Source organism: Aegilops tauschii, chromosome 5, assembly GCF_002575655.3.
Source record: "Aegilops tauschii subsp. strangulata cultivar AL8/78 chromosome 5, Aet v6.0, whole genome shotgun sequence".
NCBI classification, from domain to species: Eukaryota; Viridiplantae; Streptophyta; class Magnoliopsida; order Poales; family Poaceae; genus Aegilops; species Aegilops tauschii.
The window spans coordinates 84,957,900-85,102,078 of record NC_053039.3 but is presented as its reverse complement, the minus strand read 5'-3'; the positions used below and the strand labels follow the sequence as shown (position 1 = coordinate 85,102,078).

Here is a 144,179-nt window from a genome sequence, read left to right as displayed (position 1 = left end):
CCGTGTGTCTGGTGCGCCATTAGTGTCTTTCACACTAATGGCTCACCAGCACATGGTGCGCCACTGCTATATAGTAGTGGCGCACCACATGTCTGATGCGCCATTAGTGGCCATTTCATCTATAGCCCTTTTCCTAGTAGTGATCCGACAACATCTCAGTGCAAACGGGCAGCTATGCAACTACTACTAGAATAGACTGAGTATTAGCAGGAGACAAGTTCACCACATAAGCTAGGCAGGTAGGGGGACGCAACACCAGCTCAACCAAGTTTGGATTACAACCCAAATGCTACCACAGAAACATCAGGGGGAAGATAGGGACTGAAAGAGCCAGCTTCAGCATCCCAGTCTAAGCACCCCCGGCCTTCATCTTTGCGATGCACGGTACACCCCGTTTGCCACCTGCTCGACCCTAGTGTCACTGATAGAATGAAGTAATAATACAGTTAAAATATAGCAAGTGTCCTCTCTATCATTTCATTTCCAATGTAGATAAAGAAAGTGCTTCTCTTTGTTAATGTATGTTTCATCAACTAGTCCCATTGTTAATGTTTAAGCGTTTCTGCAAACTCGGGTGCTTAATTTTAGTTGATCTGCACAAAAATAGAGATTTGAATGTCTCAAGGCCCCTCCTTGTACTACCGTTGTACACTGATGTTCATCACTGGCAGAAGGTGTATCGGGGAGACTTGGGACGATTTCCAGTATGAGGCGTGGTGTACCATATGAGGCGTCGCAGGGCCCATCTCACCCTCGCAGCATGGCATACTATGATACTATCGCAATATTTTCTTCTATTTATTTTGCATGTTTCAGCAACTAGTGCGACTATAATGTAATCATGCTTTTTCATTATCTGTGCAAACAGGGTTATTCAGCTGCATTTTGGTGGAGCTGCACAAATGTACGGATGGAACCGACATATATGCAGAGTGCGAGGTGTGCCAAGTAAAAATTACCGACACCAACCATGCTCCATGCATGCATTGGCATCCACCACCACCAGTGGGATGTGTGGCGCTCTCTGTGGACGGATCTTTCTCAGCAGCAAGTCCTCTAACCAAATACTAGTAGCTTATATTGGCAGTTTTCTAGGGAGTACTCTTTTCTGAAAGAAGCACCAATCTATTTTTTCTTTATTTGTACACAGTGTCACAACTTTGACCCAAAGGTCCAGAGCTATTTAAGGGTGATTGGCATAGTACTCGGAGACTGATTGTAACCATGATTTTCATTAGCTGTCACACTGATTGTAAGCATGAGCAGGTGGAAGATTAGGTTAGTGTGAAGCTTACCTTAAACCCTACCGTCCTCAAAATCTCCCACTCATTGTCAAACCAAGTAAGGATCTTCTTCAACCTGGCTAACTTTGCCTGGTCGCCGCCGGCGATCTGCCTGATTCGGTGCTAGCTTTGGAAGATGGGAGGAGAGACGGTGGTCTTGCAATAGAGAAGAGGGAGAGGCGAGACGGTGGTTTTGGAATGGAAATGATGGAGAGGAGAGGAGGTGGTTTTGCAATGGAGAAGAGGGAGAGGCGACACGGTGGTTTTGGAATGGAGATGATGGAGAGGAGAGGAGGTTGTTTTGCAATGGAGAAGAGGGAGAGGAGCGTGCGGCAGCGATTTAGGATTGGACGAGAGGGCCGGCGCACTGTGACTGGATCAAAATCAAAATCAATTTACCCTTCAATTAAGAAAGCGACCCCACATTAACTAGTCTCCCTTTTATTCTGGATCATAATTGACCATGATTTTTGCAAATAAAATATATGTTATACGTTGCAAAAATAATATAATTTGAAAGTACATTCAGATACGAACCAAATGATACAATTTTTGGTGACATGCATTCACATTTTGCATGTCAAATACAGTACGTGGTCAAACTTTGACCCAAAATACGCAAAACAAAAAAATACTTCCAAGACCAGCGCCGCTCTTCCGCTCTTATCCTCTTAAACCACCGCCGCTCCTCTCCTGTTCCAATCTAAATCCGGCGCCGCTCCTCTCCTCTTCCATTTCAAAAACACCGCCCCTCCTCTCCTGTTCCAATCCAAAACCAGCGTCGCTCCTCTCTCGTTCTAAACCAAAACCAGCGCTGCTCCTCTCCTCTTCCATTCAGAAACCACCGCCGGTGAGTGAAGGTGCTGTGGAGAAGCAGATCGATGGAGGAGTACAACCGATACGTGAGAATCGCAGACGGCGACCCTGTGAAGCTAGCTAGGATGTTGGAGATACAGTCTTGGTTTGGCAACAAGGACTAACTAGCGGCGACGGCGACATCCATGGCCAAATATCTGGAACAGAGTGAAATGGCGGCGATACTCCCGGAGGGAGTCGCGTGGGAGTACATAGAGCTGCTCCTCTGGGCCATGGAGCAAATAGATTCAACGAATCCGATCATGTGGGAGCGGTGGTGGGAGTATCGATCCTAGATGGAGCATCCACCAGAGGCTGAAGGATCGAGCATCTACAGGGTGCCGTTTGTGAGGGGGTCGTGCCAGAGCGAGCCGGTGGAGTCTTCGTCGACCGAACCCAACTTCAAGAGGAGAAAAACAGTTGGCCCGACGATGCTTCCCCGCCATCCTCTCCCTCGCCGTTCACATTGTCTCACGGGGTGGTTGTCTGCCGCCGAGGAATAGGAGGGATTGCCCCCCCAGACCAATAGTCGGGCAGGTTGTGAATTGTCAGGAGGAGCTTAGGGTTGTTAGTATTTGCAGGCTGTGAATTGTGTTTTGTGTTGTGTATTTTGAGAGTACTTTCATATGAATGTCATTTGAATTTCAGATTTGCAGTATTGAGCATATGAAGTATTTTATGAATTCTAGAGATCTATTGTTAGCACGTAAAAAATGTAGTTTCATAGGAGTATAAAAGTGCAGACAATGTGATTCTCAGAGAAGCAACTACAAGTTTCAGTTTCAGATAAGAAACTCCAAGTTCAGTTTTAGATAAGAAACTGCAACTTTCAGAGGCAGAGCATTTATATTAACACGGCCTTTTCAAACAGTGTTAACATCATGCTGGAAGCTTTATTCATGGTCGAAACTGGAACTACCAGCTAGTTAACATCATGCTGATCAACATTCATGCATAGCACATCTTCATATGATGCACAGACAAAAAGATATGCTATTTTCGAAATGCCCACACAATGTCGAGTGTGCGAAAAACAAAGAAAACGAGGGACGCAGTTTTGGCAAGTGTTGGACGTGGTGTGCCTAGATGAAAATTGAGACCCACATGTCAATAAAGGTAGAGGCAAAAATTTTGGAGATATTTTCTCTGCACAGGTGGAATCGAACCCGGGCGGAACAGCTGTCGGGTAGTGTCACTCAGCCACTAGGCTAGTTCAGTTGTTTCGTTACTAATAAGGCACTTCCTTAGGTGGTCGGATCTCCTCCTGCGCCTTTGTGCGCTCACCGCGATCCCGCTGTCTGCCGTCGTGAACATGCTGAACAAACGAGAGGAATATGGAGAGGACTGTACGTGGAGAGGCGGACAGTCGAGACCCACCAGGTCTATGGCCGTACGCAAGCAAGTGCCTCATCGAAAAATAACTTCATCCTAATGCTATACTGACGTTGGGGCCCACGGGTTTGTCGACATAGTTACATTTTTTAGGTGCTTCAACGTAGTTACTATAGGAGATAAATTCACAACAAAGCCCGGGAGCTGGCATGTATCATTTATTATCACTGGGGCAGCAAGTATCAGCTGGGTTTTTGGCTGCCTCGTCTAGGCTTTCCTTTTTAACATGCACAGCCCACGACCTCGGATGGGAGGTCCATAGGCCTGTTTCTATTTTCTTGAGGGCCGTCATGTATCGACAGGCCTATGGACCTCCCATCCGAGGTTTTATTTTTCCTGAAACATCGGCAGCCCAATTTATGTATTTTTTTGAATAAAATGCAGATGTTTGCTCTATTTTTCTATATAAGAATAGGAACGCCTGGTCCAACTTATGTTTCCCTTCTAACTATATTATACATATTTAAATTATTTTATATGTTATTATATATTATTGTTATTGTCATCATATATTTAACAGATACTTACATATGTAAGAAAACAATATCCGACATCTTATTAACCTATAAAAATAATTTCTTAACAATAAAATCCTGGATTTTCTTTGGCAACGAAAATCCTGGTGATTGTGTACAAAAGCTTGGTAAGATTTAAGGACCAATGTAATAATAAATCACTTATTATTTAAACATGTATATATATATATATAACAAAATGCTCAACCCCTGTTTATTTTTTGATAACATTGCTGCGCCCACCCCAACATTATAATTAGAATCAGCCCAGCAAAATCGTGTATTTTGAGAAAGTGCAAATGGCCTGTAATATTTAGGAAAAACATAAATGGGCCGCATGGACGCTACATTAATTGTTCACCCAGCCCAGCTAATGGAATATAATTCAAAAAAAAGATCAAATGGACTATAAATTCTACCCCGCAAAAAATACTGTCAATTCTGAAAATATGGGTTGAATACGTGCCACATTTTTGGAGGCTGAAATGTGGGCCAATAGGTCGAAGCCAATGCAAGTCGTTGTCAACTTAGTCAACAAATGATTCTGACATCGTTAGCCGTTGGATTTACATCCAACGACCGGCATCCATCTTCAATCTCTCGTCTTCTTCCTCCAGCGCCGCCGGGACCACCTGCTCCCACCTCCTGCTGCTAGCGGCTCTGCTTAGCACGCCTTGCTGTGAAGCGCTACTCCACCGTTGGCCAGGCCATCCCTCCACCCCTCCACACCTCCTGTTCTTCTCCACCGACTACCGAACCACACCGCACCAGAACCAGTTAACCCTCGTACACCTCTCCGTCTGCGACTCTACTCCCGCGTCTTCCCATCTCCGGCTCGTTGTTGTCCGGGGCCTCGCCGTCGTCCGCCACCTTGGATGCGCTCGGCGCGGAGTGGTCAACATGGTCAACGAACGACACCATCGGAAGTAGACTGTGCGTGGAGAGGCTGATAGCTGGGTCCACGGTCGCACGCAAGGAAATGCCTCCTTATTACGTGCAAAATAATGATTCCTCCATCTGACAGCTAGGACCCACCGGAAGGGCCTCTGTATTTCGCAAAAAACCATTCCCACCACTGACAGGTCAGACCCACCAGCTATATTTCGCACGCAAGGAAGTGCCTCCTTATTACGCACAAAAAAATGAATACCCCCTGCTAGCTGGGACCCACAATAGTGGGAGGCTGACTTCTGGGCCAACTAAGTTGAGGGGACGGAGGGCTCCTGCCTCCCGTGGCCGGCTGCGATGCCGCGGAGGCCTCACCGCCCCCTACTACTCCCACCACAGGCGAGGCCATCCCTCTACTCACCTACACCCCCTGTTATTCTGCGGCGACGGCAGCCTCACACCGCAGCGAACCAGTGAACCCTCATACTCCTCTATGCGTGGGCATCCACTGCCGCGTCTTCCCCGGCTCTCTGTCATCCCATTCCTAGGCCTCGTCGTCGTCCACCGCCCTAGTGCTCTCGGCATGGCGTGGTCAACGTGGTCAGGGAACGGCTTCCATCGGATGTGGACTGTACATGGAGAGGCTGACAGCTGGGTCCACGGCCACAGCAAGGAAGTGCCTCCTTATTACGCGGAAAATAATGATTCCTCCACCTGACAGCAGGGACCCACCGGACGGGCAACCGTATTTTGTGAAAAAAAACGCTTCCCCCCTGACTGCTGGGACCTACCAGCGACATCTTCGCACGCAAGGAAGTGCGTCTGGGCAAAAAAAATGATTCGGCCCCCTGACTGATGGGACCCACCAGCTACATCTTCGCACGTAAGGAAGTGCGTGACAGTCGGGACCCACCTGGTCGAAGTGTATGTAGTGTTGTCATTCTGGTCGCGAACGTGTACGTACATACTAGTCGATGTACAGGCGCGCACGTGTCGTAGTAGAGGCGCGCACGTAGCATGTACACGTACGTACAACGGCCAGGGTGCAAGAAAGTAAATACGGCCACGTACGTACATACGGGCGGGGTCTCGAACGCCTACTCGCATGTACGTACGGCCAGGGCTCGTGTACATGGCTGGGTCAGAACGGAGAAACTGCGTCGTCGTCGTGTTCATGGGGAGCCAACGGAATGCGTCATGTTCATCGGGAGGCAACGGAACGTGTGGGAGCCAACCGGCTTGGATGGAATAGCCGATGGAAACGAGGCCTGGCGTACCGCAGAACGAAGGAATCGGCCTTGTGTTCGACTGGCCATGTTCGAAACGGGATCCTGTTCATCGGGAGGGGTCTGGCGTACCGCAAAACAGAGGAAACGGACCTCCTACGGTCGAAACGGAGGTCCTGTTGATCGGGAGGGGTGTGGCGTACCGCAAAACGGCAGAAACGGACTTGTGTTGGAGCGCTACGGTCGAAACGGGGTCCTGTTCATCGGGAGGGGTGTGGCGTACCGCAAAAGAGGACTCCACGGGATACTGTTCATCTCCACCGTCGACCCCGTCCAGCCTCCACGGGCTCCTGTTCATCCACCGTCAACCTCCTCCAGCCTCCACCGCGCACTACTCCACCGGCTACTGTTCAACCAGCTCTCTCCACGGGCTACTGTTCATCCACCCCTCCACCGTCTACTGTTCATCCAGCCCTCCACGCGGTGGTCCTGTTCATCCAGCCCTCCACGGGGTCCTGTTCATCCAGCCCCAACCGGCTCGATCGATTGGGGTCCTGTTCATCCAGAGGCAACACCACGGGGTCCTATTCATCCACCCCCACCGGGAACTGTTCATCGAAACCCCTCCCAGCAACGCTCACTGTTCATCCAGAGGCAGCATCATTTGGCTTCATTTAGCAGTAGTAGCGAAGGAATAGCTCAATCGGGTTCAGTTAACAGCCATCGATCGATCGCTAGGGTTCAGTAACACGTAGCCTGCAGTGCAATCGCTCGGGTTCAGTTAGAGCCCAACGCCTCGCTCGGGTTCAGTTAGAGCCAACCGCCTCGCACCCACGCACGTGCATGTACGAGAGAAACGCACATCGCTCGGCCCCGACCACCCGCCGTAACCGGGAACACCCCGATATTTTCCTCGCCCTCGCTTCTACCACGGTTTTTTCCATCATGGACGGCCCAAAGAATATCATGCAGCTGTGTCTCCGGCCCGCCCAGGACGAAAAGCCCATTTTCTGTCATGATTTTTTGTCATAGAAGTAGGAGCCCACCACATCTATGATGATACCGGGTTTTGTCACAATTATCGTCATAGAAGTGTCATAAGTATGACAGAATTTTTTTTCGTTCGGCCCAAAATGTCACGGATGTGTCTTTTTTTGTAGTGCATCCGTAGGGCCCGCGAGGCCCTCTCCGTTGTCCTTCCAGTTGTTGCGCTCGCCGTGGCACCGCCGTCTCACATTGTCAACATGGTCAACGACATGAGGAATGAGGAGATGACTTTACTTGAAGAGGGTGATAGTGGGGATCCACCAGGGCCATAGCCGCACGTACGCAAGTCCCTCCTTATTATATACAATAGTAATATGTTCTGCTTCCTCCTGGTTTCCTGACAACACGGTCCCGCACCATTGTCAACCTATGTAGTCAATAAACGAGCGAATTGCACAAGGAGCAGCCGACAGCTGGGAGCAAGCAACTCGAGGAGTATTTGTCTTTTTGAGGTGTGAGCACTGCGGAGTTTTTCTTGAGCTATGTTTTCGTTGTTGTTCAGAGGAGAGCAGGGTATTAACTGGGCGGGGATTGACCCGTCTAGCCCAGGCCAGATATCGAGCCCAGATATTACTTTTTTTCAAGCTAAAAATGGCTAGCCCAGCTATACTTTTTTTTGAGGAATACCCAGGCAAGGTCAACTTGTTATTCTCCGCCCCGCTGGGCTGCAAATCTTTCCTAGGAGGGATGCATTAGGCTTAACAAGAAAATGGGCTTTAAGAAATAATAAATGGGATGTAATTATAAAAAGTGGGCAGTAACTATAAAAAATGCACCAAACACGTAATTGCTTTATAAAATATTATTTCTGGATTTTGAAAATTTTAATTTCATCAACTGTTGCGCGTGCAATGTTTCGTTGGATTTTTACGTAATACAAATTTATATTGAAATTGTATTTAATCTGACTAGAAATTTCAGGATAAAAATATTTTGGATCCCATCAAAATGTGGGAAATTTTATTGAATATTGTTTTGAACGGTTGGTTGAAATTATTAATCGTTGTCCTAGCTAGAAAATGGGCTGTACTTTTGACAAACTGTAAATGGGCTGTAGTAAATTCCATTAGAATTCAAAAATGGGTTGTACATTCTTACAAATCTCAAATGGGCTATAAGTTCTCTGCCACACACTTGTGGGCCTACTAAGTTGATGCGTCCCCTCAAAAAAAAAGTTGACGCATATGCAAGGCTTTGTCAACTTATAGTCAACACACGGTTCTAGCAGAAGTGGCCGTTGGATGTCCATCCAACGGATGTCGTGCTTCTTCTTCAATCTCGGATATTCTAGCTTCACCCGCCCAAAAAATGATTCCTCCCCCTGACATCTGGGGTGCACCATTTCGGAAGCTGACCTATGGGCCTACTAGGTTGACACGTACCAAGGGCTTTATCCACTTAGTCAATATAAACGATTCTGGCTGCAGTTACCGTATGATGTCCATCCAACGGCCTTCGTGCTTCTTCAACCTGTGGTCTTCTTGCTCCAGCCGCCCAAAGCAGCACCGGTCATGCCGCCTGCAACTGCCTCCCGTGGCCGGCTGTGCTGCCGCGGAGGCCTCACCGCCCCTTACTACTCCCACCGCTGGCCAGGCCATCCCTCCACTCACCCACACCCCCTGTTATTATGCGGCGACGGCAGCCTCACACCGCAGCTGAACCAGTGAACCCTCGTACTCCTCTCCACGTGGGCATCCACTGTCGCGTCTTCCCCGGCTCCACGTCGTCCCCTTCCTAGGCCTCGCCATCGTCCACCGCCTTGGTGCTCTCGTTTCCCCCTTGACTGTTGGGACCCACCAGGTACATCTTCGCACGCAAGGAAGTGCGTCCATATTACAGGAAAAAAAGATTCGCCCCCTGACTGCTAGGACCCACCAGCTACATCTTCGCACGCAAGGAAGTTCCTGACAGTCGGGACCCACCTGGTCAAAGCGTACGTAGCATTGTCATTCTGGTCGCGAATGTGTACGTACATACTGGTCGATGTAGAGGCGCGCACATGTCATAGTAGAGGCGCGCACGTAGCATGTACACGTATGTACAACGGCCAGGGTGTAAGAAAGTAAATACGGCCACGTACGTACATACGGGTGGGGTCTCGAATGCCTACTCGCGCATACGTATGGCCAGGGCTCGTGTACATGGTTGGGTTGGAACGGAGAAACTGCGTCGTTGTCGTGTTCATGGGGAGGCAACGGAATGCGTCGTGTTCATAGGGAGGTAACAGAACGCGTGCTGTTCATCGGGAGCCAACCGGCTTGGACGGAATAGCCAATGGAAACGAGGCCTGGCGTACCGCAGAACAGAGGAAACGGCCTTGTGTTCGACCAGCCACGGTCGAAACGGGATCCTGTTCATCGGGAGGGGTCTGGCTTACCACAAAACGGAGGAAACGGACCTACTACGGTCGAAATGGGGTCCTGTTGATCGGGAGGGGTGTGGCGTACCGTAAAACAGAGGAAACGAACTTGTGTTGGAGCGCTAAGGTCAAAATGGGGGTCCTATTCATCGGGAGGGGTGTGGCGTATCGCAAAACAGGACTCCATGGGATACTGTTCATCTCCACCGTCGACCTCCTCCAGCCTCCACGGGCTACTGTTCATCCACCGTCGACCTCCTCCATCCTCCACCTGCGACTGTTCATCCACGGGCTCCTGTTCATCCAGCCTCCACCGCTCCTCCACCGGCTACTGTTCAACCAGCCCTCTCCACGGGGTCCTGTTCAACCACCCCTCCACGGGCTACTGTTCATCCAGCCCTCCACCGGCTACTGTTCAACCAGCCCTCCACCGGCTACTATTCAACCAGCCCTCCACGGGGTCCTGTTCATACAGCCCTCCACGGGGTCCTATTCATCCACCGGCTCCATCGGTTGGGGTACTATTCATCCAGCAGCAACGGCCTCTACTACCACGGGTTCCTGTTCATCCAATCCCCACCGGGAACTGTTCATCCAAACCCCCCAACAACGCTCATTGTTCATCTAGAGGTAGCATCGATCGGCTTCAATTAGCAGCAGTAGCGAAGGAATCGCTCGATCAGGTTCAGTTAAGAGCAAGGGACTGATCGATCGCTCGGGTTCAGTAATGCGTAGCCTGCAGTGCAATCGGTCGGGTTCAATTAGAGCCCAACGCCTCACACACACGCACGTACGTACGAAAGAAACACGCATCGCTCGGCCCCTGACCAGCCACCGTAACCGGGAACTCCCCAATATTTTCCTCGCCCTCGCTTCTACCATGGTTTTTTCGGTCATGGACGGCCCAAAGAATGTCATGCCGCTGCATCTCCGGCCCGCCCAGGACGAAAAGCCCATTTTCTGTCATGATTTTTTGTCATAGAAGTAGGACCCCACCACATCTATGATGATACCGGGTTTTGTCACAATTATCGTCATAGAAGTGTCATAAGTATGACATAATTTTTTTCGTTCGGCCCTAAATGTCACAGATGTATCCTTTTTTTGTAGTGCAAGGACCAAAGGCTCATCTTCGGCCGTAGGGGCAGCTGCCTCTACGGCCAGGCCTTCGGGCCCTGCCGGAGGTCGCTGCTCCTCGGCAAGCTTGGGGCACCCAGCAACGTGTTTGCCGGCGGCTCCTGGGAGCTCAGCGGGAAAGTACTTTCCGGGGCCCACTTTCCTTCGTTTATTCTGTCCTGCTGATGGCTCGACGGATGGCTGGGTTAATTGAAGCACAAAGGTACCTGGTTCCACAGGCAGCTTGAGGGCAGCGCGCTTTGACAAGTCGTTGGCAATGCCGTTCTCCGCTCGGGGAACATCCTCTACTTGTAGACCATCAAAACACTCCTCCAATTTCCTCACCTCATCTACATAGGCCTCCATCAATAGGCTCTGGTAATCCTTGTTAACTTGCTTGACGACGAGCTGCGAATCACCTCTGATGATGAGCTTCCTGATTCCGAGGTCTGCCGCGATCCTTAGACCGGCAAGCAATCCCTCGTACTCTGTTGTGTTGTTCCTTGATTTTTCCCGAGGCAAGTGCATCTAGACCACATACTTGAGGCGCTCGTCGGTGGGTGCGACGAGTAGTACGCCGGCACCAGCACCTTGCAGCGAGAAAGCTCCATCAAAGTACATGATCCAATCACGGCTGGTCTCCTTGCCGGGAAGGGTGGTCTCTTGAATCTCCTCGTCGGGCGTTGAGGTTAATTCTGCTATGAACTCTGCCAAGGCTCGGCTCTTGATGGTTGAATTACTTTCAAATTTGAGGCCAAAGTTCGACAGTTCCAATGCCCATTCCATGATCCTCCCAGTCGCATCTACGTTGTGCAAGATCCGTTGCAAAGGGAGGTGATCTCGTGTGCTTGAAAGTAGTGACGTGGCTTTCTCAAGGCCATAAGGAGGCCGAAAAGCAGCTTCCGCATACCAGAATATCTCGATCTAGCCCCCTTCAAGAGGGAACTAACAAAATAAACCGGGTGCTGCACCACCTTCTTCTTCTATTCAATTTCCCCCATCTGCGCAGACTCTGTCTTGTCGGGACTGGGACTTGCCCGGGGTTCCGGCTTGCCGGTGTCAGCCCCGCGGGGAAGAGCTCTGGCCCATCATCCGACGGCTCCGCTGCCACAGCTGCTTCTTCCTCAAGTTCCCTCTGTGCTACTAGTGCAGCACTGACCACTTGATTCGTCACCGCTAGATATAGCAGCAACGGCTCTTGTGGCTTAGACGCGACTAGTATTGGCGTGGAGGAGAGGTACCTCTTCAAATCTTGCAGTGCTGCCTCTGCCTCCGGGGTCCATTTCATTGGACCCACCTTCTTCAAAACTTTGAAGAAGGGGAGGGCGCGCTCAGCAGATTTGGAGATGAACCTACTTAGAGCAGCAACACAGCTGGCAAGCATTCGGACGTCTTTGACTCGCTTCGGCGCCTCAATCTGCTCAATTGCTTTGATCTTGTCGGGATTTGCCTCGATCCTGCACTAAGACACAAAGAACCCAAGAAGTTTGCCGGATGGGATGCCGAACACGCACTTCTGTGGGTTGAGCTTGAGGTTGATCTTGCGCAGGTTTGCAAATGTTTGCTCTAGATCCTGCACGAGCGTGGCCTTATCCTTGGTTTTGACTACTATATCATCCATGTAAGCTTCCATATTTCTATGCAGCTGGGGTTCAAAACAAATTTGGACTGCTCGGGCAGACGTCGAACTGGCGCTCTTCAACCCGAAAGGCATCCGTATGAAACAGTACGTACTACATGGGGTTATGAACGCAGTCTTCTCTTCGTCTTCCTTCATCATGAAGATTTGGTGGTACCCTGAGTAGGCGTCGAGGAATGACAGCAGGTCACACACGGCAGTGGAGTCTAGTATCTGGTCAATGCGCAGCAAAGGGAAAGGATTTGGGCAGGCCTTATTGATATCTGTGTAGTCAATACACAGCCTCCACTTCCCATTTGCATTACGCACTACCATCAGATTGGCCAACCACGTGGGGTGGAGCACTCCTCTGACCAAACCCGCCGCCTCCAACTTCCTGATCTCCTCGATGATGAACTCTTGCCGCTCCAAAGCCTGCTTCCTGACCTTCTGCTTGACGGGCCGTGCATGAGGACAAACAGCAAGATGGTGCTCAATCACCTCCCTGGGAATGCCGGGGATGTCGGATGCTTGCCATGCAAACACATCAACATTTGCCCGCAGGAGGGCGACGAGCGCGCTTTCCTATTTGCTGTCAAGGGTGGAGCTTATGGTAAAAGCCCCGCCCGTGCAGTCTTCCTTGACGGGCACCTTCTTAGTCTCTGGTGGTGCTGCCTTGGATTTCTTGCTCTTGCCGGTGGAGCTCTCTGGCACGTCCTCGGCGGGAGCGCAGCACTCCGAAGAGGCGCGCTTACCGGAGTGGGTGCAGGAGGTCTTGTCGGAAGAGGTCTCATCGGAAGGGGCCTTGCTGGCAGAGGCAGAGGTCTTGCCAGTCTTCTTACCTCCTAGGGCTTTGTCGGTGTTCTCGGAACGGGGGTCCCCAGACTTGCCTGCGTGCGGTCCATGGCGTGGCTCCACTCGCGGCCAGTACGGCCCATCGTCACCAACAAACACTCAAGACCCTCGCGAGGGGCCAAGCCTCGCTAGACGGATGACACAAGACCACCTCGGGAGCGGCCTCGTCAAGCTGGCTCGCAAGGAGCGGAGAGATCAAGGCAGGGCGAACCTCGCGAGGTTCCAGTGACGTAAGCCATGACGACCAAGCTCAGGCGGGCGCCAGCGCGCGCAGCGTCCTCGTTTCCTCTTTGGTGCTAAGGAGGTAAGCGCAGGCGAGGAGTACCGAGGCATCAGGCAAAGGTTTCCATATCGGGCAACAAGACCAAGGACAGCAGGACGGCAGGACGGAGGTCACCATGGAGCCCAAGACGGCGTGACCACCAGAGGCTTTGGCAGGCGAAGACCACCTTTAGCCAGGATAGCTTGTACTAGCTGTCCCCCTTCAAATTGGCCGTTGTTGGATCCCTTCCCGCTCAATATTTGGGGAGAGGACCAGGGCCTCTATAAATAGAACTAGCGACCACCATTGATGGAAAACGATCAAGCTGTCCCTCAACCACACCAGTTCACCAAGCACAAGAACACCTCTCCTCAGGAGGCTGTTCTTCCCCTTTTACTGTTCATCCTCAGGCCAAGAGGCAATCCACCACACCACACTAGAGTAGGGTATTACACCACAACGGTTGCCTAAACCAGTATAAATCTCGTGTCCCTTGTGTTGCGAGTTCGTTGAGCTAGGCTTTGAGATCATGATGAGGCTGTGGGCGTGATTCGGCAGGGGGAGATCTTCGTGCGCACCCCAGTGTTCGAACCTCAAGGGTTTTGCCGGAACTCGAAATCCGACATTTGGCGCGCCAGGTAGGGGTGCGCCGGAGCTTTCCTCCTGCTAGTTGATCCGCCGACACTCCGCGGCTCCGATGTCCGGCGACCCGAGGACCAACGCCGACCGCTGGGGAGCTTGGCCAACCCGGGCGGCCTCGTCTGCCCAAGAAGACCCCAACCCCGCGCCCCAGGCAGCGCGCGCATCACCAAACGCTGCGGGTCGCGGGCGGCATGGCCACACGCCGTCCGCCCTTACTCCACGACAAGCACGGGCAGCTGCAAGGGCCTCAAGCCACGCCGCGGGCACAGCGCCGCACACCCGACGGGAGCAAGCAAACAAGAGGGGCGCGCTCACGGTGGCTCGAGAGCTACTGCGATGCCGGTTAATGGAGAGCGGCCGGGATGCGTTGCTGGAGCGCGTCGCCGAGCTCCTAGACGCCGTGACCTCGGGAGCACCGCCCTTCTGCTCCCTCCTCACACCTCAGGCCACGACCGGATCGCATGGCGGGCCTCGCCACGCCCGTGCGCCCCCGGGCGCACCCCTGGGCTTCATCGACTGTCACGCCCAATATGCGATCCTATCCGAGAGGAACTCGAAGGTCCCACCAAGGATAGACCCCGCATATTGAAACGCTTTTGCAAGGTGGATATCATTACATCAACATTACATAATATATGGGGATACATACAAGGCATACAAATGCCGCAAGAATACATCAATACATCATACATAAGATCAACATCCGACTAGGGATGAAAACACAAACAGAAGCTCAAATGACATCCACCCTGCTAGCCGAGGCTGCCGACCTGAAACCTATCCCCTGATCGAAGAAGAAGCAGAAGAAGAACTCCAAAACAAGTAACATCGCTCTCGCGTCATGATCATCGCAAAACCTGTACCTGCAACTGTTGTTGTAGTAATCTGTGAGCCACGAGGACTCAGCAATCCCATTACCATGGGTATCAAGACTAGCAAAGCTTTAATGGGAATGGAAAGGACAAGTGGTGAGGTTGCAGCAGCGACTAAGCAAGATATGGTGGCTAACTTATGCAATTAAGAGCGAGAAGAGAAGCAATGGAACGGTCGTCAACTAGTAATGATCAAGAAGTGATCCTGAACTCCTACTTACGTCAAACATAACCCAAAGACCGTGTTCACTTCCCGGACTCCGCCGAGAAGAGACCATCACCGGCTACACACGCGGTTGATGCGTTTTAATTAAGGTCAAGTGTCAAGTTCTCTACAACCGGACATTAATAAATTCCCATCTGCCACATAACCGCGGGCACGACTTTCGAAAGATAATACCCTGCAGGGGTGTCCCAACTTAGCCCATTATAAGCTCTCACGGTCAACGAAGGATATTCCTTCTCTCGGGAAGACCCGATCAGTCTCGGAATCCCTGTTTACAAGACATTTCGACAATGGTAAAACAAGACCAGCAAAGCCGCCCGAATGTGTCGACAAATCCTGATAGGAGCTGCACATATCTCGTTCTCAGGGCACACTGGATTGTCCAAACTTCCGGTAGGCCAGCCCAGAGTTGCCCCTGGTGGCCACCGGCGGCTGATAGGTTGGACCAACACTCGAAGGAGCACTGGCCCGGGGGGGGGGGGGTAAATAAAGATGACCCTCGGGAGTGCGACTCCCAAGGGAAAAAGGGTAGGTGAGGCAGATGTAAAACCAAGGTTGGGCCTTATTGGAGGAGTTTTATTCAAAGCGAACTGTCAAGGGGGTCCCATAAATCACCCAACCGCGTAAGGGACGCAAAATCAAGGAACATAACACTGGTATGATGGAAACTGGGGCGGCAAGAGTGAAACAAAACACCAGGCATAAGGCCGAGCCTTCCATCCTTTACCAAGTATATAGATGCATTAATTAAATAAGAGCATATTGTGATATCCCAACAAAATTCATGATGTCCATGTTCCGACATGGAACAAACTTCTTCATCTTCACCTGCAACTAGCAACGCTATAAGAGGGGTTGAGCAAAAGCGGTAACATAGCCAAACAACGGTTTGCTAGGAAGGGTGAAAAAGGTTAGAGGCTGACATGGCAATTTGGGAGGCTTGAAGAGCAAGTGATAGGTAGCGCAGCATAGCGATAGAACGAAGCAACTAGCATAGCAATGATAGTAGTGAGATCCAGGGTAACGGTCATCTTGCCTGAAATCCCTCTAGGAAGAAGAACGAATCCATGAAGAAGATGAAGCCACGAAGACGAACCAAGCGTAGACGAACGAATCCTCACGATCACAACGAAACGGGAACTATCGAGAAGAAGCACACAACATGGTAAACACACCACACATGAACAAGGCATGATGCTCAAACAAGTATGAAGCATGACAAGGCTACATGAAGCTACTCATGGGAAGAGATGATGCATACAAGAGGAACACATCAAAGCAAGTTTAAATGAGGCCGGAAACAACATATAACAAATCCGGTAAGTCCTCATATGCAAATTTTGAAATTCGTCCAGATCTGAATAAACCTTATATTCAAGTTGTTAAACAGCAAGTTAAAGAGCACCAAGATGATCTACACAAAATTCTAGTCGAGTTACATATAAAGTTCATTAGATTCGGAGTTACGGCCTAGAAGATATGAGCAAAACAAGTTGAACATGGCATTGATGCAAAATGCATCCAAACATCAGGCAAACACTCTCAAAACAAGGATGTAACAAGGTAATATGAAACTACATGCAATACTAAGCAAGTTTCATGTAGATCATGCTCAAAACGGAGTAACGGTGCAACACATACACTCCAAACAAGATATAACCACAATCTGTCCAAAACAGCAACTAGGCATCTTGCACGCCCCAAAAAAAATGCTACAGCACCTCAACATGATAACAAAAGGCATGGACATGATGCACAGGTAAAGCATAACAAAACATGAACTCTGGGATATCTCCAGAAATCACTAGAACATGCTCAAAAGGACATGGCAAGATTGCAAATAATAACAGTTTCACAGACTTAGCAGAAATCACTGGACATGGCAGGAATAACATCAGGTTGCAAAGTTTAGAGCTATAAAACAACATGCTACAGGAAGATATCATAGCAAAAAAAGACATGACATGAATCTACTAATTGCATAGAACAAATGTACCTAACTGAACATGAGCCAAAAAGGCACAGAAGATATGATGGCACCCATGTGAACATAGCAAGTGATATGACAGATTCAGACTTGGTGAAAATAACAGTTCATGGCAGAAACAACGATAAGTAGGCATGTTGGTGAGATTGAACCACTCACCACAAATCATTACATGGAATGACAAGGTGACCCACAGTAAGAAGACATAATTATTAAGCTAACCATGGAAATGGCATAGTCATAGGGTGCATGGATCACTAGCAAAACACATGTCAAAACTGAACTTCATGTTAACAGGCTAACATCAACATTATTTAGCAAATTGAGAGCACTATTGTAACAAGCTACAACAGGCTATAATTGCAAAAAAGGACATGGATGGATAGAACATAACATATATAACAAAATATCCTTAGTCATCATCTCCGGATTATGCATAGAACTCATAGAACTCATCTCCGGATTATGCATAGAAATCAGCAACATCATGGAGGCTACTTTGCATGCTTGTGCTAGTCACCACATAGATCAAAAAAATACAAGACAAGCACCTCTATAAAGATGGCATGATGTAGTTCAAAACACATGTAGAGCTAATGCTCATAGGATACACACACAAAATGCAACGAAAAAGACAAATCACCAAGTTCTGATAGCAGACAGCAGTTAACATCATATAGCACTCTTGCAACAATGATTAGGGCATCAAGATGGAGTCAAACTAGCAAGGCACAATGGAACCAAATGAAGAGCATCTCATGATGAGCATTTTGATATATTATGCATGCAAAACGGAGCAGCAAGGACGAAGTTAGAGCAGGTCAAAGGTAGCACCTGAATGTTAGAAAACAGGGACTTAGCCAAAAATTACCTCGGGGAAAGCTGGACGGGGTCGTGCGGGATGGGGAGAACCGGGCATGAGGGGGCGGCGTTTGGTTGGAGGGGTGGGTGGATCCCATCCACCGGCGGCAGATCTGGCCGGAGGAGAGCTCCGGCGTGGGAGCGGCCGGACCCGGGCAGTTCCGGTCGCCGAAGTTGGCGGCGGGCGGCGGGCGGCGCCGGAGGTGGAAGCGCGCGGCGAGCCGGCGACGGGGTCGGCAGAGATCGGGCGCGGGGAGGCGCGGGCCGAGGCAGGTGGGGGCGGGCGCCGGCGAGGCAGAGCGGCGGCCGGCGGACAACGCCGAACGGCGAGGCGACGGTGGTCGGAGACGAAGGCGGCGGAGGAGGCTCCGGCTGGTGGCGCTCGGGCCGGCGGCGAAGACGCGACCGGGAGCGGGCGGCGACGCGCGGGCTGGCGGGCCCAGATGCGGCCCGGAGCGGGCCGGTTGCAGGCTCCCGCGGGCCGCGGTGAAGGAGGGCGCGGGGGAACGGCGGCGCGACACTTGGCGGCGGTGCTGTTTCATCCGGCACGGGCGGACGTGTCCGTCGGCGCGGGGAGGGGATTTTTAGGGTTTCATCTGCGCGAAAATTCAGGGAGGGGCACAAATATATAGGTAGAGGGAGCTAGGAGAGTCCAAATGAGGTGCAGTCTTCCCCCACACGATCGTGATCGAACGAACGAGAGGATGGAGGGGGTTTGGATGGGCTAGTGGGCTGTGGTGGAGGGGTGCAGGGCTGCAAAGAAAGAGGGGGTTTCTGGCTACGCGGTTAACCGTTGGGGCATCAAACGACCTCCAAATGGAACGAAATTTGACCGGCGGTCTGTCGGTGCTATACCAAGGCCACTCGGCAAATCTCGGCACATTCCGAGAATGTTTTTCTTCCGTTCACGAAACAAGGTCTGAGAGGGGCAACGGGCGCGTGTGGGAATGTCGGATCATGAAACGAACAACGGGGAAAAGGACCGGATGCAAGTTTTGAAAAACATGCAGATGAAATGCAGATGATGACATGGCAAAATGCAACACGCAAGCGAATGACATGGCAACAACGGCGAATACTGGAAGACACCTGGCACATCGGATCTGGGGCGTTACATCGACAGTGGCATGACCAACGGCACCGGACGCCCAATCGCGCCCGCGTCACCTCCAACGAGCGCGGGTACGAGAATTGCCACCTACGGCGCCGGCGGGATGCCACCCAACCATCCTCAGGGCGGTGCGTTGGGCCAGGCAACATGGAACATGGGGCACTACAGTGAGGTCTTTGATGCATCGGCCTCGGAGACCTACGTGTCTCGCATGATTGACAAGGCGTACGCGCTGGAAGACGACCCCAGCTCGTTCCTCGAGCCGGGCTGGGAAGAGGAGGCACTAGAAGCTGAGACCTTCCAGGAGCCTCTCGGGAGCCTCACCAACCGCGCCGGCAACAACAGCTACAGGGTACCACTAGTCTCTCAGGAGCAAGCTTACGCTAACCATGGGTCGCAGGAGGATCGGGTCACAGCAGCGGACGGCGGCCCCAACTCGACGGCCTCCCTTCCGCCAGGAGGAAGGCACTTGGGGCCGCAGGAGAGGGGCCGGGAGCAAGGCCCCTCCCTGCGCCGCACGAAGCAGGGTGTCCCTCGGAGGTAGGCCCTCTGCCGGGGAGGCGCTGGAGAGCCTTCCCCCGGCAGTGGACCCGTGGTCGCCGAGGGCGCCACTGGCGTCCCCTTTGCCCCTTTGTGACGTCCTGGTTTCCGGACGCCCCCGATGGTGGTCGAGGGCGGCGCAAGGCGGGGCCTTCGTCTGGCGATATGAAGTAAGGCTCGCGCCTGTGAAGATCTCCGCTCGTGACACTCTCATGTAATAATGAGTGGGGCTGTACACGCCCCAGAGTCTCAGGTGCCGCCCTCAGGCCTCGGGGGCTCCCTCCCACATCCAAGTGGCAACACTTAGCTCCACGCTGATGAGAAGACAGGAAGACTAGACTAGGCGCCGAACGCGGGCATTTGCTTTTAACCTCTTTTCTGTAGCCTTGCTTCCTGGCTTTGGATTTAAGTTGAAATTGAATTTTCATTGGTGTGCGCGGGGGGTGCCTTTTCTCGTTCGTGCGATTTCTTGCGATCTGGTTCCTGCGTTAATTCAGAGTTTGCGCCTGCTGCCTCCTCCTCGCGAGCCCCTCGCGAGTGGGGGCTGGGCATAACACGCGAACACCGCACGCATGCCCTGCCATGACTGGCGCTTACTTCTCACGAGGCCCCCTTGGACAGATCGGCAGACTCCTCAGAGGCTCCTCGGAAACTCGTGACCTCACGAGCCAGTTCAGGACCTGTACTGGCTAAGGTAAATTACGACAACGAACTCGCCGCAGGATTCACGGGTTCATGAAGACATAATATCTAGCTTGGCCTAAGGAATAGAGATAGCGGTCTGTTTGCATGAGGAGCTTCCCCTCCAAAAATGCTCTTACAACCTCCAGGGTCATGCCCGAGTTTTGCATGCAGGGTAAACAACAGGGGAGCATGCGTTCAGTCAGACATGTCGCTCACGACGTCTCCCGGGTCACCTTCAGACGTATCACTGGCATCGCTATCGCCATCGCTGGCGTCCCCGTCACAATCACCGACGCCGCCCTCGCCGTCGACCACCACGTCGCCTTCATCCGCCGCAACCACCACCGCATCGTCATTGGAACTGAAGGCCCTGACCAGCGCGTCCACATTGTCTTCCACCCATCGCGCCAGGTCACCCCAGATGGCCTTGGGTACGGGAGCAATGGCGGCATCAAAATCGAAGTTAGGGTAAGTGTTCTGAAGGTGGCTGAAGACGCGGGAGAAAGCACGCCCGAGCAAGCCGCGAATCCTCTCTTCAACAAGCTGGCGAGCCCTCTCGGATCGCCTCTCCAGATGCGTCACCACGGTGGTGAAGAAGCGAAGGTGACTGGCGTAATCGTTTGCGTGAGGATGAGGGGCATTTTCGTCGCAGATGTAGCCCAGCGCCGTGTTGGCCCTGATCTTGAGGTCTTGGAGCATGGGGGCATGCACGCGCTCCAGCGTCCGCCGTTGAAGCACTTCCTCCCTCTGCTGCGCGAAGGACTCGGCGTTGGGGACCCGCTGCTGAAGAGGAAGCAGCTCGGCGCGGGCAGAGGCCATCTCAGCCTGCGCCGAGACCAGGGCGGCTGTGGCGGCCTCCGCGCGCCGTTCTGCCTCAGTCAGCCTAGACTTAAGGGCAGTAGTCCTGCCTGCAGCCTCGGCCTCTACGAGCTTCAGCTTCAAGTCGTACCTACCCACAAGATCCGCGCGAGCCTCGTCCACGCGGCAATCGACATCCTCCTGGGCCCGGGCCTCACGCGCGCCGACGACATCCTCCGCTAGAGCAACTTGGCGCTCCCTCGTCTCCAACCGCTCAAACTCGAGGCTGCGCACCATGGCTTCCAGCGACAGCGCTTCCTAGCGCTTCGGGATCTCTTCCTCCTTGGCAGGCGTCCCACTCATTGACGCAAAGGCGGCTTGGCTCGCCTCCACCTGCCGCTCCAAGGAGGCGCTCCAGGCCTGGAGCTCCCACGCACGTTTCTCGGCGATCTCGCGGCGACAGTCGGCTTCTTGGGCTTATTCCAAGACTCGGGAGCAAGCCTCGCGCGAGGTCGCGAGAGACGCCTCGGACTTTGCATTGTCAAGACCGCGCTGGTGGCGTGCGAGGTTGATGGCCACCTTCCGCTTATGCCGCTCCTCCATGAACTGAAGACCCTCGGCCTCGAGGCACGCGTCTACATCTGCGAGTTCCCCACCGAGCCGTTTCATCGCGCCCATCGCCTCCTGGAAAAGCCCGTGACGGATGACGCTTCATTCATACGCAAACTTAAGCACGCGGGCGATTCCGTCCTCCACCATGGGATTTGCCGACAGAGTTCGAAGCGGCTCGCCCCTTCTCAGCAGGGGGCTGGGGGCTGGCGCCCCCTCGGTCGCTGGTCGGGCCCCGAGAGGGGCCCGGTTAGACGTAGACCCGCCGCTTGAAGAGGAGCCCAGGATCAAAGCCATCCAGCCGCCGTCCACGACCAGAGGAGGAGCCCTTGGTATGCCGGCCGCACTCCAAGCAAGGCCGCGGAGGAGAGATGGCAAGGGCTCGAGGCGCATTGCAGGCAGGCTCGCCTCTCCAGCCGACGTTGCGCTGGGGGCGGCACGCGGGCTTGGGGCACTCAAGGCTAGCGGGGTACTAGAGGCAAGAGGAGGTTGCTCCTCAGGAGGCTCCACGGCCTTGGCGGAAGGGATCCTGAAGAACCACCGTCAGGAAGGGAAGCGGCACACAAGGAATTACAAAGATAAGGTACTTACTCGTCTATGGCTATGTACTTCCTATGTTTCAGCGGCTGGACGGTGCCACTGCTGCAGCTTGGAGACCCCTTCCTCTTATGGAGCGTCGCGAAGTCCACGCGGAATCGGCCCAGGCGTTGTACGTGGCGACTAGCACGGTGCGCAACTGGTGAAGCACCCAAGGAGACGACCTTAGGAGCGCCATGTTGGGGAGAGCTATCGGGCTCCGCCTCTTGGCGACCTGCCGAGGCCTCATGAGCTTCGGCCTCAGGAGCAGCGAACTGCGTCGCCCCCTCAGCTTCTGGCCCAGGACGGGAATCACGGGTCCTCGAGGATGACGCCTCAGGAGCTTCAGGCAGCATCGACACTTCGGCACCCGCGCCTCCGGCCTCCAGCGGTGCTTGCCTCCCCGCGTCCACTCTAGAGGCAAGCTCAGCGCCATCGAAAAGGAGAGGAACCACGGTGACGGGATTCTCGCGAGGCCCCACAAAGCCGACTGGACGCAGCCCCCATTCATCGAAGGAGGGCATCTGCCCTGCAAACTCCACTCTGTTCGAGTAGCTATACAAGCAACAACCCTCCTGCGGCAAATCACCCGGCGAGGGGTCACCGGCCAAGACTTGGAGCACCGTCCTTCGTGCCTCGGCCGGAAGCCCCGATTCCTGAAGCCTCATGCGATCCTGGTTGCCGGTCAGGGCCCACATCGGCTGGGAATGGCACTGGAGTGGGGCGATGCAGCATCGGAGGAACTCCTTCATCACCTTGGGCGCGGTCACACCAAGATCCTTTAGCCTACTCAGCCGGAGCCAGACGAAAGAGAGACGGGAACTCACGAGCTCCTCATGACCCCGGCCGAAGCTAGGGACGGCGGGAGACGACGGAGACGAGAGCAGGGGGCTGAGTACTCCGACATCAACATACACCCACCGCGTCTGAAACTCGCTTGTAGACGGTGGGAGATCAAAGTCGATCCCCGATCCGGGTGTCGCCGCCACAGCCTGGAAGCTCACACACCCCGAGCACTACCTGGGGTTGGTCAGGTGCAGCGAGAAGAAATGGCGCAAGAGGTGTCGGCGTTCTGGGAACGGGGGTCCCCAGACTTGCCTGCCTGCGGCCCACGGTGTTGTGGAATTGTCACGGCAGATGTCCTCGTGCAAGGACTTAGTCGTGGAGCCATCGCAACTAGGAAGCTTAAAGGGGTTAAACGGGACAAGGAACACGAGGGTTATACTGGTTCGGCCCCTTACGGTGAAGGTAAAAGCCTACATCCAGTTGAGATGGTATTGATTAGGGTTTCGACGACCAGGAACTAAACCGTCCTGCCTGGTTATCTATTTGGTCTTACTTGTCCCTAAACCGCCGCCGGGTCGTCCCTTTATATAGAGAGGTCGACGCCCAGCGGCTCTCAGAGTCCCAGCCGGCTCATAACAGTGTCCGGCTCGGACTCTTAACTATTCTTGCCTTACACTACAAGCTTTACCATAATAGCAGTTATCACTACGGGCCTTAAGCCATCTCCGGGTCTTAAGCCCATTATTGACCCGCCGTCTTCAAGTTTGGTACTGGGCTTCGCGTGATGACCATTATGAGTAACCCGGCCCCTCCTGGGCGGGTGACTCTAATGGTTATATCCTCAACATTAGGCCCCAGATTGATTTGAACCGGTTCATGTCAATCTTCAATCCCTTTAAGAGAGAATCTTCCGGCTTATATTTGTGCGAAGGCTATAACCCGCCGTGACGTCATCTTCTGGATTCCTGGTAACCCGCCATGACATCATCTTCCATTAAGTTCATTTTTTTATTCTGTCATATCCCAACGGATCTTATCTTTAATGGCTATCCCGAAAATCGAGACATTTTCGTGGCAAGATAATCACGTCGTGGCCTCCTCGTTTCTCGCGCCCATTCATCAGCCGTGCCTTATAAATAGGCCCGGCCCATAAGCCTTCGTTCACTTATCCCCTCCATCGTCTTCTTCCTCTGACACCCGAGAGCGAGAGCTCCGCCGCCGCCGCCGCGTCCCTTGTCTTCCTCAACCTTGGCCGCTGCATCACCCTGACCTGGTCCAGAGAAACGGCGGCGACCTCCGCATCTCATCAGCGCCAGTAATTCCTTGCTCCTCCCTACCGTAGATCCGCATTTAGGGTTCTGTCGTTCTTCTCTGTTCTTTGCAGTTCGTCGCCATTTCTTTACAGTTCTTCCTACACGGCCCCCTTGGATCCAGAAAACATATAGAGCTCGTGCGGATGTGGTTTCGCACCCATTTTCAACAGTAGCATGTCCCCTTTACTTGAAAAGAGGTCTCCTTAAAGCTCATGATCTTCTTTGTATCATCTTTCTAGGTCTAGAAATTTTTTCTTTTTAGACGATCGTTTGATCCAAATTAATCACTGCGATCTGTGAAACTTGTTTGTGCCACACTTAGTCAAAAATTGCATCTGTTAGCTATGGCGGCTCATATATCCGGCCTAAAACAGGCCATGCGCTGTGAAATTTCCGGCTCATTTATGATAGGGTTTTAAACAACTTGAATTATTCACAATGCCCACAGCGGCTTAGATAACCCGACACAATTAACCATATGTCATTAGGCCCCTTCATAAGCCGCCATCTTGAATACTGAATTGTAAACTTCCTCCGGCTTATAGTTGAACTGGACATTTCCTTTTGTCATAGGCTCTCGTCTTTCACAATGCCGCCCAAGGCTCCCAAGGCACCCATCACGTGCAACTGGATGAGATCCAATGTTACCGATGATACTTTAGCTGATTTCGTGAAGACGGGTTACATGCCAAAAGAGGAGGTCATGTCCTACGGGCCCCTGACCCGTCCGAAGAAAGACCTCAACCAAGAGACGGAGAGATTGTGATATTTGCTGATCACATGAGCCGGGGCTTCGCACCTCCCAGCTCAAAATTCTTTAGAGATGTTCTGAATTTCTTCGATCTGCAGCTGCAAGACATAGGACCCAATTCCGTGTCAAATATTTGCAACTTTCAAGTATTCTGCGAAGTATATCTTGGAGAAGAGCCCAGCCTACTGCTCTTTAGGGAGCTGATTTATCTGAACCGCCAGACGAGTGTGCCAACGGGCCTAGCTTGGAACTTGGCGGAATCTCCATTCAACGACGAAGAGATTGCCTCTTCCCTTATGCTGAGCCACCAAGCCACCCAAAGGACTGGAACCAGACATGGTTCTACTGCCAGGATACTTCTCCGGCTAATGAGAACCCTCTGCCCGGCTTTTGTGCCCTACGTCTGGAGCCAAATCACCCCCTGCCAGACAAACTATCTCAAGCTGAGCGTCAACCCCTGATCCCCACCATCAACAAGATTAAGGCTCTCCTGGGAAATGGCCTCAACGGCATTGATCTGGTCCGGGTCTGGATTTCTTGGCGGGTGATTCCCTTAAGCCGCCGCCCCGGCTTAATGTGTGATTACACGGGCCAGAAGGATGACCCTCTGCGGCACAGCCCCAACGACTTACCTGAGGACGTCGTTGATGACATGACCAAATCCCTCCTGAACGAGAGCTTGGCAGACTGCGGGAGGACAGGCTTAAACACCTTCTGCCAAGCTAACCCGGCTCCAGCGGTAAGCCACTGACCTGAGCACCTTGCTTTCCCTTTTAATAGTTTTCATCTGAACCTTAAGAAATCTTTGTCGTATTTTTCAGGCTGATGATAAGTTCTGGAAGGTCAAGTATGACCATGAAGCGGCTAAGAAAGCCAGGAAGGCTAAGAAAGCCGCCAGGAGAGCCGCTCCCCGCAAGAAGGGGAGTAAGCCTAGCGCCTCAGAGCTGCTTCAGTTAGATGATAGCTCCGAGTCAGAGGTAACCCTTGATTCTTTAGGCTCTTCCTTTGTTTCTTGTTTGTTCTTAACCGCCTTATCGACACTGATTATCAGCAGGAGGACACCAGAGCGAGTAACCCGGTGACTGAAGAGGTAACTATACTTTCCTCCGACTCGGAGCCCTTGCCAAGGCCGAAAGTCCGAAGAGTAACCCGGAAAGTAAGATTTTCACATCCTTTAGCTTATCAAGATCCTCAATTTCTTTTGAAGCGACAGATTCATGAGAGCCGGAGGCACACCCGGACCAACAAGGATGCAGACCTCTCCTCCGGCTTGCCTGAAGCATCAAGGAAGCGCCGGACCGAGGTTATCTCCAACTTATATCCTTTTCATCCTTTGGCGGGCGTTACTCGTCAACCGCTCAATTCTTCTGATTCAAACTATCAGGAAACTTCACCTTCCTCCGGGGACTCTATGCAATCTAACCTGCCGGCTTTCAAGACTGCACGCGGGTAATGATAATAATCTTATGTTGTGCTTATCTTACTCATGCTTTTGTACTAACCTTTTGTCCTTTCAGTGCTCAAGCAAAGCTCAGCAAGAGGGCGAAGAAGAATAAACCGGTCGAAGAGCCGGTCCTGACTGAACCGGAGGCTTCTGCTCATGAGCCGCCATCCGCCTCAGCTCCTGAAACCACCGCTCCAACTGACGAGCCAGTCATAGAGGCTTCTACTAACCCGGAGATCCCCAGCCCAGCTCAGCCGGCCGATGACCCAGACGTTGTAATCACCCGGACAGAGTTTGTCGAGCCGGGGAGACCCACTGTGCTGGCCAAATGCTCCGCCAAAGAAGAACTGCTGGAGCGCCGCAGGGCCAGACTGGAGATCACTGACTATGCTAACTTGAGCATTGGAGACATTGTTTCTGGTTACATTGGTCAAGTGCACAACAGCCGGGACCTGGAGATTGACATGGTAAAGCAGATACAGCAAAAATCTGAGGTACAACTCTCTTGCTTACTCCATAGTCATCCTTATCATGCTAGCCCCCAAGTCTACTACTTATGATAGAATATGTTGTAGACTTAACTTCCGGCTTAGCTTCATGAACCGGCAATTGTAAATAGAATCTTTCAGCATACATTAGCCCCCAAGTGCCAAGTGTCTTTGCTTGCAAAGTGCTTGGGACTTTAATGTTGTGTGATAACTACTCAAACTGTAACCCGGAATTTGTACAGGCTGCCTGCAAGAAATTGGAATCTGAAATCTCTGAGCTGAAGAACTGCATGAAGACTCAGGAAACCGAGACCCGGAAGGCCAATGCCAAATTTGAGTTCAGTGTTGCTGCACAGGAAAAGCTGAAGAAGAAATTTGAAACAGAAAGAAAGACTTGGGCTGAGGAGAAAACTGCCTTGCTCAGCCAGGCCGAACAAGCAGAGGCTGCTCTAACTAAGATAACCGCCGAACTCTCCGGCTTAAAACGCCATGTGTCACAGATGGTCTCCGCAATCTTCGGTAAGTCATTCTGCAAGCTTTTAACAAGTTTACATTCTTTATGTCTCATAAGTCCCACCATTGCCATCGGCTTACCTGACTTTGTTAAACAGGTCCCAGAAGCTCCAACCTCAATCAGAATGTTCTGACCAAGCTGAAGGCCGTGTACACCTTGGTGGAGCAACTCTACACCGGGTCACAGCGTGCGTTAGCCGTTGTGGCTCTGTCCAACGAGGTTCCGACTCACCTGGCGGACGTCCTCAGGCGGCTTGCCGTTCTTCCTCAACGCTTCCAAGAGCTAAGACGGGCCTTTGCAAGAGCCGGAGCTATAGCTGCGCTGAGCCGGGCCAAGGCTTTTCTCCCGGAGCTAGACCCGGCCGACATTGCTCTTGGAAACCCAGTCTGCAGGAAGACGGTACTCCCTTTGACCAGAAAGACTTCGCCGCCTATGTGAAGAGCGTGCGCCCGGTGGCTACCTTGATTGGGAATGATACAGATCTTACCAAGTATCAGCCGGGTTATGACGCGGAGAATCAGAGGATCCCAACTCCACGCTATGAAGCAATCAGCCTGATTCCGCCGAGTCGTAAGCACACCTTTGCCCCAGAAGTTGACCCGGCCGGGTTAATTGATGATGAGGCTCAATTTGAGGCTTTGAGTGGCATTGACTAGAAATCATCAACCTTCCAGGTCATGGGAACAGCCGGAGGAGCGGAGAGGGATGAGCCGGAAGCTTCGACCCAACAAGCTCCGTGATTTTTTAGGCAGCTTATAGACATGCTTTAAAAACAATGCCTCATCTTTTGGACTCTGGGAGTCTTGTAATAGGGTAGGACAAACACTTAACTTTGTCGTGCCATCGTGAACGTGTTGAATGCTTAACTCCATTGAAGCTGCTTCTTTACATTCATCCGGGTTACAATTGATCATTTATTTTCTTTAAGCTTGAAGAACTGTCTTTAATTGTCCTGCATAAGAAAACAAATCACAAATCTCTAGGCGTCTTACCGCACTGAGAGTCATATTCTTTATATATAACCCGGAATATGAATCAAAATCATAAAAGACTGGCCTGCAATTATATCCTCGAAGTAACCATAATAGCATACTCACAAGCCTTCAAGTATACTTCCGGTTTATGTAACCCGGAAAATAAGGTTGATATCTCAACTCCGGTTTACCAGCATTGATAATGCTTATTGTGTGTTACTAACATTGTGAATCAAAGTTAGGTTGGCGGAGTAAGAACCGCCCTTGCACACTGTTGATATGACCAGAAGAACTTGTTGCAAATCAGAAGATCAAAACTTACGGGCTTCCGGTTCGAATACGACCAGAGACCCGTCCCAAAGGGGTTAAGCTAAGATTCGAATGCGATCATATAGCCCCCAGTGGGTTTGGCGTTGCCGATCAAGAGGGTACCGATAGCTATGTTCTCTTAGGTTCGAATACGACCCATGTTTGAACAGGAAGCCCCCAAATGACCTTAAAAGTTGTTTAACGATGCTGATTCGAATACGATCCACGTCGGTTCCCAAAGGGGGTTGAGCTATGATTCAAATATGATCAAGAAAAACTCCCCAATGAGCTCGGCGATTTGCCAATCAAGTGGGCATCGACAGCTATGTTCTCTTTGGTTCGAATACGACCTATGTTTGAACAGGAAGCCCCCAGGTGATTACATTGTTAACGGCTAGATTTGAATACGATCGTAAGCCGGATCCACCTCCAAGTGACCATGTGATGTTGTAACGGAAATAACACGTTTACCTTTGGAGGAGAACAAAGGACAGAGGTCCTGCTTTATTATTTATCATAATATATACATGACTATAGAAATATGTACATTATGAGAGCCGGTGGCTCAAGTGTAATAAGGCCGAAGCTGAGCTATGTTCCACGGCCGACGGGTCTCTTCCTCCGACTTGCGTGAATCTTTGTGCTCCCGAACATCAATAAGGTAGTATGACCCGTTGTGCAAGTTCTTGCTGACCACAAAGGGCCCTTCCCAAGGCGGGGATAACTTGTGTGCATCTGTTTGATCTTGGATGAGCCAGAGCACCAGATCACCTTCTTGGAAGACCCGGGACTTAACCCGGCGGCTGTGATAACGGCGCAAGTCTTGTTGGTAAATCGCCGAGCGAGCTGCTGCCACATCACGCTTTTCATCCAACAAGTCAAGAGCATCTTGGCGCGCCCGCTCATTGTCCGCCTCCACATAAGCCGCCACTCGAGGCGAGTCATGACGGATGTCGCTAGGGAGGACTGCTTCCGCTCCATAAACCATGAAGAAAGGCGTGTAACCCGTAGATCTGTTAGGAGTAGTATTGATGCTCCATAATACAGAGGGTAACTCCTCCACCCAACAACCCGGCTTCCGTTGCAAAGGGACCAAAAGCCGGGGCTTGATGCCCTTCAAAATCTCCTGATTAGCTCTCTCAGCTTGACCATTGGATTGAGGGTGAGCCACTGATGAAACATCAAGTCGAATATGCTCTCGTTGACAAAACTCTTCCATGGCGCCCTTGGGCAAATTGGTACCATTGTCAGTTATAATGCTGTGTGGGAAACCAAAGCGAAATATCACCCTTTTCATGAACTGAACTGTTGTGGCTGCGTCACACTTGCTAACTGGCTCTGCCTCAACCCATTTTGTTAACTTATCAACTGCCACCAAGAGGTGGGTCTTCTTATCCTTGGACCTTTTAAAAGGCCCAACCATATCAAGCCCCCAGACCGCAAATGGCCAAGTAATTGGAATCATCCTCAGCTCCTGAGCCGGCACATGAGACCGTCGCGAGAACCTCTGACAACCGTCACATTTACTGAGCAAGTCCTCCACATCAGCATGAGCCGTCAGCCAGTAAAAACCATGACGAAAAGCCTTGGCCACAAGGGATTTTGAGCCGGCATGATGGCCACAATCCCCTTCATGAATCTCACGTAAGATTTCTTGACCCTCCTCAGGGGAAACACAACGCTGGAAAGTTCCAGTAACACTGCGATGATGTAGCTCGCCATTGATAACAACCATTAACTTAGACCGCCGGGTTATTTGTCTAGCCAAAGTTTCATCCTCAGGCAAATCTCCCCAGGTCATGTAAGCCAAGTATAGTACTGTCCAGTCTGGGATGATGTGGAGAGCTGCCACCAACTATGCCTCCAGGTCAGGAACAGCCAAGTCTTCCTCTGTAGGCAACTTGACAGAAGGGTTATGCAAAATGTCCAACAAAGTATTAGGCGGCATCGGTTTTCGCTGAGAACCCAGCCGGCTTAACGCATCAGCTGCCTCGTTCTTCCTGCGATCGATGTGCTCTACTTGATAACCCTGAAAGTGTCCAGCGATGGCATCAACTTCGCGGCGATAAGACGCCATGAGAGGGTCCTTGGAATCCCACTTGCCTGACACTTGTTGGGCCACTAAATCTGAGTCGCCAAAGCACCTCACCCGGCTCAGACTCATCTCCTTAGCCATCCGAAGACCATGGAGCAAGGCCTCGTACTCAGCTGCATTGTTAGTACAGGGAAACATCAACCGTAGCACATAGCAAAACTTGTCACCTCGAGGGGAAGCTAATACAACTCCAGCCCCCGAGCCCTCCAATTTCCTAGACCCGTCAAAGTGTATAGTCCAATATGTATTGTCGGGTTTCTCTTCAGGCACCTGCAGCTCTGTCCAATCATTGATGAAATCCACCAGTGCTTGAGATTTGACAGCAGTGCGTGGCACGTATTTCAGACCATGAGGCCCAAGCTCTATAGCCCACTTAGCCACTCTCCCTGTGGCTTCTCTGTTTTGGATGATATCTCCTAGGGGAGCAGAACTAACCACAGTGATAGGGTGACCCTGGAAATAATGCTTAAGCTTCCGGCTTGCCATGAATACCCCATAAACAAGCTTCTCCCAATGTGGATACCGTTGCTTGGACTCAATGAGCACTTCACTGACGTAGTAAACCGGCCGCTGAACCGGATACTCCTTACCCTCTTCCTTGCGCTCCACCACCACAGCCACACTGACGGCCCGCGTGTTAGCGGCTACATACAGCAATAAGGGCTCCTTATCAACAGGAGTAGCAAGAATCGGGGGCTCAGCCAGCTGTCTCTTCAAATCCTCAAAAGCAGCATCTGCAGCATCATTCCAGACCAAGTTATCTGTTTTCTTCATCAACTGGTACAGCGGCATGGCCTTTTCACCCAAACGGCTTATAAACCGGCTTAAAGCAGCGATGCGACCCGCCAGACGCAGGACGTCATTTATACACGCCGGCTTAGCCAGAGAGGTGATTGCCTTGATCTTTTCCGGGTTAGCTTCAATGCCTCTGTGAGAAACCAGAAAACCCAACAGCTTGCCTGCAGGGACACAAAAAACACACTTGGCCGGGTTAAGCATCATCTTGTAGAGCCGGAGATTATCAAAGGTTTCTCTCAGATCATCTATCAAGGTCTCCTTCTCCCTGGGTTTAACCTCCTCACCAATGGTTTCCGCCTCTCCTCATTAAACCGTCGGAGGAATTGCCTGACCGGCTTAAACTTCGGATCAATGTTGAGAGTGTGCTCAGCGAGTCCCCTAGGTACACCCGACATGTCAGAAGGTTTCCACGCAAAGATGTCCCTATTCTCACGGATGAACTTGATGAGCGCGCCTTCCTATTTCGGATCCAGATTGGCACTGATGCTGAATTGTTGAGATGAGTCACCTGGAACAAAGTCAACAAGTTTAGTCTCATCAGCGGACTTAAATTTCATTGCCGTCTCATTGCTCCGTGGTTGGCTTCTTCAAAGACGTCATATCTGCCAGGTCAACATTGTCCTTGTAAAACTTCAACTCCTCTGTTGCACAAACAGATTCAGCGTAAGCCGCGTCACCTTCCTCACACTCCAAGGCTATCTTTCGGCTGCCATGAACCGTAATGGTCCCATTGTGACCCGGCATCTTGAGCTGCAAATATACATAACACGGCCGTGCCATGAACTTGGCGTAAGCCGGCCGCCCAAATAAAGCATGATACGGGCTTCTTATCTTAACCACCTCAAAGGTTCATTTTTCCGCCCGGTAGTTGTACTCATCTCCAAAAGCCACTTCCAGCTCGATCTTACCAACTGGATACGCCGACTTACCAGGCACCACACCATGGAAAACAGTATTGGACTGGCTGAGATTCTTATCAATCAATCCCATACGACGAAAAGTCTCATAGTAGAGGATGTTGATGCTGCTGCCTACGTCCATGAGTACTTTAGTGAATTTATATCCCCCCACCTGAGGAGCCACCACTAGGGCCAGGTGACCCGGATTATCAACCCGGGGAGGGTGATCTTCCCTGCTCCACACAATAGGCTGCTCAGACCATCTTAAATAGCGTGGAACCGCCGGCTCAACAGCATTCACAGCCCTCTTATGAAGCTTCTGATATCGCTTGCACAGACTGGTGGTAAACACATGATACTGTCCACCATTGAGCTGCTTTGGATTGGTCTGGTATCCCCCCTGCTGCTGCTGATGACCCTGGCCAGACTGCTGATTAAAGCCCCCTTGAACATTCTGAGGATTGGAATTTGAGCCGCCGCCCGGGCCATGAAAGCCGCCAGCTCCTGAGCCGCCGCCCGGGCCATTGTTGCCATTAAAAGAATTGGAATTCTTAAAGGCCTTCATGATTGCACAATCCTTCCATAGATGAGTAGCTGGCTTCTCCCTAGAGCCATGCCTTGGACAAGGCTCATTCAACAACTGCTCAAGCGTCGGGCCTGACCCGCCGGCTCGGGGAGGTGGCCTCCCCTTACGCCGCTGGTTGTTACCCTGTGAACTGGCGTTGGCCACAAATTCTATGCTGCCATCGGCTTTACGCTTGCTACCTCCTTGGTTCGCCGGGTTATGCTGAGGACCCTTGCCATTGCCGTTCTTCTTTCCCTTCCCTGTCCTTTCATCATCTGACGCGGGGTCCTTGGTACTATCAAAGTCGGCATACTTGACGAGAGCCACCATCAGCGTACCCATATCATTGCAATCGCGCTTGAGCTGCCCGAGTTTCATCTTCAGGGGCATGAAACGACAATTCTGCTCCAACATTAAGACTGCAGAGTCGGCATCCATCTTATCAGATGAATGTATTATCTCTTTGACCCGGCGGACCCAATGAGTCGTAGACTCGCCCTCTTGTTGTTTACAGTTAGTCAAATCCACGATGGACATAGATTGCCTACATGTATCTTTGAAATTCTGGATGAACCGGGCCTTTAGCTCAGCCCAAGACCCGATAGAATTAGGCAGCAGCCCTTTCAACCAAGTGCGGGCAGTCCCATCTAACATCATGGTGAAGTACTTGGCCATCGCCGCTTCACTGACCTCCAGCAACTCCATGGCCATCTTGTAACTCTTGATCCATGCTCCGGGTTGCAAATCAGCCGTATAATTAGGCACCTTCCTAGGCCCTTTGAAATCCTTGGGCAGACGTTCATTACGGAGAGCCGGCACCAGACAAGGGACACCTCCAGTCCTCGTAGGTATACCCACATCGATAGAAGCCGTCGGATAAGCCGGGGGCGGCTGGTAAGCCGTCAACTGAGGCGCCTGCTCTGCCTCTTGCCGTGCTCTGTCTTGGTCTACCACGTGAAAGGCTCCGTTATGAGCCGGGCCATGGCCAGGAGGCAAGTCATGGCGTCAGACATTGCTTGAGCCGGTCGCTGAGACCATGTGTCTGCTATAACTCGGGCTCCGGCCTGGGCGAGGGGTTGAATGAATCCTGTCCCGACTATAAGAATATGCCTCTTGCTGCGCCAGAGCCGTCTGAAGGAGTTCTCTGACCCGGCGGGTTTCAACCGCCGTTGGAGAGTCACTGTCGATTGGGAGAGCCGCCAGCCACGCCGCCGCGGCGACCATGTTTTCCAACGGGTTGGCATAATGACCCGGTGGTATTGGCACGTATTGAGGCGAGGCAGGGTTCACCCGGGGAGGCCCCAACACTTGGGGTTGAATTGGCGTTCCAACCCCGGGCGCTATGATCTCTGGCGGGTTACTAGGCCCTACACCAGGCGTGTTGAAGAGGTTTCGAGGATCGTAAACTGGAGGGAGTCGAGATTGGGCCTTTTGATGCCTCCTTCTCATGACCTCATTGGACGCGTTTTGATCCATCGTGAGCCGGAAAGACTGTGCCTGAATCAGCTGAGTCTGGGCGTCGAGAGCCGCCCTCTCTGCAGCCATCCTGATCCCTTCCACCGCCAGATCCTCCTTGGCTTTTGCTAGATCCAATTTTAACTGTGCCACCTCCATGTCATGCTGAACTTGATCCGCCGGGGCAACCGTAGCGGTCAACAGGACCGTCATCTTGTCTGTGAGATCCATCAGCACCTGAGCCGGCGAGGGCACAGGGATTCCCGACTCGGCGGCGGGGTTTTGAACAGGTTGTGCGCCGGCCATGAAGATTCCAACCCAGCTCGGCGGCTCAAAAGGGTCCGGAATGCTGTCGCCATCGGAACAACCCCTGAGCCTGCCATCTTGAAGTTGATACAACGAATTTGACTCATCCGTAGCCGACTCGCCGTCAGAGCCGGCGGCCGTCTCATCACCAGATCCCGATCCTTCAGAGAGTCCTCCATGGACACATCCCACGAAAGCATGCTTCAAGGCAGGTAGAGCCCGGGCGGGTCGTGCACGCTGAGCCGTCTCGATGAGATCGGCGCAGAGGTCCGGCTCAGGGCCCGGCTCACCAATCTTGCCAATGAAGACATGGATTCCGCCGAAGGGGACCCGGTACCCGTACTCGATTGAGCCGGCGTCGGGGCCCCAGTTTGCATCGTCGATGTAGAGCTTGCCGCGACGACTCTTGGCCATCCGGCCCACACCGTATACCTTGAGCCCTTCGAAGCTGCCCTTCAAGAACTCAAATCCACCGTGCGCCAGCCCCACGATGGGCGCCAACTGTCGTGGAATTGTCACGGCAGATGTCCTCGTGCAAGGACTTAGTCGTGGAGCCATCGCAACTAGGAAGCTTAAAGGGGTTATACTGGTTCGGCCCCTTACGGTGAAGGTAAAAGCCTACGTCCAGTTGAGATGGTATTGATTAGGGTTTCGACGACCAGGAGCTAAACTGTCCTGCCTGGTTATCAATTTGGTCTTACTTGTCCCTATACCGCCGCCGGGTCGTCCCTTTATATAGAGAGGTCGATGCCCAGCGGCTCTCAGAGTCCCGACCGGCTCATAATAGTGTCCGGCTCGGACTCTTAACTATTCTTGCCTTACACTACAAGCTTTACCGTAATAGCAGTTATCACTACGGGCCTTAAGCCATCTCCGGTTCTTAAGCCCATTAATGACCCGCCGTCTTCAAGTTTGGTACTGGGCTTCGCGTGATGACCATTATGAGTAACCCGGCCCCTCCTGGGCGGGTGACTCTTATGGTTATATCCTCAACACACGGCGTGGCTATGCGAGCAGGCCTATACGGCCCATCTTCATCAACAAGGCATTCAAGACCCTCGCGAGGGGCCAACCCTCGTGAGGCGGATGACGCAGGACCTCCTCAGGAGCGGCCTCGCCAGGCTGGCTCGCGAGGAGCAGAGATATCAAGGCAGGGGGAACCTCGCGAGGCTCTCGTGACATGAGCCATGACGATCAGGATCAGGCGGGTGCTAGGCGGGCGCCAGTGCGCGCAGCGTCCTTGTTTCCTCTTTGGTGCCAAGGGGGCAAGCGCAGGCGCGGAGTATCGAGGCATCAAGCAAAGGTTTCCATATCCGTGCAATGAGACCAAGACCAGCAGGCCCGCAGGATGGAGGTCACCATGGAGCCCAAGACGGCGTCACAACCAGAGCCTTTTGCAGGCAGAGACCGCTTTTGTCAGGATAACTTGTACTAGCTGTCCCCTTTCAAATTGGCTGCCGTTGTTGGCTCCCTTCCGACTCAATATTTGGGGAGAGGACCAGGGCCTATATAAGTAGAGCTAGCCACCACAGTAGGGGGCAAGCAAGCAAGCCTTGAGCCAATCCTTAGCCACACACCAAACACAAGAACACCGCGACCTCAGGAGGTTGTTCTTCCCCTTGTACTGTTCATCATCAGCCCAAGAGGCAATCCACCACCACCACACTGGAGTAGGGTATTACACCACAACGGTGGCCCGAACCAGTATAAATCTTGTGTCTTTGTGTTGTGAGTTCGTCGAGTTCGTATGTGAGATCTTAGCGAGCTAGGGCGTAGATCGGTAGGGAGGAAATCTTCGCGCGCACCACAAAGTTCGAACCTTAAGAGTTTTGCCAGAACCTGTGATCTGACATTTGACGCGCTAGGTAGGGGTGCGCCATAGCTTCCCTTCCATCGATCGGCGCTCCGTCGCTCCGTCGTCTCCACGGCAGACACTCGCCGCGCTCGAGCTGAGCGCCGGGAAGCCCTCACCGCCCGGGTTGCTGAGACAGCTCCCGTCGGCGGGCCACCTCGTCGTTCCACGCCGCCTGCCGCCAACGCCGCCACCGGCCCGGCGGGGAACAAGCAGCAAGCGTCCTTGCTGCACCCATCGGTGCAGCAGGACGGCTGCACCGCCACCCCATCGCTGACCCCGGCCGGTTCCTCGTCCCACGCACGTCGTGCTCCCATGGACGCGCAGGCCGCGCTCCTCATGGCGAACGAGCTCCTACGCTACCGCCCGGTCCACGACCTCTATGAGGACTGTCTCGACCGCATCGCCGAGCTTGTCCACGCCGCAGGGGGCTCCCCGGCGCCGTCACTCTCTCTGCCTCGCCCTCCGCCGGCCACGGGCGACGTGGCTCACGGAGCGCCTCCATCGCCTCTACCCCAAGATGGCGCCTTGGCACGAAGGCGTGCGCCGCCGCAACGCGATCCGCCGCGTCCGGTGCCCGCGCGCGAAGAGAGAAGCTGCCAAGAAATCCCTCGGCCGCGAGAAGCTATACCTGCGCTCCCCGCGCTGCCTCGCCAAGACCGCGCGTTACCTGCGGTGGCGGCATGCGGATTTCATCAAGACCAAGCTCAACCTCCGAGACGGGCCCCGGCGACTGTCGGGTGGTAGGTGCGACATATGCCAACCGGTGGCTTATCATTGTGGGAACCAGTAAAAGATGGCCGGTGCCTGGAAACGGGATGAGGCGAAGACATGCACGCCGGCAGATCTTACCCAGGTTCGGGGCCCTCCGTGGAGATAACACCCCTAGTCCTGCTCTGCGGGTTCTCTGCATGATCACTAGATCAATACAAGTTGCTACAAGCGCTCCTTGAGCTGTTTGGATAGAGGAAGAGGAAGGGCGAGCCTAGCTCTCCTTTTCTCTCTAGGTGGTGTGTGGAATTCTATTAGACCCACCCTTTGCATGGGTGCCCTGGGGGGTTTATATAGGCCTACCCCCCAGGGGTACAATGGTAATCCGGCTGGGCGCGAGTCCCCGCCGTCAGTGTCTAGGCTCGCCGGCTTCTCCGCCGGTCATTGGGGCCCGCCGATTGGGGGGTCCCGCCGGCTGCCGGCCTCTTGGCCGGCAGGCCGGCCCCACCGCTTGGGGGCTTTGTCGGCGGCTGGTTACTGTTGCCTCGCCTATGATGACGAGGACTTCGTCGAGGTAAGCGTGGCTACAGTGTCGCCGCCTTGCGAGCTCTCACTGTAGCCTTACCTCGTCTTGTCCCCTTAATGAGGCGCATGCTTCGAGGGAGGTAGGTAGCCGGCTATTGGAAGCCGGCCACAACCCTGGCCGACTAGGGGAGGCCAGGCCGCCTTCGGATGTCTCTCTTGCGAAGGGGCCCGCCGCCCACGGGCCGTACTGGCGCTTGTCGTGGGTGACATCGAGGCCAACATGGCTACAGTGCAACGCCGGACGGGGGATGGCTGGCCCGTACGGCGCCCTGTGGCCATGCCTGTTCCGGGATTTGGGGGTAGTGGGCGGTACGGCGGCCACACCCCACCTATCGCTGCCATGTGGGTACAGTCTTAGTGGGTGCAGTCTTGGCCGGCTTCTGGGAGCTGGCTTTCCTCGCGGCCGGCTCCTGGGAGCCGACTTTCTTTATGGCCGGCTTCTGGGAGTCGGTTGTCTCGTATCTTTCTTGGAGAAGGTTTCTGAGGCTGGGTCGCCCTCTGGGAGTCGGCCCTCGGCCGGGGGAAGGCGATCCTACGCTTTGTATGCTTGAAGGCTCGAATGGCCTGGTAATTTTTCGAAGAGCCAGGGGGAGTCGGTTAGGCTACCTGTGGCCATTTACTCCGACAGTAGTCCCCGAAGCTGGTTGGGCTACGAGGCTGAGAGGAGGTCGAGAAGCTCGGTCAGCTTTTTATCTTGACGAGTTAGCAGCTAGGAGCCGGCTTCGATTGGGCGCGCCGTCTTGGTGAAAAAATATTAAAGTCGGAGGGCGGGAGTCTGTTGGCGTGTGTGCTAGGCTGTGGGTCGGCCGCTCGCCGCCTGCGAACCACGTGGCGTCCCTTGGCTGAAAAGAGCCTGCCAACCCACGCGCGCGACAAGACGTCACCGCAGGCCGAGGGCCCGCCACTCCTACGCCTAGACCCAGGCGCGGATTCTTTGCGGCCCACAACTGTCCGCACGTCTTCCGGCGGCGGTTTCCACACGCTGTTTAGGGCGGAATAATCGCAGGTCATCGAGGAGTGGGTGCAGTTAATCCCACGTTCCTCCCCACACCTCGCCTCCTCGGCTTCGCCGCACGAGGCTATAAGTAGGGGGAGGAGGGGAAGCGGCAGACGCTCGCACGCTCCTCTCCTTTCCGCCATCTTCTTCCTCCTGCTTTCCCTCACAGCAGCGACTCGCCGCCGCGCCGTCCCACCAATCTTCACTCCGCCCCACAGCTTTGCCGCCGCGAGGCCGTGCTTTCTCCGCCGCCGCACTCTTTCTTGCCAGCCTCTTGCCACCATGCAGTACGGCGGGGACAGGGACGGCTCCAACATCCATATGGACCACATCGAGTTCCTCCGCAAGACGCGGCGGTTACCCTGCGCGGACCAGGTGCGGGTCCGTCTCGCGCCTGCGAAGGAGATCACGCCGGAGCCGGAGGAAGGCGAGCAGGTAGTCTTCCGCTCACATTTCCTGCGTGGCATCGGCTTGCCGGCGAGCGCTTTCTTCCGCTCCTTCCTCGACTTCTATCAACTCCAGCCGCACCACCTCACCCCGAACACGGTGGTGCTGCTGTCCGCCTTCGTCACCTTGTGCGAAGGCTTCCTTGGCGTTCTCCCCACCCTCGAGCTCTGGGGGGAGTTCTTCCAATCTAAGCTGGGCACCCGCATGCAGGACGTGTCGGCTCAGAGCGGCGCCTTCATCGCGATGCGGAGGCCGGCGGCCGACAACCCCTTCCCCGTCATCAAGTTAATCCAGTCGGTGAAGCGCTAGCAGAAGTCATATTTCTACGTGAAGAACGTCGCCCCACAAGGCAACTACGTCAACTTGCCGGCTTACGTAGCCAGCCCACCGGCTGGGAGGAGGCCCCAATGGTCCTATCGGGCTATGACGCTGATGCCGGCTGGAGCCGCGGCCGTCGCCCGACTGCGGGTGAAGATCCAGTCGGAGGGCCTGACTGGGTCCGACTTGCTGGCCGCGTTCGTTGCGCGCCGGGTACTTCCGCTTCAGAGCCGCCCTCACCTGATCTGTCAGATGAGCGGCCAGCTCGATCCGAGTCGGATGTGCACCAAGGACATGCCGCACGACGAGGTGGCCCACATGGTGAATTACCTTGCGAACTGCAAGCTCTCCGCAGAGTGGCGGTTTGGCAAGGAGCCATATTCCCGTGCACATCCTCCGCCCATGGTATGTTCTCTTTTTCCTTTTCTTTTCTTAGTTTTGTCGCCGAATTCCTTCTGGCCGTCTCTGACCAGTCGGCACGCCTTGGCAGAGCCCCCTCCTTCGACCTGTAGCCGGGTCGGAGGCGGAGCGCCGAATCCTCCCCGACCGGGCGGAGCATGACCTGGAGGACCACGACTTGGGAGCGGCCGCCATGGATGACAACACCGAGGCGGGTGGCAGCAAAGCAGGCCGCTCCGGGCTTGGAGCCAGTTTCGACGACTGGCCAGATGACGACGAGGCAGAAATCGTCCCACGCCACCAGCCGGCATCTGGCCACGGCGCGGGTTCCTCCGCCGCGCTGCCTGCTCGGGGCGGCGGGCAGAAGCGCCGTGCCACGTCGGGCTTGTTGGGGAGCCGGCCGAAGAAGCCCAAGGGCGGGGCAGCGGCGACCAGGCGGGATGAGGCGGCCGCGAAGGCGGCCCACTTCCGCAAGGTGGTAAAGCAGCCGCAGATGGTGTCAGCGTAAGTGTATATTCCTTTTTAGATTCTTTCTTCTTTTCTTGGTGATTTCTAAATCATTGCCCTTTCTCAAAAAATCAGGGCTCCGCTTTCGCTCGAGCGGGTAGCTGCCGCCTCTGTCGTTGGATCGCCGGGAGGATCCGGGAGCACCCGCCGCGTGGAGCCCCGCACCGAGCTTCAGGCGGCGACGGAGCAAAACGCGCGGGAGGCACGGGAGGAGCGGGAGGCGGAGGAGTTGAGGGCGGCTGCCACCAAGGCGGCACAGGAGGAGGAGGCGGCGAAGGCGCGCGCTGACGCAGCGGCCAAGGCCCAAGCGGAGGCTGCGGCTGTGGCAACAGCGGAGGGGGCCTTGCTCGTCACCCCTCTGCATGTCGCGGCTCCCGAGGTCCCGGAGCCCCCGCCAGAGGAAGCCAGCGGCGACTAGCCGGGATTGGAGAGGGAAGACGACGTCGTCGTCCCGGAGAGGGAGGCGGCACCGGCCCCGCCGACTGGGCCGGCTCAAGGCGGCCGGCCTAACGTGCCGCCTGCACAATCGGCTGGGGCGAGCCGGCCGCGAGGACGGACCTGGTGGTCCGCTCGCCATCGCGCCAGCGCACGGGGAAGGCCGCATCGGACCCGTAGAAAGCCGCAGGCCCCAGTTTGTCGGCCCAGGACGTGGAGGCGGCCAGTGCCAGCTCGGGTTGGACGCCGGGTGGAGGGACGGCTGTGGTGAACATGGCAGCACAGGACGTCCGGAACCGGCTTCAGTCCCAGGCTGCGGCGCTGACGAAATACAATGACGAGTTCCTTGCGACGCGGGCGGCCATTCGGGTTAGTCTTCCTATTTTTGCTTTTTTTATCTTGGTTTCTTCCGTGGGGGCGCGTCAGCGCACCCACTGGGTGTCGTCCCCGTGTTCCGAGTCGGCTGCTGAGCAGTCGGCTTGGAACTTCTTAGCGGGCTTTGTTTTGCTATCTTGTTCTCATTCGCTCCTCTTGCCTGACTTTGCAGGACTACCACAACCTCCGCGCGGCTGCCTTCAACTCCCAGGCTCGGGAGCTGACCCAGAAGAATGCTGACCTATCTGAGAGCCGAGGTAAGTGCTTCGTCTTTTATCTTACGTGGGGGCACGTCAGCGCACCCACTGGGTGTAGTCCCCGAGATTCGGGCCGACAGCTAAGCAGTCGGGTCGGATCTTCCTTGACGACTTCTTCCTTATTGCTTCTTTCTTTTCTTCCATCCCTGTAGCGGCCAACGCCAGTCTGAGGGAGTAGCTGGGCGGGGCTCAGGCCGCCCTCCGTGTTAAGGAGACCGAGTTTGATGCCTTGGCACAGGAGCGTGACCGCCTGGCCAAGAGGTTGGCCGACCAGGAGAAGAGCCACAAGGCGGCCCTGAAGGCGGTGCAGGACAGCGAGGCCGCCCTCCAAGCCAAGTATGAGACAGAGGCGGCCAGCTGGGCCGAAGCGAAGCAGACGTTGATCAACGGCTATGGCCAGATTGAAGACTTGCTTGACGGTAGGCCGCCTTCTTCTTCGTCCTTGCTTGCCGCTTGCCGTTTGGCTCATTTTCTGACTTGGTGTTTTTCTCTTCTTTCCCTTTCTTTCTTGCGCAGAGTACTTCCCTGGCTACTCTACCGCCGCCAACCAGGTCGTCGAGGCCCACCGCGAGGCACGAAGGCAGTCTGGCGCCGAGATCGCGCCGAACGCTCGCCGGTCGCTGGAGGAGCAGCTCTTGGCGATTCAGGCCCGCCTCCAGCCGGCTCATCGCATGCTCCGCCGGCTTCAGCGTGTTGGGGCGCAGGTGTTGGCCACTCTCTGGCCTGGTGAGGTGATTCCCCGCACCCCCAGTCGGACTTCCGACTGGCTGGAGGTGGCGGTCGGCCGCTTCGAGGCCTGGAAGGCTTCTGCGGCTCGGTCCGGCGCCAGGCGGGCGCTGGAGTTCGCCAAGGCCTGGTATCCCGAGCTGAGTCTGGACCAGCTGGCCACCTGGCGGCAGGAGGCCGACACGGAGCTGGAGCCGGCGCGGCCGGCTATCATCCAGCGGGCTTCGGCGATTGCCCACTACACCGACACCAGCGCCTTCGCTCCTAAGGTGGACGACAACGGCGTTGCCCAGCCGGAGGAGTGGTTCGGGCTGAACCCGGCAGACGGCGAGGACTCGGCGGAGGAGATCGACTCCAGCGACGAGGGCGAGGAGGAGGAGGAGGGTGAAGACGCCGCGCCAGTTGGTGGAGCGGCCGGTCAGCCTTAGCTTGACCGTGCCTCCAGCAACAAGGCACGCGCGGGTGCACCGCCTGCAGCCGGCGAAGATCAAGCCGAGACCCGCCAGCCGGCCACTCCTCCAGCCGCCGGCGCCGTCTCCACCGACCAGCCCGGCTCCCCTGCTGCACCCTTAGTCTAGTCTGGTGCCTCTACTTTCCTGTTTCACCATTCTTGGAATAGTATTTTGTTAAGTTTGCACAATTCCACCCACTGGGGGTGTATTCGAACTATATTGACTGCCGGCCTGTTCGGGGCCTTATGTGTAAATATAATTATGCATGCGTTTGGCTTTCCCTTGTTCTTTGCTTTTTCATCCTTTGGCTGTTTCCTTTGCCGCCCTCCCTTGGTTGCCGCCTTCCTAGCCGGACAGCTGCTCTGCAATCTGTGGCTGGGGAAGTGCTTGGGAGGGCAAGTACTCTAGCTTGTTGGATTATAGCGAAGTGATTGGGAGGCCGGCCAGGCGGCTGTTTTGACAGCCGGTAGGCGTGGTTGGAGGCCGTCTTTGCGTTATATAAGTTCGTTGGTCCTTAGCCGTTTTTCGTGTGGGCATCCTTTCTGCCTTTGGCTCTTGCCAGTCGGACAGTCGGTTCTTCGAGCTGCGACTTTCGACAAGAGAGGGCTCGGGTGCCGGCACACTACTTGTCTGACTTCAGGTAGAACTTTTAATATAACTTAAGCGGCCAGTCCTCGGGCCGACTAGTCGAACCCGGTGCCAGAAAAAAAAATCAAATGTAATAATACATTCATGAGTATGACACTCATCATTCATAGATAAAGGAGGGCAGTTCCCGAGTGTGCCTCGGGGGGCCCGTTTGTCTCATATTTAAAAAAACGGTAGCATGATACATACTGCTTTCAACTGTAAAATCTTATCAGGAGGTTTGCGTTCCATGGTCGCTCCGACTCCTTGCCGGAATCATCCCTCTTGCGTGCTCTAGGTTTTTGTGCGTCAATCAAGTAGTAGGAGTCGTTTCCTAGTGCCTTGCTGATGACGAAAGGGCCTTCCCAAGGGGCCGAGAGCTTGTGCTGGCCAGCTGTTTGCTGGATCAGCCGAAGCACAAGGTCGCCCTCTTGGAAGGATCTTGGCTTGACCTTCCGGTTGTGGTAACGGCGCAAACCCTGCTGGTAGATGGCGGACCGGCTGAGTGCTAATAGCCGGCCTTCTTCCAGCAGGTCGACGCCGTCCTCTGGCGCTTCCTTGGCCTCCGCCTCCGTGTACATGGTGACCCGAGGTGAGTCGAACTCGATGTCAGTCGGGATGACAGCCTCGGCACCATATACAAGGAAGAACGGAGTGAAGCCGGTTGACTTGTTTGGGGTAGTACGCAGACTCCATAGGACAGCCGGCAGCTCGTCGAGCCAGCAGCCGGCCGAGCGCTCCAGTGGTACGACCAGGCGGGGCTTGATGCCAGAGAGGATGAGGTCGTTTGCTCGCTGGACCTGGCCGTTTGACTGTGGGTGGGCAACGGACGCTAAGTCCAGTCGGATGCCTTGTGTCGCGCAGAAACGTGCCAGTGCTCCTTTGGCAAAGTTTGTGCCATTGTCGGTGATGATGCTGTGCGGCACGCCATACCGAGTAGTGATGTCAGCAATAAATGTCACGGCAGTCGACCCGTTCAGCTTCTTGATCGGCTTCGCTTTGATCCACTTGGTAAATTTGTCCACGGCGACAAGCAGATGTGTCAAGCTGCCGCGGGCTGTCTTGAATGGGCCCACCATGTCCAGCCCCCAGAGGGCAAAGGGCCAGGCGAGGGGGATGGTCTTGAGTGCAGAAGCCGGCAGGTGTTGTTTGGAACTGAAGACTTGGCATCCTTTGCAGCATTTGACTATCTCTTTGGCATCTTCCAAAGCAGTCGGCCAGAAGAAACCGTGGCGGAAGGCTTTGGCCACAAGTGATCTTGAGGCTGCGTGGTGGCCGCATTCGCCTTGGTGGATATCCTTGAGGATTGCTACACCCCTTTCTGGCTCGACGTAGCGCTGGAAGACCCCAGTGACGCTGCGCTTGACAAGTTCTCTGTTTATTATTGCATATGCTCCGGCTCGGCGTTGCACTAGGCTTGCCGAGATCTCATCAGTCCGTAGCTCTCTGTTGACTAGGAAGTTGAGGATGGGCTGGGCTAGGCCCATGATGGAGCTGTGACTTCTTCTACTGTTAGTACGGCCATTGTGACTCGGGTGGGTGGGTTGGGTGTTGGAGGGTTGGAGTCGGCCACTGCTTCTTGTGTCGCTGCAATCCCCGGGCCGACTGCTGCAGTCTCCAGGCCAGGTTCTGAAGTCCCCGAGCCGGGTGCGACTACAGCAGTCCCCGGGCCGCTTGTCGAAGTCCCCGAGCCGCCTGCTGGGTTCCTCCAGTCGGATCCGGCTGCATCGGGGGCGGGTGGTACGAAGATAGAGTCCGATTCTGGAGACGGCTTGATAGATGTTTGAGGAGGCGCTGGAGAGAGACACCGTTTGGTATAGCCTGTCGGGTGGAGCTGATCCGTGCCAGGGCATCTGCTTGGTCGTTGTCGGCCCGTGGCACGTGAAGGAACTCACACCCTTCGAAGTACCCACTGATCTGCTGGACGAGGAATCGATAGCTCGCCATGTTTGCATCCTTGGCATCCTAGTCGCCAGATGACTGCTGGACCACCAAGTCTGAGTCGCCATAACACAGGATCCGGCGTATGCCGAGCTCTTTGGCTAGCCGGAGCCCGTGTATGAGCGCCTCGTATTCAGCCATGTTGTTGGAGGCGGCAAAGTGGATTTGCAGCGTGTATCTGAGCTTGTCGCCTTTGGGAGAGGTGAGGACGATGCCGGCTCCCAAGCCGGTGCGCATCTTGGACCCATCGAAGTGCATCCGCCAATGAGTAGAGTCGAGAGCCGGCGGTAGGTACTGGGTCTCAGCCCAGTCGACGAGGAAGTCGGCCAATGCTTGGGACATGATGACGGTGCGGGGCTGATAGAAGATTGTGTAAGGTACAAGCGCAATGGCTCATTTAGCCACCCGGCCGGATGCATCCCGGCTACCTATGATCTCGACAAGCGGGGCGGTGCATACGACCGTGATGGGATGCTCTTGAAAGTAGGGCTTCAGCTTCTTGGCGGCGAAGTACACTCCATAGCACATCTTCTGGTAGTGTGGGTAGTTTTGCTTTGAGCTGGATAGTACTTCGCTTAGATAATATACCGGCCTCTGGACTAGCTGGGCTCGGCCTTCTTCTGGGCACTGGACCACGACGATTGTACTGACCACTCGGCTAGTTGCGGCAATGTAGAGGAGCATGGGCTGCTTCTCAGTCGGCGCCGCCAGGACAGGTGGAGTGGTCAGCATCTTCTTCAACTCATGGAAGGCTTGGTCTGCTTGGTCATTCCACTCGAAATGAATGGATTTCTTCATGAGTCGGTACAGGGGGAGAGCCTTCTCTCCTAGCCGGCTGATAAAGCGGTTTAGGGAGGCCAGGCACCCGGTGAACTTCTGTACGTCTCGCAACTTGGTGGGAATCTCCATTCTCTCAATGGCCTTGATCTTCATAGGGTTGCACTCAATGCCGCGTTCGGAGACCAGAAAGCCTAGAAGCTGGCCAGCTGGTACTCCGAACACGCATTTCTCGGGGTTGAGCTTGATCTGGAATCGGCGCAAGTTGGCAAATGTTTCTTTGAGGTCTTCTAGCAGGGTGCCACGCTGTTCTGTCTTCACCACAATATCGTCTACGTAGACGTGGGCATTTGTGCCGAGTTACTTGAGGAGGCATTTCTGCATGCAACACTGAAAAGTGGCACCGGCATTCCTTAAGCCGAATGTCATAGTCAGGTAACAGAAAGCTCCGAATGGTGTGATGAAGGCGGTCTTCAAGCGGTCTGCTGGGTCCAACTTAATCTGGTGGTATCCTGAGTAGGCATCCAAGAAATACAACAGCTCGCATCCGGCTGTGGAGTCTATTACTTGATCAATCCGTGGCAGAGCAAACGGATCTTTGGGGCAGGCCTTGTTGAGGCTAGTGTAGTCTATACACATACGCCACTTTTTGTTCTTCTTCAACACCAAGACTGGGTTGGCAAGCCACTCTGGGAAAAACACTTCCATAATAAAGCCGGCGGCAAGGAGCCTGGCTATCTCTTCTCGTACGATTCTTCTCTTCTCTTCGGACAGTCGGTGGAGAGGCTGCTTGACCGGCTTTGCGTCCGCTCGGACGTGTAACTTGTGCTCGGCGAAATCCTTCGGAACACCCGGCATGTCCTTTGGGACCATGCAAAGATGTCTCGATTCTCATGGAGGAAGTCGACGAGCTTGCCTTCCTATTTACTGTCCAGGTTTGCACCAATGACTGCAAACCTCTCCGGGTTCTCCGGGTCCAAAGGTATTTTCTTCGTCTCCTTGGCCGGCTGGAAGGAGCCCTGTGCATCATATTCCTTGGGGTTGGGGGACAAAGCCGGCTGTTTGCCGGCCATGACCACAACTCGCTCCAGCATCTTCTTCTCTTCTGCCACTACGAGGGACTTGGCTAGCCGGCTGCTGGCTGCAGCGCACTCGATGGACTTTTTGTAGTCGCCGGCTACAGTGATGATCCCCTTCGAGCTCGGCATCTTCATCTTCAGGTAGGCGTAGTGGGGCACGGCCATGAACTTGGCCAGAGCAGGTCGGCCAAGCAAGGCGTGGTAAGGGCTTTCCAGATCCACTACCTCGAACCAGATTGCTTCTCGGCGAAAGTGATCCTTGTCTCCGAAGAGAACATCCATCTTGATCTTGCCGATCGGGGAACAGGACAGGCCGGGTACGATGCCATGGAAAACGGTCTGGCTTGGCATGAGCTGCTTTGCCCTGAGGTTCAACTTCTCCATGGTGTCGCGGTACAGTATGTTGATACTGCTTCCGCCATCAATCAGAACGCGGAAGAATCGTGCAGCCCGCCTCTCTGTTGCGAGGGTGACATCCAACACCAATGTGTAGGAGCTAGGGGACGGCATCACCTCTGGGTGATCGGCCCGGCTCCAATTGATAGGCCTTTCGGACCAATGCATGAACTCGGGGCTGCTGGAGGCAACTGCGTTGACCTCTTGGTGTTGTCGGTGCCGGCTACGCTTGTCTTCAACCTAGCTCGTGAAGACGACGTAGGTGGCGTGCTCATCAGGGAACTCATCTTGAATGGCTCCGGCTGCTGGTTGAGCAGCCGGCTGTTGGGGGGCTGGAGGCGGCGGGCCGGGAGGCGGAGGCGGCACCAGCCCCTCGCCCTTGGAGATCCGGGTGAGCCAGTGGCACTTTCGGATCGTGTGGTTGGATGGCTTCGCGCCGCTATGGAACTTGCAGGGGGCATCGAGAGTCTGCTCATAGGAGAAGGCCGGCTGCCAAGCCGGCCTGCCGCCCTTCTTCTTGGGAGCGGGCCGCTCTTCGGGCTGCTCGTCTTCGACTGTGGCCACCTGCCGACTGGTGGAAGGCGGCATAGGGGCCTTGCGTTTGTGGTCGTTCTGGTAGGGGCGCCGATTGGAGTCGCCAGCCGGCGTCTTAGGAGCCGGAGCGAGCACCTTCCCAGAGGCGTCCACTCGGAGCTCGGTCTTCATCGAGGAGTCGGCTGTGGCGTACTTGTCTGCAATGACTAGCAGCTCGTCGAGGGTAGCCGGCTCATCACAGAGGACTCAGTGCTTGAGGAGGGTGCCCTCTCGGCACCCGGCGGTGAAGTATTCGATGGCCTGCACCTCGTGCACCCCCTCGCAGGAGTTGCGAAGCTCGGCCCACCGCGTGAGGTAGTCGCGGGTCGATTCGCTGGGCCCTTGGACGCATAAGGAGAGCTGGCGGGGCTTGGGAGGCCACTTGTACGTGCTGGTGAAGTTGCGGACGAAGACTTCCGTGAAGTCTAGCCAGCTGTTGACGCTGTAGGGCTTGAGGCTATTGAGCCAGGTGCGTGCCGTGCCTTGTAGCATGAGAGGGACGTACTTCACTGCTACGCGCCTGTTGCTGTTCGCTATACTGACGGCGGTAAAGTAGTCGATGAGCCAATCTTCCGGCTTCACAGAGCCGTTGTACTTGGGCGTGTCTCTGGGGAGCGAGAACCCTTTGGGGAAGGGCTCGTCGCGGATGCGGGGGCCAAAGCATGGCGGCCCGACATCGTCTTCTTCTTCTAGCGCCAAGGATCGAGCTAGGCGGTCGATCCGGTGGCGGTAAAGTAGTCGGCCACCGAGAATCGGATGCGTGACAGGCGGCGGGGGGAGACATCTCTCTCCACGAGGCGGGGGAGGAGGCGGATTGCCCTGGCGCTCCACCGCTCGAGGGCGGCCTTCCGCGTCGCGCTCGATGGTGATTAGAGTTCGGCTGCGGCTAGCAGCCGGCTCCTTGTCCTTCCTTGCGCGGGCGCCGCTCGCAGTCGGCGACCGGGATGTCGTGGCGCGCTCTCGGCGTGGGGGAGGACTCTCAGCGCGGGCGCCGGCTTTATGCCGTTCTGAGGCCGCATCGATCAGCTGCTGGATGCGCCTTGTCATGTAGGGGAGCTCATCAGCCCCCAGCCCATTCAGCTCTTCTGCTGCCGCCTGAGCAGCTCGCAGATTTTCGAGCGGTGTGGCGTAAACGGGGCGGTCCGCCCCCAGCATGCTGGCGATGGCCGCGCCGCGCTTCTTGACGAGGCCGACTCGGCTCGGCCGCCGTGAGGCGGCGTACCAAAAGCAGCGCGGTCGACTTCGCGCTGGTGGGCCTCAGTGAGGCGTCTCATGGAGGCTATCTTCTGGCCCTCCGCGATGAGGGCGAGACGACGTGCCTCCAGGGTCTCGGCGTCGGCATCGGCCGGGATGGGGACGGACAAGTCATGCATCACCGCCTGTAGGGCGCCGTGGGCGCTCTCGCCTGAGTCGGCGACGTGGCTGATGACCAGCACCTCAGTGACAGTGCTGCTGCCGCTGTCAGCTCGAGGGAGAGGGGTGTCGAAGACTACCACATCGGAGGGGTAGGCGTCGAACGATGCCGTGTCGGAGTCGACAAGCATCGGGTCGGTGGAGCCGACCGACTCCAAGTCTACAGTAAGCTCGCTGGAGACGTGAAGCTGGTCGAGGAGGCTGACGAGGCGGCTCTCGAGGTAGTCCGTGCCCGCGTCGGACGTGGGCTCGTCGGAGATGCGAGTCTCACCCAATAGATCGGCGAGGCAGCTTGCCGCGCAGGCGTGGTCGACGCCTTGCAGCGCGTCGGGGCAAGCGCCGTCGGGCATAGCAGCCTGGCTGCGCTCGCGGGGGAGAAAAAGGGTTCCCGTCCAGAATAGGTCTCCGGACGACGGTGCACCTGGCCCCACGGTGGGCGCCAAATGTCGGGTGGTAGGTGCGACATATGCCAACGGGTGGCTTATCATTGTGGGAGCCAGTAAAACATCGCCGGTGCCTGGAAACGGGATGAGGCGAAGACATGCACGCCGGCGGATCTTACCCAGGTTCGGGGCTCTCCGTGGAGATAACACCCCTAGTCCTGCTCTGCGGGGTCTCCGCATGATCACTAGATCAATACAAGTTGCTACAAGCGCTCATTGAGCTGTTTGGATAGAGGAAGAGGAAGGGCGAGGCTAGCTCTCCTTTTCTCTCAATGTGGTGTGTGGAATTCTATTAGATCCACCCTTTGCATGGGTGCCCTGGGGGGTTTATATAGGCCTACCCCCCAGGGGTACAATGGTAATCCGGCTGGGCGCGGGTCCCCGCCGTCAGTGTCTAGGCTCGCCGGCTTCTCCGCCGGTCATTGGGGCCCGCCGACTGGTGGGTCCCGCCGGCTGCCGGCCTCTTGACCGGCAGGCCGGCCCCACCGCTTGGGGGCTTTGTCGGCGGCTGGTTACTGTTGCCTCGCCTCTTATGACGAGGGCTTCGTCGAGGTAAGTGTGGCTACAGTGTCGCCGCCTTGCGAGCTCTCACTGTAGCCTTACCTCGTCTTGTCCCCTTAATGAGGCGCATGCTTCGAGGGAGGGAGGTAGCCGGCTATTGGAAGCCGGCCACACCCCTGGCCGACTAGATTCAACGCGCGCTCGAACGGGCACTGATTATCAGGCACTGCTCGGACGAACCGCGTTCGCTCGATTCAACGCGGTGCCACATTATGCCTACCGTAAGCTCAAGATGCCCGGTCCACGCGACGTCATCACGGTTAATGGCAAGGCCGAACTTTCCCTCAGTACCAAAGAGTATACCGCCGCTTTAACAGCAGAAGCAACGGGTGGCACCTTTCAATCGAGCCTCGAGTCGACGGCCAGGCTCCCGGACACCGCCAAAGGACTCCGAACTACTTCGCGGCAGGATAGCCCGGCTCGTCCAGAGCTCAATTAAACACTTCGGCGAAGGCCAGGACAGGCCACATACCGTGGCTCAACCGCTCGGCGGCACACAAGCATTTCTTACATTTTCTTTGCAGGTTCAACTTTGCGCATACCAGGACTGGCGATATGGAAGCAGCTCGAACGCGCAAGGGAATCCTTAGATATTCCCCACAATGACCATCCGACTATACTCCGGATCCGCACACAGCTTCTTCCCCCTGGTCTCAGTAGGTTCCATAGTCATATTTCTTTTATCACATTACATGTACTCATATGCATCGACGTACTATTCAAATACAACATGTGGATTTATATGACGCTCACCTGCTGTTATTTCTTCTTGAAATTCTTTTGTCAAGTGGCATCCGTACACCGCCATATGCCTTAAATATGGCAGGGGCTTCGTTTTACCCATAATACGACAATAAAGTCTGAACACCTTCATGGAAGTTCGGCACCCCGAACTTATAGCATTATATGCATCAGCTCCGAATCATGTCTTGGGTCAAATGTTGGGTTTGCCCGGCTCCCATGTTTTGCTGCCTTACGTTCCGCTATATCGGCTAAGGCAACAGAGGGAGAACTGCTGCGATTGTGTCTCGGTTCTTCCGGATGAGCACCTCAGTAGAGAAAGCCGAAAACTGACTGTCATGATACGGCGAGAGCTGGTCAGCTGTTCGAGAGGTTGTTAAATCTTTAAGGTTTCCTCCCCCATACTGCCATAACCAATGCAGCGTGCGATGGATCGGCTTTTCTTCCGATCAGGTGCTTATAGAGACCCTCATGCGGTCTTCCGAACACCAGGGGCTGCGCCTACCTTCCTTTTCTAAAGCTCCTATGGCTAAGTGAGAGTGATAAAGCCCTATAGTCCGATTGCTTGGTTCGTTGTGCTGAACACCTCCTTCGAAGGATCCAAAACTGGGATAAAGAGTGGTCAGGTTTATCCTGAACACCCCCGTACTTCCTACATGGGGGCAGAAGCCGACGACTGGCCAACTCTCAGGATTAATATATAAAACGGCCGCGCAGGAGGATAAACTTTTGTATAACAAGCAATAAATAATAGTAATGACCTTGTTCAACATTACAAAGGACAACATGATTCTATTCATGGAAAAATAATGTCCTTGGTGCATTGCTCCGCCGTAAGGCAGGATCCTTTCAGGACTCTTTCATAATATAATTCGGGCTTGCGCTCCTTCCCCTCTGGCGGTCCCTCGGTCATCAGCTTTTCAGCATCCATCTTCCCCCAGTGCACCTTTGCGCGGGCGAAGGCCATTCGCGCACCCTCTATACAGACCGAACGCTTGATGACGTCAAGTCGAGGGCGGGCACTCACAAGCCACTTCACGAGCCCGAAGTAGCTGCTTGGAATCGGCTCGGCGGGCCATAGCTGGATAATCAAATCCTTCATGGCTAGTTCGGCCACCCTATGCTGTTCGATCAGCTGTTTCAGTTGATTGGCAAAAGGCACCGGATAATTCGGTGCCAGATACTGTGACCAGAAGAGCTTATCTGCAGTGTTCCTTTCTTCGGCCCCGTAGAATTGGGCGGCATCCGATATGCTGCGAGGCAGTTCTGCAAATACCCCTGGAGAAATGCGAACTCAAAATTAGAAACATGATTTTCTCCTCAAATACTTGCTTTACATGGAAAAAAGCCTTACCCGCCGTGATCTTCCTCGCCTCTTGGATCTCCTGCAGGGCGCCTTCGGTTTCCCCCCGGGCATCGCGCGTGGCCTGATGAGCCCTGGTGAGTTCGGATTCTTTCTCCGTTAAACTCTGCTCCAAGGTTTCGCATTTCCTCATGGCCTCTTGAAGCTCTTGCTAAGCTTCAATAACCCTGGCCTCGTGCTTCTCACGAAGTGTAACACCCCGTATGTAACTTCCCATATTTGTAACTCCAACTCTTGCCATTTTCGGCTATGTGTTATGATATTCCCTTTGTGGTCGGGTTTTGTCTATCGTTTTGTTTTTTTGTTCATGTCATGCATTTCATATCATGTCATCATGTGCATTGCATTTGCATACGTGTTCGTCTCATGCATCCGAGCATTTTCCCCGTTGTCCGTTTTGCAATCCGACGCTCCCATCTCCTCCGGCGCACCCCTCTTGTTTTCTTTCGTGAGCGGGTGTCAAACATTCTCGGAATGGACCGAGGCTTGTCATGTGGCCCGGGTATACCACTGGTAGACCACCGGTCAAGTTTCGTTCCATTTGGAGGTCGTTTGGTACTCCAACAGTTAACCGGGCATCCGCAAAGTCCATTTGTGTGTTGCAGCAAAACCCCCCTAAAAACCAGCCCAAAACCCACCAAACTCTCCTCCATGCTCTAGGTCGTTCGATCATGATCGTGTTGGCGAAAACCGCACCTCATTTGGAGCCTCCTAGCTCCCTCTACCTATAAATATGTGAGACTCCCGAAATACATCCGCAGATGAAACCCTAACCTCGTCCCCTCGCGCCGCCGGAAAAAAACGTCCACCGACGGACACGCCCGTTTCCACCGCCGCCGCCACGTGTCACCGCCGCCTTCGCCGTCGCCGCCGGCCCGCCCGAGCCCGCGGGGAGCCCTCCCGGCCCGCGAGCCCGAGCCGGCGCCCTCCTCCTCACGCCGCCGCGGCCTCCCCGCCGCCGCCGACCGGCCACCATCGCCGGCCCGGCGCCCGCGCGAAGCTCCGCCGCCGCACTCCGGTCGCCGCCCCGACCACCCGTCGTCGGCGCGAGCCCGTGGGGCCCCGACGCCGCGCCGTCCTCCTCCGACCCCTCCGGTCTCCCTCGCCCTTCTCCTCTCCCGCCGGCCGTCCTCTTCGGCGAGCCGCCCGCGCCGCTGCTCGGGAACGCTAGCCCGGCCTCGATCCGATCTGGGTCAACTGCGAAGGTTGACTTTGCCCCGTACCCCCGAAATTCCTGTCTTTGAATTTTTACGATATGTGCACATGTTCACAGCATCATAACTCTCTGCATATAGCTCCGTTTCGCACGTGTAATATGTCAAATTGTTCGTCTCGTGATGCTCTACATTTTGTTCAATTGCACCATGTTCATTAGAGGCCATCTTTATGCCCAAATCTCTGTTGCATGAGTGCTAGTTGCTGTTATCTGCTGGTTCTTATCAGAACTTGGAGATTTGTCATTTTTGTATTATTAAATCTGTGGATCTTACTGTTAAGTGCTATCTTGCTGTTAATCGCAGATTCGCGTCATTCTTGTTTTGCTTGCCATTTGCAAACCGTGCATCCGTTTCCGGTGATCTTTATATCGATTTCGACCGAAATCATCTCATCTTTCCAGTGGCATGCTTGGTTTGCCAAGTTACTGCCTTGTTCATAATTTTCCTTCCGGAGCACGCATATGCATCGCATATCATATCTTGCATATCATACATGTTTTGCATCATGTTGCTTGTGCATTTCTCGTGGTTGATTGTGGTTCCATTTGTTTGTGTTCTTGTCTTGGGTAGAGACGGGAGACGAGTTCGTGAATGAGGAACCTGTTGAGTACGCTTACGAGGATCAAGCCTTCGACAACTCTGAGAACCTTGCACGCAAGATGACCACCCCTCGAAATCACTTCTATCTTTGCTTTGCTAGTTGTTTGCCCTATTGCCATGCTGCGCTACCTATCACTTGCTATATCATGCCTCCCATATTGCCATGTCAGCCTCTAACCATCTTTTCCTAGCAAACCGTTGTTTGGCTAAGTTACCGCTTTTGCTCAGCCCTTCTTATAGCGTTGCTAGTTGCAGGTGAAGTTGATGTTGGTTCCATGTTGGAACATGGATATGTTGGGATATCACAATATCCCTTATTTAATTAATGCATCTATATATATTTGGTAAAGAGTGGAAGGCTCGGCCTTTTGCCTGGTGTTTTGTTCCACTCTTGCCGCCCTAGTTTCTGTCATACCGGTATTATGTTACTTGAGTTTGCATTCCTTACGTGGTTGGGTGATTTATGGGACCCCCTTGACAGTTCGTCTTGAATAAAACTCCTCCAGCAAGACCCAACCTTGGTTTTACCATTTGCCACCTAAGCCTTTTTCCCCCGGGTTTTCTAGAGCCCGAGGGTCATCTTTATTTTAAACCCCCGGGCCAGTGTTCCTCTGAGTGCTGGTCCAAACTAGAGCCCTTTGCAGCGCCACCTTGGGGAAACTCGAGGATTGGTTTTAGTTGTACGGACTGCTCATCCGGTGTGCCCTGAGAACGAGATATGTGCAGCTCCTATCGGGCTTTGTTGGCACATTCGGGCGGCTTTGCTGGTCTTGTTTTACCATTGTTGAAATGTCTTGTAAACCCGGATTCCGAGACTGATCGGGTCTTTCCGGGAGAAGGTTTATCCTTCGTTCACCGTGAGAGCTTATGATGGGCTAAGTTGGGACACCCCTGCAGGGTATTATCTTTCGAAAGCCGTGCCCGCGGTTATGAGGCAGATGGGAATTTTTTAATGTCCGGTTGTAGAGAACTTGTCACTTGACCCAGTTAAAATACATCAACTGTGTGTGTAGCCAAGATGGTCTCTTCTCGGCGGAGTCCGGGAAGTGAACACGGTCTGAGTTATGTATGACGTAAGTAGGAGTTCAGGATCACTTCTTGGTCATTGCTAGATGACGACTGTTCCGTTGCTTCTCTTCTCGCTCTCTTTTGCGTATGTTAGCCACCATATATGCTTATTGCCGCTGCAGCTCCACCTCATTACACCATCCTTTCCTATAAGCTTAAATAGTTTTGATCTCGCGGGTGTGAGATTGCTGAGTCCTCGTGACTCACAGATTCTACCAAAACAGTTGCAGGTGCCGACGATGCCAGGGCAGATGATGGGGTCGATCTCAAGTGGGAGTTCGACGAGGAACGTGGTCGTTACTATGTGTCTTTTCCTGATGATCAGTAGTGGAGCCCAGTTGGGACGATCGGGCATCTAGCATTTGGGGTTGTCTTATTTTCATCTGGATTTTGACCGTAGTCGGTCTATATGTATGTATTTTGGATGATGTATGATTTATATTTATGAATTGTGTGAAGTGGCGATTGTAAGCCAACTCTTTATCCCATTCTTGTTCATTACATGGGATTGTGTGAAGATGACCCTTCTTGCGACAAAACCACAATGCGGTTATGCCTCTAAGTCGTGCCTCGACACGTGGAGATATAGCCGCATCGTGGGCGTTACAAGTTGGTAATCAGAGCCATCCCCGACTTAGGAGCCCCCTGCTTGATCGAATCGCTGGCGTTGTTGAGTCTAGAACAAAAATGTTTTGAGTCTTAGGATCATATATATCGGAGAGTAGGATTCTTTTTACTCCTCAGTCCCTTCGTCGCTCTGGTGAGGTCTCCTGACGTAGAAGTTTTGACTATTCTCTCCTCAAATTTCACTAAAAAAACTTAGGATCACGCTGGTATCTTGGAATCGTTCCGATGGTTTTGTGACAAGAACATTGTTCTTGGTGCCTCCTGACATTTAGGGGTTGTGGAAGTGTCCCGGGGAGTTGAGCTCCGAGGTGTTGTCGTCACAATTTTATCATTGCAGTTCTGGAATACCTGAGTTTCGCCGACATCGAAATCTCTTTTATGCAGTTGTTGGTGAGATCACCTCGACGCCACCCAGTACTGGGGTGGGAGTTCGGGAGTATTGCCATAACTTGTATAACGGATGCTTTTCGAAGGTTGAGGTAAACGATTTCCGAAGGTTTCTTGGTTATGTGTTGACGGATGGATACAGCTCAGATGATTCTGCAACTCTTGCAAGAACGTACTCAAGGGCAAGGCAATCAAGGCAATCAAGGTAAAGGCAACAATCAGCCTCACTTTGCTACTCTCAACCAGTTTCTCGCAAATCAGCCCAAGTCTTTCAGCTACTGTGCCGAGGCCACGGATGCCGATGATTGGCTCGTGGACATCAACAAGCATTTTGAATGTAGCAATGTCAGGCCTGAGGACTATGTCAAGTTCACTTCTTTTCAGCTCAAGGACCAAGCTGTTGATTGGTATCAACAATACAAAGATTCCAGAGGAGGTCATGTGATCACTTGGACTGACTTCTGTCGGGATTTCGAAGCGCACCACATTCCACAAAGTGTTGTTGAGAGCAAGCGTGAGGAGTTCCGCAATCTCAAGCAAGGCAACATGTCTGTGTATCAATACAACATCCAGTTTCAGAAACTTGCTCGCTTCGCTAAACAAAACGTTCCTGATGAAAAATCACTTCAGAGGTGGCCTTAGAGAGGATCTGCAGTTAGCTCTCGTTCTTGTTGAGCCTACTCAGTTTGATCAATTCTACAATATGGCACTGAAGCAAGAGGCTGCTCAGCTCAAGTGTGAGGCTTCTAAGAAGAGAGTCAGAGACGCAGTTCAGTCTTCTACTTCCTCACTTGTGGCAGCTAGGCAACAGAAGTTCTGGTTGCCTCCTCCTCCTCCGTTTCGTCAGTCTTACCAGCAGAAGAACAAAGGTGGCCATGGTTCTTCCAACTCTTCCAACTCTGGCTATCAGAACAAGTCTCAGAATCAAGCTCCAAAGTCCAATGCTCCTTATCATCGTCCACTCTCAGAGGTGACTTGCAACAAGTGTCAGCAGAAAGGTCACTATGCGAACAAGTGCTTCAACCAAAGGCGTCTTCCTCCTCCTCCTCCTGTCAGATCTTCCAGCAATGCAGTGGTCAAGCATAATCCAAAGTCTGCAAAGGTGAACATGATGAATGCAGCTCAAGCGGAGGAATCTACTGATGTGATAATGGGTAATCTTCCTGTTAATGATATTCCTGCAAAAGTTCTTTTTGATACTGGTGCATCGCATTCCTTCATTTCTAGACCTTTTGTGGCTATGCATGATCTGGTTACTGAAGTATTGCCGAGTCCTCTGTCTATTGTTTCCCCGGCTCGACAAATGACTTCTCGAGCACTCGTTCGGGATTCCGTAATCAAGATGGGCGACTATAAATTTCTGTCTTCTCCAATTGTTCTTGGTGACTCGGATATTGATCTAATTCTTGGGATGGACTGGCTTTCTAAGCACAAGGCTCAACTTGATTGTGCTGCCAGGGAAATTCAATTGACACACTCTTCTGAGGATGTTATCATTTATGCCGCTCGTGATGAAACCATTTGGTTATTTTCTCTAAATGAGAAGGGCGAGTTGAATGCCATCTCTCAGATTCCAGTCGTTTGTGAGTATCAAGATGTCTTTCCAGAAGAGCTTCTGGGTATGCCTCCTCACCGGCCAGTTGAGTTCGTTATCGATCTAGAGCCTGGCACTGAACCCGTTTGCAAGCGTCCATACAAGCTTGGACCCAACAAGCTGAAGGAATTGAAGAAATAGCTTGATGAACAAGAGCGTCTGGGTTTGATCAGACCGAGTTCTTCTCCATGGGGTTGTGGTGTTCTTTTTGTCAAGAAGAAGGATGGCACGGACCGACTTTGTGTCGACTACCGTCCATTGAACAAGAAAACAATCAAGAACAAGTATCCACTTCCCAACATCAATGAGCTATTCGAGCAACTCAAAGCTGCTAAAGTATTCTCCAAGCTTGACCTTCGTATGGGTTATCATGAGATTCGCATTCGTGAAGAAGATATTCCCAAGACAGCATTCAGAACAAGCTTTGGTTCTTATGAATATACTGTCGTGTCTTTCGGCCTTGTCAATGCTCCTCCAGTATTCTCTCGGATGATGAATTTCATATTCAACCCCTATACCAATGAATTCGTCCTGGTGTATCTCGATGATATCTTGGTCTTCTCCAAGAATAAGAAGGACCATGCCAAACATTTGCGATTGGTGCTCGACAAGCTCAGAGAGTATCAATTCTATGCGAAATTCTCCAAATATGAGTTTTGGCTTGATGAAGTTCTTTTCCTTGGTCACATCATCTCTGCCAAGGGCATCGCTGTTAACCCCGAGAAGGTGTCCGCAATTGTGAATTGGGAACCTCCTCAGAATGTCAAATAGCTCCGCAGTTTTCTTGGTCTTGCAAGCTATTGCCGAAGATTCGTTGAGAATTTCTCTAAGATTGCAAAGCCTCTTTCCAACCTCCTCTAGAAGCATGTGAAGTATGTCTGGTCTCCTGAGTGTGACGTTGCTTTCAACACTCTCAAAGAGAAACTAGTCACAGCTCCTGTCTTGACTCCTCCTGATGAATCCAAGCCATTTGAAGTTTTCTGTGATGCTTCTCTCCAAGGTCTCGGTGCTGTGTTAATGCAAGAGAAGAAAGTTGTGGCTTATATCTCTCGTCAGTTGAAGCCCAACGAGAAGAACTACCCCACTCATGATCTTGAGTTGGCGGCAGTTGTCCATGCATTAATAACATGGAGACATCTCTTGTTGGGAAGACAAGTGGACATTTTCACCGATCACAAGAGTCTCAAGTACATCTTCACTCAGCCCAACCTCAACCTCAGGCAGACTCGATGGGTCGAAATGATTCAAGAGTACAATCCGAGTATTGAATATACTCCAGGCAAGGCCAATGTCATTGCAGATGCTTTAAGCAGGAAGGCTTATTGCAACAGCTTAATTCTCAAGCCATTCCAACCGGATCTTTGCGAGGCTTTCCGCAAGCTGAATCTCCAAGTTGTTCCTCAAGGCTTTCTTGCCAACCTCATAGTCTCTCCTATTTTGGAAGATCAAATTCGTGAGGCACAACTCCTGGATACCATGGTGAAGAAGGTGAAACGTGGTATCGACAAGGGTCTTTCCAAATACAAGTGCTATCGCATTGATGACAGAGACACTTTATTCTTCGAGGACCGGATTGTGGTTCCTAAAGGTGATCTAAGGAAATTCATTATGAACGAGGCACACAATTCTCTCCTTTCCATTCATCCTGGAAGTACGAAGATGTATCATGACCTCAAGCAGTCGAATTGGTGGACTCGAATGAAGCGAGAAATTGCTCAATTCGTGAATGAATGTGATGTCTGTCGAAGAGTGAAAGCAGAACACCAACGACCAGCTGGTATCCTTCAACCTCTTGCTATCCCAGAATGGAAGTTTGATCATATCGAAATGGACTTCGTGACTGGATTTCCAAAGTCCAAGCGTGGAAATGATGCTATCTTCGTTGTCATTGACAAGCTTTCTAAAGTGGCTCATTTCCTTCCAATCAAAGAATCCATCACAGCAACTCAGTTGGCAGAGCTTTACACCTCCAGAATTGTCTCCTTGCACGGCATTCCACAATTGATTTCTTCAGATCGTGGAAGCATCTTCACCTCTAAGTTCTGGGACTCCTTCCAGAAGGCTATGGGCACCAACATTCGCATCAGCACATCTTTCCATCCTCAAACTAGTGGCCAAGTCGAGCGAGTCAATCAAATTCTTGAGGATATGCTCAGGGCTTGTGTCATTTCCTTTGGCATGAAATGGGAAGATTGTCTTCCATATGCCGAATTCTCCTACAACAACAGCTTCCAAGCGAGTTTGGGCAAGGCCCCATTCGAGATTCTCTATGGCAGAAAGTGCCGTACTCCTCTCAATTGGTCAGAGACTGGTGAACGCCAACTTCTTGGCAATGACTTAATCACTGAAGATGAAGAAATGTGTAAAGTCATCTGTGATAATCTCAAAGCCGCGCAATCGCGTCAGAAGAGTTACTATGATAGTAAGCACCGCGATGTGGCTTTCGAGATCGGAGACCATGTCTACCTCTGCGTCTCTCCAATGAAAGGCACTCGTCGCTTCGGTATCAAAGGGAAGCTTGCCCCTAGATACGTGGGTCCTTTCAAGATCATCGGCAAAAGAGGCGACCTCGCCTATCAACTTGAGCTTCCTTCCAACTTCGTGAACGTGCACGATGTGTTCCACGAGTCACAGCTCCGCAAGTGTTTCAAGACGCCTGAGCGCACTATCAACTTCGAAGAGATTAACCTCCAAGAAGATTTGTCTTATCATGAGCACCCCGTTGCTATTCTTGAAGAAACTGAGCGCAAGACTCGCAACAAGTCAATCAAATTCCTGAAAGTGAAGTGCTCGCACCATTCCGACCGGGAAGCCACCTGGGAACGCAAGGACCATCTCCGTTCCGAATATCCGGAGTTCTTTTAGTCCTAGATCTCGGGACGAGATCCTCTCGTAGTGGTGGAGTGTTGTAACACCCCGTATGTAACTTCCCATATTTGTAACTCCAACTCTTGCCATTTTCAGCTATGTGTTATGATATTCCCTTCGTGGTCGGGTTTTGTCTATCGTTTTGTTTTTTTGTTCATGTCATGCATTTCATATCATGTCATCATGTGCATTGCATTTGCATACGTGTTCGTCTCATGCATCCGAGCATTTTCCCCGTTGTCCGTTTTGCAATCCGACGCTCCCATCTCCTCCGGCGCACCCCTCTTGTTTTCTTTCGTGAGTGGGTGTCAAACATTCTCGGAATGGACCGAGGCTTGTCATGTGGCCTGGGTATACCACCGGTAGACCACCAGTCAAGTTTCGTTCCATTTGGAGGTCGTTTGGTACTCCAACGGTTAACCGGGCATCCGCAAAGTCCATTTGTGTGTTGCAGCAAAACCCCCCTAAAAACCAGCCCAAACCCACCAAACTCTCTTCCATGCTCTAGGTCGTTCGATCACGATCGTGTGGGCGAAAACCGCACCTCATTTGGAGCCTCCTAGCTCACTCTACCTATAAATATGTGAGACTCCCGAAATACATCCGCAGATGAAACCCTAACCTCGGCCCCCCGCGCCGCCGGACAAAAACGTCCACCGACGGACACGTCTGTTTCCGCCGCCGCCGCCACGTGTCACCGCCGCCTTCGCCATCGCCGCCGGCCCGCCCGAGCCCGCGGGGAGCCCTCCCGGCCCGCGAGCCCGAGCCGGCGCCCTCCTCCTCGCGCCGCCGCCGCCGACCGGCCGCCGCCGCCGACATCGCCAGCCCGGTGCCCGCCCAAAGCTCCGCCGCCGCACTCTGGTCGCCGCCCCGACCACCCGTCGCCGGCGCGAGCCCGCGGGGCCCCGACGCCGCGCCATCCTCCTCCGACCCCTCCGGTCTCCCTCGCCCTTCTCCTCTCCCGCCGGCCGTCCTCTCCGGCGAGCCGCCCGCGCCGCCGCTCGGGAACCCTAGCCCGGCCTCGATCCGATCTGGGTCAACTGCGAAGGTTGACTTTGCCCCGTACCACCGAAATTCCTGAGTCTTTGAATTTTTACGATATGTGCACATGTTCACAGCATCATAACTCTCGGCATATAGCTCCGTTTCGCGTTTGTAATATGTCAAATTGTTCGTCTCGTGATGCTCTACATTTTGTTCAATTGCACCATGTTCATTAGAGGCCATCTTGATGCCCAAATCTCTGTTGCAAGAGTGCTAGTTGCTGTTATCTGCTGGTTCTTATCAGAACTTGGAGAATTGTCATTTTTGTATCATTAAATCTGTGCATCTTACGGGCATGAGCTCTACATGTGTTTTGTCGTATGACATGCCATATTTCAAGTGATGTATGCCATGTATTTTTGTGATCTCTGTGGTGACTAGCACAAGCATGCAAACTAGGCCCCGTAATGTTTCTGATTTCAAAGACTGATTTCTCCAAGTCTTCGTCTCCTGTTATTTTGTTGCCATGTAAACTTGATGCTACAGAGAGTTCCATGCATATTTTGGAGATGTTCAGTAAGGATGTTTTCTAGATATAGTTGTAATTCATCCATTCCCGCCCTTTTTTGCAATTATGGAGTGCTATGGCATGACTCAATCTTGCTCTACTTTTGCTATAAAATATTTCTGGCAGATTCTTAACATGATATTCATTTTTGCCAAGCTTGTTGTAGTTGATCCATACATGCTATGCTTTTGTTCTTGCCATGGATAGCTTCATAAATATGTCATCTTGCTGTAGGTATGCTTATTTTGTCATGCATTGCTTTGTGGTGAGTGCATCAAGCTCACCAAGGTTCCTTCATATCATTATTTCTGCCATGCTCTGTTTTCTGCTAAGTCTGAAACCTGATAACGAAACTTGCTATGTTTACATGCTTGCCATCATATCTTCTGGTCCTTTTTGGCTTATTGTCAGTAAGGGACTTTTGTCATATGCATTTCGTAGAACACTGCCATGCCTTGCTTTGCTATGTTAAGTTCCTGCAGCATGTTGATTTCGTGCTCTGAACATCGCTACCTGATGCTGTTTTCTGCCATGTCCAGTAATTTCACCAAGTCTGTGAACCTGTTATCTTTTGCACTATTGCCATGCTTGTTTGAGTTTGTTATGTGGTGAACTAGCCGTAGCTCAGTGTTCATCTTTTGTCAAGCATCTCCTGTAGATTACTGCCATATGACTTGTTGCTATGTTGGAGTGCTGTAGCATTGTTACTTGGTGCATTTTAAGTGCTATCTTGCTGTTAATCGCAGATTCGCGTCATTCTTGTTTTGCTTGCCATTTGCAAACCGTGCATCCGTTTCCGGTGATCTTTATATCGATTTCGACCGAAATCATCTCATCTTTCCAGTGGCATGCTTGGTTTGCCAAGTTACTGCCTTGTTCATCATTTTCCTTCTGGAGCACGCATATGCATCGCATATCATATCTTGCATATCATACATGTTTTGCATCATGTTGCTTGTGCATTTCTCGTGGTTGATTGTGGTTCCGTTTGTTTGTGTTCTTGTCTTGGGTAGAGCCGGGAGACGAGTTCGTGAACGAGGAACCTGTTGAGTACGCTTACGAGGATCAAGCCTTCGACAACTCTGAGAACCTTGCAGGCAAGATGACCACCCCTCGAAATCACTTCTATCTTTGCTTTGCTAGTTGTTCGCCCTATTGCCATGCTGCGCTACCTATCACTTGCTATATCATGCCTCCCATATTGCCATGTCAGCCTCTAACCATCTTTTCCTAGCAAACCGTTGTTTGGCTAAGTTACCGCTTTTGCTCAGCCCTTCTTATAGCGTTGCTAGTTGCAGGTGAAGTTGAAGTTGGTTCCATGTTGGAACATGGATATGTTGGGATATCACAATATCTCTTATTTAATTAATGCATCTATATATATTTGGTAAAGAGTGGAAGGCTCGGCCTTTTGCCTGGTGTTTTGTTCCACTCTTGCAGCCCTAGTTTCTGTCATACCGGTATTATGTTCCTTGAGTTTGCGTTCCTTACGCGGTTGGGTGATTTATGGGACCCCCTTGACAGTTCGCCTTGAATAAAACTCCTCCAGCAAGGCCCAACCTTAGTTTTACCATTTGCCACCTAAGCCTTTTCCCCCAGGTTTTCTAGAGCCCGAGGGTCATCTTTATTTTAAACCCCCGGGCCTTTGTTCCTCTGAGTGCTGGTCCAAACTAGAGCCCTTTGCAGCGCCACCTTGGGGAAACTCGAGGATTGGTTTTAGTTGTACGGACTACTCATCCGGTGTGCCTTGAGAACGAGATATGTGCAGCTCCTATCGGGATTTGTCGGCACATTCGGGTGGCTTTGCTGGTCTTGTTTTACCATTGTCGAAATGTCTTGTAAACCGGGATTCCGAGACTGATCGGGTCTTTCCGGGAGAAGGTTTATCCTTCGTTCACCGTGAGAGCTTATGATGGGCTAAGTTGGGACACCCCTGCAGGGTATTATCTTTCGAAAGCCGTGCCCACGGTTATGAGGCAGATGGGAATTTGTTAATGTCCGGTTGTAGAGAACTTGTCACTTGACCCAGTTAAAATACATCAACTGTGTGTGTAGTCGTGATGGTCTCTTCTCGGCGGAGTCCGGGAAGTGAACACGGTCTGAGTTATGTATGACGTAAGTAGGAGTTCAGGATCACTTCTTGGTCATTGCTAGATGACGACCGTTCCGTTGCTTCTCTTCTCGCTCTCTTTTGCGTATGTTAGCCACCATATATGCTTATTGCCGCTGCAGCTCCACCTCATTACACCATCCTTTCCTATAAGCTTAAATAGTTTTGATCTCGCGGGTGTGAGATTGCTGAGTCCTCGTGACTCACAGATTCTACCAAAACAGTTGTAGGTGCCGACGATGCCAGTGCAGATGATGGGGTCGATCTGAAGTGGGAGTTCGACGAGGAACGTGGTCGTTACTATGTGTCTTTTCCTGATGATTAGTAGTGGAGCCTAGTTGGGACGATCGGGGATCTAGCATTTGGGGTTGTCTTATTTTCATCTGGATTTTGACCGTAGTCGGTCTATATGTATGTATTTTGGATGATGTATGATTTATATTTATGAATTGTGTGAAGTGGCGATTGTAAGACAACTCTTTATCCCATTCTTGTTCATTACATGGGATTGTGTGAAGATGACCCTTCTTGCGACAACACCACAATGCGGTTATGACTGTAAGTCGTGCCTCGACACGTGGGAGATATAGCCGCATCGTGGGCGTTACACGAAGAGCCTGCTCTGCGGCTGCCTTTTTCTCGGCCTCGGCAACAGCCTTCTTCAGAGCCTCGACTCCGGTCATTGCCCCTGGTGCAAATCATGAAACATACTTTATCATACTGGAAATTCGTTCGCATTGAACACGAACAAGGCTTGCGCATACCTTGTTTATCTTCCAACTGCCTTTTCAACTGGCCAAGTTCTTCTTTGGCCCGCTCCAGACTTTGATTCAGTCCGGAGACCTCCATAGTATGAGAGGCAGAAGTCGCTACAGACGCCTGCTTATAAAAGAAGAGAGATAGATTTCATCAAGTGAGTCTTCCTGCGAACATAAATTTGATCCTCTGTCCGGTTCTTTCTTTCACTGAACAGTGTATCAGGGGCTACTATCCATACTATGACACTCTTCGAAACCTCATAAAACATACCTCAAAGCCTCTTATAAGGCTAATACAGGCTTCATTTAGTCCACTCTCAGCAGACTAAATCTTCTCAATCACCGCACCCATAAGGGCACGGTGTTCATCGACGATGGAGGCGCTCTTCAGCGCCGCCAACAAAGCATCCGGCACCCCTGGTTGGACAGAGGTTGCCGGTGGAACAAGCACACCCCTCCAGCTGAGGGAGGCCGCCTGCTTGATTCTGGAGCCGTATTGGTCTCCGGAATTGCGTCCGGTGGGGGCCAAATTCAAGATGGCCCCCGCCGTCGACTCCCATGGGAATCTTCTCCCCCATGTCTCCGGCCCCTGAAGTTTGACCTCCAGGCACCGCCTTCACGATCTTCCCCCCCCCCTCCTTGGCCTGGGTCCTTCAGGGACGAAATCTCGATGTTATTCACATATTTGGGGGGAGGGGCCTTCGGGGGCGTCCCGCTCTCCACAGCATCCGAGTTCAGCAAATCCTCTGACGAGGATTGTTCGGTGCTGGACCTTGCCGGACTACAAAAAGTATGTCTCAGGTTAAAATATTATGCTATGATGAGTTTGGACGTATAAACATGTTTAGATTTTATATACTCACGAGTTCACCAGGGGCTGGGCCCTGGGATCCCACTCCGGGCTGCTGTCGGCGGCGGTAGTGAACTCCTCCGGAAGAGGAGTTTTTCCCCTTTTAGGCGACTCGGCCTCCAAGTATATGGAGGACGTCCTCTTCTTTCTTCCCCCCGCTGGGGATTCGTCTTCCTCCTCCTCGTCGTCCTCTTCGGAGGCAGAACGGGCATTGGAGCCTTCGAATATTGTGTCCGAAGTGCCGCGGTGACAAAGGCCACCCCGGGTCTTTTTGGCCTCCTTCTCGGCCTTCTTCTTCGGTGCCTTGTAAGGCGCCAGGACCAGCATCTTCGTCAGAAGTGGGCCGGCCGGTTCTTCTGGCGGCGGGGTCGGATAGTGGATCCGCCCCACCTTCTTGGTCCAGCCCTAGGAGAGTTGTGGAAAACACATTAAGCATTTCCCTTGGGTTATGCGGATAAAACGTATAATGACTTACCGAGCTTGCAGGGCGGGACAGTTGGTACCCGCGGTCCTCGGCTGAGTCCGGCCATGATTTGCCGGACTTGAAAAGCACCTTCCAGATGTCTTTGTGCGAGGAGCCAAAGAGCTCTCGTAGGGTCTGGTGCTTGCCCAGATGGAATTCCAATAAATTACAAGTCCGGTGTTGACAAGGCATGATCCGGCGACCTAACATCACCTGGACTACATTGACAAGTTCGATATTCTTGTCTTCCATATCCTTAACGCGCGTCTAGAGCATCGACAGTTCGTCGGACGAAGACCAGTCCAGGCCCTTCTTGGGCAAGGACGTAAGCCGCGGAGGGGCTCCGGATCGGAACTCAGGAGCAGCGGCCCATTCCGTGCCGCGCGGCTCAGTGATGTAAAACCACTACTGTTGCCACTCTTTGACAGAATCATTAAAAGTACCTGTTGGCCATGTGACGTTGGGCATCTTGCTCACCATAGCGCCCCCGCACTCGGCGTGCTCGAAGCTCACTACCTTGGGCTTCACATTAAAGATCTTTAGCCATAAGCCGAAGTGTGGCGAGATGCAGAGAAAGGCTTCGCACACGACGATGAATGTCGAGATGTTGAGGAAGGAATTGGGGGATAGATCATGAAAATCGATCCCGTAATAATACATGATGCCGCGAACGAACAGGTGGAGGGGAAACCCTAGCCCGCGGACAAAATGAGGGAGAAGTACAACCCTCTCGTGGGGTTCCGGAGTAGGGACGATCTGTCCCGCCGTCGGGAGATGGTGGCTGATTTTCTTGGCCAGATACCCGGCCTCCCGAAGCTTTTTGATATCCTTCTCCTTGATGGTAGAGGCCATCCACTTGCCTCCTGCTCCGGATCCAGACATTTTCGGAAGACCTTTGTGGGCGGAGAAGACGAACGCTCGGGCGTTGGAGCTCGAACGAAGGGGAATGGATGAGGAAGAAGAAAGCGTGGGTGCGAAAGGGATTCCTTATCCCCTTATACAGGCAGCAGGGGTTCTGCGCCTCCCCACTTGGCTAGTAAACTCGCTTATTCCCCAAGCGCTGTGATTGATGGCGCGGTTTGTTTACCCACACCCGTATTGATGAGAATCCCGTGATGAGGGGACACGATCTCTGCTACGACAAGACGTGCCAAGAAAACCGCCTCGCAATATGTGAAGTAGCTGGTTGAGGATAACGGTTCGAATAATGACCGGGCAGTGGTGTGATGTCATGCTATGAAATTTGTCAGCAGATTAGATTTGTGGGTTATTGTACTCTCTACGGTGGTATGTGGAATTTGTTTTGCAGAGCCGGACATGATCCTTGTGTTCAAAATCTTCTATGAGTATTCGGAGGAAGAACCCGCCTTGCAATGTCGAAGACAATGTGCGCGCCGGACTCATCGTCATTGTAGCCTGGTTCAGGGGCTACTGAGGGATTCCTAGATTAGGGGGTCCTCGGACAGCCGGACTATATACCTTGGCCGGATTGTTGGACTATGAAGATACAAGATTGAAGACTTCGTCCCGTGTCCGGGTGGGACTCTCCTTGGCGTGGAAGGCAAGCTTGGCAATTCGGATATGTAGATCTCCTCCCTTGTAACCGACTCTGTGTAACCCTAGCCCCCTCCGGTGTCTATATAAACCGGAGGGTTTGGTCCGTAGGACAACAACAATCATAACCATAGGCTAGCTTCTAGGGTTTAGCCTCTACGATCTCGTGGTAGATCAACTCTTGTAATACTCATATCATCAAGATAAATCAAGCAGGAAGTAGGGTATTACCTCCATCGAGAGGGCCCGAACCTGGGTAAACATTGTGTCCCCTGCCTCCTGTTACCATCCGCCTTAGACGCGCAGTTCGGGACCCCCTACCCGAGATCCGCCGGTTTTGACACCGACACCCGTCCCTGCCACGTCGACAAACCTGAGCGGTCGAGCTCTGGCTCGCGGCACGCCCCGCGTACGTCACCTCACCAGGCCCTCAGTGCCCTCACCTCTTCACGGAGCAACCAATGGCAGGCTGGCAACCATATCGACTAACCGTGTTTCTTCTTGTGCTAGTTCGCAGGGATCTCATGAGGAGGATAGCAGGCGGCACCGCGAGTTTCCTTTTTCTCTCGTGCAATTCTCTTGCGCTTTAAAAGGGGGGCTCCTGAGCATCGCGACTCAGGAGCTCTTACTGGCTCTCCAGCCCTCACCCCCTGGCCTTGACCACGGCATCGCGACCTGGCATACCAGCAGCGGCTGAGCTTGCTCGGGGGCTGGGACCTGAGGACATAGAGCACTAAGGAGAGCACGGGAAAAGGGAGACTCGTATGGGCCCGACCTAGCTATGTTGCGGAAGCGTGCGCGCCAGCCTGGCGCATCACAAGGAATAGACCCCAAACCGCCAAGATAAGTCTTGCGCTCGGATTGGCTAATTGTTGGAACCTAAGGGTCACGCTCTCCGCAGCCCCGTTGCGGCCACGTCGCCTCCCTTTCTTGCCTTACCATGGTTGCTTGAGCGCTAAGGGGGACCTCCTGAGCATCGCGCCTCAGGGGTTCTTACTGGACCTCGGGCCGCACACCTCCTGGCCTTGACCACGGCACGTGACCTGGCATACCAGCGATGGCTGTAGCCTGCCTGGGGACTGGGACCTGTCAGCGTAGAGCAACAAGCTACCGCGGGGATGGAAAGGGGAGACCGAGCCTTAACGGGGCATGCGTTCGCAAATTTTCATAACAGGGAAGACATGTGCAAAAGACATTACAGACCCTTTACACACACCCACGGGGTACTTCATGATTCTCCGTAGGGAACAAAAAACGAGAACTAAAAGGAATCATATCTATGCTCCCCCGTGGTGGACGCCATCATCAACAGTGGGCCACGGGAGGCCGGCGCCCACCCCATCCAGATCAGTGGCGGCGGCGGCTGGATGCCGCAGCCCGGCTCCGGGCACGATGAGAGCTCGGGGGGACGTAGCTGTCGTCGCTCGTCTCCGGAGTCTCGTAGAGCTTGGGAGAACCATTGGACTCCCAGGGGCTGCTGCTGCTGGAGTAGCCGCGAGCGGAGCGCACGTCAACCTGGCGCTCCTCCCTAGGGCAACACTCCAGGTGGCAGCCCTCCGCATCAAAGACCTTGAAGAAAAGCGTGGAGGCGCCGTCATACTCGAAGTGGTCGCGAGGGCGCCTCTCGCGCGGCAAACCCGCACGATCTCACACTAGCCGCGGGTCATGAATATCTTGCCAGTGGGGACCGTTTCGATCTCTACTCCGGTCGCCGGGGCGTTGCAGTCGGCATGCTGCAGCCGGAGCTCGAGAGGCCCCCTTGGCGGCATCACATCAGAGAAGAGCCGCGGGAAGCGGATCCAAGAGCTCGGCGGCATCGGCGCCCATAGCACAAGCTCGCGCGAGGAATCCGCGACCTGGATTCCAGGAGCAACAGCACGCATCGCCTTTGTGCGGCGACCGCGGACGCGGCGCGGGCGGCGCCGCTCGTCGCTCCCTCCTCCCGGGCCCCCGGCTTGGCCGTGCAAGGGTAGCGGATACCCCGGAGGAGGCCGCTCGCACCAAGGCCTCGTCACCACCTGCATCACTACTTTGTCGCGGCGATGGACCGACCTCTTCTTCGGCGAAAGCGGCCCCGGATCATCGCGGGGTGCCTTTCCTTTCTCTTCAGCGGAGAACCTTCGGATGGGCGCCATTGCTGCTAGCGGTGGAGCAAGGAGGAAGAAGCGAGTGAACCGAGAAGAGATGGGCGACGGGGGCTCTGCCCCCCTCCCATTTATAGCGAAAGAAGGCCAACCGGCGCCTCCCACGATCATAGGTAATGATGGTTTTCCTTGCATGTCGCAGGGACTTATCAAGTCGGGCAGTTGCCGAGGCAACGTGGGGAAGCGGAGACGCCCACGTCCAATCAAACGCCATGCGTCAACCGAGGCCACAGGATTTTGGGGCCCGCGGCGCTACGCGCTTGACCCTTGGCTTCGCCGCTAAGCCAAGCCCGAGCGCGCCTTGGGCCCGGGGGCTACTGTCGGCGTTCTGGGAACGGGGGTCCCCAGACTTGCCTGCCTGCGGCCCATGGCGTGGCTATGCGAGCAGGCCTGTATGGCCCATCTTCATCAACAAGGCATTCAAGACCCTCGTGAGGGGCCAAGCGTCGCAAGGCGGACAACGCAAGACCTCCTCAGGAGCGGCCTCGCCAGGCTGCCTCGCGAGGAACGGAGATATCAAGGCAGGGCGAACCTCGCGAGGCTCTCGTGACGTGAGCCATGATGATCAGGATCAGGCGGGCGCCAGCGCGCGCAGCGTCCTTGTTTCCTTTTTGGTTCCAAGGGGGCAAGCGCAGGCGCGGAGTACCGAGGCATCAAGCAAAGGTTTCCATATCCGTGCAACGAGACCAAGACCAGCAGGCCCGCATGACGGAGGTCACCATGGAGCCCAAGACGGCGTCACCACCAGAGCATTTTGCAGGCGGAGACCGCTTTTGTCAGGATAGCTTGTACTAGCTGTCCCCTTTCAAATTGGCCGCCGTTGTTGGCTCCCTTCCCGCTCAATATTTGGGGAGAGGACCAGGGCCTATATAAGTAGAGCTAGCCATCACAGTAGGGGGCAAGCAAGCAAGCCTTGAGCCAATCCTTAGCCACACACCAAACACAAGAACACCGCAACCCAGGAGGTTGTTCTTCCCCTTGTACTATTCATCATCAGCCCAAGAGGCAATCCACCACCACCACACTGGAGTAGGGTATTACACCACAACGGTGGCCCGAACCAGTATAAATCTTGTGTCTTTGTGTTGTGAGTTCGTCGAGTTCGTCCGGGAGATCTTAGCGAGCTAGGGCGTAGATTGGTAGGGAGGAAATCTTCGCGCGCACCCCAGAGTTCGAACCTTAAGGGTTTTGTCGAAACCCGTGATCCGACAAGACGGCCATAGTAGGAGCAATGTTCACCATGGCCTCGCAGACGAAGGCGAAGACGGCGAGAAGGGCGACAAATTGGGGATTAAGGTGCAGCATATGGACCTGGTAATGGGAAAGCACGGCATCGAAGAAGGCGGAGAAGGGAGGGACCAGGCCAGCCCACAAGGCGTCGATGAAGAACTGGACCTCGGTGGCCGTCCTATCGATGGTGCCTCGGGATGCAGGCCAGGCCACCGTCCCTCCCCACTCGTTGAAGTTGGTAGCGAGCGCAGGGCAGACTTTATCCATGGCTTCCTGGTTGAGCACCTGCGATCGGCTGACGGCGGGCTCGACGACCGGAGGTGGGCTGGCTAACGACAGGGACTTCTTCCCTTTCTCCGTACGGTTCGGCGCCATGGCGATAGAGAAGACTGAGCTCGAGTCAGATTGGAAGAGGAATCAGAGGTACGAGGAAGCGAAGAGATCGGGGAGTGCGTTGCCGGCAATGGGGAAATAACTGTGTAGGATGCCGTGGCTACCTAGCCAGGCGGATTTCAAGGCTGCATGGGGAAGCGGGGCCGCCATGTCCAATCAACCGCCATGCCTCGACCAAGGCCGCGGGCTATCGGGGCCCGCGGTGCTCCGCACTTGCCCTTTGGCTTCGCCTCGAAGCCAAGTCCGAGCGCGCCTTGGGCCCGGGGGCTACTGTCGACGTTCTGGGAACGGAGGTCCCTAGACTTGCCTGCCAGCGGCCCACGGCGTGGCTCCACTCGCGACCCAGTATGGCCCATCATCACCAACAAACACTCAAGACCCTCGCGAGGGGCCAAGCCTCGCGAGGCGGACGACACAAGACCTCCTCGGGAGCGACCTCGTCAAGCTGGCTCGCGAGGGGCGAAGAGATCAAGGCAGGGCGAACCTGGCGAGGTTCAAGTGGCGTAAGCCATGACGACCAAGGTCAGGCGGGCGCCAGGCAGGCACCAGCGCGCTCAGCGTCCTCGTTTCCTCTTTGGTGCTAAGGAGGTAAGCGCAGGCGAGGAGTACCGAGGCATCAGGCAAAGGTTTCCATATCGGTGCAACAAGACCAAGGCCAGCAGGATGACAGGACGGAGGTCACCGTGGAGCCCAAGACGGCGTCACCACCAGAGCCTTTGGCAGGCGAAGACCACCTTTAGCCAGGATAGCTTGTACTAGCTGTCCCCCTTCAAATTGACCGTTCTTGGCTCCCTTCCCGCTCATTATTTGGGGAGAGGACCAGGGCCTCTATAAATAGGACTAGCCACCACCATAGAGGGAAAATGATCAAGCTCTCCCTCAACCACACCAGTTCACCAAGCACAAGAACACCTCTCCTCGGGAGGCTGTTCTTCCCCTTGTACTGTTCATCCTCAGCCCAAGAGGCAATCCACCACCACACTGGAGTAGGGCATTACACCACAACGGTGACCCGAACCGGTATAAATCTCGTGTCCCTTGTGTTGCGAGTTCGTCGAGCTAGGCTTTGAGATCACGGTGAGGCTGTGGGCGTGATTCGGTAGGGGCAGATCTTCGTGCGCACCCCAGTGTTCGAACCTCAAGGGTTTTGTCGGAACCCGAAATCCGACAGGCTTCAGTGGCAGGAGCAAGTGCCTTTGCGGCCGTTGCTACAACTGCCTCTCGGTAGAGCTGGTCAGCGCAGATGAGCGCGCCCTTCTTGTCGGAGGGGACGGTGATGATGCTCAGTGGCCCGGGCATCTTCAACGTGTTGTAGGCGTAATGTGATGCCGCCATGAACTTGGCCAGCGCTGGGCGGCCAAGGATCCCATTGTAGGGCAGAGGGATCTTGGCGACATCAAAAACGATCTTCTCCGTTCCGTAGTTCAGCTCGCCCCCGAAAGTAACGGGCAACGTGATTTTACCTTTCGGCTGACTCCTCCCCGGGTTGACCCCTTAAAACATGCCCGTCTCCTCGAGATCTCCATCGGGGATTTGCAGCCTCTTGATCACAGCAGGCGAGATCAAATTCAGAACAGCCCCACCATCAACTAGCACTTTTGTCACCTTGAGGTTGCGCATAGTTGCTGAGACCAACAACGGCAAACACCCGACTGCAGTTGTGCGATCTGGGTGATCCTCGGTGTAAAAAATGATAGGTGCGCTGGACCACTTCAGTGGCTTCTGGGCATCGAATGACGGCTCCGCCGCAGTGACCTCACGCGCCCACTACTTCAGCCGACGGTGAGAGGTATGCAACGAGGCGCCACCGTCGACACACATGGCCTTTGTTGCTTTCTGGAACTCGTGCTCGCCAGACTCGTCGTCCTCACCATGATCATCATCTTCCTCCTTCTTGTCACGACCCCGAGTGGGCCTCTCTTGTTGATTATCCTTGTCGCGGCGACCCCCTTGGCCGCCACGCTTCTTGTCGGACCCTTCAGCACCATCCTGGCCCTTCTCCTTGTCCCGCCTCTCATATTCAGCCTTCTGTTTCTCTGCAAGCAGCTCAACCTGTCGGCAGTTCTGGAGATCGTGGCCCTTGGTGCGATGGATCTTGCAATACTGCTTGTCGCAGCCTCCTAGCTTGTCGGCAGCCACCAAGGCCCGGCAGGCGGCGCACCCAACAACTTCCTTGTCGGAGTCGTCAGCCTTGGCCTTCTTGGCGCCGCCGGGGTCGCCAGATCCCTCGACAGCAAGCACGGTCTTGCCCTTGCGCTTCCTATTGCGGCGTCGGCCCTTGTTTGCTGGGGCGGCGACGTCTTCGTTTGTGGAGTCGGTTTCCGCGCCGGCATCTTCGCCAGGGTAGTTCCTTCCTTCTTCAGCCCGAGCACATCTGTCAGCCAGAACATAAAGCTCGGCTACATCCTTGACCTTGTCCATCGCCAGCTCTTCACGCTATTGGATAACATAGTAATTTCAAACAAATTCCTACGCACACAAAAGATCATGATGATGCATAGCAATGAGAGGGGAGAGTGTTATCCACGTACCCTCGTAGAACGAAAGCGGAAGCGTTATGACAACGCGGTTGATGTAGTCGTACGTCTTCACGATCAACCGATCCTAGTACCGAATATACGGCACCTCCGCGATCTGCACACGTTCTGCTCGGTGACATCCCACGAACTCACGATCCAGCAGAGTGTCAAGAGAGAGCTTCATCATCACGACGGCGTGATGATGGTGATGATGAAGCTACCGGCGCAGGGCTTCGCCTAAGCACTACAACGATATGACCGAGGTGGATTATGGTGGAGGGGGGCACCGCACACGGCTAAGAGATCAATGATCAACTTGTGTGTCTATGGGGTGCCCCCCTCCCCCGTATATAAAGGAGTGGAGGAGGGGGAGAGGGCCGGCCTCCTAGGCAAGCCCCAAGGGGAGTCCTACTCCCACTGGGAGTAGGATTCCCCCCCTTCCCTAGTTGGACTAGGAGAGAAGGAAGGGGAGAGAGCGAGGAAGGAAAGGGGGGCGCCGACCCCCCTTCCTAGTCCAATTCGGACCAGAGGGGGAGGGGGCGCGCAGCTTGCCCAGCCTGTCCCTCTCTCTCTCCACTAAAGCCCATTAGGGCCCATATCCCCCCGGGGGGTTTCGGTAACCCCCCGGTACTCCGGTATATGCCCGAACTCGCCCGGAACCATTCCGATGTCCAAACATAGTCATCAAATATATCGATATTTATGTCTCGACCATTTCGAGACTCCTCGTCATGTCCGTGATCATATCCGGGACTCTGATCTACCTTCGGTACATCAAAACACATAAACTCATAATACTGATCATTGCCGAACGTTAAGCGTGCCGACCCTACGGGTTCGAGAACTATGTAGACATGACCGAGACACGTCTCCGGTCAATAACCAATAGCGGAACCTGGATGCTCATATTGGCTCCCACATATTCAACGAAGATCTTTATCGGTCAAACCGCATAACAACATACGTTGTTCCCTTTGTCATAGGTATGTTACTTGCCGGAGATTCGATCGTCGCTATCTCAATACCTAGTTCAATCTCGTTACCGGAAAGTCTCTTTACTCGTTCCGTAATGCATCATCCTGTAACTAACTAATTAGTTACATTGCTTGCAAGGCTTATAGTGATGTTCATTACCGAGAGGGCCCAGAGATACGTCTCTGACAATCGGAGTGACAAATCCTAATCTCGATCTACGCCAACTCAACAAGTACCATAGGAGACACCTGTAGAGCACCTTTATAATCACCCAGTTACGTTGTGACGTTTGGTAGCACACAAAGTGTTCCTCTGGTATTCGGGAGTTGCATAATCTCATAGTCATAGGAACATGTATAAGTCATGAAGAAAGCAATAGAAATATACTAAACGATCAAATGCTAAGCTAACGGAATGGGTCAAGTCAATCACATCATTCTCTAATGATGTGACCCCATTCATCAAATGGCAACTCATGTCAATGGCTAGGAAAGTTAACCATCTTTGATTAACAAGCTAGTCAAGTAGAGGCATACTAGTGACACTCTGTTTGTCTATGTATTCACACATGTACTAAGTTTCCGGTTAATACAATTCTAGCATGAATAATAAACATTTATCATGATATAAGGAAATATAAATAACAACTTTATTATTGCCTCTAGGGCATATTTCCTTCAGTCTCCCACTTGCACTAGAGTCAATAATCTAGATTACACACTAATGATTCTAACACCCATGGAGTCTTGGTGCTGATCCAGTTTTGCTCATGAGAGAGGCTTAGTCAACGGGTCTGCTACATTCAGATCCATATGTATCTTGCAAATCTCTATGTCTCCCTCCTTGACTTGATCCCGGATGGAATTGAAGCGTCTCTTGATGTGCTTTGTTCTCTTGTGAAATCTGGACTCCTTTGCCAAGGCAATTGCACCAGTATTGTCACAAAAGATTTTCATTGGACCCGATGCACTAGGTATGACACCTAGATCGGATATGAACTCCTTCATCCAGACTCCTTCATTTGCTGCTTCCAAAGCAGCTATGTACTCTGCTTCACACATAGATCCCGCCACGATGCTTTGCTTAGAACTGCACCAACTGATAGCTCCACCGTTCAATATAAATACGTATACAGTTTGTGACTTAGATTCATCCGAATCAGTGTCAAAGCTTGCATTGACGTAACCATTTACGACGAGCTCTTTGTCACCTCCATAAACGAGAAAAATATCCTTAGTCCTTTTTCAGGTATTTCAGGATGTTCTTGACCGCTGTCCAGTCATCCACTCCTGGATTACTTTGGTACCTCCCTGCTAAACTGATAGCAAGGCTCACATCAGGTCTTGTACACAGCATTGCATAGATGATAGAGCCTATGGCTGAAGCATAGGGAACACCTTTCATTTTCTGTCTATCTTCTGCAGTGGTCGGGCATTGAGTCTGACTCAACTTCACACCTTGTAACACAGGCAAGAACCCTTTCTTTGCTTGATCCATTTTGAACTTCTTAAAAACTTTATCAAGGTATGTGCTTTGTGAAAGTCCAATTAAGCGTCTTGATCTATCTCTATAGATCTTGATGCTTAATATATAAGTAGCTTCACCGAGATCTTTCATTGAACAACTCTTGTTCAAGTATCCTTTTATGCTATCCAGAAATTCTATATCATTTCCAATCAACAATATGTCATCCACATATAATATTAGAAATGCTACAGAGCTCCCACTCACTTTCTTGTAAATACAGGCTTCTCCAAAAGTCTGTATAAAACCATATGCTTTGATCACACTATCAAAACATTTATTCCAACTCCGAGATGCCTGCACCAATCCATAAATGGATCGCAAGAGCTTGCACACTTTGTTAGCATCCTTTGGATCGATAAAACCTTCAGGTTGCATCATATACAACTCTTCTTCCAGAAATCCATTCAGGAATGCAATCTTTACATCCATTTGCCAAATTTCATAATCATAAAATGCAGCAATTGCTAACATGATTCGGACGGACTTAAGCATCGCTACGGGTGAGAAGGTCTCATCGTAGTCAAGTCCTTGAACTTGTCAAAAACCTTTCGCAACAAGTCGAGCTTTTTAGACAGTAAAATTACCGTCAGTGTCAGTCTTCTTCTTGAAGATCCATTTATTCTTGATGGCTTGCCGATCATCGGGCAAGTCAGCCAAAGTCCACACTTTTTTCTCATACATGGATCCCATCTCAGATTTCATGGCCTCCATCCATTTCGCGGAATCTGAGCTCATCATCGCTTCCTCATAGTTCGTAGGTTCGTCATGGTCAAGTAACATGACCTCCAGAACAGGATTACCGTACCACTCTGGTGCGGATCTTACTCTGGTTGACCTACGAGTTTCGGTAGTAACTTGATCTGAAGTTCCATGATCATCATCATTAGCTTCCTCACTAATTGGTGTAGGAGTTACAGGAACTGATTTCTGTGATGAACTACTTTCCAATAAGGGAGCAGGTACAGTTACCTCATCAAGTTCTACTTTCCTCCCACTCACTTCTTTCGAGAGAAACTCCTTCTCTAGAAAGGATCCATTCTTAGCAACGAATGTCTTGCCTTCGGATCTGTGATAGAAGGTGTACCCAACAATCTCCTTTGGGTATCCTACAAAGACACATTTCTCTGATTTGGGTTCGAGCTTATCAGGTTGAAGCTTTTTCACATAAGCATCGCAGCCCCAAACTTTAAGAAATGACAACTTTGGTTTCTTGCCAAACCACAGTTCATAAGGTGTCGTCTCAACGGATTTAGATGGTGCCCTATTTAACGTGAATGCAGCCGTCTCTAAAGCATAACCCCAAAACGATAGCAGTAAATCAGGAAGAGACATCATAGATCGCACCATATCCAGTAAAGTACGATTACGACGTGATGACACACCATTACGCTGTGGTGTTCCGGGTGGCGTGAGTTGCGAAACTATTCCGCATTGTTTCAAATGAAGACCAAACTCATAACTCAAATATTCTCCTCCACGGTCAGATCGTAGAAACTTATTTTCTTGTTACGATGATTTTCCACTTCACTCTGAAATGCTTTGAACTTTTCAAATGTTTCAGACTTATGCTTCATCAAGTAGATATACCCGTATCTGCTCAAATCATCTGCGAAGGTGAGAAAATAACGATACCCGCCGTGAGCCTCAACATTCATCGGACCACATACATCAGTATGTATGATTTCCAACAAATATGTTGCTCGCTCCATTGTTCCGGAGAACGGAGTTTTAGTCATCTTGCCCATGAGGCATGGTTCGCAAGTACCAAGTGATTCATAATCAAGTGATTCCAAAAGTCCATCAGAATGGAGTTTCTTCATGCACTTTACACCAATATGACCCAAACGGCAGTGTCACAAATAAGTTGCACTATCATTATCAACTCTGCATCTTTTGGCTTCAATATTATGAATATGTGTGTCACTACTATCGAGATTCAACAAAAATAGACCACTCTTAAAGGGTGCATGACCATAAAAGATATTACTCATATAAATAGAACAACCATTATTCTCTGATTTAAATGAATAACCATCTCGCATCAAACAAGATCCAGATATAATGTTCATGCTTAACACTGGCACCAAATAACAATTATTCAGGTCTAAAACTAATCCAGAAGGTAGATGTAGAGGTAGCGAGCCGATGGCGATCACATCGACTTTGGAACCATTTCCCACGCGCATCGTCACCTCGTCCTTAGCCAATCTTCGCTTAATCCGTAGTCCCTATTTCGAGTTGCAAATATTAACAACAGAACCAGTATCAAATACCCAGGTGCTACTGCGAGCATTAGTAAGGTACACATCAATAACATGTATATCACATATACCTTTGTTCACCTTGCCATCCTTCTTATCCGCCAAATACTTGGGGTTGTTCCGCTTCCAGTGACCAGTTCCTTTGCAGTAGAAGCACTCAGTCTCAGGCTTAGGTCCAGACTTGGGCTTCTTCACTTGAGCATCAACTTGCTTGCCGCTCTTCTTGAAGTTCCCCTTCTTCCCTTTACCCTTTTTCTTGAAACTGGTGGTCTTGTTGACCATCAACACTTGATGCTCCTTCTTGATTTCTACCTCCGCAGCCATTAGCATTGCGAAGAGCTCGGGAATTGTGTTATCCATCCCTTGCATGTTATAGTTCATCACGAAGCTCTTGTAGCTTGGTGGCAGTGATTGAAGAATTCTTTCAATGACACTATCATCAGGAAGATTAACTCCTAGTTGAATCAAGTGATTGTTATACCCAGACATTTTGAGTATATGCTCACTGACAGAACTATTCTCCTCCATGTTGCAGCTGTAGAACTTATTGGAGACTTCATATCTCTCAATCCGGGCATTTGCTTGAAATATTAACTTCAACTCCTGGAACATCTCATATGCTCCATGATGTTCAAAACGTCGTTGAAGTCCCGGTTCTAAGCCATAAAGCATGGCACACTGAACTATCGAGTAGTGATCAGCTTTGCTCTGCCAGACGTTCATAACATCTGGCGTTGCTCCTGTAGCGGGTTTGGCACCTAGCGGTGCTTCCAGGACGTAATTCTTCTGTGCAGCAATGAGGATAATCCTCAAGTTACGGACCCAGTTCGTGTAGTTGCTACCATCATCTTTCAACTTAGCTTTCTCTAGGAACGCATTAAAATTCAACGAAACAACAGCACGGGCCATCTATCTACAACAACATAGACATGCAAAATACTATCAGGTACTAAGTTGATGATAAATTAAAGTTCAATTAATCATATTACTAAAGAACTCCCACTTAGATAGACGTCCCTCTAATCATCTAAGTGATCACGTGATCCATATCAACTAAACCATGTCCGATCATCACGTGAGATGGACTAGTTTTCAATGGTGAACATCACTATGTTGATCATATCTACTATATGATTCACGCTCGACCTTTCGGTCTCAGTGTTACGAGGCCATATCTGCATATGCTAGGCTCATCAAGTTTAACCCGAGTATTCTGCGTGTGCAAAACTGGCTTGCACCCATTGTATGTGAACGTAGAGCTTATCACACCCGATCATCACGTGGTGTCTCGGCACGACGGCGTGATGACAGTGATGATGAAGCTACCGGCGCAGGGCTTCGCCCAAGCACTATGACGATATGACCGAGGTGGATTATGGTGGAGGGGGGCACCGAACACGGCTAAGAGATCAATGATCAGCTTGTGTGTCTATGGGGTGCCCCCCTCCCCCGTATATAAAGGAGTGGAGGAGGGGGAGAGGGTCGGCCTCCTAGGCGCGCCCCAAGGGGAGTCCTACTCCCACAGGAAGTAGGATTCCCCCCTTCCCTAGTTGGACTAGGAGAGAAGGAAGGGGGAGAGAGCGAGGAAGGAAAGGGGGCCCCGCCCCCCTTCCTAGTCCAATTCGGACCAGAGGGGGAGGGGGCACGTGCCCTGGCTGCCCCTCTCTCTCTCCACTAAAGCACATTAGGGCCCATATACCCCCCGGGGGGTTCCAGTAACCCCCCCGGTACTCCGGTATATGCCCGAACTCACCCGGAACCATTCCGATGTCCAAACATACTCATGCAATATATCGATCTTTATGTCTCGACCATTTAGAGACTCCTCGTCATGTCCGTGATCATATCCGGGACTCCGAACAACCTATGGTACATCAAAACACATAAAATCATAATACCGATCGTCACCGAACGTTAAGCGTGCGGACCCTACGGGTTCGAGAACTATGTAGACATGACCGAGACACGTCTCCAGTCAATAAGCAATAGCGGAACCTGGATGCTCATATTTGCTCCGACATATTCTACGAAGATCTTTATCGGTCAAACCACATAATAACATATGTTCCTTTTGTCATCGGTATGTTACTTGCCCGAGATTCGATCGTCTGTATCTCAATACCTAGTTCAATCTCGTTACCGGCAAGTCTCTTTCCTCGTTCTGTAATGCATCATCCCGTAACTAACTCATTAGTTACATTGCTTGCAAGGCTTATAGTGATGTTCATTACCGAGAGGGCCTAGAGATACGTCTCCGACAATCGGAGTGACAAATCCTGATCTCGATCTACGCCAACTTAACAAGTACCATTGGAGACACCTATAGAGCACCTTTATAATCACCCAGTTACGTTGTGACGTTTGGTAGCACACAAAGTGTTCCTCCGGTATTCGGGAGTTGCATAATATCATAGTCATAGGAACATGTATAAGTCATGAAGAAAGCAATAACAATATACTAAATGATCAAATGCTAAGCTAACGGAATGGGTCAAGTCAATCACATCATTCTCTAATGATGTGATCCCGTTCATCAAACGAGAACTCATGTCAATGGCTAGGAAACTTAACCATCTTTGATTAACGAGCTAGTCAAGTAGAGGCATACTAGTGGCACTCTGTTTGTCTATGTATTCACACATGTACTAAGTTTCCGGTTAATACAATCCTAGCATGAATAATAAACATTTATCATGATATAAGGAAATATAAATAACAACTTTATTGTTGCCTCTAGGGCACATTTCCTTCACACGCATCTTGCGGTTGCGCACATTCTGATGGAATGCACTGATGACAGTGGCGGGGTGAACATCCAGGATGCTGTACTGCACACGGCTGAACCTTTGTATGTACTTGCGCAGGGACTCACCATCCTTCTGGGGGATGACATGCAAATTGCTTGCCTGGCCAGGGGCTTGGTGGTCTCCGGTTAAGGTGCCAACAAACTCGTGGCACAGATCCGACCAAGAAGAGATGGAATCCACTGGCAGGTGCATCAACCATGACATAACATTGGGCTTAAGTGCCAATGGAAAGTAGTTGGCGAGCACCTTGTCGTCGCGAGCCCCGGCGGCTTGCATCGCGATGGTGTAGATGTTGAGGAACTCTGACGGGTGACTCTTGCCGTTGTACTTTTCCCCAACATCAGGCTTGAACGTGCGGTGGGAGGTCCACTAGAACTGCCACAACTCATAGGTAAAGGCCGGACAACCCACCTCGTAAGGTAGGTCGTAGGAACCCTCCGGCGTTGGGCGGTCCATAGTGGGCCCCGCGCGCCTATCTGACTGATGGCGCGCTTCCCGCCGCTGCTTGATGGTGGTCCGATCATCCTCCTGAGCACGCTCTCGAAGAACTTGACGTTGGTCGCAGCAGGCCCGCGAGTCGGACGATGCTGTGGAAGCGTTGTCACAAGCGTCGACCCGACGAGCCGGTGGCTGCTGTTGCTGGCGTTGGGGAGGGGAGTGCACCGTGGTCGCAGCACCCCCAGTCCTCCCTCCTCCGGCGAGCACCGGTTCCATCAAGCGCCGGCACGAGGGTCCCGCTAGCTGTGGTTCATCTTTATTGGCGAAGTTGATGAGGCTCCAGATGGTGTCCCTCCACTTGTCGAGCTTGTTCGCAGCGGGAGGGAAGTCGAGGAGCAGTTGCACGCGCGCCAATGCTTCTGCTGGCGTGGGTGGCGGTGAAAGCTGCATGGACCGTGACGCGCTTGGACTTCTAACCATGTTAGAAAGATCTCTATCACGGTCCCGCGGTCGCACACCGTCTCCGCTAGCGTCCAGATGCGCACGCCGGCCCGATGCATCCTGAGAGTGACACAAAGGGCTCTTCCCATGGCGGCGCCCGGGGGCTCCGACGTTGCGGCGTTGCTCATCGCGCGTAGCCTGGGAAGGCCGCGGCGCGGGCGCTAGCTGGGGCGCCATAGAGGTTGTCGCGCCGCCTGTGGGCAGCACGGCCCCGCTCCCGGACCCAGCGGCGTGTGGCTCGTCGTCCTGGACCCAAATGATGCCACTCACTACTACCTCTTGAGCATGCATTGGTTTTCCCTTGAAGAGGAAAGGGTGATGCAGCAAAGTAGCGTAAGTATTTCCCTCAGTTTTTTAGAACCAAGGTATCAATCCAGTAGGAGACAAGGCGCAAGTCACCTAGTACCTGCACAAACAATCAAGAACCTTGCAACCAATGCGATAAAGGGGTTGTCAATCCCTTCACGGCCACTTGCAAAATTGAGATCTGATAAAGATAGTAAGATAATTTTTTTGGTATCTTTGTTGTATAGATTGGAAAGTAAAGATTGCAAAATAGTAAATGAGATGCGATGTAAATAAAAGAGATGCAATATAATAAGAAAGAGACCAGGGGGCATAGGTTTCACTAGTGGCTTCTCTCAAGATAGCATGTATTACGGTGGGTGAACAAATTACTGCCGAGCAATTGATAGAAAAGCGCATAGTTATGAAGATATCTAAGGCAATGATCATGAATATAGGCATCACGTCCGTGTCAAGTAGACCGAAACGATTCTGCATCTACTACTATTACACCACACATCGACCGCTATCCAGCATGCATCTAGAGTATTAAGTTCATAAGAACGGAGTAACGCGTTAAGCAAGATGACATGATGTAGAGGGATAAACTCAAGCAATATGATATAAACCCCATCTTTTTATCCTCGATGGCAACAAAACAATACATGCCTTGCTGCCCCTGGTGTCACTGTGAAAGGACACCTCAAGATTGAACCCAAAGCTAAACACTTCTCCCATTGCAAGAAAGATCAATCTAGTAGGCCAAACTAAACCGATAATTCGAAGAGACTTGCAAAGATATCAAATCGTGCATATAAGAATTCAGAGAAGAACCAAATAATATTCATAGATAATCAAGTTCATAAATCCACAATTCATCGGATCTCGGCAAACACACCACAAAAGAGTGTTAGATCGAATAGATCTCCAAGAACATCGAGGAGTACTTTATATTGAGAACCAAAGAGAGAGAAGAAGCCATCTAGCTAATAAGTATGGACCCGAAGGTCTATGGTAAACTACTCACGCTTCATCGGAGAGGCTATGGTGTTGATGTAGAAGCCCTCCGTGATCGATTCCCCCTCCGGCAGATCACCGGAAAAGGCCCCAAGATGGGATCTCACGGGTACAGATGGTTGCGGCGGTGGAAAAGTGGTTTCTTGGCTCCCCCTGATGTTTTTAGGGTATAAGAGTATATATAGGCGAAAGAAGTGCGTCGATGGAGCTCCATGGGGCCCACGAGGGTGGGGGCATGCCTACCCCCCTGGGCGCGCCCCCCTGCCTGGTGGCCGCCTCGCGGAGTTCCTGACTTCAACTCCAAGTCTTCTGGATTGCGTTTGTTCCAAGAAAGATCATCGCGAAGGTTTCATTCTGTTTGGTATTGCTTTTCTACAAAACAGTGAAATAGGCAAAAAAACAGCAACTAGCACTGGGCCTTCGGTTAATAGGTTAGTCCCAAAAATAATATAAAAGAGCACATTAAAGCCCATTAAACATCCAAAACAGGTAATATAATAGCATGGAACAATCAAAAATTATAGATATGTTGGAGACGTATCAAGCATCCTCAAGCTTAATTCCTACTCGTCCTCGAGTAGGTAAATGATAAAAATAGAATTTTTGATGTGGAATGCTACCTAGAATATTTATCAATGTAATTTTCTTTATTGTGGCATGAATGTTCAGATCCGAAAGATTCAAGACAAGAGTTTAATATTAACATAAAAATAATAATACTTCAAGCATACTAACAAAGTAATTATATCTTCTCAAAATAACATGGCCAAAGAAAGTTCATCCCTACAAAATCATATAGTTTGGCTATGCTCCATCTTCGTCACACAAAAATGCTCAAATCATGCACAACCCCAATGACAAGCCAAGCAATTGTTTCATACTTTAGTATTCTCAAACTTTTTCAACTTTCAGGCAATATATGAGCGTGAGCCATGGACATAGCACTATAGGTGGAATAGTGTGGTGGTTGTGGAGAAGACAAGAAAAGAGGAAGATGGTCTCACATCAACTAGGCGTATCAACGGGCTATGGAGATGCCCATTAATAGATATCAATGTGAGTGAGTAGGGATTGCCATGCAACGGATGCACTAGAGCTATAAATATATGAAAGCTCAACAAAAGAAACTAAGTGGGTGTGCATCCAACTTGCTTGCTCACGAAGACCTAGGGAATTTGAGGAATCCCATTGTTGGAATATACAAGCCAAGTTCTATAACGAAAATTCACAATAGTATATGAAAGTGACAAAATAAGAAGCTCTCTATCATGAAGATCATGGTGCTACTTTAAAGCACAAGTGTGGAAAAGGATATTAGCATTGTCCCTTCTCTCTTTTTCTCTCATTTTTTGGGCCTTCTTTTTTTATTTGGCCTTTCTCTCTTTTTTGGGGCTTCTTTAGCCTTTCTCTTTTTTTTCCTCACACGGGACAATGCTCTAATAATGATGATCATCACACTTGTATTTATTTACAACTCAAAGATTACAACTCGATACTTAGAACAAAATATGACTCTATATGCGTGCCTCCGGCGGTGTACCGGGATGTGCAATGAATCAAGAGTGACATGTATGAAAGAATTATGAAGGTGGCTTTGCCACAAATACGATGTCAACTATATGATCATGCAAGGCAATATGACAATGATGGAACGTGTCATAGTAAACGGAACGGTGGAAAGTTGCATGGCAATATATCTCGGAATGGCTATGGAAATGCCATAATAGGTAGGTATGGTGGCTGTTTTGAGGAAGGTAAATGGTGGGTTTATGGTACCGGCGAAAATTGCGCGGTACTAGAGAGGCTAGCAATGGTGGAAGGGTGAGAGTGCGTATAATCCATGGACTCAACATTAGTCATAAAGAACTCACATACTTATTGCAAAAATCTACAAGTCATCAAAAACCAAGCACTACGCGCATGCTCCTAGGGGGATATATTGGTAGGAAAAGACCATCTCTCGTCCCCGACCGCCACTCATTAGGAAGACACTCAAAGAAACACCTCGTGCTTCAAATTTGTTACACAACGGTTACAATATGTGCATGATACGGGACTTGCAAACCTCAACACAAGTATTTCTCAAATTCACAACTAATTCACTAGCATGACTCTAATATCACCATCCTCATGTCTCAAAACAATCATCAAGTATCAAACTTCTCATAGCATCCAACGCACTTTATATGAAAGTTTTTATTATACCCATCTTGGATGCCCATCATATTAGGACTAGTTTTATAACCAAAGAAAATTACCATGCTGTTCTAAAAGAGTATCAAAATAATATAAGTGAAGCATGAGAGATCAATAATTTCTATAAAATAAAACCACCACCGTGCTCTAAAAAGATATAAGTGAAACCCTAGAGCAAAATTATCTAGCTCAAAAGATATAAGTGAAGCACATAGAGTATTCTAATAACTTCTGATTCATGTGTGTCTCTCCCAAAAGGTGTGTACATCAAGGATGATTGTGATAAACTAAAAAGCAAGGACTCAAATCATACAAGACGCTCCAAGCAAAACACATATCATGTGGTGAATAAAAATATAGCCTCAAGTAAAGTTGTCGATAGATGAAGACGAAAGAGGGGATGCCTTCCGGGGCATCCCAAATCTTAGGCTTTTGGTTGTCCTTGAATTTTACCTTGGGTGCCTTGGGAATCCCCAAGCTTAGGTTCTTGCCACTCCTTCTTCCATAATCCATCAAATCTTTACCCAAAAACATGAAAACTTCACAACACAAAACTTAAACAGAAAATCTCATGAGCTCCGTTAGTATAAGAAAATAAACCACCACTTTAAGGTACTGTAATGAATTCATTATTTGTTTATATTGGTGTTAAACCTAATGTATTCCTACTTCTCTATGGTTCATACCCCCCGATACTACTCATAGATTCATCAAAATAAGCAAACAACACACGAAAAATAGAATCTGTCAAAAACAGAACAGTCTGAAGCAATATGTACTGCTCGAATACTTCTGTAACTCAAAAAATTCTGAAATAAATTTTTGTACGTGAGTAATTTGTCTATTAATCATCTGCAAAAATAATCAACCTGAAATCACTCTCCAGTAAAAAAATGGCAGCTAATCTCGTGAGCGCAAGTGTTTCTGTTTTTTTACAGCAAGATCACAAAGACTTCACCCAAGTCTTCCCAAAGGTTCTACTTTGCACAAACACTAATTAAAACATAAAACCACATCTAAATATAATCTAGATGAATTATTTATTACTAAACAGGAACAAAAAGTGAAGAACAAAAATAAAATTGGGTTGCCTCCCAACAAGCGCTATCGTTTAACGCCCCTAGCTAGGCATAAAAACAAGAATAGATCTAGGTATTGCCACCTTAGGTATGCAATCCATAAGTGGCTCTTATAATAGATTCATAAGGCAATTTAACTTTCTTCCTAGGAAAGTGTTCCATGCCTTTCCTTAATGGAAATTGGAATCTAATATTTTCTTCTTTCATATCAGTAATTACACCAATCGTTCTAAGGAAAGGTCTACCAAGAATAATAGGACATGTAGGATTGCAATCTATATCAAGAACAATGAAATCTACGGTCACATAATTCCTATTTGCAACAATAAGAACATCATTAATCCTTTCCATAGGTTTCTTAATGGTGGAATCCGCAAGATGCAAATTTAGAGAACAATCATCAAATTCACGGAAAACTAGCACATCACACAAAGTTTTTGGAATCGTGAAAACACTAGCACCCAAACCACATAAAGCATAGAATTCATAATCTTTAATCTTAATTTTAATAGTAGGTTCCCACTCATAATAAAGTTTTCTAGGGATAGAAACTTCTAGTTCAAGCTTTTCTTCATGGGATTGCATTAAAGCATCAACGATGTGTTTGGTAAAAGCTTTATTTTGGTTATAAGCATGAGGAGAATTTAACACGGATTGCAACAAGGAAATACAATCTATCAAAGAGAAATTATCATAATTAAATTACTTGAAATCAAAAATAGTGGGTTCATTGCTATGTAAAGTTTTGACCTCCTCAATCCCACTTTTACCAATTTTTGCATCAAGATCTAAAAACTCCAAATCATTGGGACGCCTTTTAACTAAAGTTGACTCATCTCCAGTCCCATCTTTATCAAGATTCATATTGGAAAACAAAGATTTAATAGGAGTCACATCAATCACTTTTAGATCTTCATCATTATTATCATAAAAACTAGAAGAACACGCTTTCACAAAGCAATCTTTTTTAGCACGCATCCTAGCGGTTCTTTCTTTGCACTCATCAATGGAAATTCTCATGGCTTTGAGAGACTCATTGATGTCATGCTTAGTTGGAATTGATCTAAGTTTCAAAGAATCAACATCAAGAGAAATTCTATCCACGTTCCTAGCCAACTCATCAATCTTAGGCAATTTTTCTTCGAGCAAAGATTGAAATTCTTTTGCGAATTCGTAAATTCTTTAACACTAGTCTCAAAATCAGAGGGCATCTTATTAGAATTTCCATAAGAGTTGTTGTAGGAATTACCATAATTATTAGAGGAATTACTAGGAAACAGCCTAGAATTAAGATTTCCTCTATACGCGTTGTTACCAAAATTGTTCCTACCAACAAAATTCACATCCATAGATTCATTATTATTCTCAATAAAAGTGGACAAAGACATATCATTAAGATCAGAAGAAACACTTTTATTAGCAAACAATTTCATAAGTTCATCCATCTTTCCACTCAAAACATTAATCTCTTCAATAGCATGAACCTTTTTACTAGTGGATCTTTCAGTGTGCCATTGAGAATATTTAACCATAATATTGTCTAGGAGTTTTCTAGCTTCTCCTAAAGTGATTTCCATAAAAGTGCCTCCCACGGCCGAATCTAAAAGATTTCTAGAAGCAAAATTCAATCCAGCATATATTTTTTGTATAATCATCCATAAATTCAAACCATGTGTAGGGCAATTACGTATCATTAATTTCATTCTCTACCAAGCTTGTGCAACATGCTCGTGATCAAGTTGCTTAAAATTCATAATATCGTTCCTAAGAGAGATGATCTTAGCGGGAGGAAAATAATTAGAGATAAAAGCATCTTTGCACTTATTCCATGAATCAATACTATTTTTAGCATCGGTAGTAGGAGCAATCGGAGTGCTAATAAAATCATTATTGTTGGTATTGGAAAAGTCACACAATTTAGTATTATCTTGAGCCATCGCGACAAACATTCAATCCAACACACAAGCAAACAAGAAGCAAGCGAAAAGAGACGAACGGAAGTGAGGCGAAGAAAAGGCAAAGATTTTCGAAAATCATTTTAGAAGTGGGGGAGAGGAAAACGGGAGGCGAATGGCAAATAATGTAATGCTAGGGAGAAGAGTTTATGATGGATACTTGGTATGTCTTGACTTGGCATAGATATCCCCGGCAACGGTGCCAGAAATCCTTCTTGCTACCTCTTGAGCATGCGTTGGTTTTCCCTTGAAGAGGAAAGAGTGATGCAGCAAAGTAGCATAAGTATTTCCCACAGTTTTTTAGAACCGAGGTATCAATCCAGTAGGAGACAACGCGCAAGTCACCTAGTACTTGCACAAACAATCAAGAACCTTGCAACCAACGGGATAAAGGGGTTGTCAATCCCTTCACGGCCACTCACAAAAGTGAGATATGATAAAGATAGTAAGATAAATATTTTTGGTATTTTTGTTGTATAGATTGGAAAGTAAAGATTGCAAAATAGTAAATGTGATGCGATGTAAATAAAAGAGATGCAATATAATAAGAAAGAGTCCCGGGGGCCTAGGTTTCACAAGTGGCTTCTCTCAAGATAGCATGTATTATGGTGGGTGAACAAATTACTGCCAAGCAATTGATAGAAAAGCGCATAGTTATGAAGATATCTAAGGCAATGATCATGAATATAGGCATCACGTCCATGTCAAGTAGACTGAAACGATTCAGCATCTACTACTATTACCCCACACACCGACCGCTATCCAGCATGCATCTAGAGTTTTAAGTTCATAAGAACGGAGTAACGCATTAAGCAAGATGACATGATGTAGAGGGATAAACTCAAGCAATATGATATAAACCCCATCTTTTTATCCTCGATGGCAACAATACAATATGTGCCTTGCTGCCCGTGCTATCACTGGGAAAGGACACTGCAAGATTGAACCCAAAGCTAAGCACTTCTCCCATTGCAAGAAAGATCAATCTAGTAGGCCAAACTAAACCGATAATTCGAAGAGACTTGAAAAGATATCAAATCATGCATATAAGAATTCAGAGAAGAACCAAATAATATTCATAGATAATCAAGTTCATAAATCCACAATTCATCGGATCTCAGCAAACACACCGCAAAAGAGTATTACATCGAATAGATCTCCAAGAACATCGAGGAGAACTTTATATTGAGAACCAAAGAGAGAGAAGAAGCCATCTAGCTAATAACTATGGACTCGAAGGTCTGTGGTAAACTACTCACGCTTCATCGGAGAGGCTATGGTGTTGATGTAGAAGCCCTCCGTGATCGATTCCCCCTCCGGCAGATCGCCAGAAAAGGAACCAAGATGGGATCTCACGGGTACAGAAGGGTGCGGCGGTGGAAAAGTGGTTTCGTGGCTCTCCATGATGTTTTTAGGGTATTAGAGTATATATAGGCGAAATAAGTACGTCGGTGGAGCTCCGTGGGGCCCACGAGGGTGGGGTCGCGCCTACCCCCTGGGCGCGCCCTCCTGCCTCATGGCAGCCTCGCGGAGTTCCAAACTTCAACTCCAAGTCTTCTGGATTGCGTTTGTGCCAAGAAAGATCATCGCTAAGTTTTTCATTCGGTTTGGATTCCGTTTGGTATTCCTTTTCTGCAAAACACTGAAATAGGCAAAAAAAATAGCACTGGGCCTTTGGTTAGTAGGTTAGTCCCAAAAATAATATAAAAGATCACATTAAAGCCCATTAAACATCCAAAACAGGTAATATTATAGCATGGAACAATAAAAAATTATAGATACGTTGGAGACGTATCACTCGCCTGGCTCTGGTTGCCAGAGTGTCGTGGACGCTTGCGGGTCGCACCTCCGGCACCATCCATGGCCACCCCGTCGCATGCCCCCGTTGGTGCGGACGGGCCAGCTCTGGACGACCTAGTTGCTGTGATCCCCTTCTTCTTGGGGGCCATCGCGATGATGAAGTCGAAGCGCTAACTTCTAAACCAGATTTTTCACAGCTTGCGTCCCCTACCTGGTGCGCCAAAGATGTCGGGGTTCAAGAACGACACCTATGGGATCACAGGGAATCCCTACTACGGTTGGCGGGGCGCAGGGCTGTGAAAAGAGCGGGTTTAGAAGATCAACGCGGGGGAATTTTATCCAGGTTCGGGCCGCAAGCGATGCGTAATACCCTAGTCCTTCTTTGGTGTATATTTGGTGTTCTTGAGCTCTTGAACTAGCTGTGGTGCATGCCTAGCCCAAAAAGTCCGAATCCTTCCTTAGTACGCCTCGGGCCTCCTTTTATATGTCGAAGGGGCTGCCACAGCGACACACAGGAGGTGGAAAGTGGGTACAGTGTATGTGTCTATCCCTGACATCGCGGGACAAAACGTATTTAATGCGCCGCCGACATGTCCTCTTGCTTTATCGGGGATGGCAAGGAAGCTTGTCTTGTCTGTCGCCGCCTCGCCTTGCTCCAACACGCGTCCAAGCTGACGAGGCATGCGGCGCCATGCTGGCTGGCTGGCTGCTGCGCTGGTGCGGTGGCAGGGTCTTCACGAAGATCTGCATGCCACCACACAAGTGCTTGCCTGGTTGGCCTAGAAGCTGCATGCTGCCACGTAGGTGCGTGCCTAGTTGGTAGGCTGGCTGCTGCGTCGGAACAACCATGGGACAGCGAAACCTTGGTAAGGGCAGGCCTGGTTGTGGCCCTGCAGATGTCCCCGGCAAGGGTCTTGCCGAGGCCCCGGCAAGGATCTTGTCAGGGTCTTGTGGGCGTCCCCGTCAAGGGTCTTGTCGGGGGGGCCTTCGTCTTCTGGTTCTCATCTAATCTTGCTGGCCTTCAGTCTTCACAAAGATCCGCATGCCACCATGCAGGCTCCTCCCGAGCCTTGGTTCCAATGTTGTCGATGGTGTCGGAACTCTCAGGCTCAAGGGTGGCGGTCTTGCTGGTGTTGGGTAACTTGCCCCGGCAAGGCTCTTGCCGGGGCAGCGTAGGTCGTCCCTGGCAAGGCTCTTGCCGGGGGAAACCCACCTTGCCCCTTCACTCTTTGTGCCTCTGGTTTCAGCGCTGCTCTGGTAGTCTTGTTCCCCGCTTCCTCTGCCCCACCAAGCGTGGCCGCAGGTGTGGCTACAACTAGCCGTGCACAAGTAAAGGGGTACAGAAGGCCCCTACTTTTGTACACCGACAGGAGCCCACGGGCCTGGGCCACACATAAGCGCGGAGCGTTGTTGGGCCAGGCCCAAAACGGTGCGCGGGCATGCGTGGCAGAGCCTTGACTGTGGCAATCCCTTCGCCAGTTGCGCTTCCCCATGATGCGCATTGAGTGTGTGACGTGGGGGTCGTGCGTGGGGCGGTCGCAGCGTGCTTGCGTCACACTGACATTTCTTCACTCATAACATAACCTTCCGGTACCTTAGGCAATTCATATCTAGGAGGGCTAGTTCTAGCAGGTGTTTTGGGAGTTTCAGTTTCAAGCTCATCATCAGATTCAACAACATCGTGTTGTATTACTCTAGCAATTTGTTCTTCAAGAAATTCACCAAGTGGCACATCATCATTATCAAGCAAGGTACTAGCATCATCATACGCATTATCCGTAGCAGAAGTAGCATCATCAATAACTTGCGACATATCAGAATTAATAGCATGGGGTGGTGTTGCAACTTTACTCATAACAAAAGGTGTATATAAAGCAGAACTGGATGACAGTTTCTTACCTCCCCTCGTGCTTGAGGGAAATATCTTAGTCTTAGGATCCTTCAGATTCTTCATAGTGATAATATGATAATAATCCCAAGTGACTCAACAAATATAGCTATGCTCCCCAGGAACGGCGCCAGAAAAAGGTCTTGATAACCCACAAGTATAGGGGGTCGCAATAGTTTTCGAGGGTAGAGTATTCAACCGAAATTTATAGATTCAACACAATGGGAGCCCAAAAATATTTGAAGGTATTAGCAGCTGAGTTGTCAATTCAGCCACACCTGGAGATTAATTATCTGCAGCAAAGTGATCAGTAGCAAAGTAGTTTGATAGTTTTGATAGTAGTCACAACAGCAATAGTAACAGTAACAGTGATAGCAGTAATTTTGTAGCAAGTGTAACAGTGATGATAGCAGTAGTAACTTAGCAGAAACAATATAAGATAAATTCGTACGCATTGGATCGGTGACTTGTTGGATGATATTCATCATGAGACAGTTATAACCTAGGGTGATACGGCACTAGCTCCAGTTCGGCAATATAATGTAGGCTTGTATTCCGTAAATAGTCATACGTGCTTTATTAAAAGAACTTGCATGACATCTTTTGTCCTACCCTCCCGTGGCAGCGGGGTCCATATTGGAAACTGATATTAAGGCCTCCTTTTAATAAAGAACCGGAACAAAGCATTAACACATAGTGAATACATGAAGTCCTCAAACTGCGGTAATCACCGGAAGAAGTCTCGGTTATTGTCACTCCAGGGTTACCGGATCATAACACGTAGTAGGTGACTATAACTTGCAAGATCGGATCTAGAACATGGATATAATGATGATAACATAAACAGTTCAGATCTGAGTTCATGGCACCTGGGCCCAAAGTGACAAGCATTAAGCATGGCAAATTCATAGCAACATTAATCTTAGAACATAGTGGATACTAGGGATCAAGCCCTAACAAAACAAACTCGATTACATGATGAATCTCATTCAACTCCTCACTGACCAGCGAGCCTACGAAGGAATTACTCACTCCCGGTGGGGAGCATCATGGAATTGGCGATGGAGAAGGGTTGGTGATGACGAAGAACAAAGATCCCCCTCTCCGGGGCCCCAAACGTACTCCAGATCTGCCCTCCCGAGGAAGAACAGGGCTTGGCGGCGGCTCCGTCTCGTGGATCGCGATAATTCTTTCTCCCTGATTTTTTGTGGAAAAATAGGATCTTATAGTGTTGGTTTTAGGGTCTGCGGGGCCATCAGGTGGGGACAACCCACCTGGGCGTGCCTGGTGAGGGGGGCGCGACATGGTGGGTTGTGCCCACCCAAGTGGCCCCCTTCGATAGGTCTTGGCTCCAGAAATTCTCTTATTTGATATAAAAAATTCTCGCAAAGTTTCGTTCCATTCTGAGAACTTTTATTTCTGCACAAAAACAACACCATGGTAGTTCTGCTAAAAACAGTGTTAGTCCGGGGTTAGTTTCATTCAAATCATGCAAATTAGAGTCCAAAACAAGAGGAAAAGCGTTAGGAAAAGTAGATGCATTGGAGACGTATCAAAGACGTTTTGAACGTCACGGAGCATATGAGATGTTCCAAGAGCTGAAGTTGATATTTCAAGCTAATGCCCGGGTTGAGAGATATGAAGTCTCCAACAAGTTCTATAGCAAGAAGATGGAGGAGAATAGTTTTGTCTATGAACACATACTCAAAATGTCTGGGTATCATAACCACTTGACTTAGCTGGGAGTTGATCTTCCAGTTGAGAGTGTTATTGACAGAGTTCTTCAGTCACTACCAGAAAGCTACAAAGGCTTCGTGATGAACTATAATATGCAAGGGATGACGAAGACAATTCCCGAGTTCTTCGCAATGCTTAAGGCCGCGGAGGTAGAAATCAAGAAGGAGCATCAAGTGTTGATGGTTAACAAGACCACTAGTTTCAGGAAAAAAGGGCAAGGGAAAGAAAGGGAACTTCAAGAAGAATGGCAAGCAAGTTGTCGCTCCCGTGAAGAAGCCCAAAGCTGGACCCAAGCGTGAAATCGAGTGCCTCTACTGCAAAGGAAATGGTCACTGGAAGCGAAAATTCCCCAAATACTTAGCAGATAAGAAGGATGGCAAAGTGAACAAAGGTATATTTCATATACATGTTATTGATGTGTACCTTACTAATGCTCGTAGTAGCGCCTGGGTATTTGATACCGGTTCGGTATGTGACTCCTCGAATGATCCAACTAGTTTTCATTCTAGTCCTTTATATATTGTAATTTTTTGTTATTGTGGTGACCTTGTTATTGAGCTTGCATGTCAAATTTATATGGTCCAAAGTAGTTTTGATGCATGATATAGCCTCTAGATGCTTATGGGAGTAGTTGCTACCAATTTTGTTGAGTTTGGTTTACTTTTATTTTGAGTCACTAAAAATTTCAGAAAATTTCAGAAAAAGAAAATGCTCAAGTGGAGGTTAAGAGGATCCTCAAGCCGGACCCCTAAGGAGGTTCCTAAGCCCAAGTATCACCTCCCTCGTGTGGCCGAAGTGCGGCTGTGCGAATGGCCATGCAACACTTTCTTGAGGGACGGGGGAATTCTCAATGACCTCTACCATTTGGCGAATGACACCGACATTCTTCCCTTCCTCGAAGATAAGTGTTATCATTACCTCCTCCTCACAAATACTTTTGTGCAACGTTTCCATTTTCACTAGGGCGGAACCATGCACGATCACACTCAAGTTATATGATGTTCCTAGAGAGATGACACTAGATGAGTTTTGTGAGGTTTGTTTGATTCCACTTGAGGGCGGCCCTATAGAGCCACGTCCCTTTGACCTTGCGGATTTTATCTGACGTCACTGTTGGGGAGACGATATGAGTTTATGAGGCTAGAGTTCCTAGTTTACATTTCCCCGCTCTGCGCTATTATTCATTATTTGCCGAGAGGTGTTTGACTAGACGGTAGGAGAGTGGAACACTCAGCTCTCTGGATCTTGCTATTTTGTGCCATGCTCTTTACCGTGATAGGACTTTTAGTCTGGGCGCTATGATTGCTCAACGGTTACATACTAACCGCTCGAAGGGAGCTATTTATGGTGGCATTTATGCCTCTCGCCTCACGAGACATTTTGAGATTCCTATTAGGCATGATGAGGCGGAGGAGAAGCCCTTACCTATGAGACACCTAGATTATGCAAGCATGGTTGGGCATGGCTTTATTTATAGAGGCAAGACGAGATTCCGTTATAACTTAGTAATTAGTCAAGGCACTCGCGAGACTATTAACCTGCCTGCACCTTCTTTGTTCGATCTTTCTTCAGGCAGGTACACTATTATGCCCGAGGACATTTACGCGTATTGGGGCATGGTGCCACCCCAAGTGATTGAGCCAGAGCCAGCACCTGTGCTTGAGGCGGCTGCAGAGCCTGTCTACCAATGGGATCCGCAGGATCCCGATTATCAATGGAACCCTGATAAGCCTCGGTACTATCCCGAGGGATATTTTGAGTCGTGGTCGTACATCAACTTAGGCAAAACGCCTAAGCTTGGGGGAGTACATATTTCTCACCGACTTCCATTCATGTACCACACATTCCATTCTAGTTGTTGGCGTTTGCTACCTCTTGAGCTTGCGTTGGTTTTTCCCTTGAAGAGGAAAGGGTGATGCAGCAAAGGCGCGTAAGTATTTCCCTCAGTTTTGAGAACCAAGGTATCAATCTAGTAGGAGACTACGCAACAAGCCACCAAATACCTGCAAAAACAAACACCACCTTGCAACCAACGCGACAAAGGGGTTGTCAATCCCTTCACGGTTATTCGCAAAGTGAGATCTGATACAGATGGATTAACGGTAAAGTAATATTTTTGGTTTATGGAACGGAAAGTAAAGATTGCAAAGTAAGAGAACGGCGACAGAAATTGGAAAGTTGGCGGGAAACTAATATGATGTAAAATAGACCCGTGGTCCATAGGTTTCACTAGAGGCTTCTCTCAAGATAGAAATTATTACGGTACGTGAACAAATTACTGCCGAGCAATTGATAGAAAAGCGCAAAGTTATGACGATATCTAAGGCAATGATCTTGAATATACGCATCACGTCCGTGTCAAGTAGACCGATTCCTGCCTGCATCTACTACTATTACTCCACACATCGACATACTCCTACTTGCATCTAGAGTATTAAGTTCATAAGAACAGAGTAACGCATTAGCAAGATGACATGATGTAGAGGGATTAACTTTGTATTGAGAATCAAAGAGAGAGAAGAAGCCATCTAGCTACTAGCTATGGACCTATAGGTCTGAAGTAAACACTCACGCTTCATCGAAGAGGCAATGGTGTTGATGTAGAAGCCCTCCGTGATTTCGTGGTTCCCCTGGATGTTTTTGGGGTATAAGAGTATATATAGGCAAAAGAATTAGGTCAGGGGAGCTACGAGGGGCCCACAAGGTCGGGGGCACGCCCCACCCCCCTGGGCGCACCCTCCACCCTTGTGGCCGCCTCGAGGCTCCTCTAACTTGCACTCTAAGTCTCCTGGGTGTCTTTTGGTCCAAGAAAAATCATGGCAAAAGTTTTATTCCGTTTGGACTCCGTTTGGAATTCCTTTTCTGCGAAACTCTAAAACAAGGAAAAAACAGAAACTGGCACTAGGCTCTAGGTTAATAGGTTAGTCCCAAAAATCATATAAAATAACATATTAATGCATATAAAACATCCAAAACAGATAATATAATAGCATGGATTAATAAAAAATTATAGATACGTTGGAGACGTATCAAGCATCTTCAAGCTTAATTCATGCTCGTCCTCGAGTAGGTAAATGATAAAAACAGAATTTTTGATGTGGAATGCTACCTATCATATTTATTGTGGCATGAATGTTCAGATCCGTAAGATTCAAAACAAAAGTTTAATATTGACATAAAAACAATAATACTTCAAGCATACTAACAAAATGATTATGTCTTCTCAAAATAACATGGCCAAAGAAAGCTTATCCCTACAAAATCATATAGTCTGGCTATGCTCCATCGTCATCACACAAAATATTTAAATCATGCACAACCCCGATGACAAGCCAAGCAATTGTTTCATACTTTTGACATTCTCAAACCTTTTCAACTTTCACGCAATACATGAGCGTGAGCCATGGACATAGCACTATATGTGGAATAGACAGTGGTTGTGGAGAAGATAAAAAGAGGAGATAGTCTCACATCAACTAGGCGTATCAACAGGCTATGGAGATGTACATTAATAGATATCAATGTGAGTGAGTAGGTATTGCCATGCAATAGATGCACGAGAGCTATAAGTTTATGAAAGCTCAAAAAGAAAAATAAGTCGGTGTGCATCCAACTTGCTTGCTCACGAAGACCTAGGGAAATTTTGAGGAAGCCGATCATTGGAATATACAAGCCAAGTTCTATAATGAAAAATTCCCACTAGCATATGAAAGTGATGTCATAGGAGACTCTCTATCATGAAGATCATGGTGCTACTTTGAAGCACAAGTGTGGAAAAAGGGATAGTAACATTGTCCCTTCTCCTTTTTTTCTCATTTTTTTCTTTTCTCTTTTTTTTCTTTTTTTTGATTTGGGCCTTCTCTCATTTTTTTTGGCCTCTTTTTTTTCATCCCGATTCTCATCCTGATTTGTGGCGGAATCATAGTCTCCAGCATCCTTTCCTCACATGGGACAATGCTCTAATAATGAAGATCATCACACTTTTATTTACTTACAACTCAAGAATTACAACTCGATACTTAGAACACAATATGACTATGTGAATGCCTCCAGCGGTGTACCAGGATGTGCAATGAATCAAGAGCGACATGTATAAAAAATGATGAATGGTGGCTTTGCCACCAATACGATGTCAACTATATGATCATGCAAAGCAATATGACAATGATGGAGCGTGTCATAATAAACGGAACGGTGGAAAGTTGCATGGCAATATATCTCGGAATGGCTATGGAAATGCCATAATCGGTAGGTATGGTGGCTGTTTTGAGGAAGGTACATGGTGGGTGTATGGTGCCGGTGAAAGTTGCGCGGTACTAGAGAGGCTAGCAATGGCGGAAAAGTGAGAGTGTGTATAATCCATGGACTCAGCATTAGTCATAAAGAACTCACATAATTATTGCAAAAATCTATTAGTCATCAAAACAAAGTACTACGCGCATGCTCCTAGGGGGACAGATTGGTAGGAAAAGACCATCGCTCGTCCCCAACCGCCACTCAAAAGGAAGACAATCAAAAAAATAAATCATGCTCCGACTTCATCACATAACGGTTCACCCTACATGCATGCTACGGGACTTACAAAATTTAACACAAGTATTTCTCAGATTCACAACTACTTACTAGCATGACTCTAATATCACCATCTTCATATCTCAAAACAACCGTAAGGAATCAAACTTCTCATAGTATTCAATGCACTTTATATGAAAGTTTTTATTATATCCCTCTTGGATGCCTATCATATTAGGACTAATTTTATAACCAAAGAAAATTACGATGCTGTTTAGAGACTCTCAAAATAATATAAGTGAAGTATGAGAGTTCATCAAGTTATATAAAATAAAACCACCATCGTGCTCTAAAAAGATATAAGTGAAGCACTAGAGCAATTTTGCCTAGCTCAAAAGATATAAGTGAAGCACATAGAGCATTCTAATAAATCACGATTCATGCGTATCTCTTTCAAAAGGTGTGTACAGCAAGGATGATTGTGGAAAACTAAAAATCAAAGACTCAAATCACACAAGACGCTCCAAGCAAAACACATATTATGTGGTGAATAAAAATATAGGCTCAAGTAATGTTACCGATAGACGAAGACGAAAGAGGGGATGCCTTCCTGGGGCATCCCCAAGCTTAGGCTTTTTGAAATCCTTGAATATTACCTTGGGTTGTGGGTTGCCTTGGGCATGCCCAAGCTTAGGCTCTTGCCACTCCTTATTCCATAGTCCATCAAATCCTTACCCAAAACTTGAAAACTTCACAACACAAAACTCCAACAGAAAATCTCGTAAGCTCCGTTAGTATAAGAAAATAAATCACCACTTTTGGTACTGTTGTGAACTAATTATTTATTTATATTGGTCTAATATCTACTTTATTCCAACTTTTCCATGGTTCATACCCCTCGGTACTAGCCATAGATGCATCAAAATAAGCAAACAACACGCGAAAAACAGAATCTGTCAAAAACAGAATAGTCTGTAGCAATCTGAATATTTCGAGTACTTCTGTAACTTAAAAATTCCTGAGAAAATAGGAAGTCCTAGATAATTTGTTTATTAATCTTATTCAAAACGAATCAACTAAAAATCACTCTCTGGCTAAAAATGAGAATTGTTTTCGTGAGCGCAAAGTTTCTGTTTTTCAACAAGATCAAATTAACTATCACCGTAGGTTATCCCATAGGTCTTACTTGGCACAAACACTAATTTAAGCACAAAACCACATCTAACAAAAGGCTAGATGATTTATTCAAAGTAAAACAGGACCTAAAAAGTAAGAACAAAAATAAAATTGGGTTGCCTCCCAACAAGCGCTATTGTTTAACGCCCCTAGCTAGGCATAAAAACACGAATAGATCTAAGTATTATCATCTTTGGCATGCAATTCTTCAATTACACATTTATGATTCTTAGGAGATTCTTTAGTTTTATAAATGATCAAACTCCTAGGCAAGAAATCAAGAAATTCATTTGTGACAAAAGGTTCCTTAATAATATCGAGAAAATTGGGGTGAACACTAATTGATTTAAGATCTTCGTTGTTCTCACTAGAAGATTCACCCTTATTTTTAGGAACATAAACAAGCTTTGAAATATTAGGAGGAAGATTTGGAGTGGTTTTAACAGAGGAAAAAGCAGAACCCAAGTTGGTAATAATATCATCTAGTTTGCCAATTCTAGTAGAATCTTGATCTATCTTTTCATTGACTATATAGTGGTTCGTTTTCCCTAAGATTCTTCAAGGTAACTCCTACTTTAGACCCATATTGAGTAATCTGATTATGAATCTTTTTATCCAAATTTTCAATCAACTCAACGGTAGCAATTTTATTATCAATACTATCAAGTCTTTGCATTACATGTTCCAAAGTTAAAATGGTTCCATTAACCAAAAGAGGTGGTGGGCCTAGAAAACCTATCATGGAATTATAGGAATCGAAAGTATGGCTCACCAAGAAATTTCCCCCGGTAATGGTATCTAGAACATATCTATTCCAAGGTGTAACACCTACATAAAAATTGCGAAGAAGAATAGCAGTAGATTGCTTTCGAGTAGATCTATTTTGAGCATTGCAAATTCTATACCAAGCATCTTTCAAATTTTCTCCTTCCCTTTGTTTGAAATTGAGAACTTCATTATCAAGAATGCTCATGACAATGGGAGGACTAGCCATTAGATCTAATCGAGCATTTAGGCACACGAGCACACAAGAAGCAAGCAAAGAAGACGAACAGAAGAGGGGCGAAGAAAAGGCGAATATTTTCGAAAATCATTTTAGAAGTGGGGGAAAGGAAAACGAGAGGCGAATGGCAAATAATGTAATGCAAGAGATGAAAGTTTATGATGGGTACTTGGTATGTCTTGACTTGGTGTAGACCTCCCCGGCAACGGCACCAGAAATCCTTCTTGCTACCTCTTGAGCTTGCATTGGTTTTTCCCTTGAAGAGGAAAGGGTGATGCAGCAAAGGAGCGTAAGTATTTCCCTCAGTTTTGAGAACCAAGGTATCAATCCAGTAGGAGACTACGCAACAAGCCAACCGAATATATGCACAAACAAACACCACCTTGCAACCAACGCGACAAAGGGGTTGTCAATCCCTACACGGTTATTCGCAAAGTGAGATCTGATAGAGATGGATAAACGGTAAAGTAATATTTTTGGTTTATGGAACGGAAAGTAAAGATTGCAAAGTAAGAGAACGGCGACAGAAATTGGAAAGTTGACGGGAAACTAATATGATGTAAAATAGACCCGTGGTCCATAGGTTTCACTAGAGGCTTCTCTCAAGATAGAAATTATTACGGTACGTGAACAAATTACTGCCGAGCAATTGATAGAAACGCGCAAAGTTATGACGATATCTAAGGCAATGATCATGAATATACGCATCACGTCCGTGTCAAGTAGACCGACTCCTGCCTGCCTCTACTACTATTACTCCACACATCGACATACTCCTGCTTGCATCTAGAGTATTAAGTTCATAAGAACAGAGTAACGCATTAGCAAGATGACATGATGTAGCGGGATTAACTTAAGCAATATGATGAAAACCCCATCTTGTTATCCTTGATGGCAACAATGCAATACGTGCCTTGCCGCCCCTACTGTCACTGGGAAAGGACACCGCAAGATTGAACCCAAAGCTAAGCACTTCTCCCATTGCAAGGAAAACCAATCTAGTTGGCCAAACCAAATCGATAGTTCGAAGAGACTTGCAAAGATATCAAATCATGCATATAAGAATTCGGAGGAGATTCAAATAATATTCATAGATAACCTGATCATAAATCCACGGTTCATTAGATCTCGGCAAACACACCGCAAAAGAGTATTACATCGAATAGATCTCCAATAACATCGAGGAGAACTTTGTATTTAGAATCAAAGAGAGAGAAGAAGCCATCTAGCTACTAGCTATGGACCCGTAGGTCTGAAGTAAACTACTCACGCTTCATCGGAGAGGCAATGGTGTTGATGTAGAAGCGCTCCATGATCGATTCCCCCTCCGGCAGGATGCCGGAAAAGGCCCCAAGATGGGATCTCACATGTACAGAATGTTCCTGTGGTGGAAAAGTGGTTTCATGGCTGCCCTGGATGTTTTTGGGGTATAAGAGTATATATATAGGCGAAAGAATTAGGTGATGGGAGCTACGAGGGGCCCACAAGGTCGGGGGCCGCGCCCTGCACCCTTGTGGCCACCTCAAGGCTCTTCTAACTTGCACTCCAAGTCTCCTGGGTGTCTTCTGGTCCAAGAAAAATCATGGCGAAAGTTTTATTCTGTTTGGACCCCGTTTGGTATTCCTTTTCTGCGAAACTCTAAAACAAGGAAAAAATAGAAACTGGTACTAGGCTCTAGGTTAACAGGTTAGTCCCAAAAAAATAGATTCCGGCTGAATAAAACATCCAAAACTGATAATATAATAGCATGGAACAATAAAAAATTATAGATACGTTGGAGACGTATCAGCGTTCATCTTTTTCATTTTATATCCATGTTAGTTTTATTTTCGCTTTCTTCTTGTGTGTTTGAAAATTTTCGAAAATCCAAAAATATTTCTCGTTTCTTCTCGGTTTTTCTTTCACGTTTAGTAATTCATAGTATTAAAAAGAAAACCCAAAAAGATTTCTCGTTCTTCTTTTACTTGTTAGGAGCTTTCCCTTGTAAATAGTTTAGCTTGTTTTCATTTTTCTTTCCTTCTTTTAATTTGCTTTCTTCAAGAAAAAAACTCCAAAAATATTTCAGTGAGTTTCTCTGAATTTCTTTTCTTTTCTTTGGGTTGTCGTGAGGAGAAGACCACAATGAACATGTTGAGTGGCTCTCATATGCATTATTGTTGATCTAACAAACATCCCATATTACTTTGTCTTCTCCTTTGAATAAAATGTTTATAGATTCCGGCTTACTCCATGGTGCACTTGCACTATTATTATTTCCATATCATTCGGTCATGCAAGTGAAAGGCAATAATGACGATGATTCGATGAAGTGATTGAGGTGAAGATAAGCTGGTATGAACTCCTCTTGTTTTTGTTTTTGTAAATATGTTTAGCTAATCGTTCTTGATTCAGTATTATTATGAGTAAACATGTTTGTGATGACAATTAGAGCTAATAGTTGCTCATGCCATGCTTAATTAGCTAGGAGTGGATAATGATTTATCTTGAGTGTCAACATGCATTAAAATGGTTATGATGTAGTATGATAGTATGGCATTTCCCTATGAATGATTTCACACATGTAGTTGATTCAAAACCAACATATAGCCTCCACGATATTTATGTTCATGGTGTTTGATATCCTACTCATTCTTGTATTCAATGTTAATTATTCTCAATGCATGTTTATGACCGTTTTCGCTCTCTAGCTGGTCGATTCTCAATCTATTTGCCAGCATTCGCCTGTACTAAGCAGGAATACTGCTTATACATCCAAATGCTTAAACCCAAAGTTGTTCCAGATGAGTCCACTATATCTACCTATATAAGGTATTACTTGTTATTCCAAGTAGATTTGCATGTGCCACCTCTAAATATTCAAATAAACATTTGTGTTGTGTGCCCGTACCACTCATGAAGTGACAGGGGTGGTTAGTATCTTCCATGCTAAGCGGGTTTTTCTCATGATGAGTGTTTATCCACTTGTCCTTGCACGAGAGGGGCGGTAATAGAGATTCTTAGTCCCAAAATTAAAAATTGCAAATAATTAAACAAAATAATAAAATAAACTCCCCCGGAAAGTTGTTGGTATGGAGGGCACCCGAGGATTCGGCTAGCCATGGCTTGTGTTTGTTGGTGGAGGGGAGTAAACTTTACTTTTCCCGCTTGGGAACCACCGCTAATTTGTTTAGCATGGAAGATATTGAAAACTCTCGGTCGTGACGTTGATAGGAAAGGCATACCCCCCCCCAAATTATATTCATCTCTGTTTTAAGCTTTGAGCTCTGGCACCTCTGAAAATCCCTACTTCCCTCTGCGAAGGGCCTATCCATTTACTTTTAAGTTATTTTACTTTTATTATTGAGTCATCACCCTCATTTAAGCACCAGTTGAGGAGCACTATTGTCATTCTTATACATTGAGTATAGTTAATGTTGAGTGTGACATTACTGGATCTTTTGTACCATGAATTACAATGTTTAGTCGTTACTTGAACTTCAAAGGTGCTCTGCATTTATATTTTGCGGTCTCAGAAAGGGCTAGCGAGATACCATGTTATCATATTATATCATGATTGTTTTGACAAACTGTTGGCATCCGAGATATCTTATTATTGCTTGCTAGTTGGTTATGTCATTGGTATGAGTAAATGTGAGACCTAAATGTTATCATGAATATGGTTAGTTTATAATCCTTGCTGAAAACTTGAGCATTAGTTAAGCATATATACAATAACAAGAACAAAAAGAGTTTGTAAAAGATTTTCTTTATCACTTTCTGTTTGTCAGGTGAATAGCTCGAGGACAAGCAATGAGTTAAGCTTGGGGGAGTTGATACGTCCCAAACGTATATACTTTTCCAAACACTTCTGCTCTTGTTTTGGACTCTAATTTGCATGATTTGAATGGAATTAACCCGGACTGACGCTATTTTCAGCAGAATTGCCATGGTTTTGTTTTTGTGCAAAAATAGAAGTTCTCGGATTGAGCTGAAAATTTACGAAGAATTATTTCAGAATATATAAAAAGTATTGGCAAAAGAAATTACCAAAGGAGGGCCACCAGGGCACCACAAGCCCAGGGGCGACCCCCTGGGGCACTCCCTGCAGGCTTGTGGGCCCCTGGCAGCCCCCGCAACCCTAACTCCAACTCCATAAGTACCTATTCACCAAGTAAAAACAGAGAGAAGGAATCATCACGTTTTACGATATGAAGTCGCCACCACCTCCTATTCTTCATGGGAGGGCTGATCTGGAGTCGGTTCTGGACTCCAGAGATGGGGATTCAACGCCATCGTCAGTATCAACCTTCCTCCATCACCAATTCCATGATGCTCACCGCTAGGAGTGAGTAATTCCTTCGTAGGCTTGCTGGATGATGTCTACTACGCAACCTTCTTCTTGTAGACGTTGTTGGGCCTCCAATTGCAGAGGTTTGTAGGACAGTAGCAAATTTCCCTCAAGTGGATGACCTAAGGTTTATCAATCCATGGGAGGTGTAGGATGAAGATGGTCTCTCTCAAACAACCCTGCAACCAAATAACAAAGAGTCTCTTGTGTCCCCAACACACCCAATACAATGGTAAATTGTATAGGTGCACTAGTTCGGGGAAGAGATGGTGATACAAGTGCAATATGGATGGTAGATATAGGTTTTTGTAATATGAAAATATAAAAACAGCAAGGTAGCAAGTGATAAAAGTGAGCGTAAATGGTATAGCAATGCATATAAAACATCCAATGGCGGCACCCACGAATGTTATTCCCTCATGAAACTTGGCAGGCACTTAAAACATTTGTCATTCTTTGCCACCAATTTTTTTAATTTTTTTGAACTTTTTTAGATTTTACTATTCATGGTGGTAGCATAAGAGCTAAAACTCAGATGGGCACTTTCCAACACTTTTTTCATGAATGCAAATGACACTGACATATATGTGATGTTTTTCTGAACATTTTGGTATCTTATTTGCATTTTTCTGATTTAGTATGAATTAGTTATGGAGTTTTCAAACTGATGGTCAAACGGTCAAAGGGCAAAAGCATAATAGGAGCAAAGTGACTTGGACAGAACCAGTGACTTTTGGGAATTAGGGGTAAAACAGACGAGTGGGACACAACTAGGGGCATAAATCTAATTATCCCAATTTTTTATTGTTCCATGCCAATATTCTACAACTTTCATATATTTTTGGCAACTTTTTATACTATTTTCTGGGACTAACATATTGATCCAGTGTCCAGTGCCAGTTCCGGTTTGTAACATCCCAAATTTTCAATTGGGATGTTATACATAGGTCATTATATGCATATCATATTTTAATTTGCATTTTGGATTTGATCCTAGAAATCTTAAGCAACTCAAGGACCCATGGAGAGAGTTGGGGATTTCATAATTTTCATATTTGAATTTTTTCTCAAATTTGAAAAGAGGATCATTTTGGTTTTAATATTTTTCTCTCCGAATATTTTAAATATAAAAAAAGGAGAAATACTGGAGGAATTTTTTTAAATGATATAAATATTTTATTTGGATTTTATTCGAGGTTTTATTTGAATTAGAAAAATATGCATTTTTTTAAGTTGCATTCCTAGGCCAGAAAAATGTTTTATTTAGACGTGACATTTTTCTGGCATTTTTAGATTTTTTTTATATTTTATTAGGATTTTTCTTCGGCGAAATTTATTTTTAAAAAATCCCGGACCGACTGGGCTAAAGCCCAGCCGGCCCACTCCCGCGCGTCGCCGCCTTCCCCACCGCCGTGTCGCGCACGGACGCCGAGGGGAGTCCGAGCCGGACTCCTCCCCGGGCCGGCCCCCTCCCCAAGCAAGCTGCCGCCCCCGTCCCCTTTATAAACTGCCGGCGGAGCCCCCTCGCCTCCCCAGTTCGCCTGCCGCCGCACGCGCTAGCCGCCGACGCCGCTCGCGCTGCGCGCCGCCGTCGTCGCCCGAAGCCCCGCGCCAACGCCGCCGCCGCCGCTCGCTGCCGTCGCCGCCGTTCGGAATCGCCGCCGCCGCCGACCGGTTTTGTCCGGTTTTCGTCGGTTTACTTCGGTAAACCCTAGATCAATTTAGGTTTTTCTAGATCGGTTTTTCTCGGTTTTCTTTCGGTTTAGACCTATTTTGCGAACGTTCGTTCATTTAGGTCTATTACCGAACAAATTCATTCGTTTGTCTCTGTTAGCGGACGTTCGTCTGATAGAATTTTTCCTTTTCTGTTTTTTCAGCCAGGGACCTATCCGCGATTATTTTTATCGCAGATTAGCCCCTGATCTTCAAGCCCTTGCAACTTTTCAATCGTTCGTCCAAATCCAGTGAAACCAATGCCAAAATCTTCATCTCGAACCCCTCTTTCCTGTTAATCAAATTGAACATGATTTTGACAATTTAAAATTTTGTTTCAACCAGATTTTATTTCGAACTTCGTTTGATCGTAGTTTGAGTTTCGTAGCCCCGATTCTTTTTGCAAATCGAAGCTCTTCAGTTGAACTTTCAGTTGGGATCTTTTCTTATTTGAGTTTTACCCTTGCATATATTCTTGAGTGCTTATGTATGCTTTTGTTTGTTTGCGATAGAATTTCCGGAGTGCGAAGCGTGCTACTACGAGTCTCTAGGGTTTGCAGATCGTCAGCAAGGCAAGTAATACTTTGATCATATCCCTTTATTGCCCTGTTTTTATGCATTAGTACAATCCTCAAACATTGCATGAGTAGGATCTGATCTAACATGTGGGTTTTGGGAAGTACTTGATGAGGTAGAACCTATTGCCCTTTATATCGAAACCCTGGGAGTTACTTCTACATTATGCTTATATTGCTATGCTATGCTCGTAGACATGGATTGGTTGAGTGTATCCATGACAGATGTGAGAGTTGTTAATTAATGGTTAACTTAAGGTGGCTACTTAAATACACATCTAGGTGGATTGGTTGAGGCACCCTGGAGCACCCAGTGGTTGTCTTAGCACCTGGAGCAATCCAGCGCTGTCCTGGGATATCCCGGAGTGCCCGTGTGATCATCCTATGGTTCGCCACCCAGGCTCAAAGGGATCATAATATTATTCATGCTAGAAACTTCCGTGTGCAGCCACAAGCCATTATGGGCTCTGGCATAGTTGAGTAAGTTGTGGGAATCCTTCCCATGATGGGCTAGCAGATGTAGGGGATTGTAGGTGTACCGGCCTATCTATCGGTTAAGGGGACCTCTTCGGAAAGACTGTGTCTCGGTCATCCATTTCTCAAACACCATGCAGTGCGAGAAATACAATGGAGGAGATCGAGTCTTGTGGGGAAAAGTGCGCAAACCTCTGCAGAGTGTACAAACTAATCATGGTTAGCCGTGTCCCCGGTTATGGACAGCTTGAGTATCTGGTACTTGAATTATTTTATTGATCTCATCACTCTAAATTAATTTTTTGGGTTCTTAATACTGTTTAATTGGGATTGAGTTGGAGGAACCTTCTCAATGTTTATCTACTACCATGGTAGTTAAATAAAATATAATCCTTTGTTGTAGGGAAAAATTGGCTTTCCGCAAAAACATAATAACCATAGAGCCTCCACCAGCCCTATATGCATGTAGCGTTGGCCTTTATCTTGTTCATTGCTCTACAGTGTTATTTTGCCAGCATATTCCATGTGCTGACCCGTTTTGGGCTGGAACGTATTATGTTGCAGACTTTTCAGACGAAGAGTAAGGTGCGCTAGGTCGTTGTCGTGCACTCAGCTATGCCGTTGGAGTTGATGGACTCATTTACCTTCGATGCTTCCGCAGTTATCTTATTTAGATGGCCTTAAGCCATATTATTGTAATAAGTTCTCTTTTGAGACATTTCGATGTAATAAGTGTGTGATTGCACTCTGTTATAAATCCTTCAAGTACTGTGTGTGTCAGCATTACCGATCCAGGAATGACACTTCTGCAGAGAGATTTGACTGTTTGAGGTCAGATCGCTACAAGATGGTATCAGAGCCCACGTTGATTGTAGGACACGACCACTAAGATAAGCCATAGGTCACTCTTCTCTACTCATTTCTGACTCCTATCCTTTTCCACTCTATAGATGGCGGACCCAAGGAACAAGTTCGCTCAACTGGATGAAGACACCCCTTTTGGACGACACTTGAAGGAAGTCACTAGGTACCTGAATATCGAAATACCAAGCTTCACCGGGACCTACACCACCACTTTACCAGAAGAGGAGCTTTGGATGATTCGAGTTCATGTTCCAGGAAGGACATTCACACCAGTTACTGAGCCCATAGTGTTTTCCTTTGATGCTCCAACCTGGAGTCTAGGAAAGAGCATGGCAGCTCACATCGCCATGGGACGCATCGGCGAAGTTTATCACAAGGATCTTAAGGACACCATCTACCAGATATGTGGGCACCGAGATGAGCAATGGGAGATGATCAGCACCATGAGGGACAAGTCCATTGCAGCTTTCATCCAGGAGTTAAACCAGCACATTCGTCGCCAGGAGAACCAAATGTGCGCAAGCATGATAGATCTGAAGAAGGTGATGACTCAGAACATGGAGCTTGAAGAGGAACTCAAGTCTACATGCGATGGATACGAGGAGGAAATCGCAGTGCTAGTAGAAAAGAATGACGACCTGACGAGGAAGCTAGGAGTATTCATGGGAGACCCCGCGCCAGGAGGAGATGACGACCATCCCGAGGACTACATCATCATCGACGACACTGATTCTGACCCCGACAGTAGTGATGATCATTACGAAGACGAAGCTAGAGCGGATATCATGGAGTCTTCCACCGATCAAAACTTCAAAACGACCACCATAGTATCAGTAGAGTTTTCCCCATGTATATAGTAGTAGTCCAAGTTTTGTAACGGTAGCTAGATCGATTGTATGTCCTTGTTTGAATTGAGTGGTGTGATATGAATGTGTTTGTCTCATGTGCATATGGGTAGTGTTTTCTCCTTAGACCTCATTCTATTCTAATCTCTCCCCTCTAAACCCATCAGATGCCTCCGAGATGTGACCCTGGATTTGTCTTCCCACCGGAGCTCACTCAGTTGATCCAGCAGCAGAATGCCTTGATGCAGCTACTAGTCCAGAACCAAGGCAGCAGCAGCAGCAACAACAACAACAACAACAACAACAACAACAACAACAACAACAACAACAACAACAACAACAACAACAACAACAACAACAACAACAACAACAACAACAACAACAACAACAACAACAACAACAACAACCCACCGCCACCACCTCCAGTTGACAACTTAGCCCGTTTACTGAGGTTGAATCCGCCGGTGTTTTCCAGTAGCACCGAGCCAATTGTTGCTGATGACTGGCTATGCCATATTGGAAGGGAGTTGACCACCGCAGGTTGCACAGATGCTGAGAAGGTGCATTTTGCCGCCCACCAACTGGATGGACCCGCAGCCTCATGGTGGGAGAATTACACAGCCACTTTCCCTATAGCCAATGTCACCTGGGATCAGTTTCAGCAAGCTTTTCGCACTACACATGTCTCAACTGGAGCTATGAGCATGAAGAAGCGTGAGTTTCGCAACTTACGCCAGGGAAATCGTACTGTGGGGCAGTACGTGGATGAGTCTAGTAAGCTAGCTCGTTATGCCCCGGATGATGTGGCCACAGATGTCGCGAAGCAGGAGAAGTTTATGGAAGGGCTGAATGATGAGCTGAGAATGCAGTTGATGGTGGCAACATTAGCTAACTACCAGGAGTTGGTAGACATGGATCTTATGATTGAAGGGAAGCATCAACAGATAGAGAACTGCAAAAGGAAATATGGACAAGGGAAGTACAATTCAGGAGCTCAGCAGAGACCTCGTTTTACCCCGAACTCGGGAGGACACACCCACCACAACCATGGAGGCCACACTCACAATGGAGGAAGTTCGCATAATCACAATGGCCGCAAGAATGGGAATGGGAATGGAGGAAGCAGCTGCCAGAACCGTTCCAACCCAGCAACACTCGCCAAGAAGGATCTAAGTCACATTACTTGTTTCATGTGCGGGAAGACTCGACACTACGCCACCGAGTGTTCTGAAGCAAAGAATGGAAATGGCAATGGAAGCTCTATGAAGAAGCCCAACCCTTTCAACAGGGGACAGGTGAACCACATTAACGTGGAGGAGGTTGAAGAACAACCAGATCCAGTTATAGGTAAGTTTTTGGTTAAGTCATTTACTGCAATCGTTCTTTTTGATACTGGTGCATCGCATTCATATATTTCGAGGGGATTTGTGGATAAGTATAAGTTGCCCACCAAAGTTCTTAAGACACCTATGTTAGTAAGCTCGCCAGGAGCAGAGTATATGGCAAGCAAAGGATGTTTTCAGATGCCATTGACCATAGGTAGACACGTTTTCCCCTCAGACCTAATAATTCTGGAGTCACAAGGATTGGATGTGATACTAGGCATGGATTGGCTATCGATGTATGGGGGAAACATCGATTGCGCCAGTAGGTCAATTCTGCTCACCACCCCGGAAGGAAAAAGGATTAAGTATGTATTCAGGCATGCGCCAAGGAGGACCCAAGTAAACTCCCCCTCAGGAGTTGTTCAGGAGGAAGTGCCTGTAGTGAAGGGTTACCCGGATGTATTTCCAGAGGAACTACCAGGCATGCCAGCGGAGCGAGACATAGAATTTTTGATAGAACTGTTCCCAGGCACCGGACCAATATCGAAGAGGCCATACCGGATGCCCGCAAATGATCTGGAGGAACCTTCTCAATGTTTATCTACTACCATGGTAGTTAAATAAAATATATTCCTTTGTTGTAGGGAAAAATTGGCTTTCCGCAAAAATATAATAACCATAGAGCCTCCACCAGCCCTATATGCATGTAGCGTTGGCCTTTATCTTGTTCATTGCTCTACAGTGTTATTTTGCCAGCATATTCCATGTGCTGACCCGTTTTGGGCTGCAACGTATTATGTTGCAGACTTTTTAGACGAAGATCAAAAACAAATTCGCAAATAATTTAAAAAAAACTCCCCCAGGAATGTTGATAGTCGGACGGCACCCGTTGTTTCGGACAAGCCGTGGAGTGTGAATGTTGGTGGAGGGGGAGTAAAAACTTTACCTTTCTGTGTGGGAACCGCCTATAATGTATGTAGTATGGAAGATATTGGGAACTCTTGGTCGTTATGTTGACAATGAAAGCATACCTCTCAAAATTATTTTCATCTCTGTTTTTGCTTCGAGCTCTGGCACCTCTGCAAATCCCTTCTTCCCTCTGCGAAGGGCCTATCTTTTACTTTTATGCAAGAGTCAGTAGTACTCCTTCTCATTCCAACCTACTCTTTAGTTGGCAAGCATCATGTGATGGAAAGATCTAAGCATATATGGCCATTCAAATATATTTGAGCATGAATTATTATTGTTGACATTACCCTTGAGGTAAAAGGTTGGGAGGCGAAACATTAAGCCCCTATCTTTCTCTGTGTTCGATGAATACTATTTGTTCTAAAAATATGCTTTGAGTGGTAGCAATCATGGAAGACTAAATGATAGTTGAGTATGTGAAGTTTGCTGAATCAACTCTCTGACATAGACTCTTCCTGAAAATAAGATGAATTGCAATTGTTTGATGACTGAGAACATAGTTTGTTAGTTTTCAAGAAAGTTTATGATCTATACATGTGAATAGCTTGTTACTTGATCGTGAAAAGTTTTATGAGTTGAGCTATTGTTATGACATATAATGATGCTAGAAAGGTGATTGAAATTATCATGGATCAAACTTATGCACCTGCTAGCATTCACACTTCATAAATTATTTCTTTTATGATTTACCTACTCGAGGACGAGCAGGAATTAAGCTTGGGGATGCTGATACGTCTCCAACGTATCTATAATTTATGAAGTATTCATGCTATTATATTATCCATCTTGGATGTTTAATGGTCTTTACTATACACTTTTATATTATTTTTGGGACTAACCTATTAACCCAGATCCCAGTGCCAGTTTCTATTTTCCCCTTCTTTTAGTGTTTCGCAGAAAAGGAATATCAAACGGAGTCCAAACGGAATGAAACCTTCGGGAAAGTTATTTTTGGAACGGAAGCAATCCAGGGGACTTGGAGTGCACGTTAGGGAATCAACGAGGAGGGCACGAGGCAGGGGGCGCGCCCACCCCCTGGGCGCGCCCTCCACCCTCGTGGGCCCCTCGTGGCTCCCCTGGCGTATTTCTTCCGCCTTTATATATCCATATACCCTAAAACCTTCGGGGAACAGAATAGATCGGGAGTTCCGCCACCGCAAGCCTCTGTAGCCACCAAAACCCAATCGGGACCCCGTTTCGGCACCCTGCCGGAGGGGGGGAACCCTCACCGGTGGCCATATTCATCATCCCGGGGCTCTCCATGACGAGGAGGGAGTAGTTCACCCTCGGGGTTGAGGGTATGTACTAGTAGCTATGTGTTTGATCTCTCTCTCTCTCTCGTGTTCTTGATCTATCTTGATGTATCGCGAGCTTTGCTATTATAGTTGGATCTTATGATCTTTCTCCCCCTCTACTCTCTTGTAATGGATTGAGTTTTCCCTTTGAATTTATCTTATCGGATTGAGTCTTTAAGGATTTGAGAACACTTGATGTATGTCTTGCGTGGCATAACCGTGGTGACAATGGGTTATTCTATTGATTCACTTGATGTATGTTTTGGTGATCAACTTGCGGGTTCCGCCCATGAACCTATGCATAGGGGTTGGCACACGTTTTCGTCTTGACTCTCCGGTAGAAACTTTGGGGCACTCTTTGAAGTACTTTGTGTTGGTTTGAATAGATGAATCTGAGATTGTGTGACGCATATCGTATAATCATACCCATGGATACTTGAGATGACATTGGAGTATCTAGGTGACATTAGGGTTTTGGTTGATATGTGTCTTAAGGTGTTATTCTAGTACGAACTCTTGAATAGATCGATCCGAAAGAATAACTTTGAGGTGGTTTCGTACCCTACCATAATCTCTTCGTTTGTTCTCCGCTATTAGTGGCTTTGGAGTGACTCTTTGTTGCATGTTGAGGGATAGTTATATGATCCAATTTTGTTATTATTGTTGAGAGAACTTGCACTAGTGAAAGTATGAACCCTAGGCCTTGTTTCAACGCATTGCAATACCGTTTGTGCTCACTTTTATCATTAGTTACCTTGCTGTTTTTATATTTTCAGATTACAAAAACCTATATCTACCATCCATATTGCACTTGTATCACCATCTCTTCGCCGAACTAGTGCACCTATACAATTTACCATTGTATTGGGTGTGTTGGGGACACAAGAGACTCTTTGTTATTTGGTTGTAGGGTTTTTTGAGAGAGACCATCTTCATCCTACACACCCCACGGATTGATAAACCTTAGGTCATCCACTTGAGGGAGATTTGCTACTGTCCTACAAACCTCTGCACTTGGAGGCCCAACAATGTCTACAAGAAGAAGGTTGTGTAGTAGACATCACGCAACGCCCGAGCACCCCCGTCGCCGCCGCACGCCGTTGCTACGCCCACCGCCACGGCCTCGCCCTCACTTCCTGCCCAGACGCTCCGCCTGCTCACCAGGGATGCGCTGCATCGCCGCCATCGCCGTCGCCTTCACCACCGGTCGCCCGCGATCCCCCGAGCCGCTGAGCACGCCTTTCGAACCAACGTGAGCTCCTGCACGTCCTGCTCCTCACCCCGTGGCTTGCCGCTCGCCGTAGCTTCGTTCCCCACCATGGCCGTAGCTCTTCGCCGTCGTCCGTGTCGGCGCCTTCGCGCTAGCCGCTGCAGCCCGCAACCACGCGCGTCACCGTGTTCCTGGTGACGCCAGGAGGCTGTAGAGGCCTTCCGCAGCCCCTGCCGTGCCCCGTAGCTCGCTCCCGCTCGAAGTCGTGCCCCGGCCGCCGCCCCGACCTCCGCTCCGGCGAGCTCCGGCCACCCCAGCTCCTCCCACCTGCCCTCCTAGATGCGAGAGAGCACGGGCTACGCCCCGGTGCTCTCAGCCGCCGCCCCGTGCCTTGCAGCGTGGACACCGCCGCGTCCAGAGGTCGTCGGTGATGACCTCGCCGGCCTGACGTGCTGGCCCGACCTACCAGGTGATTAGCTTAAGGCTAATCACCACCTAACTAAACCCCTGAGACACTGACAATGGGCCCAGCGCCACTAATTTTAATTAGATTAGTAAAAAACCCTCTGTTTAACACTGTGACACTGACGTGTGGACCCCACATGTCAGGTTTGACCTGGTCAGCTGCGGTTGACTTGCTGACGTCATGCCACTGTCATGCTGACGCAATTAATCATTTTCTGGTTTAAAAATAAATCAGGAAAATCTAGAAAATGATATAAACTTCTAAAATTCATAGAAATTCAACCATAGCTCAGATTGAAATAATTTATATATGAAAAATTATCAGAAAAATTCAATCTATCCATCTGTATGAGTTTCATGCATGTCAAACCAAGTTATACCTGCTGTATATGTGAAAACACATAAATGGCTTTTAAAGAGACTTAGGTTAGAGTTGCATTTGAACCTTTGGTTCAAATGGACTCCTTCCAAGTGAAATGCTAGATGCATTAGCACAAACAACATAACATATTCATGCCATGTTCATACATCATATTGTTGCATATGCTTGTGTATTGATTGCCGACATCGTTCCTTCTCGATAGGTCCTGCTCCGGAGAGTGTTCCAGAGTACCTGTTTGAGAAGCAGTACCCCTCTGTTGATTTATCAGGCAAGCAAACCCCCCTTGTTCATTCCGATACAATCCCACTCTCTCGCTCCTGCTCTCTTTTATTGCATTAGGACAACAGCGATTCAACTGCTACTTTATGCTGCGGTAGTTGAACCCATTCCTCTGCATGACCTGTCATTGCCACAGTAAATAGTTGAAACCCACTAGCATGTGTAGGAGTTGATTGAGCCATGTTGTGTTCCTACCATGCCATGCCTGCTATAGCTTAGAGTTGTGTCAGGTTTGATTCATTGGGAATGAATTGGAGTGTTACGACATGTTCTGGTGCTGAGAGTTAAGTGTGTGAACACGATTTGGTAAAGGTAGCGGTGAGAGGCCATGTAGGAGTATATGGTGGGTTGTCTCACTGGAACCATCCTTAAGCATTGAGTTCTGTGTATGTTGTCCAATGACTAGCTACTACCACACATTGGGCTACGGGCGCTCCAAGCTCTCTCGACTTATTAACCAACTTGATCTCTGTCCAGGAGTTGCAATTAGTTTCTGGTGTTTGTAGGTAGTGTTAGTAGTCTACCAAGTGGCACCCAGCTAGGTGGGCTTGGGACAGACTAGGCACAAGTGGCACGGTGTACCAAGCGTAGATCCATCCGGCGAGGTGGGCTTGGGAACCCTGCACACATCGTTTGGGGCCGTGAGCGACACCCCGGCCGAATCTCCTTGCGGATGGAACCCAAATAGGCGATAAACCTGGACTAGAGTCTTGTGTGGTTAGTTAGGTCGTGGCCGACTCCCTCGCCAAGCTTCTGCTTGAAGGTTGCCGAGATACATGATGTGTACATGGCGGTAAGTGGCGAGAGCGTGTGTGAAGAAGTACACCCCTGCAGGGTTAACATGATCTATTCGAATAGCCGGGTCCACGGTTATGGACTTCTTGGATGCTTACGTGGTACATAGACAACTTAAGGTGGATACTCTAGAATGCTCAAGACAAGTGTGAGTGCTATGGATGGCCTTCTCGTAGGGAGACGGGAATGAATCCATAGTAGAGTATTGATGTGGTGATTAGTGGACTCATGTGCGCCACCTCAAAAGAGTTACCAATAGTCATAGTTCAAGATAGCCACCGAGTCAAAGCTGTCTTGCTGCAACTAAACCCCACATTGCTTTCTTGATACTAATGCATGTATGATAGGATCTGATGTAAGTCTTGCTGAGTACCTTTGTACTCACGTTGCTTTATTTATGTTTGTAATACTTGGCTCCTCGGAGCCTAATGAATAAATACTCTGAGTCGTAGAGTCTTGTTGTGATGCCATGTTGTATTTGCACATATCGAGCATATTGTGTGTATGATTGAAATGCTTGGTATGTGTGGGATCCGACAATCTAGTGGTTTATCCTTGGTAGCCTCTCTTATGGGGAAATGTAGTCTGGTGCTTCCACTAAGCCTTGGTAGTCCACTACAGCCCGGTTTACTGGAGTCCTGCTAGCCCATTACTACTGCTCCGGAACACTTAGACTGGCTGGCATGTGATTCACATCGTTCCTGTGTCTGTTCCTTCGGGGAAATGTCACGCGGTGACTTCCGGAGTCCTGCTAGCCTGCTACAGCCCGGATTCACGCGCTGATGACCGACATGCCCGATGTTGTTTCATGTATGCATGTCCCCGTAAGTTAGTGCCACTTTGGGTTCACGACTAGTCATGTCAGCCTGGGTTCTCTGTCATATGGATGCTAGCGACACTATCATATATGTGAGCCAAAAGGCGCAAACGGTCCCGGGCCAGGTAAGGCGACACCGGTGGGAATACCGTGCGTGAGGCCGCAAAGTGATATGATGTGTTACATGCTAGATCGGCGTGACTTAGAATCGGGGTCCTGACAGGAGGGTTCAGGGTGCCTCGGTTGTCGGGGTCTTCGATCGCTGCGGCCTGGAAAGCGTGCTCGAGGGAGCATAGCGCATCTCTTTCTTCACATGGGACCGTGATAATGCCGCCACTCCCCGGCATCTTGAGGACGTTGTAGCCGTGGTGGGTCACCACCATGAACTTGGCCAACGCTGGATACCCAAGGATGGCATTGTACGGCAGACAGATGTGGGCGACATCGAAGTCAATGAGCTCGGTGCGGTAGTTGTCGCGTTGGCCGAAGGTGACAGGGATCCGGACCTGCCCTATCGGGGTGGTGGAGCCGTCGGTCACTCCTGAGAAAGGCTTGGTAGGCTGTAGCTGATTGTATGGCACTTGGAGACTATCGAACGTCTCGACGGACAGGACATTGAGCCCCACGCCGCCGTCGATGAGGGTCTTGGTGACTTGGACGCTGCTGATGACGGGTGAGCAAAGCATCGGGAAGGCGCCAGCAGTGGCCGCGCACTTGAGCTGGTCCGACGAGCTAAAGGTGATGGCGCACTTGGGCCACCTGAGCAGGCGCGTGGCCTCAAGCTTAGGAAGGGCCGCATTCACCTCACGAGCAAACTGCTTGAAGACGCGCTGGGAAGCTGGGGCCTGAGCACCGCCCAAGTTGCAAGCGATAGCACGCGGCTCCTGGAAGCCCCCAGCCCCCTCGTCCTGATGGTGGTCGTCGTTCCTTCTTGGCGGCGGCGGTGGCGGAGGAAGGCCAGGATTGCTCTGAGGGCGGTCCTCACGAGGCTGGTCCCTCCAGGTGCCCTCGCGAGGCTGGTCGCGCCACTCCTGACGGGGGCCGCGGTCATCCCAGCGTCCTCCACCTCGTCCTCCTCCTCGGCCGTAGCCCCGGTCGTTGCACTTGGGGCGTCGACCGAAGCGTCGATCTCGAATGGCCCTGAGCTCTTGGCAGTCATTGGTGTTGTGGCTGTGTACGTTGTGGAAGGCGCAGAATGGACGACTGCTCTTGGACGACTCGGGGTGGTCCCGGCCGCGCTTCGTATCTGGCTCCGCCGTGAGCACGGCTACCCCCTTGCGCTTCACGTCCATGGCCTTGGCTTTCTTCTCTTCTAGGTCGGCAGCAAGGAGCTCGAGGAGGGAAAGGCGCCCCTCCTCAGCTCTTGCACACTTGGTTGCCATGTTGAACAGCTCCAGAGCCGTGCATAGCTCCTCGTGGATGGCGAGCTCCTCCTTCATCTTGACGTCGCGGACACCATCAGAGAATGCTGAAATGATCGCCTCATCTGTCACCTTGGGGATCTTGAGGCGAACGTTGTTGAAGCGCTAGATGTACTTCTGCAGGGTCTCCCATAGCTGCTGCTTGATGCGGCGTAGGTCACCCGCGGCCGGCGGGTGGTCGTGAGTGCCCTGGAAGTTGGTGACGAAGCGGTCGCGCATCTCACCCCAGGAGGAGATCGAACCTGGGGGGCAGGTTCAGGAGCCAGGAGCGAGCACCGTCTTTGAGATCCATGGGAAACCACTTCGCCATGACTTTCTCGTCGCCGTTGGCCGCCTCGATGCTTAGCTCGTAGAGCTGCAAGAACTCCGCAGGGTCGGGGGTGCCATCGTAGCACGGAGGCAGGTCTGGCTTGAACTTGCCTGGCCAAACGACGCTACACAGCTCCAGAGTGAAGGCGCAGCAGCCTGCTGCGGCCACCGGGGCCCGCCGCGGGGGAGGAACTTGATCTTGGTGCCCGCGTACCACCGGCGCAAGCGGCACGCGGTCTTGACGTGGTGGCGTCGGGAGTGCAGGAGCGTCTTCTCGCGGTCGGGGAACTTCTTAGCAACTTCCTTCTTCACGCGCGGGCGCCCGGCGCGGCGGGTCGCGCCGAGGGGCCGCGCGTCTTGGCGCCAAGGCGCCGTCTTGGTGCGGAGGTGGCGGAGGCGCTCCGTGCGCTACATCGCCCGCAGCTGGCGGAGGGCGAGGCAGCGAGAGGGATGGTGCGGGAGAGCCCCCAGCGGCGCTGACGAGCTCGGCGATGTGGTCCAACTAGTCCTCGTAGAGGTCGTCGACCGGGCGGTAGCGCAGGAGCTTGCGTGCCATGAGCAGCGCGGACTGAGCGACACAGGAGGCGAGGGCCGCCCGACGCTCGGCGCGGACTCGACGCGCGTCTGCCATGGACACGGTGGAGCGGTGGGGCGTGGATCGACGGAAGGAAAGCTTCAGCGCACCCCTACCTGGCGCACCAAATGTCAGATTTCGGGTTCCGACAAAACCCTTGAGGTTCGAACTCTGGGGTGTGCACGAAGATCTCTCTCCCTCTAGCTCACGCTCTCACCGCGATCTCAAAGCTCAGCTCGCCAAACCCAAAGAACAAGGGACACAAGAGTTTATACTGGTTCAGGCCACCGATGTGGTGTAATACCCTACTCCAGTGTGGTGTGGTGGATTGCCTAGCAGGCTTGGATGAACAAGTACAAGGGATGAACATCCTCCTGAGGAGAGGTGTTCTTGAGCTCGATGAGCTGGTGATGAGGCCTTGATGGAATGGATCCGATCCAAGATGATATGAGATGCCTCCTATGGTGGTGGCTAGTCCTATTTATAGAGGCCCGGGTCCTCTTCCCAAATGTTTAGGCGGGAAGGGATCCCACAACGGCCAATTTGAAGGGGGGCAGCTAGTACAAGCTATCCTGACAAAAGGTGGTCTTCGCCTGCCAAAGGCTCTGGTGGTGACGCCGTCGTGGGCTCCGTGGTGACCTTTGTCCTGCCGTCCTGCTGGTCTTGCTCTAATTGCACCGATATGGAAATCTTTGCCTGATGCCTCAGGACTCCTCGCCTGCGCCTGCTCCTTTAGCACCAAAGAGGAAACCAGTACTCTGCGCCCGCTGGCGCCCGCCTGGCCTTGGTCGTCATGGCTCACGTCACGGAAACCTCATGAGGTGCCCCTCGCCTTGATCTCTCTGCTCCTCGCGAGCCAGCCTGGTGAGGCCACCCCTGAGGAGGTCTTGCGTCGTCGTCCTCGTGAGGCTTGGCCCCTTGCGAGGGTCTTGAGTGTTTGCTGGTGACGATGGGCTGTACAGGGCCGCTAGTGGAGCCACGCCGTGAGCCGCAGGCAGGAAAGTCTGGGGACCCCCGTACCCAGAATGCCGACACACACAACCAGGAGCAAGAGTATTGTACCAAGATTTAGCATCACCCTTTAATGAGAAAGGAATAATTTTGAGAATAAAATAGTAGCGAGTTTTCTCATCATGAGTAAAATGGGTGGCTATATCATTCAACTTAGTAAGATGTGCCACAACAGTTTCAGTTTCATAACCATGGAAAGGATCAGATTCAATCAAAGTAATTAACTCTGGGTCGACAGAGAATTCATAATCCTTATCAACAATACAGATAGGTGAAGTAGCAAACTTAGGATCACATTTCATTCTAGCATTCAGAGATTTTTCTTCATACTTGCATAGTAATTTCTCTAGATCATCTCTATCATTGCAAGCAAGAATATCTCTAGTTGCTTCTTCACTCATAACATAACCTTCCGGTACCATAGGCAATTCATATCTAGGAAGGCTAGTTCTAGCAGGTGTTTCAGGAGATTCAGTTTCAAGCTCATCATCAGATTTAACAACATCATGTTGTATAACTCTAGCAATTTGTTTATCAAGAAAATCACCAAGTGGCACATCATCATTATCAAGCAAGGTACTAGCATCATCATGAGCATCATTCATAGTAGAAGTAGCATCATCAATAATTTGCGACATATCAGAGATAGCATGTGGTGGTGTTGCAAATTTACTTATAACAGAAGGTGAAACTAAAGCAGAACTGGATGGCAGTTTCTTACCTCCCCTCGTCTTTGAGGGATAAATCTTAGTCTTTGGATCCTTCAGATTCTTCATAGTGATAATATGATAATAATCCCAAGTGACTCAACAAATTATAGTTATGCTCCCCGGCAACGGCGCCAGAAAAAGGTCTTGATAACCCACAAGTATAGGGGATCGCAACAGTTTTCGAGGGTAAGTATTTAACCCAAATTTATAGATTTGAAGGTATTAACAGCCGAGTTGTCAATTCAACCACACATGGAGATAAATTATCTACAGCAAAGTGATCAGTAGCACAGTAATATGATAGTTTTGATAGTAGTGACAGCAGCAACTGTAACAGTAACAGTGATACCAGTAATTTGTAGCAAGTGTAACAGTGATGATAGCAGTAGTAACGCAGCAAGATCAATAAGGATAAATTCGTAGGCATTGGATCGGTGACTTGTTGGATGATATTCATCATGAGACAGTTATAACCTAGGGCGATACGACACTAGCTCCAGTTCATCGATATAATGTGGGCATGTATTCCGTAAATAGTCATATGTGATTTATTAAAAGAACTTGCATGACATCTTTTGTCCTACCCTCCCGTGGCAGCGGGGTCCATATTGGAAACTAAGGGATATTAAGGCCTTCTTTTAGTAGAGAACTGGAACAAAGCATTAATACATAGTGAATAAATGAACTCCTCAAACTACGGTCATCACCGGGAGTGGGCCCGGTTGTTGTCATTCTGGGGTTGCCGGATCATAACACATAGTAGGTGACTATAACTTGCAAGATCGGATCTAAAACATGGATATAATAATGAATTCATAAATGGTTCAGATCTGAGTTCATGGCACCCTGGCCCAAAGTGACAAGCATTAAGCATAGCAAAGTCATAGCAACATCAATCTAAGAACATAGTACATACTAGGGACCAAGCCCTAACAAAACTAACTCGATTACATGATGAATCTCATCCAACTCCTCACTGACCAGCGAGCCTACGAAGGAATTACTCACTCATGGTGGGGAGCATCATGGAATTGGCGATGGAGAAGGGTTAGTGATGACGAAGAACGAAGATCCCCCTCTCCGGAGCCCCAAACGGACTCCAGATCTGCCCTCCCGAGGAAGAACAGGGCTTGGCGGCGGCTCCGTCTCGTGGATCATGATAATTCTTTCCCCTTATTTTTTCTGGAAATATGTGAATTTATAGTATCAGGGGGGGTCGTCAGCGGGGCCACCAGGTCGGTACAACCCACCTGGGCGCGCCAGGAGAGGGGGCGCCCTGGTGGGTTGTGCCCAACCACGGGCCCTTCTCTGGTGGTTGTTGGCTCCAAAAAACCTTATTTATTCCATAAAAAATCCTTGCAAAGTTTCGTTCCATTCCGAGAACTTTTATTTCTGCACACAAAAACAACACCATGGTAGTTCTGCTAAAAACAGCGTCAGTCTGGGGTTAGTTTCATTCAAATCATGCAAATTAGAGTTCAAAACAAGAGGAAAAGCATGAGAAAACGTACATACATTGGAGATGTATCATGATCTCTCTCTCTCCCCCTTTGACATCAATTTCCAAGAAGGAATCTTCTGGAGCATTAGTCAAGTAGGTTTGGTCCTTGAGTCACATTACAAAGCAACATGTAATATAAGATGCTCGTAGAGGACAAGAATCAATGAGTGGAGCTGGAACAAATATGCAGGATGCAAATGGCAAAGTGTTTTCTCGGCATTGAAATCGGTAACACCGAGTCTTTTTCTTTGGTGGCACCGAGTTGTTTTCGGTTTAGCCAAAAGAAACAAACTGGTGAGGCCGAATTCAACTCAGAGAGAAAACAATTGTCATCTCATCTCACTTAGGCAAATAAGATCTCACAAAGATTTGCAGGGAATTTACTGAAAGATTTGCAATGAATTGGATGCAGGGAATGCAGAACATAACAGAAGAGAAAAGAGATCTACATGAAGTTTTTTTATTAAAGGGAAACACACATGCAAGAGACAAATGCAAGAACCTAGAAAAACACTAGAGAACTTCATCAAGAATTGGTCGGCGAGTAAGTCACCTATGTTAGAGTATATTGACTGAGGAGTCAAGTGAGATCACTTGATCGTAGGTCATACTCATCGTTTAAGCTCAAAATGGGGTTACCATTTTTCGTTTAAGCATTTTGATGTATTCACATCTTGTTGAGCTGCTTTGACCCATGAGTTGGGGTAAAGCTTCTCTAAGATGGAATAACATACCTTGGGTGGTGGTGTTGATCTTGATCATGTAGTTGAACTTGTGTGGGATGCTCAAGGTTGATGTAGCTCATCAAGAGTTGGGAGCACCGCTTGTAGTTTGAGTCCATCTACCTACATGGGCTAGTCTTGCAAGGAAGAGCACTTGTGTATCCAAAATGACAATCATGAAGTTTGATACCAAATGGAATTTGACATATAGAGATTGTCAAAGGATATGTTGAAACGATTTATGGTTCCTTGTCTTCAACCACCATATTGTAGAGACTTGGTGATGTAGAGATTGCTCAAGATGTGAGTGAGTTGCAATTTCATAGATTTAGATTCATCCAAGTACCTACAAGGGTTAGATGACATGCAAGGGTACAAATGTAGATCCAAGACATATGATCATCATCATAAGAGAAATATCAAGGATTAGTCAAAGGCTCATGCCTTGCATGTATCCAAATGGACTTTCTACTCCAGTTTGAAGCATCAATGATGTTCAATTCACCTCTCAAACGGCAAAATACTTTCTCATCAAGCGGTTTGGTGAAAATATCCGCCAATTGCTTATCGGTACGAACATGCTTAAGATCAATCTCTCCTTTAGCAACATGATCTCGAATGAAATGATGACGAACTTCAATATGCTTAGTTCGAGAATGTTGCACGGGATTGTGAGCAATCTTAATAGCACTTTCATTATCACAAAGCAATGGAACATGTTTCACATATATGCCATAATCTTTAAGAGTTTGGGTCATCCAAAGTAATTGAGCACAACATGAACTGGCGGCAATGTATTCCGCTTCGGCGGTGGATAAGGATACCGAGTTTTGTTTCTTGGAGGACCAAGACACAAGAGATATACCAAGAAATTGACATGTACCTGAAGTGGACTTTCTATCAACCTTGTCACCGGCATAGTCCGAGTCGGAGTAGCCAACAAGATCAAAAGAAGATCTCTTAGGATACCAAATGCCAAAATTTGGTGTATGAATTAAGTATCTCACTATCCTTTTCACAGCCTTAAGATGATATTCTTTGGGGGCCGCTTGATATCATGCACACATGCACACACTTTGCATAATATCGGGACAGCAGGCACATAGATATAACAATGAACCAATCATAGAGCGGTAAACCTTTTGGTCAACCGGTTTGCCATCCTTAGTCAAGTCAAGATGTCCACTAGTAGGCATGGGTGTTCTCATACCTTTGCTTTCTTGCATGTTGAACTTCTTGAAATAAGTCCTTGGTATACTTTGTTTGAGACACAAAGGTACCTTCCTTAGTTTCCTTGATTTGCAACCGAAGAAAGAACTTGAGTTCACACACCATAGACATCTCAAACTTCTTCGAGATTAGCCTTCCAAACTTTTCACTAAAATGAGGGTTAGTCGAACCAAATATGATATCATCAACATAAATTTGGCACACAAGTAATTCTCCATTAACCCTTTTAGTAAAAAGAGTAGAATCAATTTTTCCAATCTCGAGATTAGGATTTGTCACTCCGAGTATCGGAGAGGTATCTCTAGGCCTTCTCGGTAATGCACATCACGATAAGCCTTGCAAGCAATGTGACAAATGAGTTAGTTGCGGGATGATGCATTACGAGACGAGTAAAGAGACTTGCCGGTAAAGAGATTGAACTAGGTATGAGGATACCGACGATCGAATCTCCGGCAAGTAACATACCGTTGACAAAGGGAAAGACGAATGTTGTCATTGCGGTTTGAACGAGAAAGATCTTCGTAGAATATGTAGGAACCAATATGAGCATCCAGGTTCCGCTGTTGGTTATTGATCGGAGATGTGTCTCGGTCATGTCTACATAGTTCTCAAACCCGTAGGGTCCGCACGCTTAACATTCAATGACGATTTGTATTATGAGTTATGTGTTTTGGTGACCGAAGATTGTTCGGAGTCTCGGATGAGATTACGGACATGACGAGGAGTCTCGAAATGGTCGAGAAGTAAAGATTGATATATTGGACGATAGTGTTTAGACACCAGAATGGTTTCAGAGCGTTTCGGATATTTATCGGAGTACCGAGGGGTTACCGGAACCCCTCGGGGAAAGTAATGGGCCAACATGGGTCATAGGGGAGAGAGAGGGCAGCTCACAAGGGGTGGCGCCCCCCCACGGGCAGTCCGAATTGGACAAGGGGAGGGGGCGTGGCCCCCCTTTCCTTCCCCCTCTCCCTCTCCTTCCCTCTTTCCACCTCCAAGAGAAGGAAAGGGGGGCCGACTTGGACTAGGAGTCCTAGTCGGTCCCCCCCATGGCGCGCCCCTAGGGCCGGCGGCCTCCTCCCCTCCTCCTTTATATACGGGGGCAGGGGGCACCCCATAGGAGATCAATTGTTCTCTTAGCCGTGTGCGGTGCCCCCCTCCACAGTTTACTCCTCCGGTCATATTGTCGTAGTGCTTAGGCGAAGCCCTGCGCGGATCACATCACCATCACCTTCACCATGCCGTCGTGCTGACAAAACTCTCCCTCAACACTTTGCTAGATCAAGAGTTCGAGGGACGTCATCGAGCTGAACATGTGCAGAACTCGGAGGTGTCGTACATTCGGTGCTTGATCGGTTGGATCGCGAAGACGTTCGACTACATCAACCACGTTAAGCTAACGCTTCCGCTTTCGGTCTACGAGGGTACGTGGACACACTCTCCCCCTCTCGTTGCTATGCATCTCCTAGATAGATCTTGCGTGATCGTGGGAATTTTTTTGAAATTGCATGCTACATTTCCCAACAGATGGGGTGGGAGATCAAGGAGTGGTGATATTTCAAGGAAGAAGGACAACACTAGACGCGGGAGCAATATTAGTGGGTCTTCGGGCAAGGATAACAAGGTCGCTAGTGAAGGAAATATGCCCTAGAGGCAATAATAAAGTTGTTATTTTATATTTCCTTATTCATGATAAAGGTTTATTATTCATGCTAGAATTGTATTGATCGGAAATGTAAATACATGTGTGAATACATAATCAAATACCATGTCCCTAGTGAGCCTCTACTAGACTAGCTCGTTGAACAAAGATGGTTAAGGTTTCCTAACCATAGACATGAGTTATCATTTAATAACGGGATCACATCATTAGGAGAATGATGTGATGGACAAGACCCATCCGTTAGCTTAGCATATTGATCGTTCAGTTTATTGCTATTGCTTTCTTCATGTCAAATACATATTCCTTCGACTATGAGATTATGCAACTCCCGGATACCGGAGGAATGCCTTGTGTGATATCAAACGTCAAAACGTAACTGGGTGATCATAAAGATGCTCTACAGGTATCTCCGAAGGTGTTTGTTGAGTTGACATAGATCAAGATTAGGATTTGTCACTCCGAGTCTCGGAGAGGTATCTCTGGGACCTCTCGGTAATACACATCATAAGCTTGAAAGCAAATGACTAAGGAGTTTAGTCACGAGGTGATGTATTACGGAACGAGTAAAGAGACTTGCCGGTAACAAGATTGAACTAGGTATAAAGATACCGACAATCGTATCTCGGGCAAGTAACATACCGATGAACAGAGGGAATTACGTATGTTGTCATAAGGTTCGACCGATAAAGATCTTCGTAGAATATGTAGGAGCCAATATGGGCATCCAGGTTCCGCTATTGGTTATTTACTGGAGAGGTGTCTCGGTCATGTCTACATAGTTCTCAAACCCGTAGGGTCCGCACGCTTAACGTTCGTTGACGATATGGTGTTATATGAGTTATATGATTTGGTGACCGAATGTTGTTCGGAGTCCCAGATGAGATCACGTACATGACGAGGAGTCCCAAAATGGTCGAGAGGTAAAGATTGATATATAGGACGATGGTGTTCGGAGTCCGGGTAGTCATCGGGTCACCGGAAGGGGTTCCGGACACCCCCGATAAGTGTATGGGCCTAATGGGCCAAATGGGGGACACACCAGCCCCTGGTGCGCCCCTTCTTTGGACAGCAGGCCCTAGGGGAAGGAAAGGGGAGGGGTGGCCCCTCCTTCGTTTCCCTCCTCAAATGAGAAAGGAAAGGGGGGGTGCCACCCTCCCCTGCCTTCCTCCCGCACTCATACATGGCAGGGGTGCAGCTTGGGGCACCTCCAGACTGCCTCCTCCCTCCCCCCACCTATATATACATGGGGAGGGGGCGCCACACAAGGACACAACATTGTCTTAGCCGTGTGCGGCGTCCCCGTCCACCGTTTAGTCCCTCCGTCATATTTTCGTAGTGCTTAGGCGAAGCCCTGCAGAGATCACATCACCATCATCGTCACCACGCCATCATGCTGTTGGAACTCATCCACTGGATCAAGAAGGCGGGGTACGTCACCGAGCTGAACGTGTGTAGAACGCGGAGGTGCCATGCGTTCGGTACTAGATTAGTTGGAGCACGAAGAAAGTTCGACTACATCAACCGCGTTGTGAAACGCTTCCGCTTATGGTCTATGTGGGTACGTAGACACACTCTCCCCTCTCGTAGCTATACATCTCTATGGATAGATCATTGAATGTGCATAGAATTTTTTTTGTTTTCCATGCAACGTTCCCAACAGTGGCATCATGAGCCAGGTCTATGCGTAGATGATATGCACGAGTAGAACACAAAGAGTTGCGGGCGGTGATAGTCATACGGCTTACCACCAACGTCTTATTTTGATTCGGCGGCATTGTGGGATGAAGCGGCCCAGACCAACCTTACATGTCCACGCACATGAGACCGGTTCCACTAACTGACATGCAACTAGTTTTGCATAAGGGTGACTAGCGGGTGTCTGTTTCTCCTACTTTAGTTGAATTGAATTTGACTGCGGCCGGTCCTTAAAGAAGGTTAAAATAGCAAACTTGATAAATCACCATTGTGGTTTTTTGTCGTAGGTAAGAACGGTTCTTGCTAGAAACCCATAGCAGCCACGTAAAACTTGCAACAACAAAGTACAGGACATCTAACTTGTTTTTGCAGGGTATGTTGTGATATGATATGGTCAAGACATGATGTGATATACGTTATTGTATGAAATGATCATGTTTTGTACTCCCTCCGTCCCGAAAAACATGTCGCGAGGGCAAATTTGCAAAAAAACCTCTTGTTTCTCCCGACCAAACCCGCGCTCCCTCGTCGTCCTCCTCCAGACAGAAGCCGCAGCTACGCTGCTCACCGCCGCCGCAGCTGCGCTGCTCCCCGACGCTGCAGCTGCCCTGCTCCCCCCCCCCTCCGCTCCCCCGCCGTAGCTGCCTCCTGCTCCGCCACCGCAGCTGCCGCTCGCCTGCCTCCCCAAGCTTCCCCCTTCCTCAAAAAAACCTTCGATTTCCCCAGCTACCGCCGTGCTCTACTCCGGCTGCGTCAGAACCGGCGTCGGCGAGCCCGGAGGCACTGGATCCGAACCACCACCAACAACCTAAAGGCTGATGAGGCCGACAAGCCCGACGACGACAGGAGATGCAGCAAGCTAAACGCCGACGAGCCCAACGACGACAGCAAGCTAAAGGCCGTCGATTTGCGAGCTTGGAAGACGACGACGACAGCTCCACAAGGAATACGATCACGGCGGCGTCTTCGCTGTTTCTCTGGTGGAAGACCCGCGCCTGCGACACCGCGGCTGGGCTGTCCACAGCACAAGTGGGTCACACCTGCTCACTTGGCAATAGCGGCGGCGGCTACATGTTTTCTCCACTACTGCAGATCATCTAGAAGTCCTACTGCCTGGGTCTGAACCTCTCTCTCTACTCTATGTTTACTGAATTTACTCCATGTTTACTGAATTTTCTCCACTACTCTATGTTTACTGAACCACTAGTTTCTGAACCACTTCACTGAATGTGAGATGTACCACTGAATTTCACTTATGCTAGTACTCCAAGAAGACTATGCCAACGGCAACCAAGAGGGCTTTGTTGAGTTCGTGCAATGTTCCAATTGAGGGAAGAGGTGGTAGATTGTTTGCAGATGTGGTTGTCTTGATGAGATTTAGTTTGATCAGATCATCCCGATGTCACTTTGCAATTGTTCTGCTTTTTTCTGAGCATGGAGCTGACAATTATCTGGGATGATTGCATTGCAGCTGCCATTTCCTGTGGACAGCTTGTACGCCGATCCCGAGGGCAAGGTGACAATTCAATCATTAACCCGTTCTTCAGTACTGTTTCAGTGATGCCACAATAGTATCAACAGTAATGAGAAAATGCATATGCTTATCTGACGATCAATCCACATACACAGTCTGCTTCAGTGAGTGAAGAGAAGTTTGTGGTGTTCTTGGGTCTCACTGAATGACTGACGGTGAACTCATCTTTTCAGGCTTAGGATGTCTTGGGCCTGTACCATGGATTAGGCCGCACACTCTTCAGTCCAGCCAGTGTAAGAACCATCACTGCATATTTCCCTTTAGAATTCTGATCATGCAACTGTTCATTCAAAAGCCACTAAAATGTTGATCCCTGCGTGCAATGAAGGCTAAAATATACTCGAGGCTCGACTCCATCAATTCAGTTAAACTTGGACATGACTGCAGCCCATTTAAACTTGGACTACAAATATTGGATGGATCCATTTAAATTGATAGAAAACTGAATATTCACTGTAGTCTCAGTTAACTGAATTTTCTGAAGCCATTTTCCTGCTCCCAAGTTGACAGAAACAAATTTTGACAGTAGCAATAACCTATCTTTTCAATTGCTCCACTGCTCGTTTATTTACCGTATATCTGTTTGTTATGTAAGTCATTTTATTTAGTAAAGTATAGGCAGTATTATTTCTTGCAAATTATTGTGTGACTATTCTGGAGATGTTCTTTAAGTGTTCCGATCTAGACTTCTTATTTTAGGCTTTTAGCTGATCCATTCCATGAGATATGCTAGATTTTAGCATCTGTATTGATGAACCTTTGATGAAACTAAAGAAAAACTGGAAGTGTCCTTGATAGCATGAAATGGACCTCTTAACTAAATAGAAGCGATTTCTTGTCATCCACTGTCCTTTTATTTCTTGTCATCCTCTTAACTAAATAGACCATATCATCTACCGATGATATGGGATTAGCAAAGGCCTTGCTTGCCTCATTAGTTGTTGTAGTTGTCAAGCAAAAATTTCAGTCCACTAACCCAAATTAATTCAAATAACTAAAATTAATCCAAATCAATTCAAATAATTCAAATAAATCCAAATAACCCAAATTAATTCAAATAACCCAGATAATTCAATTAATCCAAATAACCCAGATAATTCCAATAAATTCCAACAAGGAGTTGATATACAAGGATTAGACTAGGTATACACAAGGACATGACATAAGGGCATCTTTGTCCCCTCTTGACACAAGATTACACAAGACATACACAAGGAGCACCTGACTACATGACGTAAGGGCCTCTTTGTCCCCTCTTGCTACATTCTTTTCCTTTCTCTAGCCACTTCTTCCCTTCCCTTCCCTTTACTTTTCTTTCTTTTCCCTTCTCTAGCTAATTCTTTCCTTTCATTTTCTTTTCCTATTGCAATTTCCATTTCTTCTATAATGGCCCTAGTATCAACAACTACCCGACTGTCGCAATATACACCGGTTATTTCCATTCCAGCATTCTGAACGCGATCCTTGTGCAAGTGGGGCAACTTATATTGATTTCCTCCTTTGTCTTTCATAACTTCAAACATAACTGCTTCTAATGTGATAAAGCTTCTGTGCAACTTGTCGGGATCGTAGTTCTCGAATTCCTCTTCCACACCCTGTACCAGTTCCTGAATTTTTGTAGGTGACTTGTAGTCGGTTAGAGACTGGAGAGAGTTATGGAAGCAGAGGTCCAAACAATTTAACTCAGGGCTATTTGGGGGCTGTTGTAGCAATCGGATGTCAAGATCAGTTTGTTCCACAACTTCTCGAAAAGCTACATCATTGAGAAGGACATGAGGCTTTGCGTTATCCTATTGGATGAATATTGTTGCTGCCTCATCATCGTCAGGCCACTTATCCTGAATTGCCGGGATAACCTTATTGATTAGATAATCTCTGCACACAGGCCTGGTTACTTTCACTGATGTCAACACTTTGGTTCCCTTTGTTCTGTTCTGACTTGTCCGCTTCGCCTCAGTCTCTTCGACGAATGCCCAAATTCCGATCTTCCCATCGAATGTTAGCTCCCCCTCATTGTTATATCAAGGCCTGGCAACAGCTGTTAGGAACATTACCTTCCCAATGTTGTGAGTGTTTGACACGGTGCGCTTCGGTTCAGGTTCTCCTGGAAGTACATAGTAACTATTCTTCACTCTCGTCATGTCAAACCACTTCTCATCTATGTGAACCATATTCGTCATTGGTTTTAACATAGCCCGAGAAGTTGAGATCGAATTGTCATCGACCATGGACATACAAAATTTCAATCTCACTTGTTCTCTAGCTTGAGGTGAGGCTTCACGGTGCTTGTGATCTAGTTGAGCTCATTCAACTGGAACCTCTTATGTAGGGTCGATCGGGCCACACCTCGAGACCGTGCCAGAGATCAAATTGTTCTTCTTTTATTCAGTGGGATTGTTGAGGTCCTCTCTAGATCCAGCTCCTTTCTCTTTCGGCCAGATCTTCCTGGCTTCTTGCTTGAGACATCTACTTCTTTGCCATCGGCAATTTGCTTTTTGGCTTCTTCCCAGATTCTTTCAACAGATCGTACACTTATGTCCAATAGGTTTGAGACTAGCAGCTTGTCGTCTGGTTGAACAGACCCATCTCTGAGCTCGATTACCAGCAAGGCGAAGTAAACACCATGCCTCTCCTTATCTGACAATTCTCTTCTCTTCTCTTGAAGCATCCAATTCATATCTTCATCGTCTTCCTCTTGAGGCATCAAGTTCAAATCCATAGCTACATTCTCTGCCACTTGAGGTTCCTCCTCTTGAGGCATCAAATTCAAATTAATACCTTCATCGTCTTTCTCTTGAGGCATCAACAAGGATATAAACACAAAAAATGAGTAGAATGACAGGAGCCTTGCAAGCATTACAAAAATGTGAACTACTGACTAAGAAATGTTATGACTAAGAAATGAAGCTGCTCCTTTGTAACACCATTTCATTTCTTGTGAAACTTCCAACTCCTGTCATTTCAGAAAGAACTCCAATCCATCATGACCAATTTTGAAGTTTATGTCATTAGTTTATCAACTTCATTTTTCTGACTAATTTTGCTTAACTTTATGTAATGCTGTTAAGTGATCTGCTGCTGTTTGTGGTACAACTCCTGTTAATTTCAGAACATTGTGACCTTATTGCCATTGTGAACAGGGCAAGACCCATCTCAAGGGCCTCTCCAAGGTACACTAGTGTCAATAATAGGCTTACTCTGCTCTAACAAATGAGCCTCTTTTCAAATTACACAGAGGATTGCAGAAAAGTTATACTCCTCTAACAATTCAGTTTTAGTTAAAGTGAAGTTCCTTGTTCTTTAGGTTTATTCTTATCAGAAACAAATTCAACTAACCAAATTAATGGTTTTCTATCATTTTGGTATTGCCTAGGTGACTGGGTATATATAGTGGAAATAAACTAAAAAAGAAGAAAAACAACAATCAGTAAGATCTCAATAATACTCACGCAACAACAATTAGTAAGATTGAGATCTTCTAGCAATCTTTGTTTACAGCAGCACAAAGAGATTACTGGTGAACTTTACACACAGGCATGAATTTGTGTACTGTGACTATCTACCTAGCTACTATTCTGAATCTCCTATGTACTGCTTCTTCCTTCTCCAAGATTATGACATGACAAGTGCTTAATAGATTTGGAAATACTTTGGCATGGTTGAACTGATGCTTATTTTTGTTTTTCTCTCTGCAAGAGTAGATTTCAGTTCAGAAGCAGATTTTGTGTTGCAATCATCACACTTAAAGAGTAGTTTGTCATTTTAAATGGTCATTTAGTTTCAGTTCAGTTAACACTTCCTTGCTTCAGTAATTAGTTCCTTATATTGCCCAACATATTTGAATTAGTTACTGATATTGACATTAATTTTTCATGTAGGCTCAATGCTCCTGATATTAGAGCAACTTTTCATCTCTGAAACTTTTAGCCTCAAATTGTAGACCTCCTGGTGCATCCCTTGAATAACAAAACATGCAAAAGGCTAGGAGGTCTGAACTCTAGCCTATACCTTTTGTGACAAATTTAGTAATAAACTATTATTGCATTTTTGTAGAGGGCCATCTTGAAGCATCTTTACTATAGGAGTACTCTGTTTAGAACATGGAGCAAATTCAGTAGACATTTTTACAAGAATTCCGTAGATTTCTTCATTTGGATAGGAGTATTTTTCTGCTCCATTTGTCAATTGGATCAAGATGCTACTCTACTTCACCATAAGCAGAAGTATTTTTCTGCTCCATTTGTCACACACAGTTTTACATCACCATCATAAGCAGAAGTACCAATTGAAGTTTTACATCACCATCACACAGTTTTACTATACCTTCTTCAGGGTGCAGAGTGGCAGCAATAGCAGCACGGGCAGGGTCAAGGAGCAGCAGCACGGGTAGCTCAGTGGAGCAGCAGCAGCACGGGCAGGGTCAGTGAAGCAGCGGTAGCACGGGCAGGGTCAGTGGAGCAGCAACAGCACGGGCAAAGACCACCGGTGAGAGGGGAGAAGCAGCCGCACGGGTGCTTCGGCAGGGAGAAGGAGCAGCACGGGTGCGCGGGCGTGGGAGATCGACGAGGTCGCGCTGGAGATCGAGGATCACGTGCGCGTGCTCCTGGTCCACCGGATCATGGAGGCAGGCTCCGGCGACGCCGGTATGGGATCACGGCGGCGCACGCGTCGGAGCTCAAAGAGGATGCGCGGGAGGACGAGGAGGATGTGCGCGGGCTTTAGGAGGATACGGGGGAGCTCGAGGAGGGACGCGCACGGCCTCGAGGAAGACGTAGCGGGAGATTCCGGCGATTCCCGCAGGTAATCGCAGCGGGAGGGGACCGCGGCGGCGCAGGTCTGGGCTGCGGCGGTGGAGGAGGTAACTGCCGATGGCGGCGAGAGCATGTACTTGGCGACGGCGGAGGAGCTCAGCTGGGCTCGCCGGCCCCTGGCGAATCACGCAGTTGGGCGGCGCCGGCCCCTGGCGACGCGCAGGCGACGGGTGGAGGAAGAAGACGGGGCGGAGGGACTTGTTTGAAACGCTTTTGAAACCATGAGGGGTTTTTTGCAAATTACCAGTGAACTATGCCCGCGACATGTTTTTCGGGATGGAGGGAGTAATTTATTGGCAACCGGTAGGAGACTTATGGTTGTCTCTTTATTGTATGAAATGCAAATGCCATGTAATTGCTTTACTTTATCGCTGCGCTAGCAATAGTTGTAGAAGCAATAGTTGGCGAGACGACCACGACGCAACGATGGAGATCAAGGTGTCGAGCTGGTGACGATGGAGATCATGACGATACTTTGGAGATGGAGATCAAAAGCACGAGATGATGATGGCCATATTGAAAGGATCGAGAAGAGGTGTCTAGAGGGGGTGATTAGACCCTCAACAAGGAAAAGTAGCAGTTTTTAAATTCTTCAAGTTAAGGTGGAGTTTTAGCACAAGTTTAAACATACACAATACATTTCAAGCAAGCATGGCAAGAGTATATGAGCAGCGGAAAGTAAGGCATGCATCTTGCAAGAAAGTAAAGAGATGGGATTGGAGTGTGCAAAAGCAATTGGAGACACGAAAATTTTTGGCGTGGTTCTGATAGGTGGTGCTATCGTAGATCCACGCTGGTGGAGACTTCAACCCACGAAGGGTAACGGTTGCGCGATTCCACGGAGGGCTCCACCCATGAAGGGTCCACGAAGAAGCAACCTTGTCTATCCCACCATGGCCATCGCCCATGAAGGACTTTCCTCACTAGGGTAGATCTTCACGAAGTAGGCGATCTCCTTGCCCGTACAAACTCCTTGGTTCAACTCCACAATCTTGACGGAGGCTCCCAAGTGACACCTATCCAATCTAGGAGACACCACTCTCCAAAAGGTAATAGATGGTGTGTTGATGATGAACTCCTTGCTCTTGTGATTCAAATGATAGTCTCCCAACACTCAACTCTCTCTCACGGATTTGGATATGGTGGAAAGATGATTTGAGTGGAAAGCAACTTGGGAAAGGCTAGAGATCAAGATTCTTGTGGTTGGATTGGAATGTCTTGGTCTCAACACATGAGTAGGTGGTTCTCTCTCAGAAAATGAGTGGTGGAAGTGTAGGCACGTTCTGATGGCTCTCCTCACGAATGGAGGAAGGGTGGAGGGGTATATATAGCATGCACACAAAATCTAGCCGTTACACACAATTTACCAAACTTGGTGGGACCGGATAGTGAAACTCGGTCAGACCGATATGGTTCAAAATGTGAATGTTAGAGTTTTCGGTGGGACTGACATGAACAACTCGGTGGGACCGATGTGCTAGGGTTAGGGTAAAACCTCAACTTGGTTTGACCGATTACACAAACTCGGTGAGACCGATTTTGCTAATGAGTAAACAGAGAGTTGGTCAAGCAAACTCGGTGGGACAGACTGCATATCTCGGTGAGACCAAAATAGTTGCAACAGGCAACAGAGAGTTTGCAAGCCCATCTCGGTGAGACCGAACTGATTAGGGTTTCTGGCAGTGGCTATGTCAAGTGAACTTGGTGGCGCCGGATAGATCAAATCGGCGGGCCCGAGTTTGACTTTAGGTTTAGGACATATGTGGAAATGAGAAAGTGGTTGGGGGCTTTGGAGCATATCACTAAGCATTTTGAGCAAGCAAGCCATTAAGCAACACCTCATCCCCTTTTAATAGTATTGGCTTTTCCTATGGACTCAGTGTGATCTTGGATCACTAAAATGAAAATGAAGAGTCTTGAGCTTTTGCCAATGTATGTCCTTAGAATCTTGAAGGAGTTCCACATCCTCTTGTCCATGCCACACCTTTGTTGAACTTATCTGAAATATACTAGATAAAGGTATTAGTCCAACAAGAGATATGTTGACATTAATTACCAAAATCACCCAGGGAGCACTTGTGCTTTCAATCTCCCCCTTTTTGGTAATTGATGACAACATACATCAAAGCTTTAGATAAAGATATGAAGAATAATAAGTAAAGCTTTGGAAGGACATGTAACATGCATAGGCTCCCCCTACATGTATGCAATCATGTGAATATGGAATATAAGAGCATGTGAAAGCATAAACATGACAGAGCAAGCAATGAGTTACATGTATCTTGGTTATATGCATCAGAGCAAATGATGTAACTTAGGAAATGTACCTCCATGTTCATGATTCCTTCTTGCAAACAATATGTACAGTAGCAAGAAGTCATCATGCACATGAGTGTGATGCATATACTTACCTTGTGGTCTTGAGCTGGCTTTGGAAGAGGTGAACTTGAGAAAACAGGGTTAGATAACACAAGAACGCCTACTAAACAATGCAAGAACAGAGCTGGAACAAATATGCAGGAAGCAAATGGCAAAGTGTTTTCTCAGCATTGAAATCGGTAACACCGAGTCTTCTTGTTCGGTGGCACCGAGTTGTTTCGGTTTAGCCGAGAAGAACAAATCAGTGATGCTGAATTCAACAGAGAGAAAACAATTGTCATCTCAGCTCACTTAGGCAAATAAGATCTCACAAAGATTTGCAAGGAATTAACTTAAAGATTTGCAACGAATTAGCTGAAAGATTTGCAATGAATGGGATGCAGGGAATGCATAACCAAATAGAGAAAAGAAAGAAATCTAGATGAAGTTTTTTTGAAAAGGGAAACAAACATGCAAGAGACAAATGAAAGAACTCAGAAAAAACACTAGATAACTTCAACTAGAATTGGTTGGCGACAACTCACCTATGTTAGAGTATATTGACTGAGGAGTCAAGTGAGAACACTTGATCGTAGGTCACACTCATCGTTTAAGCTCAAAATGGGGTTGCCATTTTTATTTAAGCATTTTGATGTATTCACATCTTGTTGAGCCGTTTTGACCCATGACATGGGGTAAAGCTTCTCTAAGATGGAATAACATACCTTAGGTGGTGGTGTTGATCTTGATCATGTAGTTGAACTTGTGTGTGATGCTCAAAGTTGATGTAGATGAGAGCACCACTTGTAGTTTGAGTTCATCTACCTACATGGGTTAGTCTTTCAAGGAAGAGCACTTGTGTATCCAAAATGACAATCATGAAGTTTGATACCAAATGAAATTTGATATATAGAGATTGTCAAAGGATATGTTTGAAAGGATTCATGCTTCGTTGTCTTCAACCACCGATTTGTAGAGACTTGGTGATGTAGGGATTGCTCAAGATGTGAGTGAGTTGCAATCTCATAGATTTAGATTCATCCAAGTACCTACAAGGGTTACTTAGCATGCAAGGATGCAAGTATATCCAAGACATATGATCATCATCATAAGAGAAATATCAAGGACTAGTCAAAGGCTCATGCCTTGCATGCATTCAAATGGATTTTCTACTCCAAGTTTGAAGCATCAATGATGTTCAATTCACCTCTCAAACAGAAAAATACTTACGAACATGCTTAAGATCAATGTCTCCTTTAGCAACTTGATCTCGAATGAAATGATGAATTCAATATGCTTAGTTCGAGAATGTTGCACGGGATTGTGAGCAATCTTAATATCACTTTCGTTAACAAAGCAATGGAACATGTTTCACAAATATGCCATAATCTTTAAGAGTTTGGGTCATCCAAAGTAATTGAGCACAACATGAACCGGTGGCAATGTATTCCGCTTCGGCGGTGGATAAGGATACCGAGTTTTATTTCTTGGAGGACCAAGACACAAGAGATCTACCAAGAAATTTACAAGTACCCGAAGTGGATTTTCTACCAACCTTGTCACTGGCATAGTCCGAATCGGAGTAGCCAACAAGACCAAAGAAAGGCCTCTTAGGATAACAAATGCCAAAATTTGGTGTATGAATTAAGTGTCTCACTATCCTTTTCACAGCCATAAGATGACATTCTTTGGGGGCCGCTTGATATCATGCACATATGCACACAGTTAGCATAATATCGGGACGGGAGGCACATAGATATAACAATGAACCAATCATAGAGCGGTAAACCTTTTGGTCAACTGATTTGCCATCCTTAGTCAAGTCAAGATGTCCACTAGTAGGCATGGGTGTTTTCGTACCTTTGCTTTCTTGCATGTTGAACTTCTTGAATAAGTCCTTTGTATACTTTGTTTGAGAAACAAGGCGCCCTCCTTAGTTTGCTTGATTTGCAAACCAAGAAAGAACTTGAGTTCAACATCATAGACATCCCAAACTTCTTCAACATTAGCTTTCCAAACTTTTCACTAAAATGAGGGTTAGTCGAACCAAATATGATATCATCAACATAAATTTGGCACACAAATAATTCTCCGTTAACCCTTTTAGTAAAAAGGGTAGAATCTATCTTTCCAATCTCAAAGCCTTTTTCAATAAGGAACTTGGTCAAGCATTTATACCACGCTCTAGGAGCTTGTTTAAGACCATAAAGAGCTTTGTGAAGTTTGTAAACATGGTCGGGTTTCTTAGGATTAACAAAGCCGGGAGGTTGTTTAACATAAACTTCCTCCTCAATTTCACGATTTAGAAAAAGCACTTTTAATGTCCATTTGATACAATGTGATATCATGATGATTGGCATAAGCAAGTAAGATGCGTATGGACTCAAGTCTAGCAACGGGGGCATATGTCTCACCATAGTCCATACCTTCGACTTGAGTGTAGCCTTGAGCGACGAGACGGGCCTTGTTGTGTACAACTTTTCCATCTTCATCTTGCTTATTCCGAAACACCCATTTGGTACCAATGATGTTGTGGTTGTTGTCGGCCTTCTCTACCAATGTCCACACTTGGTTCCTCTCAAAATTGTGTAGCTCTTCGTGCATAGCATTTATCCAATCCGAATCTTCTAGTGCTTCTTCAACCTTCATAGGTTCAATGCTAGAGATGAATGAATAATGTTCACAAAAATTACCCAAACGAGTTTTTGAGCGAGTGATTCTCCCGGTTTGAACATCATCAAAGATTTGTTCAACGAGATGTTCTCTTGAGAATCTTTGTCAGAGTAAATGACCACGGGTAGCCTCGTCAGCCTCCCATGGTATTTCAACACATCAGGGCCGGCTGCGCCCCTCAAGAATCAAAGACCAAAGCGCTGCCTTCTCGCGACCGGCTGCTCCAAGCGGCCGGCTGCCAGAAGACGGCCCCGAGGTGGGCCGGCTCCTAGCAGGCGGCCTCCAGAGAGGTCGGCTCCTAGCAGGCGGCCTCCAGAGAGGTCGGCTCCAAGCAGGTGGCCCCAAGCGCCCTCAAAGTTTGCACCACATCATGACGAGGAGACAGGGCGTGGCTACAGTGCTGTCAGCCACCCCCGAATCCAGGGCGGAGCGTGGCTATAGTGCATCGTACTAGACGGACATCCACGCCCGGCGCGGCACTGTTGTCACACAGCCCATGACATCACCCATGGCAGAGAAGGCCATGCTCCCACTACGGGCTATCGGTACGGCCCCAGGCGGCGGGCCCTACCTGTCCGTGAGAAGCCAGAGGGCGGCGAGCTCGGACCAGTCGGCACAAGGGGAGGCCGACTCTCAGCAGGCGGCCCTCTCCCTTCCTCAAAGTCCATGCGCCATTAATCAGAAGAGATGGGGAATGGCTACAGTGATCGCCCGCCAGGCGGCGGTACTGTAGCCACGCCCCCCCCCCCCCACGACAAAGCACACATCATCAGTGGCATCGCCATAGTACTAAGCAGCCGGCAGGACCCATCAGCGGCGGGCGCGGCCTATCAGCCAAGTACGAGACAGCCGGCGGGTCCCACCAGGCGGCGGCCCCAGCGGCCGGCGTAGAAGCTGGCGACCATAGACACTGACAGCCGGGTCCTACGCCCAGCCAGATTACCTTTGTACCCCTGGGGGGTAGGCCTATAAAAAACCCCCAGGGCACCCATGCAAAGGGTTCAGACTTTAGTCCATCCACACACATATAGAGAGAGGAAGTTAGGGCTAGCCTTGTTATTCTTCCCCCTCTTGAGAAAACAGCTCAAGGAGCAAGCTTGTAGCCACCTTTGTTGCTTGAGTGATCATGCGGAGACCCCGCAGAGCGGGAGTATGGGTGTTATCTCCTAGGAGAGCCCCGAACCTGGATAAGATTCGCTGGCGGGCATGTTTGCGCCTTATCCCGTTTCTTGGCACCGGCGACGTATTATTAGCCCCCTCCATGATAAGACATCCTTGGCATATGTCGCACGACACCCCCGACATTTGGCGCCCACCGTGGGGCTAGGTGCACCATCGTCTGGAGATCTGTTCTGGACGGGAACCCTCTTCCTTCCCAGCGAGCGTAGCCAGCCTGGCACGCCCGACGGCGTTTGCACCGACGCGCTACACGATGCAGAGGTCGCCTGTGTGGCGAGTTGTCTCATTGACCTCATCGGTGAGATTCGACTCTCCGACGATCCCGCGCCGGGCGCGGGAGCAGCCAGCTCCGAGAGCTGCCTCCTCAACCTCTCGGCAAGCTCGACGCCGCCAATGAGCCGGCCTCCGACCTGGAGTTGATCGGCTCCACCGACCCGATGCTTGTCGACTCCGACACCGCATCCCTTGACGCCTTCCCCACCAACGTCGTGGTCATCGACGACCCTCTCCCTCACGCCGACAGCGGCGGGAGCATCGTCATGGAGGTTCTCGTCATCAGCCACGGTAGAGCCTCTGGTGGGGCTGACCAAGACCCGCTGCAGGCGGTGCTGCGAGATATGTCTGCGCCCATCGCAGAAGACGCCGACGCGGAGACGCTGGAAGCCCACCGCATCTCTCTCGTCGAAAGCGCCAAGAAGTTGGCCACCATGAGACGCCTCTCAGAGGCTTATCAGCGCAAGATCGACCGTGCTGTTGGCGGCACGCCGGCTGCTGGTGGGCCCAGCCGCATTGGAACGCTCCGGCAGCGTGGCGCTGCCGTCGCCAGCATGTTCGGGGCAGATCGCCCTGTCTATGCCACACCCATGGAGAACCTGCGAGCTGCCCAGGCGGCAGCGGACGAGTTGGACCACCTCGAGGGTGACGAGCGCCGCTGCATGATGGAGAGTGTTCAACGGCTCATTGACGCGACTGCCGCGCTGCAAGAGGCCGCCTGCCGCGCAGAAGATGCCGGCCAGCGGGTTGAGAACCCGCCCCCTCACTGAGAGCAAGGCGCGACCTCCCGGACGCCGACTGGTGGCGTCCGCGACATATGAGACAAAGAGCCGGCTGCTAGCCGCAGCCACACACGCAACACCATCGAGCACAACCAAGATGGCCGCCCACGAGCAGTGGAATGACGAAACGACTACCTGCCTCCTCCTCCTCACAGGGAGAGGCACGCCTCCCCGCCGCCTATTGAGCACCCGACACTCGGCAACCACCTGGGCCGCCGAGAAGGAGTTGGAGAGAACGACGCACGCTACCGGATCGACCGCCTTGCTCGGTCCCTGGCGTTAGAAGAAGAAGACGCGATGGGCCCGCCAGTTTTTGGCCCCCGCATCCGCGACGAACCCTTCCCCAAAGGGTTCTCGCTCCCACGAGACACGCCCAAGTACAACGGCTCCGTGAAGCCGGAGGATTGGTTGGTTGACTACTCCACTACAGTCAGCATAGCGAACGGCAACAAGCGTGTTGCCGTGAAGTACGTTTCGCTCATGCTCCAGGGCATGGCCTGGACATAGCTGAACAGCTGGGTAGATTTCACTGAGATCTTCATCCGCAACTTCACCAGCACCTACAAGCGGCCGCCCAAGCCTCGCCTGCTCTCGCTGTGCGTCCAAGGCCCAGACGAGTCTACCCGCGACTACCTGACGCGGTGGGCCGAACTACGCAACTCTTGCGAAGGGGTGCATGAGGTCCAAGCGATCGAATACTTCACTGTCGGGTGCCGAGAAGGCGCCTTACTCAAGCACCGACTCCTCTGTGATGAGCCGGCCACACTCGACGAACTGTTGATCATAGCAGACAAGTATGCCACTGCCGACTCCTCCATGAAGTCGGAGCTCCAAGTGGATGCTTCTAGGAAGGTGCTCCCTCCGGCTCCTCGAACACCGGATGGAGACAACAGTCGGCGCCAGCAGCCGAACGACAACAAGCGCAAAGCCCCCCAGCCGGCTTCCGCCATCCGGCAGGTGGCAACAGTTGAGGACCAGCAACCAGAAGGGTAGCCACTCCCCAAGCGCCAGAAGGGCGGCAAGCCAGCTTGGTTGCCCGCTTTCTCCTTTGAGCAGACCCTCGATGCCCCCTGCAAGTTCCACAGTGGTGCGAAGCCGTCCAACCATACAACTCGGAAGTGCCACTAGCTTGTCCGCATTGCCAAGGGAGAAGGACTGCCTCCTCCGCCTGCTGGCCCGCCGGCTCCACCTCTTCAGCAGCCGGCCGCCCGTCCAGCAGTCGGCGCAGTCCAAGATGATTATCCTGAAGAGCATGGTGCTTACGTTGTCTTCACCAGCATGGCCAGCGACAGGCGCGGCCGTCGTCAGCAACA

At 49.5% G+C, this 144,179-nt stretch overlaps 1 protein-coding gene across 1 annotated transcript; it reads left to right on the top strand.

Annotated features, from left to right (window-relative positions):
- The first annotated feature begins 72,389 nt into the window (after nt 1-72,389).
- On the top strand, nt 72,390-135,866 carry LOC120964570 (uncharacterized). Its single transcript, XM_073498848.1, has 6 exons — nt 72,390-72,439; nt 129,860-130,373; nt 130,519-130,594; nt 130,728-130,772; nt 130,964-131,023; nt 135,123-135,866. The coding sequence occupies exons 1-6, from the start codon at nt 72,390-72,392 to the stop codon at nt 135,215-135,217; spliced, it is 840 nt and encodes a 279-aa protein (XP_073354949.1). The 3' UTR covers nt 135,218-135,866.
- The last annotated feature ends 8,313 nt before the right edge of the window (nt 135,867-144,179 follow it).

Excerpts from the sequence above, each read along its gene's own strand:
- LOC120964570 (XM_073498848.1), top strand. The coding sequence starts at position 72,390 with ATGGCGATAGAGAAGACTGAGCTCGAGTCAGATTGGAAGAGGAATCAG. Across the intron at positions 130,374-130,518 it reads CTAGAAGTCCTACTGCCTGG|TACTCCAAGAAGACTATGCC; the intron begins GTCTGAACCTCT and ends CACTTATGCTAG. Across the intron at positions 130,773-130,963 it reads ACGCCGATCCCGAGGGCAAG|GCTTAGGATGTCTTGGGCCT; the intron begins GTGACAATTCAA and ends TCATCTTTTCAG.